The sequence below is a fragment of the Quercus suber genome, unplaced genomic scaffold, assembly GCF_002906115.3.
Source record: "Quercus suber isolate HL8 unplaced genomic scaffold, Cork oak 2.0 scaffold_133, whole genome shotgun sequence".
Classification (NCBI taxonomy): Eukaryota; Viridiplantae; Streptophyta; class Magnoliopsida; order Fagales; family Fagaceae; genus Quercus; species Quercus suber.
In genome coordinates, this window is record NW_027069596.1 from 989,515 (window position 1) to 1,133,693 (window position 144,179).

The following is a 144,179-nucleotide window of genomic DNA, read 5'->3' on the forward strand; positions in this document are numbered from 1 at the left end:
AGAATAATCAAATTCATGCATATTGGAGTAGAACTCATGTATAATCACGGAAGTGCACATGATCGGGGTGCCACATAGTGACTCCCAACCCCTACTGTAGATGACAGTGGGAAGGTCAGTGTCAGAAAAATTTAACAGAACGACTTGGCATTCTGAATGAATGCCTTGTCGTGAAAAGTTCTCCAAGAAGTCTGATTTGGCTTTCTCATCACAAAACTGTATGTGGGATGGAGTGGGGTCAGAAGGAGAAGAAAAAGAAGATGCCCCGGAACTAAGAGGGTTCTGGGATGGAGTGGATTTACGTTTAGGTGCCATGATGCAACTAACGTAATAGAGAGAGAGAGAGAGAGAGAGAGAGAGAGAGAGGGAGAGAGAGACAATTAGAAAAGCACCAACAAGATACAATATAACAAATATAGAAACTTGAAGGTACATATGCATGAAAATGTATGAACATGTGACATGCAAATTTAAATGCATCATGGGCTCAGCCCAATCCAATCCTAACAGCACATAACGTAGCAACAAAGTAAACATACATCTGAAATGCATGAAACATTATTATAATGCACATGTGATGCAATGCATGAAGTTTTAAACATCATTTTGACAAAACCCATCCCAAAAATTGAGCAAAAACTTCATTGATTTTGAAAAATCTCAAAACTTTCCAAAAATCCCAAAAGTTAGGTCAAAAATATGAAATGCATGATGAAATGAGTGAAAAAGATCATACCAGATGAAAGAAGATGATCTTTAGGCCGAAAAACTCTTGAGAATGAAGTTTAGAGAGAGAAAAGTGTGTTTGGGAGGTGAAAAGGCTGAAATCAGTCGAGAGAGATTGACGAGAGGTGATCTGAAATCGCGAAGAGCCTTTATATAGAAACTTCATAAAACTCGATCAATCGAGAGCTATCGAGCTTTAAAAAGGCATGTTTTAGCTATCGAACTAGCTATCAAGGATCTAAAGAGAGGTTTCCTCAACAATGAAGCTCAATGGATTGAGGTAGCTATTGAGCAGCTATCGAGGAGACAGAAAGTTTCTCGATGGATCGAACTATCTATTAAGAGCTATCGAGAATGCGATAAAAATCAGCTAAAGGGTCTCGATAGATAGCTTACCTATCGAGAGCTATCGAGATTGCTTAAAAATAGTTTTTCAAAGAAGAGAAAAACACAAATATGAATGCAATCAAACATGTCACTCAACCAAAGATCTAACCAACATTTTAAGCTCTCAAAATCATCTCTCAATCCAAAAAAAGGCCAAGCACATAGATCCAAAACACACATACACACACACAAAACAAGTCTAACCAATTTTATATTTCAAAAAAAAGTTAAGACAGTTTAGTGAGCATACATTTACACAAATATTCCTTGTGATAGTCAAATCACATTGTACCTGCACATGTATCAAAAGTAGCAAAGACTATTGTGTATTGTGTGTGAAGAACATCGCAAGATTGCATATGTTTCTACATGTTATGATGATTTTAGATATGAGAAAATCACTTTAACTCGCACACAATCATAACTATTTGATGGGGACTATTACCTTCGAGGTACATCTTATAATTCCCACATCTCCTAGAATGCACGCTTGCAATCATATATAAAGCATATTAATCTTTTTGCTTTTATTTTTCTTTGCATATTTTCTTTTGTTAAGCATATCATGCATAGGCATATAAGATATAGAAAAGAAATACTCAATGATGTTAAGCATTTGACATTCCACTTTTACTATGCTAAAGCATACAAATGTCATTTCATGATTGGCGGGCAACAATGGTGAGATGGTTATTTATGCATTTCTCTTAGGATTTTCTAGTCATTCCTGTCAAAAAGAGTGATACGAGTATTAAGTACAAGAGATTGCTTAATCTTACTCATCACAAACACGAGCCACAAAGCTCTCTTGCTTAGTTGTGTATAGAGATACTTATCTAAATTACAAAAGATACAAAATTTAGAAAACTTTGTTTCAATGGTCATCCAAACCACACAAGTACCAATGTATACAAACATACACTGTTTTTGTATTTTTCTGATTTTTCAAAAAAAAAATTATATCAAAAACAAAATAAAGCAAAACTAAAAAAATAACTAAACAAAAACATGTTAAACAAAGCAATGCATAAAACTAGACTGACTCAAAACACGAAAGCAAAACACATAAGTAATGCAAAATCAAAAACAAGAAGGGGAGAGAGAGAAAAAGTGACAAAATCACTTGGAGCCTTTTTCCTTTCACACCTTGGAAGAACTATTCCATATAGCAAACCTTTGATCCGGTGGTGAGGGGGAAGAATTTAAATTGTTCAAGTTCGAAAGGAACTTAAGGGCTTTAAGAAGATCCCCAAGAGGAGCAAAGAATGATGGAAACTGATTCTATTTTCTCAACGCGATCATGTTGTTGCTCTGTTGAGTGGCTAACCACTTATAGCAGTTAGGTCAAGTATATCCAACTGCACCACAATGATGACAAAAATACTGTTTTTTCTGCTTAGGCATTTTAGAGTTTCCCTTCTTAGCCCTAGGGTTCTTAATCTCTTTCTTATCAAGCTAATTCATTCTTAACATCATTGTTCTCAATTTCAACATTATTAGCAGGAGGAACGAAAATAGTAGTACTAGTAGAAACAATACTAGGAGAAAAGAAATCATACCTTAAACCGGTTCGATCGGAAGCAGATTTCTGAAGATTGAGCATCTCATCGAGCTTAGCGCTTGAAGTCCTTTCCAACTGAGCTCTAACTTGGAACAATTTTGCCTCAAGCTTCTTGGTCTTCTCAGCCAAGAAATTATTCTCAAATCTCAGTGCTCCAATAGTCTGATTGGCTTCATCAAACTTTGTAGAGATTTCTTTTTGCTCAAGTTTCACATCACTAAGTTTCTTGGTGGCTAACCTATACAACTTCTCATGCTTTTTGGAGACCTTGTATAACTTTGCGTAGGCTGTGTGGATGTCATCTTGTTCATCCATCTTCTTCAACAATCCCTTTAGTAGGATTTACTGTGGCAGTGAAGATATTTAGGATTCCATCATCCTCATTATCAGAGTCATCCTCAAGCTCAGTGTCGCTCAAGGTAGCAACAAGTGCCTTACTTTTTCTGATGGTCTTGAGATAATTAAGGCACTCTTGTTTCATATGACCGAAACCTTGACACCCAAAGCACTTTGGTCTTGAGGGAACAGTGTACTGAACGCATCCCTAGCATCATTTTTCGCTTTATCTTGGCTCTTGAACTATAAGGAACTGGATTGCCTACTGTCCTACTGTTCTTATTGAATCCTTTCATGTTAGCATTCTTCATAAACTTCTTGAACTGCTTCATGATATAGGATTCCATTTTAAAATCTTCATCATTTGAAGACTCAACCATGTCACTGCTCTTGGCTTTAAAAGCTATGCTCTTACTCTTGCTTGATTTCCCGATCCTTGTCAAACTCAACTCATAGGTCTATAGATTACCAACCAACTCTATCAAAGGAATTTTATCAATATCCTTTGATTCCTCAATTGCGGTGATCTTAGCATGAAATCTCTCGGGTAGAGATCTAAGCACCTTTCTCACAATCTTGGATTCAGGAATGGTTTCCCCAAGATTAAATGCTGAGTTTACTATGTCCTTGAGCTTGGCATAGAACTCATCAAACGACTCATCCTCCTCCATCTTGATCTCTTCAAAGCTTATAGTGAGCCTCTGAAACTTTGAATCCTTGACAGTCTTGGTTCCTTCATAGGTTGTCTGAAGAATAGTCCATGCTTCCTTAGCAATTTCAGTAGAGGATATCTTCTTGAGCTCCTCATTCGTGACTACACTGAATAGAGTATTCAATGCCCTGCTGTTGAAGTTTGCCGCCTTGATCTTAGCATCATCCCAGTCAGCCGGCGCTTCCATAGGCTTGGTTCAGCCTATCTCCACAGCTTGTCACACCTTTTCATCAAATGACTACAAGAATGCTCTTATGCGTACTTTCTAGTATGCATAGTTAGTGCCATCAAATAAAGGAGGTATAATAAGAGATTGTCTTCTATCCATGACAAACAGGGGTCAATAGATCACACAGCAAAGATTAAAACCTAATCAGAGTGTGCCTACTCTGATACCACTTGATAGGCCAAGAATATATTGACCCTTGTGATAAATTAACCAATTAATTAGCCGAGTTGATTTATTAATCAGATTACGATACAATATGCGTGGCAGCACAAAAATCACCAATTAAACTAAATGCAATGGAAATAAATTGNATGTTACTAACCAATAAATGCGTAGATCCCAATACGCGACTTAATCACCAACTTAAGAAAGATGTTGGCTGCAAAGTTCTTTAGTTCATCCAGACGATAAAAATCAAGAAGTTCCTTGGTCACAAAACCCTACGGTATACAAATACAGCAGCTTCTTCAAGAAAAAGATGAACTAGGGCAAATTCTGTCTCCGGTCACAATTTGCATAAACACAACTTTGCTTCACACTCGCACAACTGTGCAACCTTTGACGGCCCTTAAAATAATCTTTATATATGTTTAGGGTTGTGAAAAAAGAAAGCCTAAACACATACTCACAGATTGGATGAAAAACAGCTCTGAAAAACTGAGTTTCATAAACCTTAATAGATAGCCATCTATTGAGCTCGCTGTCGAGCCACGAGCTTCAACAGTTTTTAAACCTCGATAGATGCTAGCTGTCGAGCTTTAAAATCCAGCACTTCATTACTTGATTCTTAGACAGACTTGCATGGCTTTAACACTTAGACTTAGAACTTTGTTCCTTGAAGTATTAAACGCATCTCAGATCTACCCAATTACAAGCAAAGTGCGTTTTGTTAAAGAATTAGCCAATTACATAAAATATTGACATATGTTCCTAACATTGAATCACAATGTCCTAACAAATTGATGGGTTTTCTAAAAACTTTTCTAACCACATTATTTATCTAGGTTATTATATGTTCTTGAATTGTCTTAGTTCAACCAAATCATAAGTATTTAATTGTATAAGAACAATCAATTATGAAATATATAATTTCTTAGATCAAAAAAAATTTCATATCGATATGGGAAACACCCCGATGCCCTGGCATTTACATTATTGATTTAATCAGTTTTTGTTATTATTCTTGTTAACAATCACCAAGTAAAAGTAGCTTTCTTCTTCACCCAAATTGTTGTTTAATTATATTGTCTTTGAATTTATCCTACTCCTTGTGGTTCGACCTCGATACTCCGAGAATTATAGTACTACGATCTCCTACACTTGGGAGTAAGCAAGCACATCTATGCTTTATTTTCCATGAATGTGATGTTGTTTGTTTGTGTTTAGATAACCATGTTTCTCATATGTTATTAAATGTTCTCTTTTACTTTCAAAAATTTTCACATGATTAATTGATGAACATGACTAGATCTAGGGTTGACTCTTTCCTTAAGATTTTAGATCTACAATTTTTCTCTAGGTTTTTCAAAAATAAAATTAGATCTACAATTTTTCTCATGTTTTTCTTAAACTTAAATCAAATCTGCAATTTTTCTCCATGTTTTTCAAAACAAAAGTCAGATCTGCATTCTTCTCTTTGATTTTTTTTTCAAACCAAAACCAGATCTATATTTTATTTATAAAATCTTATCTGTACTTTATTTATAAAATATGACCTATATTTTATTTATGAAATCAGATCTGTATTTTATTTATAAAATCAGATCTGTTTTTTATTTTTAAAAAATCTGATCTGTATTTTCTTTATAAAAATCTGGTCTGTTTTTAATAATAAAAAAAAAAAAATCTGATCTGTATTTTTTCCAAAATAAAAATCTGACTGTTTTTTAAGTAAAAAAACTAGATCTGCATTTTTCATTAAAAAAAATTGGTGTTTTAAAAAAAAAAAAATCTGTTTTTCTCTCACATTTAAAGAATTCAAATCAGATCTGAATTTTTATTAAAAATTCATTCTTTTTTTTTCCCAAAAAACTCAGATCTAAATTTTTCACCAAGCATTCTCATCAAATCTTTTTTACATAAAATAAAATGGCGGACCTAAGGTTCTTAAATAGAAGTTTAACCCTAAATCTAGGATTTGATATGGCATTTGTTACATATTATTTCATACTTTGAATATGGGTATTTAATGGTCATTTAAGTCTAGAAGACCAGACTCTGTCTAGGCAAGATGGGTGCCTAATACCTTTCCATCCTATAAAAACCAATTACATAAATATTTTAGTAAACTTACTTAATTCTCTTACTAAAATGAAGCAATTTCGGTCGATTAATTTGCATATTCTAACAAATGATTAACAACGAAATTAAATGATTTCAAGTACCTACATGGTTTGTTACATTAACTATTGTCTTTTATCAATAATTTTGTAGCTCAATGACATAACATGCTCTCATTTATTAAGAGAATCACGGTTCAAATCCTCCTAATATTAACTATCAAAATGACAAATATTTGATTAAACCCTAGAACTTTTTTTTATCTTTTTTTTCTTCTTCTTTTAGAGGTTTAGCATTGTTTTTATTGATTTCTTTTGCATAACTATATGTGGCTAAATCTCTAGCTAGGGTTAGAGGTGAAACCTAATATTTTTATCATGTGTTCTTGGGTTTATCTATGTGCTTTCTAGGGATTGATAATTGAATTTTGAGATTAATTTACTTTTTGGAATCATTGCATGTTGACAAGTTCTTAAGATTTAAATGATTCTCAAGATTTAATATGATTTATATATATGATCTATTAGCCAAATTTTGTGTCAATTGGATATTATATACTATATGATCTATAAGCTTATATTTTATGTATAATTTTAAACTACAAAAATTTGCAATTTAAACAATTTATTGATGACATAGATATTGATCTTTAGTTTTCTAGAAAGTTTGCAAACCTATAGGATATAAGAAGAATATGTAATCCAGCGGTGGATTTGTCAAATTTCACATCCAATGAAAAGATATTGACTAAGGTTTTAGCCTTAGGCTACAACCAATTTTATAGCTAAACTTTGTCCATATCTTTATACATATATTACTTCCTATCAAAACTAGGGCTATAGTCAAGCTACAACTTATCACTTAGCTAAATTACATGTTGAACTTTAGTTCATCTTCTTATTGAACAAACCTAAATGGCTAAACCTGTTGTTGAGCTTCTTGATTATAAAGTAAACATCATGATTAAAATTTGTTATCCCTTCACAAACCTATGCTACTGATCATTAACAGAATTATAGTTGAGACATATTTATTTGAGTTAATTAGAGAGATTAATTTTCACTTATGAGCTTATAAAAATTTGCTCCAATGATTTACCAACCTTCTATTGTTGGAAGTCATATAATTTTTGCTATGAAATAAACTATTGATTTATCAATTATGCTATGCTTGTTTCGGCAATAATTTTTTCTAGATAATGATTCATTTTTCAAAAAGTATTTTTTATAAAACTATCTCATTTTTTTTCCAATGTTTATTATTAACCTTAAATGAGTTGAAAAGAAATCTCCTAACTTCCCTTATTTAGATTGCTATGAGATAGAGTTATTTTCCCCAAAAAAAAAAAAAATAGTGGAAAAAACTTCTAGAAATAAGGCATACATTTTCTATTGATCAAAGATAATTTTCCTTTTACTCATTTTTTGTGATGTTACTAAATACTGGAAAACATGAAAAACTATTTTTACACAAAATTCTATTGAAATAAACAAAGCATGAATTGAAAATACCAATTTTACATCTTTTCTTTATATATAAGTAAGGAAAAGTTTATTGGAAAAAGTCTACTTAATGCGCGCGTGCGCACACACACACACAAAAACATGAAGCAACCAAAAAGTACAAATATAACAAGAATATAAAAAAACTATGTACAAGAAAGAAAGTCTATAAACATTGGAAAGGAATCAGTAGATATAAGCCCCCAAGCTTGAGACTAGTTAAACAAAGTGCCTGATTCCCCGAAGTCTTCACATCCTCAAAAGTGCAGTTATTACACTCCCTCCAAATATACCACATCAAACACAATGGTTTCAAATTCTAAATGTTAGACACGTACTTCCCTAACCAATTCCTCCATCCAAAGAAAAGATATAACACTCTTCTAGGTATAATCCAAGAAACCCCATAAGATCTAAAGACAAAACAACGAATACATCTTCTCACAATGACTCAGAAGAAGATTAATTAATATACTTTCTCACAATATTATGTCTTATGAACTTATTTATAAACTTAGACAATCAATCACAAGTCTATATGAATATAAGTTATGCATATATACATGCATACATAATACACACAGACACCCTTTAATTAAGCTTCGTACTTATGAGTTTGTCCACAAATGCATTGTTATGTTATCTCTAAAAAAAATAAAATAAAAAGAACAACCTCATTATTATGTTAGAGTTCAGCTTATTTAATAATCAAACTTAAACTTAGACTTGAGTTTGGCTTGTTTGCTATAAATGCGAACATTTGCAAACTCCTTTTTCAAAGTTGAGCAGCTCAACTCATTTACAGCTCCTAATCAAGAGTCCAAGACCATAATAATCACTGCTTAAGAGCTACACTATCCAGTGATCAAAACTCAAAGGATTTATAGCTCTTAGAGCATTCACACCAGCTCGGTTATAATCTTCTAAAATAGATATACAGTACAAAATTTACACATTTTGAGCAAAAACACACCCACATCAGTGGGTGTAAAAATATCCAAATCTGTTTATATATTTCCACGAGCTACAGTACCCGTGTAAATATACACGGGTACTGTAGCTCGTGTATACATTAAAATAATAGCCAAATTAACTTCCCAGCGCGCCAGAATAACCACCAACCACCAAACCCAGCGCCACCACCAACCACCGCACAGAGAATTAGACCAAAATCAACAGAAAATTAAACCAAAAATAACAGAAAATTAAACCAAAACTCACCGGTAAACCCAACCCAAAAAGAGTACAACCCCACCGGAGCCGGATTTGCTACCAGTGTTGTCGCTCGATCTGCCAGATCTTCCATTTCTGTCGTCGGTTGGGGGTGGGAGGCGAAGGTTGGGGGTGGGAGGCGAAGGATCGGTGGTGGAGGAAGAGAGGGAGGGGCGAAGGAAAGAGGGACGGAGAGCTGGATCGCCAGAGGGAGGCCGAATCGGTGGAGGACTCGGCGGCGAGCTGGATCGACGGAGAGTTGGATCGCCAAAGGGAGGCCGAATCGGTGGAGGACTCGGCGGCGAGCTGGATCGCCAGAGGGAGGCCGAATCGGTGGAGGTCTCGGCGGCGAGCTGGATCGGCGGAGAGCTGGATCGCCAGAGGGAGGCCGAATCGGTGGAGAACGTCGGCGGCGAGCTGGATCGACGGAGAGCAGAGAGATGGGTAGAGCTGGATCGATCGGTTTCAGTGAATGGGCTTTGTGATTTGGAAGAGGAAGGGAGAGAGATGGGTAGAGAGAGAGAGCATGAAATCAGAAAATGAGAGGAAACAGAGTGTGCGCGTATTTAAGTGGGGGTGGTTAGAAAGAAATAATAAAAAAATATAGTATAATTAATATTTTATTAAAATATTTTGTAAAATAAATGAATTGATATGGGTGTTTTGTAAAAGTGAATGTGTAAAATAGAAAAAGTAGGTTTTTAGTGTAAAAATGGACGTGTAAAATAGACATGCTGATGTGAATGCTCTTATATACTTTAAACTCTGAGCTGGCAATGTAAGAATTTGTTAATAAAATTAAATGGTGTTGCTTCGGAATTAAGATTGCCTCTAATGCTCCAATACCATTCTTGTAAAAGAGTATTAAATTATCACTTAGACCAGTCCTGGTTAGCTGGAAATTTACAACTACTTTTTGTTTTCTCCCCAGAGCAACAATATTTGAGAACATTATTTATTTAATTATTTCCTTACACCAACGACCATTCCAAGATACACAAAGTTCACCTTAATATTACAGTAACCGACTCAACTATCAAACACACACACACAATTACTTTAGACGCATTATATCAAACACCTTCATACTATACAAAAACTCAAGAGTTTCCGATGACCCATTACCACTCCACCGCTAATCACACACACACACAACGAGAGACAAAAGAAAGACCTCCAATTTAGCCAGAGATATCGATTACCCTGATATTGGGGCTACTAGTACTGGCCTCCACTTTGGGAACAACGACAGTGAGAACCCCATTATGCATGGACGCCTTCAGTTGCTCAATGAAGCCATTGTCTGGGACCTTGAACCTGCTCATGAAGTTGCCGCTCTCGACACTGACCTGGAGGACTCGATCATCTTGGAGCTCAACCAACACGTCCTCGTTCGGAACACAGAGCTTCAACACGTGGGCTCTCGGGGTTTCCCTCCAATCGAGCCTGGTGTTCACAGAAGCACCAAAAGGAGAGTAGTGAGGGGAGAAGAAAGTGGAGAGCGAGTGTAATGGAGAAGGGAAAGGAAAATCGCTGAATGGGTCCCAGTTCGAGAGGTCTAAGGCCAAAGGGTCCCAAAGGTCTTGGGTGGAATTGTTGGAATTGGAGACACTTCTTTCTTGGTCACTGACTGGGACAATCGACATGTTTGCTGAATTGGTCAAAATGAAGATGAGAATTGCAGAAGGTAAAAGCAAATATGAGTGGAAGTGGAACTTTGCAGAAGCGTAGGATTGCTTCAATTATGGAGCAACTTTCGCGAAGAAATTCTCTTTCTAGTTCTAGAGCTTTCGCCAAGTGTACGTACATGGGCTTTTTGAAGCAGTATAGCTCTTACATGGTAGGATAATAAGGTCAAATCAAATGAAACATGTCAAATTGACCAAATTAAACCAGTTAACAAAGAATCAAAGAAACAAACTATCCTCAAACGATGCAAATTAATAAAACTATCCTCAAATGAACCTTTTGTATATTTTCTGTCAAAAAAAGGGTCCGTCCCTGAGTAGAAGGTAGAAAGTCTCCAAGTAGAAACCATAACCGAAGTAGAAAGAAAATATACATATACTTCATTAATTATTGTCCTTATTTGCAATGTTCTTCCTAATAATAAAAAATGGGGCCAAAAAAAAATTCAGGTTTGGGCCAACAGTAAATTAATAATATAAGATACTAAGAGCATTCAAATCAATCAGCTCATGCAAAAAATTTCAACCATTTTACATACTTTTCAATACACTTTTGCATCATATTATCTATTTTACACTACATTATATTAAAATATCAATTTTTATTTTTTTAATTGTTTTTCTTTCTTCACACATAATAACTATCATCCATTCTCTTCCTTCAACCTCGAGATGTACAAAGAAATAATAAATAAATAAAACTATATGCAAAGTAAATAGTGTCAGTGTAAATTTATACAATTATTATAGTAATTTTGCAAATTTACACATATTTTATTTTGACTTAGCTAGAGCAATTGCATCAATAGATACAAAATAGAAAAAGTGGCAAGTTTTACACAATTTTGTTAAAAAAATAATCACAGTCTTTGTATATCACTGTTCATATTCATTTTTGTTATAATTGTAGAATTATTAAGCTTGTGAGTGTGTACAACAATGGCGGAAATAAGAGCAAGCAGTGAAAGAGAAAAAGGAAGCGAGAGAAAAAGAGAGAGAGTAACTCAGAGTAATATCTTTCACTGATGATTGAATGAATGAATTAAACTACAATCCCCAAAAGCTATTTATAAATACATCAAGAACAATCTAGAGACTATAACAGTTATAACTGAATGTAACCAACTCCGCAATATACGCCGAGATTCTTGGAATGACAACTGGAAGGTTTAGAGGTAGTTGGAGCTCTCTGAAGTTAACTCTGAATCTCAGCATAGGAACAGAATACTGGAAGAAGGTGGTTGGACAAGACGAAGTGAGGCCAACACACCAAAACGATCCGTTTCATTAAACAATAGAGGGTTTGGTGAAAGATCTAATTTTTGAGCCATGGAGGTGGAAAGAAGTGAGATTTTCAGATTTGAGGGAGAGAGCATGTTCAAAATAGAGAGAGAGAGAGTGTGTTTTGACTTGTGCGGTGTGTAGAAATAATAAAAATTATTCTTTAAAGGGAATAGAGTGAATAATAGATAGTCTAGTATGGATGTTTTTGCAAAATAATCGTGTAAAATAGAAAAAAATAGGTTTTTATGTTAAAATAAAAAATAAAAATAAAAAAACGTTACACTGAATGTTGCTAATGCTCTTATGTTGGTGATTTTGGGTTTGAAATGTGTAAATTGATTTTTTTTTCTATTTTGCATTGATTGAATGCAAATGCTCAGACTTTTCTTGCTTNTGGAGGTGGAAAGAAGTGAGATTTTCAGATTTGAGGGAGAGAGCATGTTCAAAAATAAGAGAGAGAGAGAGTGTGTTTTGACTTGTGCGGTGTGGGTAGAAAAATAATAAAAATTATTCTTTAAAGGGAATAGAGTGAATAATAGATAGTCTAGTATGGATGTTTTTGCAAAATAATCGTGTAAAATAGAAAAAAATAGGTTTTTATGTTAAAATAAAAAATAAAAATAAAAAAACGTTACACTGAATGTTGCTAATGCTCTTATGTTGGTGATTTTGGGGTTTGAATGTGTAAAATTGATTTTTTTTTTCTATTTTGCATTGATTGATGCAAATGCTCAGACTTTTCTTGCTTACCTTGGCACTCAAAATATATAAATATATGTATAAAAATAATAAGAAAAAAACTAACAAGACTTTAATTTTAAAAATATTCAATTTGTTCCCTAAATATAAACAAAACTTACACAATTTAAAATTTTATTCCAAATTTTTGTCTTAAATCCTAACTCTATAGGTCTCACAATGACCACATTATAGAAATTAAATGCGTGCACTAATTGGCCAATAATAGATAAATAGCAATTAAAGAAGAAAAAAGAAGCAAGAGACAGGAGAAATTTTAAATGAAATTAAGTGACATTTGAACTTAACGAGCAAATATGATATTTTGAAAAAGTTTTGATATTATTGCTTGGCTTTGGCATAGTTACCAAAAACTTTGCTATGTTCTACATTATAATACCTTTTTTCTTATTTTATTTTGGTATTTCTAGTGTAATAAAATACCATATAAGAGACAATTATTTTTTTTAAATAATGATCAGAGGTTGGAGTTAACGAGGGACTAACTAACGAGGGATGTGATGTGGTCCCTCCTCGCCGGTGATACTCTTGGGCATTGTTGTAGTTCTTTAGATTCTATTCCATTTTGTTTCAACCATAAAATACTATACTGATAAGCAGATAAGAGGCAAGGGGTTTGTAGTTGAATTGGCACCTCCCTATGCACAAAGTGCTTGGAGGTCTAGAGGAGAAAGGGTTCGAACTGCGAGAATAGCAATATATTGTAATTATTTCTCAAAAAAAAGAAAAGATAAGCAGATAAGAGCATTAGCATCTGGAATGTTAAAAAAGTTTTACTTTACAACCTCATAACCTACTTTATCTATTTTATCAATTCATTTTACAACTTACCCAACATCTCAGTTTCTATTTTTATATACAACTCATTAAAATAATATAAACTACACTATCAAATAATATAAAAAAAATTATGTTTCTATCTCTTCTCTTTCAAAACTCAACCACCCCCAACCACCATCAAAACCTAGTCACAAACACCAATTTGTCACCACCAAAGTTACCTCCGAAACAATTGTTACTGTAAGGTTGAATTTATTCAATCATTTGTTAGATTTATTCCGTGCCAAATTTTCTTATAATTTAGCAATTAGATATCCTGTATTTAGGTGGGATTCATTTAAGAGTAGTGTGTGAAAGAGTGAGAAGAAATCTCAAAAGTGTACAATTCAAGGGAGTCTCGCAACTAGATCTCGCGACTAGCTCACGACTGGCAAGTCGCCAGAATGTCACACGTGTGAAGCACACAGGGAGAGCTGAAGGGCCACGCTAGCTGTTGCACTATAGGACAAAACTTCCAATCTAGCCACACAATTAGCTTGCGACTCGTTCCAGTCGCGAGCTTGAGTCGCCAGAATGCCCTGTTTGGTTGTAACTGACTTTTCGCATTCCTCATACACCCTACTATAAATACCCATATTCCACGAAATATAGAGAGCTTCTAGAGAGAATTTTAAGAGAAGAAACTCTAGAGAAAAACAAGATTGACTCATCCACAATTTTCATCCTTTGATTCTCCAAATTCCTCTACTCTCACCCTCTCCATTGATATAGCCTTGAGATGTACATTAGCCAAATCTTTATCTCACCATACCCATATCTGTGAGAAGGTTTTTTTGGTGCTTGGGAAGCAGTTTGGAAGGACCAATTCATTTTGGTTGATGCAATGGGCTATTGAGGGATCCGGTAAACTAGAAAAAGACAAGGTTCAGCATAACCCTGTTGGAGCAAAAAGCTTGGAGGCTTAGGTGCATTGGGTAAATTAGGCTTGGAGGGTCTTCTGCTATTCATGTATCCCAACTTTATTCTCTAGTGGATTATTGATTGCTTGGAGAACGGCGGAGAGGTTTTTCGCCAAGTACTTCGGTTTCCTCTTCGATAAAACATTGTCGTGTTATCTTTGTATTTGCATCTTTCATAGGTTTGCAAATTCCCAATCAGTTCTGTCAAAGGAATAGAGTCAAGATCCTTTGATTCTTATATGGCAGTGATCTTAACATGAAATCTTTCTGGAAGATATCTGAGAATCTTTCTGACAATCTTAGGCTCTGGAATCTATTCTTCAAGATTAAAACCTAAATTCACTATGTCCTTTAACTTGGCATAAAAATCATCAAATGACTCATCATCATCCATCCTTATTTCCTCAAAACTAGTAGTGAACCTTTGGAGTTTTTAACAGCTTTTNCTTAGCACCCAAAAAAAAAAAAAAAAAAAAACCCACAGTACACACCAGTCCCACGACAAACAAAACCCAAACCTGCGGCAAGCAAATCCCAGGCCCACAGTAAGCACACCCATCGGTGGCAAACCCACAAAAGTCCACTAAAAAAATGTTGAGTCAATGTCACCGTCATTCCTATTTCGCCCAAGCCCAAAGCAAAAGTCCATAAACCCACCACCCACCCACATCAACAAAAAAATCTCAACCATCCAGCCACCACTCCCAAACAACCCACCACCAAAACTCAGTTTGTCGCCGATGAAAACCCACATCAAAACCCACCCACCACTGTGGGGTTTATGAAAGATCAAGCATTATTTGAGATGACAAGGCAAGCGTGAGGTTGAAAAAATTTATGGAAAGGAGATCTGGTGTGCCATGGAGAGGAAATCTGAATCTAGTATGCCATGGAAAGGATTTTTGAAAATTGAAGCCCATGGAGAGGAAATCGGAGCCAGAGAGGATTGAGAGAAACTAGACATTGGACACAACCTCTTCCCAATTTGGATGAAGTTCTTTCCATTACTTTATTTACTTACTTCGTAGATACCCTTATCAAAATTTTATTCGTTAAACAACCAAATTTTTATCTTAAAATTCAGTTCCTTAGGTTCCCCTTTTAAGATGCAAATACTTTTCACTGAACAGGTTGTGTCCAATGTCCAGTTTCTTCTTTTTTTTTTCTTTTTTTTTTTGGGCACTGTTGTCTTTTTCTTCTTCGGCCTATAACGAGATATGGATCCAATTCACATCCATAAATTGACAAATGACATGGTAATTGCTCAATTGGGAAACATGCAATGCAAATTGCTGAAAGATAAGAACCTCGCATGCAATTATTTCATTTTAAATTATTTAGTAGTAATTTACAAATCATCTATCTTTTGACTATTACGCACCAATAGATGTGAACTATGTTATTCATGATGTCCCGTGACATAACTTTCCACCACCCATTCAATAATTATTAAACAAGTTACAAATATCTATCAAAAATTAAATAAGTTACAAAAAACATAAAAGAATAGACAATTTCATCCCTCATTCCACACAGTCATACAAATACATTTTGTACTAAAATCATGACTTAACAAACACACATACTTTTCAAACTAAAATCGTGACTTCAATCACCATTTCAATTCAAAAAGTATATACCATAAAAAAAGAAACCGGCTAAAATTTAGTGCTTTTTATAATATTGGATTTATTGAAATTTAGACATATTTCAAATAATCATAACGTATTTACCTAAAAAATGGTCCACTTACCCAAACTCTTGCCCAAAAAACATAAGTACAAAAACCTATTTGTTTTGATTTTTAATTTCTTTTTTTTTATAACAATTATTAATTTTTATTTGATAGGAGCAAAAACCTTTTGGTTGATTGGAGCCTTTGGAGATATTGAAGAAGGTCAAGCGGAGTAGGGACCATAGTCATAGACAGAGAAGTAGAATCGTGCCATTAGACATTAGACAACACTATGGGAAACCCGCCACGTCCCTACGAAGCAAAATATCTTCTTCTTCACAAATCTATGACGTGGCAGCTATGTGGTAGCAAGTTAGGTCAAGATATTTTCTCACAAAATATCATCAGTTGAAAAACAGAAAATATCATTAGTTGGAAAAAAAAAAAAAAAAATCAGTATTGTTTGAAAAAAATTTCAAACTATGAGTCTAGTGCCATTTGGCAATTTTATACTTAATTTGGATGGACACATCCTAGGTCGAATTTCACTAAACACATTGAGATGAAAACACATGTTTAAAATTGAACAAATATTTGCATCTTAACATGTCCAGTGAAACTGGACATTGAATACAAGCTCTTCCCGGTTTGGATGAAATTCTTTCCATTAGTTTATTTACTTACTTCATAGAATACCCTTTTCAAAATTTTATTAGTTAAACAACCAAATTTTTACCTAATAGGTAACAGATACAGACATACAGTTTGTTTTCTAAGCAAATGTAGAAGCAAGTTCCTCCAACTTATGATTGGTTATTTTTGAAATACTATCAACATATATTTTTAGTTACATTACTTATTTGATAGTCATAAAATGTGTTTAAATGATTTAATGAATTTTGAAAAATAAATTATAAAAATTGTGTTACACATCATTAAATTTAATGAAAGCAAGTTTAAATTTTTATAAATAAAAATTTAATGATTTTCATAAAAAAATATTTAATGAATTATGTGATTTAATACACATCAAAGGTTTTATTAAATTGTTGCATACTAATCTGGAAGATAATTTTATTGATTAGTAAAATTTGCTAACGAAAATAAGTATACCCAAATGGACATTTAATATGGTACTTTGTCCACCAAAAATTACTCCTAGAATGAAATTTCTAGAATAATAAATTCTGTTTATGAGTTCTTTATAAATCAACCTTCAATCAGATTGACTCATGGTTTGCAACTTATAGCTTACCACTTTTCTTTTCAGCTGATTTTTTTTTTCCATTGTTCAAAAAACTTAGATTCACCTGTAATGGTGAATTAAATAATTTAAATTGCGCATTGACTCTATCATAGTATCATGGTTTATGGATTGCATAAGAAAATGAAGTCAATTAGAAAGGTGTTTGAAAAGTATAAAATTGTTTGGACCAACAGAAGTCAGCCTAACTACTCTACCACCATACCTGAAAAGCTTTGACATTCAATTCGTTCATCAGGTAGGTTAAATGTTATTTAGCTATCAACGTGGAAAATAGACTACAAAATTAGGATCAATCAATAAGTCATAATATCAGTTTAGAAATAGGGATGGGCTGAAGGAGTTGCATGTGAGACCTATAAACAAAATTAAAGTTCGAGTAATTTGCAACTTTGAAGTAAAAAAAGAACTAAAAGTTAAAACAGAGTTTGAAGTAAAATAGTCAAAGTACTTCATCTTCAAATTTTAATTTTGTTCAATTAAGTAGGATGTTGAAATTTTTTTTTTTTAAATTATGGTAGATGAATGAAATTATTTAAAAATATATAAGAATTTAATTTATATTAAATTTAAGTTTTAATAATATTATTTTATACACATAATTTTAGATGAGAATGATATCCACTTATCACAACCATAATTTTTAAAACCCAATTTTTATTAGAAATTATGTAATATGATGTTTTCAGTATATGAGAGGTTTGATTTTATCACAGCATACTTTATAGTGAAGTAATACTTTTCCATATTCTATAAATAAAAAATTACATGCTTGGAGATCTTCTATTACGTGTTAAGGGGAAAAAATGTAAAATGATCTCTAAAACTTTTTTGGTTGCTACCAGAGATAAAACCATGACTTAGAGTTAAGTGGCGGCTCAAACCTCTAGCTGTGCTGCTTCTTAGGGTTTTTTTTTTTTTTTTTTTTTTGAGTTTTTAATGCATGCATCTGTTGCTGGGTAAAGACAAAATTATTTTGTTTAAAACTTTTTAAAATGTCGATTGTTTGTTTTGAGTAAAATTGGTTAATTAGACTTAATTTTGTTTTAGCTTTGCTATTGGTAATTTTTGTTATTGCACTAATTTTTTGGGGCTTGTATATGTTGTTTTAGATTTTAGATCTATAAATTTTTTAAGGGCCTTTAAAAGGAGGAAAATGCTAGAGTTACAAATTTTTTTTATAAATAGTTGATACAATGAGTGATTATTGTAGGTAAAAAAATGATCTAAGTGGTAGGCACAAATACAAACCATAAGAATTTGTACCTTAATGGTTTGTAAAAATGTTGTAGATAAATTTGTAACTATAACATTACTCTAAAAAAAATCAATGATACTGTTAAGGATGGCAAAATATAATTTTATAAAACAAAATTACTAAAATTAATATATATATATATATATCTAATATCTTTTTTAAAATATATGCCTCCGTCCCTAGTTGCTATATTTTAACTTTTACAAAACAGTAATGTTACTTCATAATAAGTTTTACAATTATTAAAGTAGTTGACTGTGAGTAGTTGACACATAGTCACTTTGATTTACCACTTTTTTCTACTACCAACATTCGACCATTTCAACAATTATGAAATTTGTCGAGGAAAAAGTTGTGTATGGTATTGTATTGTCTACCAAATATCAAATATTTTTCAGACTCATCTAATCCGTGGGTATGCAATTTCTATCTCACCTGGGCTAACTGTAAGTTTCCTCTTTTCTCCTTTTTTTGAAAAGAAACTTTGACATATTTCACCAAAGAAACTGAGATTGAATTACAAACAGAGAGTAAGTCAAAGAAAACAAGAAAAACCAAAAGGGACTTTAACACTTAGACCGGTCAAACAGAAAAGCTAGCTGCAGATCTTTTCTCCATTTTTTTAATGATCACTGATTCACTATTGTTAATTTGATATTACTATTTTTTTTCTTCTAATAATTTAAGATTTTTGCCTCATAGCAACCCATTGAGTAGTCATCTTCAAAAATTTATGAGATGGCTAGGAAAAGATCTAATTGCTAGGTTTCGAACTTCAATGATATTCTTGGCTGCCCTAACGGCTAACTGCAACCACCACCCCCCCCCCCCCTCTTTTGTTTTTTAATCCCTCAACTTTGTTATTAAAAAAAATTATTATTATTTTTATAAAGGCAAAAAACAAGCTTTTCAATGCAATTCCTCTAACTTCCAAGACACCTTAGTAACTAAACAAGTTAGCAATTTTTAATCATTTAGTTACTTTAACTCTTTCAATTGCTACAGTTGAAATTGACAAATTGAAATTTTGTTGTTGTTGCAATTTGCTAAATGATAATAATGCAAACCTCTTTTTTCTTTTTCTTTTTTCTTTCTTGTTTTGCTAAATTTAAAAGGAAGAAAAATATTAAGGCTATTATTAAAAGAAAAAAGAAAAATATTAAAAAATATCCATTGAGATTTTATAATTTGTCAAATACTTATCACGTGTTCACATTTTAACAGATGTAGTGCATAGAAGCACAGGACTCAACCCTTGCCCTTATTCATTTTAGTACAAAAGTAAACTAACATAACAATAACTATGATTGGTATTACTAAAAAACAAAACAAAAAAAAAATCTAAAATTTTATTAAAATTATATGTTTAAAGGGAGACGATCATCTTTGAGGTTTTTCATTTGAGTAATAATTGAAACTCATATATCCTATGTCAATTATTAGTTTATAAAAAATGCTAACGAATACCTTTAAAACATTGATTAATAATTTATTTAAATAAAATTTTTATGAAGAAAAAAAAGTTAATATTTTAATATTTTTTATTTTTCATAAAAATAATATTAAAATTTTTTTAAAATAAATTATTATCTAATAATCTGAAAACAATAGTTAGCACGACTTTTTATTAGTCATCATTCTCACATGACTCACATCCACTTGACAAATTGATTTGCTCCAAAAAAAAAATTAAAATTAAAATTAAAATTCTTTGATAAAGATTCGCTCCAAAATTGAATTGACATTTGACATTAGGCAATAGCATTTTCGTAAATAAAGCAGTGAATTTGGGCATATCCATTCAACAACAATCAAATATATATAAATATCTCCATGGCACCGCCCACGTTCCCAACCACTGCCATTCAGAAAAAGAAAAGACACTCAAAAAAATATCTTCTCTTCTTTCTCAGTGAATATGGCAAAGCAAAATCATCATCATCAACGACACCAACAAGAAGCTCAGAGCTCAGGGAAGAGACTGAAAAAATGGGACAAGGATTTTGAACTTGAAGAAGAAGACCCACATGACCAATACTACGAAGAAGAAGATGATAACTATGAAAGCAACTGCGAGCTTCCTTTGAAACCAGCTCTGTTCTACCCAATGACACCCACATCATTTGTGGTGTCCGATGCTCTTGAACCTGACTGTCCTGTCATTTACGTCAACAAAGTCTTCGAGTTTTACACGGGTTACCTTGCTCACGAGGTCCTTGGTCGGAACTGGTAACTTTCCTTAATTTCCTCAAAAAAAAAAAAAAAAAAAAAAAAAAAAAAAAAAAACCTCTGTTTGGTTTTATGTGAATTATTTGTAATATATGTAGTATCTGGAATGTATTTGATGAAATTTTATTCTAGGAGTTTCGAATTGAACTTGTGTTTAATATGATTTGGTTGTGTCGTGTTGGTTTTTTTTTTTTTTTTTTTTTTTTTGTATGATGAACCCTTGGGATGTCTACTAGTGAAATAAGTTGCTTTCTTTTTTTTGGTTTTTAATGCATATGAATGATATAAGGTGTAAAAATCAATTTGGGTATGAGAGATTGTTTCATAAAATTATTTCATTTTTGTGGTTCAAGCATTTTTTTTCAGTGCCTAAATGCTGAAATCTGCTTGAATTTTTTCTTTTTATACTGTATCAGTGCTGTTCAGCGATATCTCATGTTGAACTCTAACTAGATACATAAATCTGTAAATTTGAAATTAGTTAGTGTTGTTCATTTTTTAATGAGAAATTCTAACTACAAAATTGGTTGACTAGAGAAAAAGTAGTGGACCATGTTGTCCAATACTCACAGTCCACCACTCCATCAAATTGTGGCAAAAGTTGGTTTCTTTAGAGGAAAAGGGTTTAAGAATTTTTTTTTTTTTTTTAAATAAAATAAAATATCTTCAGCCTCTCAGAGTAATAGGAATTATGTTCAGAAAGAAAGGGAGTCGATGAAATCTACAAAAATGTCAAAATTTCTAGCGACACTGCAGTTATACGTTATGGGAGCATTGCTGTCTATGCGACATTTTCTATTAGAATTTTTTTTTTTTTGCTTGAAGCTATTAAGGTTTGTGGATACTTTAATCGGTTCTTGAAAGCTCTGTATCTTCTGTAGAAACTCATATCCAAGATATTGTATCTTTTTACATATTTATTAACCAAAGAATTTACTGATGTTCTCTGTTGTATATATAGGTATATACATAAATAGGTTGTAATAATGATGTTTGAGTTTGGAGAATATTGTTTCATAAAGTTGTTAAAGCGAAAATTCAAGTTTTGGAATTTTCTAAAGTGAAAATTCAAAATTCAGCATTTTCAATCGGTCGAAACTTTGGCTCGATCAATCGAAATAGTAAGAAAATAATCGTGGAGTTTCTGGATAGTTCAATTGCTATTTGATTCTTGTTCAATCTATTGAAAAGAGCATTCGATCGATCGAAAGGATCTCTCAACCGATCGAAACTTCAAAACTGAATTTTCTGCAAAATTTTTTAGTGACTGTTCAGAAAGGTTAAAGAGGTTTCATGCTTTGTAAATGGTTTTATGAAACATTTTAACTGTCCATACGTACCTTTTGAAGGAATATAACCCTATGGGTATAAATAAAGGTTAATGTTCACTTGAAATCTTATGGGTATTTTTCAAAATTGTTATTTGTAGAATCCAATAAACTTGGTTGTATGTGGGGAAAAGTTTGTAAAAACCCTTTAGCAACTTGCATATGAGGACAAATATTGTCTAAGGATAACGTTCAATTGTGCCTCCAAGTCGATCACGAATTTCCATATACTTGATGTGTTCATTTGTTCTCTCATTGTTACTCCTTAATTTGGTAAAATCCCCAACATTCTCTAGATCTTTTTAGTGATTTTTTTGGAGTTCATTCACATCTCTGTATGATTATAACATATTCAAGTTTGCATTTGTGTTTTTATCAATATTCTTGTCATTTCATCATCTTTTCTGATAAATTTAAGTTGCAAAGAGTCTCTATTGACCCATTAGAGAATTTTCCCCCATTTTCAGTCGGTTTCTACAATATAGGGATCCTCGTGCTCAAAGGCGTCACCCTTTGGTTGATCCAGTTGTTGTTTCTGAGATTAGAAGATGTCTAGAGGAAGGTTCTGAATTTCAAGGTGAGCTCCTTAATTTCAGGAAGGATGGCACTCCCTTGGTAAACAGGCTGAGACTTTCACCTATACATGACGATGATGGAACTATCACACACATAATAGGCATTCAAGTCTTTTCTGAAGCAAAAATAGACCTGAACCGGGTATCATATCCAATCTTCAAAGAGACTTGCAATCAGCAATTTGATCAGTCAGGTAAGTATTCTGCAATGAGTAGACAATTACCATTCAGCCAGCATCAAGAAATATGTGGAATTCTTCAGCTCTCTGATGAAGTCTTGGCTCACAACATTTTATCGCGCTTGACACCAAGGGATGTAGCATCCATTGGGTCTGTCTGCACAAGGATCCGTCAATTGACAAAAAATGAGCATTTGAGGAAGATGGTATGTCAGAATGCATGGGGAAGAGATGTGACAGGTGCATTGGAACTGATGACGAAGAAGTTAGGGTGGGGGCGTCTCGCCAGGGAACTGACTACTCTTGAGGCTGTTTGTTGGAGGAAAATGACAGTTGGAGGTGCAGTGGAGCCTTCACGTTGCAATTTCAGTGCTTGTGCAGTAGGTAATCGACTTGTGTTGTTTGGAGGCGAAGGAGCTAATATGCAGCCAATGGATGACACATTTGTTCTTAATCTTGATGCTGCAAATCCAGAGTGGTGTCGGGTGAGTGTGGAATCATCCCCACCAGGGCGGTGGGGCCACACACTATCATGTTTAAATGGTTCTTGGTTGGTGGTTTTTGGAGGATGTGGGCAGCAAGGGTTGCTCAATGATGTTTTTGTTCTTGACTTGGATGCCAAACAGCCAACCTGGAGAGAGGTCATTGGTGGAACTCCTCCTCTACCAAGATCTTGGCATAGCTCTTGCACAATAGAAGGTTCTAAATTGGTTGTATCAGGTGGATGCACAGATGCTGGGGTACTTCTTAGTGACACATACTTGCTTGATCTCACTACAGACAATCCAACATGGAGAGAGATTCCAACTTCATGGAGTCCTCCCTCTAGGTTGGGACATTCACTTTCGGTTTATGGTAAGACCAAAATTCTTATGTTCGGTGGACTTGCTAAGAGTGGCCATTTGCAGTTGCGATCAGGTGAGGCTTACACTATTGATTTAGAAGATGAAAAGCCTCAGTGGAGGCAACTGGAATGTAGTGCATTGACTGGCATAGGCAGCCAGAGTGCCGTGGTTCCTCCTCCTAGACTTGATCATGTTGCTGTCAGCATGCCTTGTGGGAGAATTATCATTTTTGGTGGTTCCATTGCCGGACTACACTCTCCTTCACAGCTCTTCCTTTTGGATCCATCTGAGGAGAAACCATCATGGAGGATACTCAATGTTCCCGGGCAGCCACCTAAATTTGCTTGGGGTCATAGCACCATTGTGGTTGGAGGGACTAGGGTCTTGGTATTGGGTGGGCACACGGGGGAGGAATGGATACTTAATGAATTGCATGAGCTATGCTTAGCAAGCAGGCAGGACTCAGACCTATAATATAAACATCAGTTGCCCAAACACTTTTTGGACCTATGTTTTGCACCAATCTCTCTGGAAGAAGATTTTGCTTCATATTTCGTGCTAAATGAGGTTCTTCTTTCTACAGTTTATACTTGTATGCCACATGCTATAATCTGAAGTTGTCTTTGAGTGATTTGTTGTGGTTTAGTTTTGTATCATACCTCTAATTTATCTTTTGCTTCCTTAATATATTTTTTTTCCTGTGATACAGTGCAAACATATATTAATGCATATGTTTTTTTTATATTACTAAACAGTATGTTATTCACTCCCCGTTGACTTCTCTTCAAGATCACTCATGTTAAGCAGGAAACAGTACACACATATTTTAAAGGTTCTGAGCTAGTTACGCTGTCCAAGTTGTTCTTTTTTGTTTAAAGACTTCAGTATTAATTGAACTAAACTAGTTTGACGTGAATTTTTTTTTTTTTTTTTAAAAAACTCTTACAGCTGTGAGCCTAGTTTATGCCATCAAAGTCTGACTCTATACCATGGGTAGGCAAACGAGTACGTCACTTAGGGTCCCAAGTAAAAAAAGACTCCCAGATTTTAACTAGGAGAGTTATTTCTTTCTTTGTAATAGTATTATTAAGTCCAAATATTAGCCCATAAATAAAATAATGATTTTTTATCCAATGAAAAATAAGAAAAAGAAGAAGGGATAAATATTACATTCATAACAATAAATTTTAAGTAATAAATCGTTTAAGTAATATTTTAAAAAAATTAAAATCATTTAAATATATTAAAGGACCTTAATTTAGTTTGTCTTATGCTACCAAAATACATCAAACCGCTTGTATGCAATAATATTTACAAACGAAACGACCTAATTTCATCACTATGGAATAGCACAAAGCAAAGCCGTGAGTTTGAATCCACAATTTTCGATCAAGGTTAATAACCATTCTTGACATCTTTAACATTTCATAAAGGGATTGAATCAATATGGTTTCAACTGATTCTAAGTAATATCCTGAATTGAAGGCTAAGCACTCCTCCGTCAGGTATCTTTCTATGAAGAGCTCTATTGCGCATGCATGATTTCAGTACCTATGGTAATGAACTAGTCCAACTTTTTTCACTTTTGTAGCCATGTAGGTGACCAAATGAACCATAACAGTTAAGAGTATGCATGGTTTGGGTTGATGAGTTTTTTCGAACCAACCTATCATGGTGGGTTAATGAAATCCAACCCAATCCAACTCATTATAGGAGTCCAACCAAACACACGTGGATTGGGTTGGACAATTTTTTTTTTTAATTAACATTACTATTAGGACAAAATTTTACTACAAAATTGCTACTCAAAAAAAAAAAAAAAAAAGTTTAGCTACAAAATTAATTATAACTTAAAGGTACAACCTTACCCAATATCTTTTTAGTAGAGATGAATTTTGACAAATCTACCATTGGATTACATTTTCTTCTTATATCCTTTATGCTTGTAAAATTTTTAGAAAATTAAAGATCAATAACTATGTCATAAATAAATTGTTTAAATTGCAAGTTTTTGTAGTTTAAAATTATGCATAAAATATAATCATATAGATTATATAGTAAATAATATCCGATTGACATAAAATTTGACATATGTATTAAAATCATAAACAATATATAATCCAACAGTTAGATTTTCGAAATATATAGTAATGTTAATTATATTGAGAAGATTGTAACCTTAGGCTACAACCAATTTTGTAGTTAAATTTATTCCTTATTAATATTAAAATGAACATTAGAACAACACCACTACAAATAAGAACAAATTTATAACCAAATATTATCAACATAACACCAAATAAACATAAATTATATGAGGAGAACTTAGGGTTTAGGTTTTATTTAGGAAGAGGGGTAAAAAAGTAAATAAAAAATTGTATAATATACTTTTTAAATTTTANACCATCTTCAAGGTAGAATGAGGGGACAAGAAAGCGTTAATGACTGGATCATTTTTTGTAAAGATAATTTCAAATGCAAGCAAATTTGTTGTGAACTATAATTGATTTTCCAACATATGATGATTTGTTTAGTTGGAGCACGAAAGATGCTCTTGTGTCATTCATGTAACTATGAACTCATTCTTGGTGATTGGTAGGAAATATCATTATATGGGTCATATAGACTTCTTGGACTAAGAATTCATTCTTGGTGATTGGTAGGAAATATTATTATATGGGTCATAGAGACTTCTTGGAGGATCATAGACTTTTTAAAGATAGAAGGTCAAAGCCAACTCCTAGAATGCTTCCAAACATTGAAATCATGGTGCAAATGGATGGCGTTTTGTTTTGGAAAGACCAATAACTTAGTAAAAAAAACAAAGAGGTGGTTGAAAGATCAAGAAGGGTCCTAACCATGGTTTTGTTTTAGAAAGACCAATAGCTTTGTAAAAAAAAAAACAAAGAGGTTGTTGAAAGATCATGAAGGGTCCTTACCATGGAAGAAGAGAAAGTATAGGGTCCAGATTGGGTCCAGTGTCACTAGACACTGGAGCCATTGAAATTGTGACATGTGTTTATTTTTGGACACGTGTCATCATCCGACTAGGTCCAGTGCACTCGAAGCACTGGACACAAACCTCCCCCGAAAGTATATTATTCACATTGTCTTACTAGGAGAATATTATTTGCATTACAACGTTTGATATGATGTATATGGAGAAAAAACAAAATGAATTTGACAGTGTGATTGGCACTATGTTCAACATGGATGTCACATGTAAGGATAACTTTATGGACATGAAAATGATGTTCAAAAAATGGGATTTGAACTACATCCACAAAACCCCAACTAGAACAAGACATTTGCCACCAGCTTACTTCACAGTGACACTTAAAGAGATGGATGATATCTTTGTCTATACTACTATTTAAGGGCCTTCCTCTTTTTGGAATCCTTAATTTAATGCTCAAAATACCCTCAAATTCATCCATTTCTAAGACTTAAATCATAGAGTTAGACATGTAAAATTAGCATCTTAAAAACTCCTAATTTTTAGCTAAATTAAAAAAAAAAAAATTTCTCCCACCTCCACATTTCTCTTTCACATTAGTAGTCAACTACTGATACTTCTTCTTAAAAAAAAAATGCCATGAGTAAAACATGCAAACCAAAAAAAAAAAAAAAAAGTCTCATCGCACGCGCTTCGTGTGTGTAATGAGGATAGTAATATTAAAGGGGATTAGATAGTCATGTAATGATGTAACAATTTTATCCATTAGTGTTACAAGGATCTTTGCCAAGGAATGTCACTTCAACCTTGGTAGATTTTTATCTTGCATTTTTAGGGAACTTTATTCCATAATTTGCAATTAGAGTGACTTGATTCTAGAATTAGAGTGTGACATTATGCAATTTAGAAATAATCTTTTCCCCTTCATTATTTACTATTAGTGTGTAGCCTCGTGCATATGGACGGGTACAATTAAAACTTTTATAATAGGTTCAAATTATATATATTATTATTTTACACTTTTTTATAACTATATATTTCTAAAATATGTAATGGTTTCTCATTATATGTATGTGTGTGTGTGTGATTTAAAATTTAATTGGTTTTAAACTCTTTGGTTTTTGCACCAAATAATTCATTTGCCACAAAAATATAAACACTTAGATGGTTATATTTGGACTCTTTGATTTTTACACTCAATAATTCACTTGGTACAAAATTAAAAATCAAATATGACATGTGGCCCAAATTGAGAATCTAGTTAAAATCTAATTGAATTTTTTCTCAGCTTTGTCTATTAATATATATATATATATATATATATATAATTATTAGAGGTGTGTAGTGAACCCACAAAAGCCGACCTGATGCAACCTAACCTGCTAGGTTGGGTTGGGTTATAAATTTTTTTTTGATAGTGGGTTGGGTTAGGTTTGGGTCATAAGATTCACAAATCAACCTAGCCCGACTTGACCCACTTATATTTAATATATATTTAAAATTTAAAAAGTATATTATACAATTTTTTATTTACTTTTTTACCCCTCTTCCTAAATAAAACCTAAACCCTAAGTTCTCCTCATATAATTTATGTTTATTTGGTGTTATGTTGATAATATTTGGTTATAAATTTGTTCTTATTTGTAGTGGTGTTGTTCTAATGTTCATTTTAATATTAATAAGGAATAAATTTAACTACAAAATTGGTTGTAGCCTAAGGTTACAATCTTCTCAATATAATTAACATTACTATATATTTCGAAAATCTAACTGTTGGATTATATATTGTTTATGATTTTAATACATATGTCAAATTTTATGTCAATCGGATATTATTTACTATATAATCTATATGATTATATTTTATGCATAATTTTAAACTACAAAAACTTGCAATTTAAACAATTTATTTATGACATAGTTATTGATCTTTAATTTTCTAAAAATTTTACAAGCATAAAGGATATAAGAAGAAAATGTAATCCAATGGTAGATTTGTCAAAATTCATCTCTACTAAAAAGATATTGGGTAAGGTTGTACCTTTAAAAAAAAAAAAAAAAAAAAAAAAAAAAAAAAAAAAAAAAGAAGAAGAAGAAGAAGAAGAAGAAGAAGAAGAAGGAGAAGGAAGAGAGGCGGAGATAGAGATAAGGATGGTGTAAAGAAGAAAGGGGTGTTTCAGAGGAAAAAGAAGGGTTGGGTGGGGGTAGGTGGGAAATAATTAAAAAAAAAGTGAAGGAAAATATTATTTTAATAAAAAATGTGTATAATAGATAAATTGATGTAAGTGTTTTGTAAAAGTGATAGTGTAAAATAGACTTAATATTTTGCACAGACTAATGTAATTACTCTAAGTACATCTTCCAACCATTCCCAATAATATAGAATTTAAGAAATTCCTACATTCACGTTGAAAGAGGATCCCTAATTCGTTTGTTTGGCAACTATGTCTCATTCCAATAAAGGATATGGATGTGACCTATCAATGTTTGTACTCTGCGAATTAATAAAGATGGTTGTTGACGAAGTTGTGTTGATAGTTCTAGAGGACATGTGTATTCCCACTTCTTTGAAAAACTCCCAATTACCTAAAAATAAGTGATCAAAGTTGTAGTTTTTGCATTCTTATCATCTTTCGTCTTGCGAATGAATAAGGTTGGCTTGCATTTGACAAATGAGTCCTCAAAGAAAGACATGAATATTGCACACCAAAAAAAAAAAATAATTAAAAAAAAAAACTCTCATTACATAAATATTGCACACACAAAAATATATAAATTAGATTATAAAAAATTCAAAGAAAGCAAAATCTTGTCCACCTGGGCATGAGAAGATCCCGAACCCTACTACCTAAGTGAACAATCAAAAAAAAAAAGAATTGCAACTTGTCTTGCTTTGCACTTAGGTAGCAGGGTTCAAGATCTTCCCATGTCCTAGTGGACGAGATTTTTTTTCTCTTTGAATTTTCCATAATCTTGTATTTGTTTTTTGCAATATTTATGTAATAGGTTTTTGTTTCCCACAACTGTTCCTAATATCGTTCTTTGAGGAATCATTTGTCAAAGGCAAGCCAGCCTTATTCATTCGTAAGACGAAAGATGATAAGAACACGAAATTTATGACTTTAATCACTTAATTCTTCAGTAATTGGGAGTTTTTCAAAGAAGTGGGAATACTGCACACGTCCTCCAGAACTACAAAAGTGGTCACAAACAACTTTGACAACACAACAATTTCAACAACAGCCATTCTTTTTAATTTGCATCATACAATCATTGATAGGTCACATCCATATCTTTTATTGGGACGAGACATAATTGCCAAGCAAATTGAAGATCCTTTTTCAACATGAGTTGAGAAATTTCTTACAATCCATATTATAGGAAATGGTTGCAAGCCTCTCCTTATAGCCTCTCAACTTTACAATGTTGTATTCGCCTCATTGTTCACGTGATGACAATCAATCTCATAAAGGCATTTTGTGAGTGTTGGAGTCCAAAAGCAAATACCCTTTATACCCATGTGGTGGAGATTTCAATCACACCATAGGTCTTGCGTGCATATTCTCAGTGGACTTCCTTGTATAGGAACCTTCTATGACAAGGTAGTCCCTAGTGCCAAGAAACTGCAAAAGGTTGATGGATACGGACAACCATATTTACCCCGCAACTATCATTACCTTTTGACGGCCTATCATCGTCTTCAAGGTCGAATGAAGGGTCAATGACTGGGTCATTTTTTGTTTTAGGGGGGATCCTACATATCCTACTCCAAGAAAGCAAGTAAAGAAAACAAACCTTCCAAAGCGTAGCCAAAACCCATCTGGTGTCATAAGGGAACTGCAAGAGGTTTATGGCTACGGACAACCATACTTACCCCACAACTGTCGTTACCTTTACATCGCCTATCACCATCTTCAAGGTCAAATGAAGGGACAATGAAGAGTCAATGATTAGGTCATCTTTTGGTTTAGGGGGGATCCTAGATATCATACTCCAAGAAAGCAAGCGAAGAAGACAAACGTTCCAAAGCGTAGTCAAAACCCATCTAGTGTCATAAGAGAACCTGAATGTGTGGGGCAATGGTCCAACATAGAGCAACGCAATTTTTGAAGATCTTGGAATTCCAAAGGATCAAAGGAGGAAACATACCTGGTGGCATTGCTTGCTTGTTGATTGTGTGTGTTTGTGTTCCCTATCAAGGACTTGAACAGCATCCATTCTGGTAATTTCAAAGCTTCTAGCCTCATGGCCAATGGTCTTTTGTTTGGCCATACAATTTTTGTTTTAGCAAGCATCTATTGACTTTGAGGTCTAAACTTAGTTGCTAGCTCTCTTATCCAAAGTAAGTCTGTCAATGGTTTCCCTATTCACTATGTTTATGTGTGGATAGGCCTTTTCTTTAGAAGCCATTGAGTTATCAATGACAAAACATTAATGGTCCTTTTATGACAAGATATTTCGGGGTAGGTTTGGTGAATTTGTTTGATGAGTCTTCTGCACATGCTCTCATACAATTTGCCAATGATTTCCCTTGGCATAGTATTGAGGACTTTGATCAAGACTTTATTGACAATGGTCGCTTGTCTATTCTGAAATTGGGCTACTTTACGTATATTCACTCAGGGTATCTATCTCTTTGTTGTAAGGATCAGTATATTGTAGAGTCGTACAGCTCCCATAGGTTTAGCAGGCATTTCGGATTTCACCAGGATATCTTAGGTGATTTGAAGAAAGAAATTCATATAAACTCCTTAAAGGATTTATATCAATTTTATCATTTTTTTCATCCACCCTAACACCTACTCCAAAGTACTAATGCCAGCTTTTTCAACAAATTTTGGAAATCGACTTAAGCATAGCTACAGAGAATGGTCAGGCATAATCTATGGGGATGATTTTACCAAAGGCACATAGCTTCTAGTTATAAGGAGCACCATTATTGGGAATCTTCAAAAGCATGGCATGACATGACCAAAGTTTCTTTTTCTTTTCAACAACATTTTTCATGAGTTTTTGAAATGGAAAATATTTGTTCAACAGTTCTCACTTTGTAAATGGGATGAAAAGTAGTTTCAACCCAACTAGTTTTGTAAATAGTTTTAGTATCAACTTTAGGAATGTTTCATTTCCGGAAATTCAACAATTTCAGCATTCATTTGAATAGGTCGAGCCTTAGTAGGGATGTTTTTCTCATCAAAATCCTTAATATAAGGCAAGTCAAAATATGTTTCTTCCTGTGCCAAAAGGCATTAGGAACATCAGAGCAAACATTTTCAACCAACATTTTTTGAAAATTATCTAAGGCCACAAAACATATTTCCTGCAGTGTTTGATGGAAGCTTCGATGTCAGGAGATATCCTCTTATCCAAGCTTTCATATATTCCCCAAACAAGCTTCCTCCCAATGCTGAAATAGATGATATGTATAATGAGATTGAAAACTTTGGAGTTAATACTTAGCATTTGCGAAGTGTGTCAATAAATATTGTAAAGATGTCAAAAAGTACTTAAAAATGGAAGAGTTACTAAACAAGCAATTAAGCTCGGATGGCCAAGCTTGTTGTGTGGCAAACACTGAACTTCTTCTCTCTGAGGCATTTGGTAAGAAAGCATCCTAAAGGCCAAACTTCATACTGAATTAGCCCGATTAGTGCAATCAATGTCTCAAATTGAATCCAAACAAGTTAAGCAAGATGACATTGTGTGACCCTTACAAGAGCAACTTGAAGGTATCAAATCAGCCCCCGTGCAAGAAGATGAGGACATGGCAGCTTTGAATAGGATACAAGCCATTTTAGAGAATACTCGTTCTAGATTGAAGGACTTGAAGTGGATGTCTTGATTGTTTTATTCATTCTCTTTATGTGGGCTGTTATCTTTTGTAGTCACTTCTTTTGTTCACATTTTCATTCCTTTAAGTAATAAAGAGACTCGTACTTATTTCTTTCTTCCTTGCCTTTTTTTTTTTTTTTTTTTTTTTTGAATAATGCAAGAAAAGTTTGATTTTTTTTTTTTTGACATGTGAATTTACTTAGTAAAGAATACCAAGTTGCCTTTGTGCTTGAGTAATTTATATTATTACAATAACACTAAGACAGTATACTGAAATAGACCAAAAGTAAATTTCCATTCCAATAGACAAATATAGATAATTACCAAAATGGCACTAACAACTTTAGGTATTAGAGTTAGGCTTGTAGTCTTGTTATTTTAAATTAGCTTGAGGATATTCTTGTAATCTTAGCATATCACTCTATGTCTCTAGTATTGGGGACTAACTAATTTCTCTCTCTCTCTCTCTCTCTCTCTCTCTCTCTCTCTCTCTCTCTCTCTCTCTCTCTATCTNACCAAAGGCACATAGCTTCTAGTTAAGGCTGTATCCCTCCTTTTTAAGCCTCCAACATCAAGCAAATCCCAAAAAGGAAAAAAGGAACAATCAACTAGAACTACTCCACGACCTTCACTGCCAAGAGATTTGCCTCAAGATATCATAGTTGATCAAAATCGACGTGTCCACCACTTGGCTAGCGCACAAGTGGAGAATACCATTAAGATTCTCAACATAGTTATGCATAGCAACACTGACCACAATTGGAGGCATTTGAAATCCCCCACGAATAGTGTTCATGTCGAGACTGTGACTGTTCATGCTCCTACTCGCACCAAAGTGAGTCTTCCATTTCTAAGCCTTTTTCTGAGAACTCGGAGGCCAAAAGGCGTATGATTGCAAAAATTAAGACGTCATCCAAATCTCTAAATGACAAAGTAGAAAGGATCTTCACAACCTACACAACTGGTTAAGGTTCCGTAAGTTTCTAAGTTTAAAAGGAACACTTTGAACATATAGTGGAATAGTGTAGGAGTTTTATGACTTGAATTTTTGGGGAATCATGAGAAGAATGCATAGAGTTCAGAAGCCTTCAGTTCAAGGGCCTAGACCTCATAATTGTTGTCCTTTTGTGCCAAGGAAGCCAAGTGAGCACCATTATTGGGAATCTTCAGAAGCATGGCATGACATGACCAAAGTTTCTTTTTCTTTTCAACAACATTTTTCATGAGTTTTTGAAATGGAAAATATTTGTTCAACAGTTCTCACTTTGTAAATGGGATGAAAAGTAGTTTCAACCCAACTAGTTTTGTAAATAGTTTTAGTATCAACTTTAGGAATGTTCCATTTCCGGAAATTCAACAATTTCAGCATTCATTTGAATAGGTCGAGCCTTAGTAGGGATGTTTTTCTCATCAAAATCCTTAATATAAGGCAAGTCAATAATATGTTTCTTCCTGTGCCAAAAGGCATTAGGAACATCAGAGCAAACATTTTCAACCAACATTTTTTGAAAATTATCTAAGGCCACAAAACATATTTCCTGCACGTGTTTGATGGAAGCTTCGATGTCAGGAGATATCCTCTTATCCAAGCTTTCATATATTCCCCAAACAAGCTTCCTCCCAATGCTGAAATAGATGATATGTATAATGAGATTGAAAACTTTGGAGTTAATACTTAGCATTTGCGAAGTGTGTCAATAAATATTGTAAAGATGTCAAAAAGTACTTAAAAATGGAAGAGTTACTAAACAAGCAATTAAGCTCGGATGGCCAAGCTGTTTGTGGGCAAATATATATATATATATATATATACACATATATGGATCCAGTTAATGTGTGTCCTATTTATTTTGAGAAAGTTTTTACGAGGAATTGAAAAAGCTATCAAAACAGTTAATTACTTTTTTGTTTTTTCATAAAAGATTTCCTAAGGGCACACGTTAGTAAATCCCTATATATACCTATATATATATATATATTCCTTATTTTACAGCTCACCTAAGGGTAGGGTCAGAAGCTAAAGCTTGCCTAAAATGTTCGAGATATTGAACAATTTTAGGGGAGCCATGGCATTCTTTCTCGAGATAGCCTATGCCAAAGCCAATTTATCATGTACATTTTGCACATCCCGCTTGAGGTTAAAACTTGTCACTATTGTGTTGCAATGGTGAGGATCTGAGTTGATTTTGTTGGATTATAGTTATTAAAATTCACAGATCTAAACCTAAAGGAAAAAAAACAAAAACAAAAAGAAGAAGAAGAAGAAGGAAGGAGGGTGGGGGAAGGGGGAGAGAGAGAGAGAGAGAGATAAGGCTTGAAGTTCTTTGTTTGTCTCTCAATGAAGAACAGGAAAATTTTGACAATCTATTATGAATCATCACAAATGCCACATTTCATGTACGCCCATAGTTAAATGATGTTGAAAAGGGAAACAATACCAAAGAGGTGGAAAATGATATGGGAGGGCAAATCAAAGCTCTGGTGACCAATGTAGACAATCATTATTTTTAGATTACAAAAAGAATATGCAATTAATTTGTTAACTAAGTGGTTTATCTTCTGATGGTTTAAGCACAAAAAATGACTGCAGACCTCATTACTTCCATGCCACTGAGTCAATCTCATCTCTAGCTGACTTGTATAGTTCAAGCCTCTTAGCGATGGCTGTTCTTCTTTCCATAAGCGCCGGGTCCTCATCCAACATTGCACCAAGCTGCTGCTTCTGCAAAGATACCAAGGGTAAGATTTTTAATTACTTTTGATATATATTGCTATTTAACAACTTTTGATAAGCTAAAGATGGCTATTTTTATTTATTTTATACGCTACAAATAGAAACCTGACCATTCTAACCCTTTAAATGCCTTAACCAACCCACTAAATAGCTTTGGCAAGTGAAAGTATGATTTCTTGATAGGGATACATTATGATAAAACATTACCCTATTAAAACTAATGATGCAGCATCCATTATCACTACATTGGTAGAATACTATGAAAAAATATGACATAGGCTATCTAAAGGTTAACAAGTAAAAAAAAATGAAATTATTACTATTTTTCTTTAGAAAATGGATGCCTTATTTTCACCATTCATGCATTGTTAGCCACCATTCAAATTCAAGTGAAAAGAAATGGTTTGGCTCCATTAATGCAAATCAAATTTGGGAGATGTCTACATTTACTATTTGTAGAGTTATTTTAACAGTTTTGATTTGCACATAACGCATGAAAAATTGGTTGATGCCTGATCAATGTGAGAACAATCTATTATAGTTTATTCTTTAGTTAATATCATTTTTTTAGATGTAAAAACTACAATACTAATTCCTTTTTTTTTTCATAAAAACTAGAATCCTATATGGATAAAAGATAAATTAAAAATAAAAAATAAAAAAAAGCCCATATACAATATACCTGCTGGTTTCTACACTTCCTGTAATAGAAAGATCTAAATCATTCATTATAGAGTGTCCATGTGCTTATTTAAATCCCTTAATTCCTGAAACATCTAAGCCAGTTGCAAGTCCAATTGCTGTTCACGGTCTTCATTATTTCATGTTTGGGAATAAATGTTTTACAGTCCTATTTTCTTGATGAATTTGTTTTTTAAGAAATAAAATAATACATGCCAACCCACACAAGCTAGAGGATGGTATCAGAAATTATTCACAAGAAATTGGAAAATGTATCAACAAGTTTTTCAAAAGAGGGGTGAGCAGGAAGAAGATAACAAACTTACCAGATGTTATTCGTTAATGTAAAAGAGTTTGTTTTTGATAGCCATGTAAAAGAGTTTGTTGAACATTTATTGATAATTATTTCTTCAGATACTTGGACAAAGTATTAATAAATAAAATTAGATTCAAATTGTTCCAAGTATAACTTTCTCATTTAATGTTCCTAATAGTTATAATCAATCTTAATATCCTATCCTAAGTACATACCCTCATGAAAAATCATTCAATGAACCTTTACTTTCAGAGGGGAGAGAGAATAAGTATAAGGCACACAAGCATTTAGAGTACAATATGAAAACTTTACCTCCCTCCTGCCAACGTGAGCGTAGAAGTTGTTGAGCAGTGATCTCTTGGCCTCTCGAACTTGACAATAGACCACAGCTTTGGGAATTGAATTTTTCAGTGAATCACAAACCATATTAATGTATGCGTTGACATTTGAACCTGAAGAAATCAGAGTATTCTTTCCTTTATAGTAGAATTTAATCATGATAAATGATCAATATTTTACCGTACAACTTGGATCTTGACAATATACTTAAACATGTATCAAAATTTAAATCCCAAATGAAACTGAAATATAAGTCTGGAACCATATTAACATGCAATAAACATTAACACACCCAACTCTGAACATTTGAAAACTGAGCCATAATAAACCAATCACTTAAATGAGGACCTTAGCCAAAACTAGCAGAAGATAGCATACCAATCTTCCGGAAATGATTATCTGAGTAACGGTCTGTATTTGGGCCGCTTGGTGGGTTTGAAGGTTTCTCTGGTTCAAGATGAAGCTTCCGGAAAAATTCTACAGTCAGGTAGCTAGATTCCATATCCACCAGCCGCAGAACTGTTTTCCGACTTTCATCACGAAATCTTTCCAATGATTCTGTTGCAGCAGCTGCTATGTCAGATTGAAGTGTTGGGAATCGTTTCAATTCCTGCAATCCCATAACATAGAATTGCGTCATGTATAACAAATTCTGTCCGAATGCTGGGCATCCCAAACTCATCTTATGAGGCTAGCTAAAGATGAAGACATGGATTTACCATTAAAAAGTGTCAAAACAACAAAAACCACTGCAGTTCTTTTTCAAAGTATGAATTACACTTTTTAAAAAGAAGGGGAAATCAGGAAGACAGCCCTGAATACCCATTATGCATTTTTTTTGTCTTCACAAACATATGCCTGTCTTTATTCTTTACTTTGACTCAGAAGGAACTCATGATACAAGAGAAACACACCACAGTATCAGTAGATAGACCTAAGCCCCTGATAGTCATCACGTATCCAGGATGTATTCAATAACATCATGTCTTGTTAAGTACGTGGCTCTCAATATCAGAAAAGTTGCACCTAGCAGAAGTGACTAATTAAAACAATTTCAAAAATATCATATCACATGATCCAGTCATGTCTATTTTTGTGATACATTGCACCATGTCTTCCAACAGTTATCATCACACTGACATATTATGGTGGCTCCACACAATCCAACTTTACTGCCATATACAATCCAACATTTCTGCCATATTCTGAACTTCAATAGATATTTGAAATTAATAATTTGAGTAACAGCTGCAGACAGTACATAGTTCCGGACAATATTACTACTCCACACTACAAAAATCACTTTTTATAACATAGAAGGGGAATATGGTCATAGCATTACAGTATTACTAGAACTATGAAGTAATTTTTTGCTTTGTTCCTCTGTTACATTAATTCTATGCATGTCAAATACCCATGTTTGCTAGAAACTTCCCTTGGATATTATCTTTGACTATCCCTGTGATTTCTAAAAATGAGTATATTAACCATCTTAGACGTTCTATGATATCCAGTACTTAGTTTACACCAGGTGACATAACACTAAATTAGCTCCTCTTTTTTATTACAATGCTGTGCCCCTCTATCCCAAACTTAGGTAGTTAGACTGACCTGACACCAAGGGATGACTTGCATGCTAAAGCTCCATTAACAAAGTGTGAGCTAACACATATCCCATTTACCTCTCTTATAAATGTGCTGACTTCAAAATGATAGAAAAAGCAGCAGTAATATTTATAATGAAATTAAGGACCGCCTTAAGCAGAAATATGACAACTATTTGCAATATAACTGTCAACTTTTGAAATATTATGGAAAATAAAGAGAAAATAAGAAAGGAATAATGGAAGAGATTAACATGTTTCAGTCATTGAGAACTATGTCCAACTCCACAACACCAAAAGCCAAACGGCTACAATCAGAGATATCAAGCCCAAGGCCGAAGCTCATTGTAACTAGTCTAGATTCAATGTACTAGGACCTATTTGTAAAAGTGCAAGTAAAGAGATCCTAATCCTTGTGGTGCAAGTAAATTAACCCTAGAATTAGTCTCCTTACATATACTCCCAATGGGCTCATCATAACACATAGTTCAAGACAATAAAGATATAGCTGCTCAAGACTTTTTTGCTGTTTACGTAGGTTGTCAAGGCAAATCATGTTAATTTCTATTTGATTCCGCTTTCTCTTTCTCTCTTCTGTCTCTCACTCTAAATCCCAATATAAATTCTAACATGGTAAAATAGTCAGCCTCCTGTTTGGTTCCCCAAAGGTTGCCAGCTCATTCAAGCATCTCACCATAAAACTGTCTTCAGCCAATGTCTTCTAGCAAACGTTGTTGTTATTCTCTGGTCGTTGGTGCTGTTGCTATCAGATCAACTTTTGTCACTGGCCACTACTACCACCAGTAAATGTAATAAGAATTCCATCTTCAAGCCACTATTACCCTGCCAATGTCCCCCAAGCCACCAGTCAATCATTCTTCAGCCATAGTAACTGACTTCCAGTCACATGTGCAGCAGCCCTCTAGCCACAATAGTCATTTTTTGGCCTCAATATCTAGTTGTTTGCTGCAGCAGCAGTTTTCTCACACGTTTCACTCTAAATTATGTCTAGTCTATTCTACATTCAATCTGATCTTCCATGGCACACTCCAGCTAGAATTTAAGGGGGGATATTATTGATATCAAGCCCAAATCCATTGTAACTAGTCTAGATTCAATGTACTAAGACCCACTTGTAGTGCAACCAGAGTAATCCTAATCATAATTGTAGTGCAAGTAAAGTAACTTTGAGTTAATCTATGGTTAGCCTAGGGTTAGTCTCTCTATATATGCCCTCACTATGCTTATTGTAAGACCCTCTGTAGCTACTTAAGGGGTTTCTGCTATGGACATAGGCTGACAGGCTAAACTACATTAATTTCTATGCGCTTCTGCTTTCTCTTTTTCTCTCTTCTCTCTCTCACTTGAAATCCAACATAAATTCTACTATTTTATCATAGTTATAACCCAAAATATCATTCATTTACTTGATTGATAACACATTACAAGGGAACTCATATTTATAATTGGGTTTATTGAATTTGAAAGTAGTCAACTTTCAATTCATTACATGTATATTTTCAATTTGAATTTCATATCAATATAATTGATTGCTCCAAGCCTTTGATATACTTCAAGCAATCAAACCCTTGATTTAGTCTTCATGGTTTGTAAAATGAATCATAATTTCCAACACCACCCCTCAAGTTGTGTATTAAATCTTTTATGAGATGCGCATATACAGAAATTGAAACTAAAGCTTGAAACTATGTTCCAAAGTAGTTTGTACTTTTTTTATCCTCTCTCTTTTTGGAGTCGAAGAAAATTAGCAGACAAAAGTGAAACTTGGTACAAACCAATTTAGATGCTTCAAAGGCACAGAAAAGCAACAACTCCATTAAAATGGCAGCTCCTAAGAAGATGTCACTATAATATTGATGTGACAAAATCTGTTGCTATGAAGCAAGGTATTGGTAGTGACAATTGCAGAGATAAATAACCAATATGTATAAAGAAGTGATGATATTTTCTAATGAAAATAGGAAGAAAAAAAAAAGAAAGGGAGGTAGACAATAAAAGTTCATTGGCAAGGTGATTATATTACAAATCACCAACAAGAGGGAAATGATGTGAGTGAAGAGATTCGATGAAGGTCAATCAATCCACTTTAATACCGTGTCACTAGGGCCTACATCCACAACATTAAAACTTAAAGAGCTACATCTTTTATTCACCAGACTGATAACATATTATCTAAGAATCCAGATTTATAATGGGTTTAGAATTTGAAATTAAGTTAACTATCAATTTACTACATGTGCATTTTGAATTTGAAATCCATATCAATATAATTGATTGCTCCAAGCACTTGATTTACTCCAAGCACTTGATTTACTCCAAGCAAATCGATTCTTTGATTTTGTCTTCATGGTTTGGAAAGTGAATCGTACTTTCCAAAATGTTAGAAAATGGTTAAATGATTAAATTCATCATTTCGTAATAGATTAAACTTTTGGGATGCGTGTTAAGTTATCATGGCATTAAGATAGATAGTCTTGAGTTCGAATCTTGTCTTCCACTCTATCTCCTATTTAAAATTAAAAATTTAACATGTTATGCCATGCTTATTGAGAGGGAATTAAAACTCAAACGTAAGAAGGAGAGTTAGAATAATGGTTAAATGATTAAATCCACACTTTTCTAAGAATTTAAGTTTATGGGACAAGTGGTAAGTTATCAATAATGAAACTGAAATAGATGTTGTTGGAAACCAAAGGAGTTAGGCCCACACGTGAGGAGTGTTAGAATGATGGTTAAATGATTAAATTTACTGTTTCCTACTAGTTAAGCTTTTGAGACTAGTGGTAAGTTATCAATAATGAAGCAAAAAAAAATATGTAGTTGGAAATCAAACCGCTGAAATTTTAAAAAAATTTCTGTATACATTATACAACAAATACTGAACTCTTGCAAAAATTAATAACTAAAAATTGCTTACCTCCGTTGCAGCTATTGACTTCCTTACTAGTTCTTTCAAAACGAAGTGCACCTGAGGAAGAGAACAGAGAACAAAAAATATTTTTAAAAAAATGTCAATGATGGGATTTTGGGTAAACTAAGAATTTTGCCTCTATGAAGAGCATTACTTTGAACCAAATATAAGGAATTGGTGGAAAATACAAATCTAGATTACAAAAATTTAATGTATCAATGCCATTTCCACTCAACTCCACCTTCCTAATAACTTCCTACCTTCCTAATAATAGATTATAGTCTCTCAATAGGCCACTAAATGCCAAATAATGTGGTGGATTGCTGCCAATTAATCTCTATCATATGAAAAATTACTACTTCTCCCAAAAGCCTAAACTAATGAGAAAGGGTGAACTTAATCACTTAATCATTATTTTGATACCCTCATTAATATGTGAGCCCAAAATACTCATTAATGAGTGGGACCCAACACATAAAATTTTAAACTTCAAATTGAAGTTATAAAGTGGACATATGGTTCAAACTTAACACCACCTATTCTAATACAATAAGAAATTATTTAGTTCAAAAGCCTAAGCTGAAGAGAAATGGTAAATATAATCACTTAACTATTATTCTGACACCTTAATAGAACTGTACTCTTTTACTTTTCTAAGTTCTATGATTTCAAGAATAGAATCTAAGACCCAATCCAGTTCACTTCTATTTTCTCTTCACTATTTCAGATCTCTAACTGTCATCATTCATTGAATGTAATATCCCCAACAAGTACCAGAATCCTTTAACATAAGTCATAAGTTAATCATGCTGAAAAAGATCCTTCTAATATAATTTTTTTCTCAGCCACCCATGCTCTAAGATAGTGAAGTGCCTCCTTGAATATATCTTGAAACATGATGTAATCCCCAATTGGAGAAGTAAAATTTAACATTCAGTTTGAAAATGCATTTTGAAGAACTATGTTTATCATACAAACTCAAAGTAGATTCCTTTATGCATGAAAGACCAAAGAAATCCAAAATTCTTATTCTCCACGTGAGCCTTTCAACCACCTTTTTTTCATTGGAACCATTCAATCACTTGGTCTTTTGAAATTCTTGCACAAGAGACCAGCACCAATGACAAAGCTAAACGAGGATATAAGCCTGTCAGCCAAGCCAAGCATAAAGTATGTGTAGAATGTTTCCCTCTCCTCCTTTTCTTCTCTCTCTATCTCTCTCTCACTCTCTCATTATAACCATTCTTTTTCTTCAGCACACCCATCACGTGCTATTTTGCTATGCATATATTAAAAGAACATTCAGACAATCTAAGTTATCATATTGTTCACAATTCTAAAGAGTAAACATGAAAGGGAAAAAGAAAACTCAAGTACATTAGTGCATATTATGATAGGGTCAGTACTATCCATTATAATGCATATAATAATACCATCAGTACTGTCTGTTATATCCATGAAAACTATGTCTTTAAAAGAACTATATGGCAAATTAAAGAACATTACTGCATCAACGGAGGCTTCAGCTGGGCCTTTAAAATAGCTGATAGATCCATCAATGAGTCTTCTGTATCCTTGTTCTGGAGCAATCAAATGTGGCTGATAACCATCAGCCTCAGATACAACTTTCTGGACATTTTTTGTAGAGAGATGACGGTCAAAGGGGAGCTTTTTCAGAGCAGCTGGTAGTTGATGGTCAAAAACTCCATATATCCGATCTCCGCCAGGCCGCCTGAGTTAGAGAGTACTTACTTAAATATAAATATTACCCAAAAAGGAGACCAAAATAAATATAAATATATATATATATAAATAAAATAAAATAAAATAAAGCTTAAATACAAATATTTATCCCAAAAGAAATAGACAATATTTTCTTGGGGAGAAATCAAAATTACACTGTCAAATCATGTATATAATCAAACTTGAAAGACATCCCATCTTTGGCAATGTTAAAACCATGTGACACTACAAAATGATACTATTTTTATGAACTATATTATTTATGAAAAAAATTCATTTTCTTAAAAAAATATAGTTTTTGTTGCTTTAACAAACTCTTTTCATCAAAGGACTACTAGAATTGGTAAAACAGTTCTCTGCCAGTTGCATTTTTGACACAACATTTCATTGGACAGGTTCAAAACATATCCTTTATTAAAATCATATAAAATAAATAAATAAATAAAGGAAAGAGTTCTCAGTTCTCTTGAAATTATGAGCATTGCCAATGTACTCTTGAGGGGCTCTTAACTTTTTTCTCTCAAAGGACCAAGGTATAGATGACGAACTCTAGCTCAAATAGCACCTCCTTCCCTTAAAAGCAAGTTGGAGGGCAAGACCCTGGTTCAAGATCCACCGGGTGCTTGTGTAACTTACCAATAAAAATATGAAAGGCCAAGGAATAACAAAAACTGATGATTTATGAATTACACAATTGTAGTACTGAAGGTTAACCACAAAGGATTTAAACCATCAGAACCAGCATGTAGCCAAGAGCTTAAAATGCCAAAGTTACCCTTTTAAATTAATTTCCTCACTAAATAGTGATAAATTTGGTCTTCGTGCACTAAAATGTGAAACACATTTAATCTTAATGCCACATGTTTATCCTCCAATAGGATTTTTATTTTTGGATATCATCATCCTCTAGTAGTCTAGTTCTGAAACTCGAACAATGAATCAAATAAAAGTTTTTAGTAATAATCAATTTCGTACTTGGATCAAGCAAATCAAACAACAATTTCAGCCAGAACCTAATTAGAATTCTTTAATTGAAATTGATAATAAATTTGAAGAAAATTTCAAGGGAGTTACCCTCCATCCAGGTGTTCCTTAAACACACGGTCAAATGCACGACACATTTCTAAAATAGTGTACAGCTGAGCCTGTATATACAGGTAACAAACTTCAAGTCAGGAGAATAAAAGATAAAGGTTTGGCCCCAAAGGGTAGTTTAATCAGATGGAGGCCACACATTGAGAAGCAGAGGTCACTAGTTCAAATATTGCCTTCCCCCTCCCCTTGGAGCCAAAACTTACTTATCAATAAATAAATAAATAAAAGATTATCATTCCCATCAAAGAAAACTGATTTCCACAAAGGTCCAGTTCGTACCCCTGAGTCTACTGCAATAGGCCTTCCAATACGGTCCAACTCAGCATTAAGTTCATCAATTGTTTTATTTATTAAAGCAATGATACTTGGTATCCGCTGTCTTATAACAGTCTCCAAATGCTGACAAGAAACAAGATGAAAAAAGAAAAGGAAAACCACTCAATGTTAGAGAGGTTAGATATTTCAGCAAATTTGTCATGCGAGCGAATATTTAAGAAAATAACTTGATGTCAAAATGGATGAATAAGACCTTAGATAAAAGTTTGGCAAGATACTCTGAGCCCATTTTATGTGCCATGTGTCCATACTCAGGGCTCGTTTCAAAATATTCACGCTCCTTTCTACGAGCAGCAATCATGTCAACATTTTTGTTTATATCAGCTTGTGAACGGTTCACAATTCCAACCCAGGGATGTTGCAGCCTGTATGACCTTCCTTCAAGAACCTTAAACATCCATATAGATCATCTTTAATATTGTGCAGACAACCAGACTTAATGCGATTTTGAAAAGAATAAATATTCAGTAGTGCAACAAAAGGAAAAGAAAGAATCTAACAGAACACTGAACACAGAAAATAACCATGTGATGTGGATTAAGGTATTGCACTCATAAAATTTAAAGTGTAGTGCGATTGATTCATGCAGTAAGGATGATTGAATCCATACATCCAATGCATTCGTTCCTTTATCCATTAGATCGAGTTTTGTTAGCACACCAAATGTTCTTTCACCTGAATATACAAAAAGTAATAGAAAAATCAATCATATGCTCACAAAAAGAAAATTCTGATTGCTAAATGCAAAGAAATATAGCCTTAAACAAATGTAACCTACTTCATAGTACCTGAAGGATCAACTTCTCTTGCAAGTTTTATGGCATCCGAAGTGGCAATATCTTGATTAGCAGGAGAAATAGCCAATATAATGCAGTTAGGCTACAAAATAAGAAAAGTCTGTTAGATGAACTAGGCATATAATAAAAACTTAAATGTAAAGAAATGATTAATTTTGCAAAAAACAATTGTACTTTAAATCCTTAACAATTCCAGAAATATGCCAGATAGTAAATTCACTGTTAATGCAACGTCTTAAATAAGTTAATCTCCAAAGACATGATATACATCACTAAGAAAAGAATCTCGAAGCGTAAATTCTGCCTTTATGGTCTGTATTTAGAATTGAACCCCTACCCTCTTCTTTCAGATGCCAAGTCAACTCCAGCATAATGCAATTTTTTTGGTAAAGAAGGAAACTTAAAATATTTAAGGAGATAACTTTAGGTCATCACAGCAAATTCAGAAGTACCCATCACTGTCCTGGAACTGCATAGTTGTGCACATGAATGGACCCAATTCATTTAAATCCCATCTCACTGTATATGGTCGTGAATTCAAAGATGCAATTGAAAGGCTCCAACCAAGGACTTATAAATCAAGGAGAGATAAAGTCAGACTACTTTCTAAGTAGGATGGAAAGCATTTCTACTTTGAGAAAGGTGGGAGGCACGTTAATGGAATGGGTGGATATGAGACCATAAGTTCCACAAGGATCTAGTTGGAGATTGATTTTGAAACTAGCTGACTGTTGGGAAGACCTTCATGGTGGTGCTTTGGGTACTATCCTGAAATAAGTATTTTGAAGAATGGGCCTTTCTATAAAGATTTTTTTTTTTTTTAATTTTAAATAGGTAAAACTATCCTGCAATCCTTTCCTAACCCTACACTCAACAGATTTCCACTTGCTGCCTTAAGTCTACCAAGCTTCCCTATTTTCAGAATTGTAAGAGTGTGAAGAATGGAATCCTCTTGAGGCCCCCAGAAATTCGTAAAGAGCCAGGACTTGTTTCACATTATTGCTTTGTTCTCCAAGAACTTAGTTACTATTGATGAATGTGGCAAATAACACCTGTCTTAAGAATAAGACTACACTGAGAGCTTGTCCCATTCCATTGGAATTTGGAGCAGATGGTGACTAGCCTTATCCAACTAGGGAGTGGAGTCTTCTGCTTCTGACCTACCAAGAATTTTTGCTTAAATGTACATCACTACATCCTTGGAAAATAAATTTCACACACTGATCCATTTGATTAATTAAGATTAATCTCTAAACAAATGATAATTGTGTACGGTACAAGTTGATCGGTTAACCATTTATTACTTCAATTGTTTATATAATCATATTCATTGAATACTCTTTCTGTTGAGTTGTAGAGGTCACTTAATGTTACTTAACTATATTTAAAGGAGCTGGTTAAAAGCAGTGATCTGAAGCAACAAGTTTATTAAAAGAGGGGCTCCTTGATGTATTTTTGGTGCATTTTGAAGGACGAAAGTAAATATATTTTGTTATGTTAAGAAATATACAATGTAAAGAGAACATTTGATGTCTTGAAATCTTTAATTCCTTGAAGAAGATACTGGGGCAAGGAGCTGGATCTTCTCTTCTTGATTTATTAACTTTTTTTTTTTTTTAATGTGTTTGTTTTGTAGATATCCATCCCTGAGTATTGCCTTCTTTTTATTGAATTTATATTTTTCAGCAAAATAATTTAAAACATCTTCACTGTTCGAGATATATTAGACATATTAGCCCATGGTATAGACCCAAGCCCACACCTACTTTGTGTGCAAGTCAAGTCTCCTACTTATAGTAGAAGTCTAGGGTTTAGCCATCTATATATATACTCATGTTCTAATTCATTGTAACACAAGCTATGTACTCTTATAAATTAAAGATATAGCCTTTAAGGATTTCCTCCGTGGACGTAGGCCGACAAGGCTGAACCACGTAACCCTAATGTTCTCGTGTTTCTATTCTATGCCTTGTCTTCCACATCTACTCTAGCATATTCAATATGGTATATATCAATGTTAATATTTAACACTCACCTTCTCAACATAAGAACGAACCATGTTTTCAATATCTTCAACAATAGTTTCTGGCTGTCCCTCTGCAAAAGCCAAAATTTGTCATTGTATATCCAAATGCGTAGAATGACTACTCTAACAACAGAAAGTAATTGAATCATTGCTCTAGGGAGAATAAAAAAATTTCAAAGAAATTACCTACAGCAACCTTTGTCAACCCAGGAAGATCAATGACAGTTAAATTTACAACTGCCAAACAAAAATATACTCTTAATATAGAATTTAATAAAGAGAACTAGAGTTACTAAAGAATAAAAAACAATACAAGAAAAGCTGACAAATGCTTGCATAAAAAGGAAAGAAGGAAAAATATATCAAGATTAAGCGTATCATGTCTATGATATTCATATTTTAAGCTTCTGATAGAAAGGGCTTCAGTATTCATGATTCTGTATGAATGACTACGAATTTCAATAAGAATCTACATAAGGTGCCCATTAAAAATTTTCCTGTGGTATATCACACTTCCAGTTGCAGACAGAGGAGAGACAAATTTTATGCTCAATTTGCATTGCAGAACTAACAAAAATCTTCACCTTATATCTTCCATCCCCTCTGCAACTCCAACAAGGTGAAGAATTTTGCTGTAGATAATTTTTTGCAAATCGTGTGAATCTTAAAGGGATGATTCAGATAGGCAACTCTATCAATATTGATAAAATATCACTAGACCCAAAAGCTTAAACAGTTAGACAATGGTGAAACTAATATTTTAATCAGTATTCTCACACTCCTCCTTACATTTAGATCCGGACTCCCTCTCAAAAAGTGGGGCACAACACATGATATCATGATAAACTACAGCTAATCCCAAATATTATGTTATTAAGAAATAGTGAATTTAATCATTTAAGCATTATTCCAGAAAATATCAATCTAGGATGGTAGGCACTTTAACTCCATCTTTACTGGTGAACTATATCTGTTAGCTAATTTAATATACAAATAACTCTCTCCTTATCCCATTGTTATTGACATATATAGTAAACAACCCTTTTTTATATATAAGTATATGGTAATGTGGACTATTTGGACTAAACGGAATCGACAGTCTTTTGAGGATGAGAAGAAAACTGTGGTTCAGTTATTAGAGTATTGCCAGCAGACCCTCTTCGATTGGTCTCGTTGTTGGGGCTATTTGGATTGTTCTATCCTGTTGGATTTTCTTTCATCTATTAGTATAGATTAGGGGTTGCTTATGTCTTTTTGTTTCTTTTTTCCTTTGTTCACTACTGTGAACTTTGTGTGCTTTTCTTGTTATTCTTTTATTAATAATATTCTCTTCTTACTTATCAAAAAAAAAAAAAAAAAAAAAAACAACCAATGATGAAGGGAATCTTTAAAAGAAAATGTAGTGAAGTGTGGGAACCTGTTATAGTCAATTTTATTGTTATTTGGGCTACGTAACCGGGTGATAGCCCATTCCCTTCCCTTGAACTCCTCACCCCCTTAAACCAAATATCTGTTTGAATATCTCTTTCTTTTTACTTTAATTGAATAATCACTGAAAGATAACTACCATGATGGAGAATAATGATGAAGATGATTAAAGATAATCTAATTCTTCATACTACAACATCCAATTTTAATATGTGGCTATTAAGAGTTTTTTTTTTTTTTTTTTAAACGCTCAACAAATATGGGCCTTTGATCGAAACCATACTTGTAGTTTCTCTAGTTTTTTCATCTATTTTCTACCACTATTCAGTACTTAGTAAAGAAAGATACTCTTCAAGTTTGTGCCAAGAACAAGTTACTACAGTCATTGGTGAGTGAATAAAAAAGAGGCATATATAAAGGGAAACGCTTTATTAAATATTTTGAGATAATTCATTTGAATAATTTATCAACATTTTGATAAGATAAAAACGTTAAGTACAAACCATTTGGAGAATATATGCTCAGATGAATTGGAATGTTAGAGATTTGTTTTGACCTCCCTGTAATACGATCTGTTTCATCTTGGATCTCCTTACGAACAGCAGCTGTATAAGCAAAATGACACAGTAATTGTCATGGAAAGTTGTAACACCCCCATAGTTTATATTCTAAAACATGATTGCATGACAAAGTGAATGATTGATTGCCAATGAGCTCTACAGCTCAAATGGCAACTCGGGTGAGGGTGTGGGCTCAAGGCCCACCAGGTGCGTGTGTAACTTACCAATAAAAAACACTAACTAATTGATGAATAAACCTCATATATGTCAAACTTCTTATTTTTGGAAATAAGTTTGTTGCAAAATACATCATGACAACCAAACAATCTGGATGATGTAATACTTGACAGGAATAGGTATAAAAATTCTAAATAAGCTAGTCTTTAACCAATTCAATGCAAATACAGTAATAGATGAGACAAATCATACATTAACTGAAATGTCAACCAATTCAAAGTCATCCCAAATGTCTACATATTAAACTTCTATATTCCAAATTCAAGGCCTGTACAGAAACTGAAATTTGAAACCCACAATGTAATTAATTTAACAATCTACTTTACAAAGATTTTACCTATAGCTCCAGGCCTGCAGATAGTATAATTTGTATTTGAGTCCATTGGATGACAAACAATAGCACGCATTAATATTCAAAAAAGAGCAAAAAGGAGCCAAAGAGCTCGATCTCAACTGGTGCCTTATTCCCTTATAAGTCCTAAGTGGAGGGTGAGATCGTGGGTGCAAAACTATCGGTTGTGTGTGTAACTTACCAATAATAATTAAAAAAAAGGAGGGAGGGTGGGGGGGACTTGATTGTGTGCATCATCATATTCATCCACTTGAACTGAATGGTACAAATTTTAGTTCTCTGCATGAGAGTAATGCTATGTTTTCCCATTAACACCTGGAGCTATCAATCTCCTGCCACTAGTTACAACCAAATGACTATTGTGTTGATGCCTATTATACTAGTTACAAATACTAAATGACCTAAGGACTTAAGGGTCATATCATAAGCCAAAGAGCTCGATCTCAACTGGTGCCTTATTCCCTTATAAGTCCTAAGTGGAGGGTGAGATCGTGGGTGCAAAACTATCGGTTGTGTGTGTAACTTACCAATAATAATTAAAAAAAAGGAGGGAGGGTGGGGGGGACTTGATTGTGTGCATCATCATATTCATCCACTTGAACTGAATGGTACAAATTTTAGTTCTCTGCATGAGAGTAATGCTATGTTTTCCCATTAACACCTGGAGCTATCAATCTCCTGCCACTAGTTACAACCAAATGACTATTGTGTTGATGCCTATTATACTAGTTACAAATACTAAATGACCTAAGGACTTAAGGGTCATATCATACGAACATACCCCAGTTTACTACCTTCCAATCAAATTTCCATATCAATATTAGCCTTAAATGCAATTATCATTAGCACGTCTGAAATTTAATGGAACAGAAATTTTTTTTTTTTCTAATATACAAACATATATATATATATATGTATGTATGTATGTATATATGGAAAACTGGGTTGTGGGTTCAAATGGCAGTTCCATAACTTACCAATAAAAAATAAAAAATAACTGTAAAATGGTTAAATTACTTAAGGAATTGAACCTCAAAGACAACTTTGACTACATAATAACCCAAAGAATCCATGTGTCTCCGATGCCCATAACCAATACTTGTAGTATCTTCGCTTGGTCCTCAGAGCTAAATATGAAAATCAGATACTTGCAACCGAACCCAAGCCATCGGGTCTAAACATATATCAGTTTGAATATAAGAAAAGAAAAGAAAAGAAAAAATGCAATCTTAAGTAATGAAGACACTATTTTAGGCAATTTAATTTTTCTGTTAGCATCTATAATAACAGCATTATATATCTACCATATAAGCTTACATCTCATATCTGTGTACCAAACGAAATATCAGAGCACCCAAACCTTATTTCAAACCATATCTTCCTTACCTCAGGACAGAACTTTACCTAAGAATTTGGTATCACAAGCAAGTTATCAAAAAAATTCTTATTGTTAAAAATGGGAATCTATTGTTTAAACAAGGGGAAAAAAAAAAATCAAAATATGCAAAAAGATTCATCACCTAAGCAAAAATAAATTGAATCCTTGAGACAGGCAATGTGTAAGTAAAAATTTCTAAAAGCACACAGATAGAAAAAAAAAAAAATACACAAATAAAGAATTTAGCCACTAATGGCATGAGTTATAATCAAAGAGGGAAATAAATTGCAGCCTTGATCAGAAGTTGACATACCAAAATCGGTTAACTTTCTCTTTGGTGCATGGAGAAACTCTGCATAGTCTTGCCCCCCTTCTGTCTTATGAAGTTGCAACACTAACGGCCTCCGTGTTACAATACCTTACAATCAAAGAACAATAAATAAGATCAAAACATTCTTCCTTGTCAACTCAAAATAGAAAGAAAGAGATCATGGCCAACTGAACATGACTGATGGAAGGTCGCAAGTTCAAGTTCGGGAATCAGCTTCTCCAACAAAAACAAAAAATAAAAAACAAAATCGTGATAAGGCTGTCTATCAATCATCTCTCTGAGACTTCGCAATGTGTGTTATTGTATGGCATATCTTTGCAAGTAAATATATCATAAATAATAACTAGATCCAACATTGAATTTTTCTATACTTCTTCGAGAAACTTATAAGTGGAGAAAAAGTGAAAGACGAATTACCGGATCCACGAGGCAGAAAGTCTCTTCCAACAACGCTTTCCAACACCGAAGATTTCCCCGAACTCTGAGATTTTCCACAAAAGAGCATATGCTTATTATGAGAGAAAAATACGATAATATAAAAGAGGAGGTGAAAGAGATGAATAATGAGAACCTGGCCTCCGACGACAGCGACGGAAGGAAGAGCTTCCCAAAGCGACATCCCCTCGCCGCCGTGATCGCCTAAGACGGTGCAGGCTCGCTGGATCCGGTTCACATATAAAAGAGGAGGTGAAAGAGATGAATAATGAGAACCTGGCCTCCGACGACAGCGACGGAAGGAAGAGCTTCCCAAAGCGACATCCCCTCGCCGCCGTGATCGCCTAAGACGGTGCAGGCTCGCTGGATCCGGTTCACCAGCCCGATCAAGCTCTCCATTGTTGCCATATTTTTTGAGGGAGGGGATGGATTCAAAGCGACCGAAGATCTAAGAAATGTACTATTGTTTGTGTGATGGGATTTGAAAGATTGAGGGAAGAGAAAAAAAGAAGGGTATGGATCCGAGAATAGAATGCGGATCAACAATGAGGGTTTCAATCACTGAATAATAAAAAAAAATGGGTTAGATGCAGAACGTGGATCTAGAGAGAGAGAGAGAATACACGGAAAAAAACGGTTGAGGAATGAGGAGTAATAGTTGCTCTTTCTTTTTTTTTTTATTCTTTTATTGTTCTTTTTTTTTTTCTTCTACTTTACGTAACCTTGCATTCCTGGAGAGAGCTACTAAGCATGTTTTTGCATAACGAGTCACATCTCCAATCTCCATGGTGCATATTTTCTTAACAATCTTTTTCTTTTCCTTTTCCTTTTCCTCTTTTCCTTTTTTTTTTTTTTTTTTTTTTTTCCGTTTCCATTCTATCGTATGGGCTCCAAACTTGGTAATAAAACAAACCAACAAAATTGAAATGGCAGAAAGTCAAGATTATCAAAAATATTACACAATATTTTTCACAACACTTAAATTATAGCTTGTTATTAATGGACAAAAATATAATTTTAATTATAAATTTAAATTAAAGTTAATAACAACTTATTACTTATTTTATTTTGAGTGAACACAATATTGTTCCCACTCCAGCCCTTTAAGCATGCAAGCACGTACAGCTGTCACCATCTTTCTAGTAACCATTGCCATTGCAGTATTTGGGAGTGGGCTTTTTAGGAAATGTAACAAACCTTTTCCCTTTTTTAAAAGGAAAAAAAAACTATATTTAATAATTCCGAAACACCCACATTAATAATTTGACAGATACACCACAATAACATGAACCCAATACTTCCACAGTTCCACCTTCGACAGGTAAAACATCACTACACTACCAAGATGGTTGGGATTAACGTTGGTGGCTAGTTCACGCATTGTTTAACTGTTCCCTATATCCCGACTCCTAAGCTTAATGCCGAATACTTCTTTGCTTTTTCTTTCTTTTTTTTCCCCCTTCTCAGCTTTTGCTTTTCAGGGTTGGACGAAATAGAGTTATTACACGCAATCCTTGCATACTCCCCATTCCAGAAAGGCTAAAAGCCTAAAAGGGAAGCTTTGGTCCGAAGTTGGAACAAAACCAGTAAGATATAGAACCCAGTACAATAGCACAGACCACCGACTCAGCCAATAACTGGCTAATGGGTCTGAAGCAGACCAATCATACTTATTATTTTGGAGTAATCTCCAATTTCAGTGTTCTATTTTCCAACACAGCTCAAATGATAGTCACGAGATTTTTGAACCAGTAAATCAATCATATCTCGCTTTTTAGCTTGCCTTCCATCTCATTAGCAAGATCACAGAAAAATTGAAAATACTACTTTTACAGTAATCATTCTACCATAGATTTATAACCAACAAGAAACTATAGAAGAATTAACACAACCATAGAAGATCTGATCTTGATCTGATTACAAAAATATTAACAAACCTTAACCAACAACAATCACACTAACCGCAGAATACAAAAATAAACTGCAAAATGATAACGGAAGGAACAAAGTAAAAAGCCAATAAGCTACCTATACAACCACACAACGACTGGCCACTCAAAGAAAACCTGACAAAATGTTAGCCCAAAGTCAATTATCTTCCTTTGCTTTTTCCTGATCCCTAAGCAGAGGAATAACAGTCTACGTCAGAAGCATACCGATTTCTTCCTCAGATTCCACTCTCTTTTTGGTTTTTCTTGTCTTTGCCAATTTCAGTGAATGTAGATGCCTCGGCATGCCGGTTACATATAATCAATCACAAAATAAGGTGAAATTTAAAAATTAAAATTAAAATTTAAAGGAGAGCAAGGCCTATGCAGATTTACTGCAGCTGCAGCAGGATTTCTCGTTATTGGGTACTGCGTGTTAACCCACCTCGCCCCACATTTCTGCACAAATACAAGGACTCAACAACTTTAATAATTTATGTACAAACAATAATCAGCATAGAAACTATTTATTCACATTTCTGCATAAATACAAGGACTCAACGACTCTAATTAAAAATAATAATCAGCATAGCAACTATTATTTATGGTCAATGTCTTCCATTTTTTTTGGGAGGGGAGGGGGGGATTCTTGAGCCATCAAGCCTTCATCTTGAAAAAAACAGATGGCCCAATGCTGGCATACCAAACTGGTAAAATGGTCAGATTTTTAAATTTTTGGATTAAGTGATGCCACCTCCACCAAGTCCTAACCTGAAACTTATGCACTGCCTTTAGATAACAAATGGATGAAAGGTGGCAGCCAATTTGAAAGCTTTTGCACCACCCAATAATTCATCACAGTGTACAAATTTATTTAGTATCAGAAAATGTTATATACTATGCAACAGAAAGATTTTGTTTAAGAATAATAATCTCTTTCTACCCTCTCATTTAGTCACGACATGTCTCCAGCTAAAATCATTAGCTAGCTTGTGTGTCCATATTAACAAGTGACAATAGTGGTATTTTATTTAAATGAACTTAAAATATCTTCTTTCAGAATTGAGGCTTTTAGCTTTTTACAGGTAAAGTGTAATTTACAATCTTTTTTTTTTATATATAAGTAATTGTTTAAAATTTAGCTGCTTTAAATTTGAAGGAAACCATGGTAGTAGTGGCTGCCTCCCATCATGAGCAGTAGCTCTTTATAGGCACTATGCAAAAGGTGGATTGTTATGGAATTTACAAACACCCGTGTCTGACTGGAGTGCCATCACTGACGCGATAACCACTACACCACAGCATCAAGTGTAATTTACAATCTTACAATCTGATGAATTCCTATATAATATAAACTGAATTACTAGTATGCTGATATCCCATATCATTTATGATAAGGATGTGCGTGTGAGACCCAAAATATGAAGTCAATTTGGTTCCTCAAAAGAAGGTTGTTAATTTATGGAACGCTCAATTTAGGGAATTGTGTCTGTCTGTCTCCCTGTGTGCATATCTGTCCACATTTATGTGTGCCTATCGGCTATCATGTCCATGTGTATGCAAGGAATCCATAACTACAAACATTAGCACGTACAGAGAAGACATTGAGGACACAAGAACATGTCAACCATTGATTACATCATGTAGATAGCTGTACTAATAAGACTACCTATCATGACTAAGGTTTTTTTTCCCCTATAAAATTGGACCAATTGGTGTCTTAACGGAATCAAAGAGAGAATATACCAAAAGATATAAACCTAATCCTACCCCAACTATCACCACACCCTTCCCTGAGTTTAAAGAAAAGAAAACATATGCATAAATTATGTAGGCAATCAAGTAGCCACAACTCGGGGAAAAAAAAAAAAAAGGAGCCATTATCCAAAGGTAAAGTTTAGCAGTAGATGATTCATAAAAATTTAAAAAAAAAAAAAAAAATCAGGCTCAATTAAAAAACTGTAATACAACTTATTTTCTACACTAAATGTGACTCTGAGGTTAGTCAAGCTTATCCAATCTTTATATTATTAATGTACTTTCATTTACATACTAAGTTAGTGTCTAGGTTTAATGGAAACAATACCAATGTTTTAAAAACCAAACCGTTTAAGGACCTAGAAAAATCAGAAATTTAAGGTTTTGCATTCAGACCAAAGTTCAACTGGAGGTCAAACTGTGATAACTTCATATATTTGTATTAAATTAATTTTTAAATAAAAATAGATGGATTAAATTTCTGTAAAAAATTAAAATTGAATACAAATAATGTCTAAAGACATTTAAACAATTTTCAAATGTATTTTGACAGCTTTTATAATATAAATAAAAAAATTAAAATTAAAATCATAAATAAATATCATGTTTATTAATCCTTCAAATACATAGCAGTTCAATCTTAAACAAGATCATTTTCAAAGTAAATTCATAAGCACAATTCCTAAATGACAAATAAATTTAGCAAAGAACACAAAATCTTTGGTACAAATATATTGGGAGTGATTACAATGATTTAGTAATATATTTGTCATAATCAAAGTAAAATGAAAGTTCATTTGTTTTATTAGTAAATGCTAGATTAGTATCTGAAATGGAAATAATGAGCGTAGGTAGGGATCCATTTGGCAGGGCATGAGCGAGGAATTGAATGCAAAAATATAATAGTTATTACTTATCTAACACAACAAAGTTACATGACCTGATGGTTGCCAGTAAGGTATTCAGTGATAGATAACAGGTTCAAAACTACATGATGTTCATTTGCTATATTTCCAAACATTTCAGACCCAATCCAACCACAACAGTTTCAAGGTTGGCCAGGGATGGTTCAAACGTTTTGCAGCCATCATTTCAATTGTTCAGTTTTCTTAGCCCAGAGAACTGGCAATCAAGCCGGTTCATGGTTAACCCAGTCGGACTGGGCAGTTCGGTGTGGATTTTAAAACACTGAACAATACGTGATTACAGACTAAAAATTGGATTTAAAATACCAAATTTAAGGGGGCAGAAAAAATAATAGTGCCTCGGCACCTTCATTTGAATTAGAAAAAAGCATGTATATTTGCCAAGGAGTGAATTGTTAGTACCAACTACAAACCTAGGCTGAGATTTAACTGAATATATTGAGGCACTATTTGGTATGACACGCCAACAAGTTGAAAGGGATAATGAGAAACAGTAGTAGCGAACTTCATCACTATATGCTTAAATATCGCCCAGATATCACTATTAAGGCAAAATTTACTTTAAAGAACAAAACATATGTCAGATATTACTTGGAATAAGTTTGACCTGAGAATAAAAACAAGAAAGACTCAAAGATTTAGAATAAAAGAAGAAACAAGATATCAACACAAATGATTGAGGGGGAGAGATCATGCAAGTCATATACTGGCTGCTATTCTAACAATCCACAAATAACAAATGCAAGCCATGGCAATGCATTCAGTAAATGATACAACCAATTTAACCCAAGAACATGATCTAAGGTGAAAAAATATTACAAAGTACCTTCCAGGAAGCAGCTGCGCACTGCTGACAGGGCCCTTTACATTGCTGTATCTCTTAGCCCTATTCTCATGATCTTTCTCTACACGCATGGCTGCTACCTCCTTTTCCATGGCAGCTACTTCTCTTCTCATCTTCTTCGCTTCAACTTCCATTGCCTTGGTCAACGTCTCTACTTTCTTTGCTAACATCTGAAAAGCACCAAACAAAACAAAATATTAACTAGAAGTGTTATAAAAATAGAATTATAAAACAATTAGGAAGAAAATCAACCTCAATAGCATCATCCTTGTCCTTAAGGCTTTGATCTTTCTCATGGCCAGCCTTCCTCAAAGCTACGACCTCTTTTTGCAGTAAATCATACAAAACCCCTGGGACATTATCCTCCGTATCCACAGCCTGGAACTCATTTGGCTTTTCATCTGAACTTCCTTTCCAGGTATTATTTGTCTCAACATCCTTTGTTACCTCACAAGATTGGGTGTATGAATAACTAGGACTTGTCCCATTTAAGAGAATCTTACCCCTGTCCAATGACCTTGTTCCACCATCAAATGATTTTGAAGTGCCTTTAGCATGCCTCAACACTGCACTGGTGCTAGAGGACAAAGAAGATGATCTCAATTGAGAGGTTGGTGTTCTCTTGGATATAAAGCCATTGGAGGTTAGTCTTGAGATGTTATCAGCTCCACCCAATGACTGACGGCGAGAAGGCCCATTGCTTATACTTCGTGACTCTGGTGTACTGCGAGTGTTACTACTAGGCGATCCTCTCAAACTCTCCTCTAGGACTTTGAGTCGTATATGAAATTTTTCCTGTAGGAACAAAAAAAAAAAAAGTTTTACTTTCAATAACAGAAGAAACATACAATATAGTTTACAACATAGACTATAAAACCAGATCATTACTTTCAACTGTGCTTCAGACTTTGCAGTTCGCTCAGCTATAGTGAGCTTGTCCCGGAGTTGCTGCATTTCTCCCTGTATCAACACAGTTTGGAAATAATTAGATGGAAACCACAAAAGCCAAATTAGAAATTTTTTTTTATCAAAGAAAGTAACACAATAAAACTACAGCATCAAACCAGAAAGAACTAAAAGTCAACATTTACCTGCAAGAATCTCCGCTCTTCAAGCCATTGCTTTACAGGCATCACTTTGTCATTCGCATCCTTCCACTCATTTGCAACAACTACAGCCACTCTGTTTGCAGTTACCTTCGCACGGGCCAGCTCCCGGTCAAGAGTTTTCCTTTCCTCCTGAGGAACAAACGAATTCAAACCTTGCCACTTTAAGGAATGCCTTCCACTAGAGGAAAATTATCAGTATATATAAATAAATTCCAATATTGAGAATTCAATTATGTTAGGGACATTTACATTCATCTCCTGAACTTTCCGCTGATAATCCCTCACAGCATTTGCAGCTGCGCCACCAGCAAGAACGGCCTCTTCCAACTCTCGTACAGTTTGGGTAAGCTTTTCAACCTCTGCAACCTTTTGTCTATGCATTTTGTCCAAAATTTTATTTTCCTCCTAACACATATGATCAGTAGATATATAAATCCATTCTTATTGTATGTAATAAGCAGAAAGAACACATATCTAAATCTAATACATGTGGAAAAAGAACATCATGCAAGTTTGCATTTACCTGGCATATTTCAATTTGCTTCATTAACTCTTGGTTCTTATTCTGGAGGTCATCCACCATAGAGGCCTTTGCCAAAGCAACCTGAACTGTCCTCTCAGCTTCAAGTAAAGCTGCTTCTTTTGATTTTGTAAGACGGTCTAATGCTTTGTTATCATCTTGAAGCTTTGCAATCTGCATGGAATCAAGGTAACTAATCAATGAGAGAATTAATAATCATCCACACTAAAGAATTTCTTTCCTTCATGGTAACAAAAAGGAAGAATTTTTTTTTTAATTATTGTTCAAATCTCTGGACATACCTCCTGCTTAGCAAGCTTGAGCTCAGCCTCCAGAGGTGCGAGAATGGCTTCAATCGGAGGCATATCATCATCCTTCTGAGCAGCATGAACCCTTCGAAGAGTGGCCTCAGCAGCAAACTGAGCTGCCATGGAAGCCTTTTTCTCATCGTTGATTTTCTTAATTTCAAGATTCTGCAAAATATTTTTTTTGTAGAATAAATACAAGATTGTGACAAGGATCAAAATTAAAACAGAAATGGAAAGAGGCTTGAGCGATACTTTGCTTTCTAAAAGAGATTCTGTTAACTTCAGCTTGTCCTCAACCTTTGACAGTTCATCAGTGAGCTACAGTATGATCAAAAGACATGGAAAAACAAAGTCAGTATTCATTTCAACAAAAGAATATATCTTCAACACATTAGGTAAAAAGCATTAAAATAAAATAATCCCTTATCAAATGTCATATCTGTCAAAATAAAAGGGTCCAAAAAATCCAGAAGACAATAAGCTTGAATACTTCAATTGCCATGAAAAAAAAATCCAATGCAATTGAGGCTCACTATATTTTATATCTAGAATATGAACAAGCAATTAAGATGTATAAACAAAAACGAAGGACCCATAAGCTATAATGCAAACACAACAAAAGGCACCAAAGCAAAGCTGGCGACATTATCTAACATGCTGAAATTGCCAATGAAAACAGTTTACAACAGTAAACAACCATACATGGCAGAAAAAAAAAATTTGGTTGAATTTTGGGCCTCTCTATTAGAGAAAGATATCCAACAACAACAAACAAAGCCTTAGACCCAAAATTTTGGGCTATAGATCCTCAACGGATTAGTTAGGGTTGGTCATATGTATTATTTTTCTCCATTCTACCCTATCTATAGACATACTCTCTGTTACTCCCTTAATTGCTATGTCCTATTTTATTACTTCTACTAATGTAATTTTTTGGACTTCTCTACCTTTTTTTCGCTCCCTCAACTTGGACCAACTCACTCTTTCTTACTGGAGCATTAGTCGCTATCCTCTGAACATGACTGAAGCATCTTACGTGACTCTCCCTCATCCTTTCATCATGAAAAGATGAGGGAGAGTCAACAACCAAAAATAAAATAAATCAGCGGTATGTTACATAGACAACAAAGCTACGACTCCCAAATTGAAAACAACTCACAGTAGGATACATGACAGAAAAGAAAATTTTATTGCAATTATTGATTGCTCTAAAATTAATAAATTTCCATTTTCAACAAAGAGTTAAATGTTATAGGCAACAAAGCAACAATGCAAGAACTCTGCCGATAAACTATGAACTTCTAGATGTAATTATGGATTCCTCTAAAATTAACAAATTCCCGTTTTCATCAATGTTTTTAAATGCTATAGACATCAAAGCAAGAATGCCAGAACTACAAAGACATCCTAATCTTGTGACAAGACTGCATTAATAGTTAGGAAGCAACTTATACCGCTAACAACATAAATGGACTCAGATCAGCAACAGGACCAACAAGTTCTTCTCATTCGCATCAAATAAAAATTTTGCACACTAATTCATAATCAAGTTTGTAACAAATTACACCGTTAACATTAGCATAGCAAGTAAAAAAAGTAATGAGCTATACAAAGCCAGTACCGATAGAGCTAAAGAACCAACCCAAAAATAATAATACAATTTCCATGATCTACATTTGCTAACAAATGATAACGAATAACCCGAAAATACAAATACAGAACCAACAAAAAAAAAAAATCGCCATCATCCATGGACTTCCAAAACCTATTGGTGTTTCTTATCATTCAAAATTTATATATATAATTTATTGAAGGATACAAAAATTTATTTTTCAAAAAAAAAAAATTTTGAATTATCCAATTTTATGAATGAAAAATAAATGTAGCAATGGAATTAAAGAAGAAGAAAATGGAAATGACCTCTTCAACGGCCTTTTCTCGAAGTCGTTCGGAGAACCTCAAGGCCTTGATCTCAGCTTGCGCTTCTCCTAACTCTCGGTCCTTATCTGCACAACCAAACACCACCAATGGAAAGGAAAAAGGAATCAATATTCAAACCGAGATAAGAGCAAGCAAAATCAGGCTCGAAACGCAGCGGATCGAGCCGCATTTCGCACCTCGGACTTCATTCTCGAGCCGATTGAGCTCCACCTTGACCGGATCCGAGCCGTGAAGCAGGTTTATGAACTCGTCCGCGTCCATACTCGGCCTCACCGACGTCCTCCTCCTCGACGAGCTCTTCCCTTCCTTAAACGATCCCGACACCGTCAACGGCGCCGGCTGCATCGCCGTCGGAGTCCAGTCCGGAAAAGTAGTACGGCCATTGCTGGCCTCCCCCGCCGGAGAAAGAGCTCCTCCATCTTCCGACACCTCCGCCATAGCTGATCTCGCCGATTCTACTATCTCACATCCAAATGCACCACTTCGGATCCAAAAGATAGGGTTTCAAATCAAAATATATATATATATATAAAAATCTATTATCTTCTTCTTCTTCTTCTATATTATTGTACAGATATACAGGTATATGGATATAGAGAGAGAGAGTGGGTTTGAAAATGGTAGTTTAAGAGAGAGAGAGAGGAAGTAGTTGCTTTTTGTGTGTTCTCTTTTTCTGTTTCTCTCTCTATTACAGAGATTGTGATTTAAATCTAGTTGTTTGTGTCTCTTCTCTCTCTCTATAGCTTAGCTAAAGGAGTGTGATAGTAATAGTAGTGAGAGAAAGAAGAGAGAGAGAGAGAGAGATTGAATATAATTTGAATAAATTAAAGAAAAATATATAGGATTGGCAGGGGCCGCTTTGCTGTTAAGCACAGTGAGAGAGTAGTAGTAGCGAGAGAGAGAAAGAGAGAGAGAGAGAATGCTTCTATCATCAGTCACTGTATTATTAGCAAACAGTAAAGTTTGCTAATAAACTCAAACTCTACTTTGTGTTTACTGTTTTGTGTCATAAATTTTGGAGTCACGCTGAAGTCCGCGACACTTTTACCAAATTTTCAAAATAAATTATAGGTAGGAGACTATTACCTATTATAATTGGGCACACGTCTAATATTATTTTTTTATTTATCATTTATATAAGAGTAGTTTTAATATCACATAAATTGTCATAATTTTTACAACAACTATTCTATATGTTAGAATTTAATTAATTGTTTGTCACTTTCATATAGACTTATAATTTTTTCTTCATCACTCACAATCTTTTATTTGGACAATTGTGACATAAGCCGTGTTATTTTATGCGGTCTTAAAATTTTTCTTTATATAGTCTACCATCTAAAATTAGTTGTAAAAATAGTGTAAAAGTATTGTCATTATTGTGGACCATTTCTTTAAATTTTGTTCACAATCGAGTCCTAAGCCAAGAGAAAAGGAGGAGAATTATGATAAAAGAAAAGGTTGACGGCCAATGTGAAATTTAATTTACTCTAAAATTTTGGAACTAAAATTTTGCTATTATTGTAATAAAGTTAAACTAAGCTCTAAATAGTAATACTACTACTTAACCTGAACTTTTAATTCTACTATTAGTATTGTTATGATGTTATGGTTACATTTATTAATTTATTTATTTATATTTTAGTGGTAGTATTAGAGGTAGGTTTGGCTACAATTTTTTGTTTTTTGTTTTTTTTTTCTCTCCATTTTTTTTTCAAATAATCTAATTTTTATTTTTTTTTTAAATAAGGTAATTTTTAACTTTCTCTTCTTATTATACAATTAAGCTATTATATACAATTAAAAATTACTTCAACCACTTATTATTTTAATGTTATATTTATTTATTTATATTTTAGTAGTAGTGGTAGTAGAAGAAGAACCAGTAGTATTTGTTTGTTTAGTTTTGTTTACTAGGTTTTGTCTTAGAATAGGCCGGTACGTATTGCGCACTCCAGATTAAATAAATGCCATTTGTGCTGTGCGTACTGCGTGTAATGGCGTACGTTAGCTTGATAGAGGTTTTGTTCGCTTTTTTAATACGAAGCTAATTTCCAGTTCCTGGGCCCAGGCCCAAATAAAGTAATGCATAATCCGAAACTGATTTCCATTTCTTCTTGTGAAATAAAATTTACAAAAATACAAGTTACCCACTTTAAATTTGAGCAATTCTTCTCCAAAAAAAAAAATTGAGCAATTGATTTGGTCCTGTAAATTTTATTTTTGTTGATTTGGTCATGTAAGTATGTATTTGTTATTTTTTTTTTTTTTTCTCTCCATTTTTTTTCAAATAATCTAATTTTTATTTTTTTTAAAATAAGGTAATTTTTAACTTTCTCTTCTTATTATACAATTAAGCTATTATATACAATTAAAAATTACTTCAACTACTTATTATTTTAATGTTATATTTATTTATTTATATTTTAGTAGTAGTGGTAGTAGAAGAAGAACCGGTAGTATTTGTTTGTTTAGTTTTGTTTAATAGGTTTTGTCTTAGAATAGGCCGGGTACGTATTGCGCACTCCAGATTAAATAAATGCCATTTGTGCTGTGCGTACTGCGTGTACTAGCGTACGTTAGCTTGATAGAGGTTTTGTTCGCTTTTTTAATACGAAGCTAATTTCCAGTTCCTGGGCCCAGGCCCAAATAAAGTAATGCATAATCCGAAACTGATTTCCATTTCTTCTTGTGAAATAAAATTTACAAAAATACAAGTTACCCACTTTAAATTTGAGCAATTCTTCTCCAAAAAAAAAATTGAGCAATTGATTTGGTCCTGTAAATTTTATTTTTGTTGATTTGGTCATGTAAGTATGTATTTGTGGTCACATTTAATCCTTTCTTTTCTGTTCATAACTCTCCTTAGTTATTAAAAATATATTTTTTTTAAATATGTAGAAATTGTTGGAATTAGTGCTCTAAAATCCTATTGTATAATGTTATGTACGATATTATATATGACATTATGTATAACATGATGTATGACTTAATATTGTAATTAATAATTTTGTTTTATTATTATTATCTGAAATAATGATAACATAAGTATTCGGACATTATCATATAATCCATGAGATTCATAATATGTGATTTATGTGAAAAGTCACAAAAAATATAAGTCACAAGTATTTTATAAACTCAGAATTTTAGTTCGTAATCGGTGATAAAATTGAGCATTTCATCTGCGAAGACTATAACATGTCAACTAAGATAATTTGTCTTGATCATGGAAGTGATAACTTCTAATTAATATGATGATATGTTTTAAGAGTTAAGACATATTGAACAAGACCGCTGTGAGATTTATTATTATCCTAATGACTGTTAATTGAATAATAAATCTCACGACTTATATTTAGATGAACTCTTAATTCTAAGAGAATAATGGACCTGATCATGAAGTGTAAGTTGCTTTAATATATCAAGAGTGAGATCTAAAGTAACGGTCAAAACCTTAGTATATTAGGCAGTCACATTTAGTGTTGATAAAACATATATTCTCAAGATGGAATTCATAATCTCATAATAGAGATACATAATATTCACTTGAGATAGTTTTACTAGGTTTGTTATTTAGAATGTTAAGCCTAACTACTTTAGTAAATAGTTACTAAAGTATATATTTATGAAATTAAATTTCATAAATATATGATGAATAACTTAAATGATTAAACCGGGTACTCAAGAATTAACATGTAGTAATTTACAAAGTGACAGTTTACTTTCATAACTTTGTATTACTACGAATATTTTATGAAAGGGTTGCATGTACAATAAAATTTTGGGATATAATTTTTTAATAAATCATAGAGTGCAATTATATTTATATAATGGTATTAAATATAATTAATGGTAACTTTAGACTTGTCAAGAGTTGATAGAAAAGCTCAAGCCCCATTGGAACTAGTGTCTTATTTATTCCTTTTTAGTCTCACTCCAAGTCATATAGAATTTTGGAATAGACAACAAGTTCATGAAGTGGTATATATGTGAACGTTAGACACTCTCTCATTCTCTTTAGAACATATACATATAACTGATTGAGAGACCACAAATCTTGCGCGTTAGTAGAATTGGAGTGAAAATTGAAAATGTTCCCAAGAACTTTTGATCTTTGGTTTTGAAATTCACTGCACCAAGATACACACTCTTGTTCTATATTTTGAAACTTACGTAGTGCATGTTATCAATTGCGAATAAAGTAGATCCATTAATTTTTCGCTGCGTATATATTGTATGCGATACAAACATGTGATTTTCCAACAGAAATACAAGAATTATCATTTAAGTTTAGGCAATTGTCATTTTCATATGCTTAAATATTATGTTTGTCATTTTTTTTTTCTTGTAAGTTCATATTTATTATCACTGTTAATTCTTTTTAACAGCAACTTTTTTAATAGAATAGGGGAAGGATAATTAACTGTAATATACTATAACAAATATGAACTTACAATATCAAAAATATAAAAATTTACACAATAAAAATAATTATTAACCAAATTTAAAAAGGTATAATTTGTATATTTGCTAGTAAAATTGGTGCCATTTTACGTTATCCACCAAAAAAAATTATTTTCTGAAATTTAAAACCCATATTTTCGTTCTTCTGCATCTTTCTCTATCTATCTGTTTTTATCCTTTCTTTTCTTTTCTTTTCTATGATATTGACAATTGCGAGGGATTTTATTTTTAGGTACTCCAACTAAGCTATGGGGTGGCAGTGGCATAACCTCTATATTTAGAGTTTGATTATTAGTCAAACTCTGTTTTGATTCTTTAGATTCTTCAATGTCACACTTTAGACGGTGAGTGTTTTTTTCTTATTTGAGAAACATTTTCTTTCTTTTTGAATTAACATTACACGGTAAGTTCGGTAACTTATAAATAACTAAGATCCACCTTCCAAAAATATCAAATGACGAATATTAACTTGTTATTTATTTTAGACAACATTTACCCTCTCTTTTCTTTTTGAGAAGCAACATGTACCCGATCTTTATCATGAATTTTCCCTCAAATTAGGCTCATTTATTGATTAATTAATATATATATATATATATGTGTTATCATCTAACATGCTACCAATCCAATGAATTAATAAATATTGTAAATACTCAATAGCCATATGATTTTGGTCTAATGGCACTTTCATAGTTTTGCCCCTATCAATGTTCTAATGGCCACTTTCATAGTTTTGACACAACCCAACCTATGAGACGAAGTCTAGGTCGAATCCATCAACTTTCATTTTATAACATTGGTGCACGAGTATAAAAGCACACAATTTTTGCAAAATATTTAACAATTAGCGAGGTTAGAAAATGTTAATGATGAATATTAAAATGATGTTAACCGTAGAATTTAAGAAAAAATAAATATTATTCAATCTATAAACTTTTTTTTTTTTTTTTTGGTTTGGATTGGAAGTCTTGATTGTACCTTCTAAATCTTTGATGAGATGAAACATGTACCCGATCTTTATCATGAATTTTCCCTCAAATTAGGCTCATTTATTGATTAATATATATATATATATATATATATATATATATGTTATCATCTAACATGCTACCAATCCAATGAATTAATAAATATGGTAAATACTCAATAGCCATATGATTTTGGTCTAATGGCACTTTCATAGTTTTGCCCCTATCAATGTTCTAATGGCCACTTTCATAGTTTTGACACAACCCAACCTATGAGACGAAGTCTAGGTCGAATCCCATCAACTTTCATTTTATAACATTGGTGCACAAGTATAGAAGCACACAATTTTTGCAAAATATTTAACAATTAGCGAGGTTAGAAAATGTTAATGATGAATATTAAAATGATGTTAACGGTAGAATTAAAGAAAAAATAAATATTATTCAATCTATAAACTTTTTTTTTTTTTTGGTTTGGATTGGAAGTCTTGATCGTACCTTCTAAATCTTTGATAAGATGGATGTGTGAACGGTGTTGGCATGGAAGACTAGGATAGCATGAATGGCATTGAATTGTTGTGAGCGGTAATTGCATACTGAATGTTCAAAATGTATATAAAACACCCTTGAATGTTCAGACTCCCAAATTACAAATTACCAATTCAAACTTATTATCAAACAATGTACGTGCAGAATATGAATATAAGCTAAAACAGAATTGATAAACCAATCTAAACCAAATAAAATCACAACCACAGCAGAAATTAAATAACAAAAATTAAGGGAAGAGATATGCAAATACAAAGACAACATAGCGATGTGTTATCGAAGAGGAAACCGAAATTTTTGGCGTAAAACCTCTCCGCCCCCCTCTAAGTGGTCAATAATCCACTAAAGAATAAAGTCGGGATACATGAAGAGCAAAAGACCCTCCAAGCCTAATCTACCCAATGTACCTAAGTCTTCCAAACTTCTTGCTTTAACGAGGTTACGTTGAACTTTTGTCTTTTTTAACTTACCGGATTTCGTTATATCCCATAGTATCAACTAATATCAATTGGCCCCTCCCTAACTGCTTTCCAAGCACCAAATAGCCTTCTCACAGATATGAATATGGTGAGAAAACGATTTGGCTAAATGTACCTCTCAAGGAAGTAATAATAGAGAGGGTAAGAATAGAGGAATTTAGATAAATAAAGGATGAAGATTGTGGATGAGTCAATCTTGTTTTTCTCTAGAGTTTCTCTCTCAAAATTCTCTCTGGAAGTTCTCTATATTTTATGGGTATAAGAGGTATTTACACTGATGTGTGTTTGGAATTAGAAAAGTTAATTTTTCCCAAACAGAGTAGTTTAGCGACTTGGCCTCGCAACTGGATTGAGTCGTGAGTTCAAGTCACGAGCTAACGGCCTGACCAACCTGGAACTTTTTTCCTATAGTGCAATAGCTGGCGTGACTTTTCAGCTCCCTGCATGCTTCACGCATGTGCCAGATTTGGCAACTTGCAAGTCGCAAGCCAACCACAAGATCCAGTCGCGAGGCCCTATTTCAATGTACACTTTTGAGTTTTTCTTCATACTCTCTCACATACTACCCTTACATGATTTCCACCTAAATACAGAGTTTCTAAATGCTGAATTACAAGCAAATTTAGCACAGAATAATGCCAACAAGATGGTTGATTAAATTCAACCTTACAATCTCCTCCTTTGATTATTCCGTGACAAAACCCTAAAACAAACTTTAGATTTAACATATGAGTTAGGAACAATTGAACAAAACTCACTTACACCTAACTCTAGAATCTGCGTAGCTCTTAAACCATAAGAACAAGTATCTCCTGAAAAACAACAACACAATATGATCATTGTATGCAAAAAATTTGAAATGCATATGGAGCAAGCACAATGCGTCAAGCAAAATGGAATAAAGCAATAGACCAAGGCTTGACCAAAAATGACAATCACTATAAATAATGACCACAATGCTTATTCACACATGGAATAAATATCTGGACATGCAAGTTAATAAGCTTAAGCAAAATATTGGCTGCATGTCCAACGCTCAACCAATGCAACAACGCAAGGAAATTGCATTAAGGATATACAATCTAACAAAGGGCACAAGAGTGATGTACTTAAAGAAAATGCGTAACATTTAATAACAAGTACTAGGCTACAAAGTATGGGTACAAATACAACATAAAGTAAGATACACAAAATAAGTCTTGCTTTTCAACATCTCAACATCAATGCTCCCCTTTTGATCAAGCTCTTTCTCCCCCTATCAGCATCATTTCCCCCTTTTTGTTATGAATAGCTAAAGGTTATCTTCTAGTTTTTGTTGAATAGCATTCAACTGTGTCTCAATGTCTGTTAGGCGCATTTGAACTTGGTTATTGGTGAAGTAGAGAGCCCGTTCAAATCTGGAAATACGCTAGTACAGATCTTTAAACAAAGTGCTCAACCTGTCATTATCTCTTTTCATTTTGAGATTTACATTTGTTGAGCTCTTTAACAAAAGAAAATAAAAGAGTGGAAAGATATATAGGCACAAGTCTATGCATGTCTCAAGACTAACAAAATCATTGACTAATAATTCATGACAAATTTGAAAATCTATTTACAATAATCACATAGATGTCAAGATTTCTCCCACAATGATATGAGTGCATAAAGAACAAGTTACGCTTGAAAATGCACAAAGACATTAGCACAAAGGTACAAGTCAAAACATGTTTGTGACAAAACACAATAATGTCGATCAAACTTTTTGGATTTTCTACTTTTTATATGTTTTTGGATTTTTTGACACGAAAACAAGAAAAGATTGACCAAGAACAATGTAAAAACATTTAAAACAATTGCAAACAAACAAACACAAAATTTTTCAGCACAAGCTAGAACAAAAAAAAAAAAAAAAAAAAAACACATAACCAATCAAAGTCACAAAGCATAAGAGTAGTGACATACACCTTGCCCTTCTATTTCAGATAATTGGGACACTCTTTCTTGAAATGTCCGTGTTCGTTGTATTCAAAGCAAGTGATTCCTTGAGAATATTGAAAGTCCTTCCCATATTTCCTCTTGAAATCCTTTTTCTCCTTTCCAAAACTTGGGATTTTCCTTTCTCAACAAATTTTCTATTCTTCTTGAACTTCAAAAACTTTCGGAAATTCTTCACAAGATATGCCCCATCTTTATCGACAACATCCTCATTCAATGAGTCGTAAGCTTCTACACTCTCATTAATTTTCTTAAGAGCAAGGGATTTGCTCTTCCTTTGTGATGGCAGTGACATCTCATATGTTTGAAGTGAGCCAACTAATTCTTGAACTTTGATATCATCAAGGTCCTTACTCTTTTCAATTGCTATAACCTTTGCACGGAAGCTCTCCGGTAATGATTGAAGAATTTTTCTTACTATCTTTGAGTCTTCTGTCTTCTCACCCAAATTGAACTTGCCAACAACCACCTCATTCAGCTTGCTATAGAATGAGTCAAATGACTCGTCTTCACCCATTTTCAGTTTTTCAAATCAAGTGGTTAGCATTTGCAACTTAGTATCCTTCACCTTCTTTGTGCCTTCATGGGTGGTATCCAATATCTCCCACACCTCCTTGGCAACTGTTATGTGAAAATCATATGAAACTCATCTAGAAAAACACCACAGAAAATTGCATTCAAAACTTTACTATTAGCATTAGCTACCGCAAGGGCTGCCTTATCCCAAGTGGATTTAGCGGCCTTCGACCTAGTCCATCCTACTTCTACAACATCCCAAACATTATCATCAATTGAACATAAGAATGCCTTCATCCAGACTTTCCAAAAGGCATAGTTGCTACCATCAAAATATGGTGGAGCATTTAAAGATTGAGACTGGTCCATCTCAAACGAGGTTAAGGATCGCACTAAGGTAATTAAATTACAGTAAGTGCACCCGCTCTGATACCAATTGAATGTTCAAAATGTGTGTAAAATACCCTTAAATGTTTAGACCCCCAAATTATAATTACCAATTCAAGCTTATTATCAAACAATGTATGTGCGGAATATGAACAAAAGCTAAAACAGAATTGATAAACCAATCTAAACCAAATAAAATCACAACCGTAGCTGAAATTAAATGGCAAAGATTAGGGAAAAGAGATGCAAACACAAAGATAACACAGCGATGTGTTATCAAAAAAGAAACCGAAATCTTCAACGTAAAACTTTTTCGCTGCCCTCCAAGTGGTTAATAATCCACTAAAGAATGAAGTTGGGATACATGAATAGCAAAAGACCCTCAAAGCCTAATCTACCTAGTGTACCTAAGCCCTCCAAGTTTCTTGCTCAACGAGGTTATGCCGAACCTTTGTCTTCTTTAGTTACCAGATTCCGCTATAGCCTATAGCATCAACCAATATCAATTAGTCTCTTCCTAACTACTTTCCAAGCACCCAATAACTTTCTCACAGATGTGGGTATGGTGAGAAAATGATTTGGCTAAGTGTACCTCTCAAGGATCTAATAATGGAGAGAGTGAGAGTAAAGAAATTTGGAAAAACAAAAGATGAAGATTGTGAATGAGTCAATCTTGTCTTTCTCTAGGGTTTTTCTCTCAAAATTCTCTCTGGAAGCTCTCTACATTTAGTGGGTATAAGAGTTATTTATACTGTTGTGTGTTTAGAATGCGAAAAGTCAGTTTTTCCCAAACAGAGTGATCTAGCGACTTGGCCTCATAACTGGACTGAGTCGCAAGTTTAAGCCGCGAGCTAACGACTTGGCCAGCCAGGGACTTTTGTCCTGTAGTACAACAGTTGGCATGACTTTTCAGCTCCCCTGCATGCTTCACACATATGCTAGATTTAGCGACTTGCAAGCCATGAGCCAGTAGCAAGGCCCTCTTTTAGTGCACACTTTTGAACTTTTCTTCACACTCTCTCACACACTACGCTTACATGTACATACATGGTTTCTAAATGCTGAATTACAAGAAAATTTAGCACGGAATAAAGCCAACAAGATGGTTGATTAAATTCAACCTTACACATACACTTTAATGGAAATTGGGGTCTCGTACCAAACAAGTTTGACTACCACTCTCTCTTTGTGTAGTCACTTTTTCTAGTTAAGTATATGTATCTACCTTTTTGATCGAATGGCTTGCATGTGTGGAAAAGATGAGACCTTAATTAGTTAGAGCATTATGGTATCATGTTGATTTGCTTGGTTGAGCTACTCTACCTAACACCACTTTCTACCTCCTTAACTCCTCCTAACACCGCTTTCTACCTCCTTGACTCCATTTTCAAGAGAATTTAGAATTTATCATTCCCCGATTCTTTGTTAAGTGTATTAGGACAATCTAGTCTTTTTTTATGACTTTTTCATAATAAATCATTGGCCGGTGGAGAGTCGTGAACTTCTAACCACTAATTTATCATATTTTCCTACAATAAAACTACTCTGTGTGTATGTCATGCACCTTTGATCTACACAAATGCATGGTGGTCATGGAAGACCAAGTCTTTACGGTGTGAAAGAGCAAGATTTGTCATCTTTTTCTTTTTTTTTTTTTTTCAGAATAGGAGGAACTTGAAGGAATCAGCACCAAAACGAATTATGTGTGGTCTGGTGAAAATTAAGGTCATAAGTGCTTGCCGCAACTACATCTACTCCACCATGAGCCGTGCTTAAGGCTCAACACTCTTGGTCTAAAACCCAAGCTTATATTTGTTGGTTTCTAAGCAAGGGTGAGCCATGTGTAATTTAGGGAAGTCACAGGACACCCTGACTAGGAAAAAAAATTACATACCTTAAAAAATGAATTTTAAATTAATATAGGTTGTTGACCACCCTAGAACAAAAATTTCAAAAAATTTCAAAAAAAAAAAAAATGAACATCCTAAATTAAATATAAGCATATTAAAAATAAAAATTTGACCTTTCCAAAATTTTGGTCTGTTGAAGATTGAACCAGAAAATTGCGAGAACTGTTATGTTCACAATATTTTCACAACACTTTCACAATAAATCCTAAATGGTAGGTTGTTACTAGCTATTACTAGTGGACAAAAAAGTAATTTTTGTAGTATGTAAATTAGAACCAATAACAAATTGCCACCTAAGATTTGTTGTGAAAATTTTGTGAACATGACATTTCTCAAAAATTGCCCAAACAATCAAATTATCCTAAAAGTCCAAAATTAACTGAAAATGCATATTTTCAAATAGCTAGTCAGTTAGTGCTTGCTTTAGTCTATTACATAAATTTATTGGTTTTATGTAATACATCTTATACATACGCATATGCACTAAATGATGTATCAATACTTTATCAAACAAGATTAATGTACGGTTTAATGCCTAAGTTGAATATGTTGAATGAAATTATAGTTCACTATATATTCTTTTGCTAGCACTATGGACACATTTCTTATTATAAAGAAATCACTTGCATTGCAAAATTCACCTTCTAAGAAAAATCGCATTGACTTGAATAATCTTCTTTAAGATCTTTGGCTATGAGAAAATGTCTCATCTTGTCATCCTAATGATCAAGATGAAATATTATTTACAAAGAGGTTCTTGTAAACCTTATGGCCATAATTTTCCTAAAAAAGAAATTAGTGGAGCATTGCATAAATTTAATCTTGATTAGTTTAAAGAATACAAAAGATAGGTTAGAACAGATCATAAAAAATGATGATGCACCTTGTTCATATTATTACTTATTTTGGCAAAATGCCATNAAAATTAAGGTCATAAGTGCTTGCCACAACTAGATCTACTCCACCATGAGCTGTGCTTAAGGCTTAACACTCTTGGTCTAAAACCCAAGCTTATATTTGTTGGTTTCTAAGCAAGGGTGATGCCATGTGTAATTCAGGGAAGTCACAGGACCACCCTGACTAGGAAAAAAAAATTACATACCTTAAAAAATGAATTTTAAATTAATATAGGTTGTTGACCACCCTAGAACAAAAATTTCAAAAAATTTCAAAAAAAAAAAAAATGAACATCCTAAATTAAATATAAGCATATTAAAAATAAAAATTTGACCTTTCCAAAATTTTGGTCTGTTGAAGATTGAACCAGAAAATTGCGAGAACTGTTATGTTCACAATATTTTCACAACACTTTCACAATAAATCCTAAATGGTAGGTTGTTACTAGCTATTACTAGTGGACAAAAAAGTAATTTTTGTAGTATGTAAATTAGAACCAATAACAAATTGCCACCTAAGATTTGTTGTGAAAATTTTGTGAACATGACATTTCTCAAAAATTGCCCAAACAATCAAATTATCCTAAAAGTCCAAAATTAACTGAAAATGCATATTTTCAAATAGCTAGTCAGTTAGTGCTTGCTTTAGTCTATTACATAAATTTGTTGGTTTTATGTAATACAACTTATACAAACGCATATGCACTAAATGTTGTATCAATACTTTATCAAACAAGATTAATGTACGGTTTAATGCCTAAGTTGAATATGTTGAATAAAATTATAGTTTACTATATATTCTTTTGCTAGCACTATGGACACATTTCTTATTATAAAGAAATCACTTGCATTGCAAAATTCACCTTCTAAGAAAAATCGCATTGACTTGAATAATCTTCTTTAAGATCTTTGGCTATGAGAAAATGTCTCATCTTGTCATCCTAATGATCAAGATGAAATATTATTTACAAAGAGGTTCTTGTAAACCTTATGGCCATAATTTTCCTAAAAAAGAAATTAGTGGAGCATTGCATAAATTTAATCTTGATTAGTTTAAAGAATACAAAAGATAGGTTAGAACAGATCATAAAAAATGATGATGCACCTTGTTCATATTATTACTTATTTTGGCAAAATGCCATAGTTGATAGCATTAATAATAAAACTATCATACAACGATTTTAAAATATGAAAAACTTGGAAAATAAAATTTTAAAACTTTATATATTTGGGCGTTTTTCTTTTTTGTGATGTCAATGTATTCAAGTTTTATTTTTATTAAATTTTTTTTAATTTAAGTTTTTTAATGACCGTTGTGGGGGCTTGAGGGCTGAGGAAAGGGTTGTAAAACTATAGAGTTGATAGTGGGGCATTAAGTGTCCAAAGAGGGAGGTTACCCGAGGATAAGAGGAAAAGAGGCAAAAGGTTTTTAGGAGCTTCAAGTGGGAAGGATTGGCTGAGGAAAGAGAATCATGAGGAATAGGTGAAGTTTCCAGCAAGAAGTAGCTTGTTGCCTCCGCATTAAATGGTGGGCAATAACTTTATCAGCTGCATTGATGAGGAAATGACCTAAACAGTGTAATTCACAGCTAAGCAACTCCTACCACCTTCCTCCGATGTTTAAAATGACAGTTGTCGCTAAGAGAAATTTGGTAGGCAAAGATAAGGGGTCAGGATGTGAAGTGGGAGGAGAGACATAAATATTAGAAAGAAAGAAAAAAAGTAATAATAAGAACATTGAGAGAAAAGAGTGAACAATGTATTTTTCTGTGTATCATTGGCCTCTTATGGCAGTCTTGTACTTAGACATTTGCTTACATACTCTATAATATTAAGCCTTTCTTCCTTATTTCCATCCTCGGGCATGGCCCTCTCTTGTTGTTTGATTCCCTTTCTTACAAATTTATTGATTTAGACCATAGTTAAATTGTACAAACCCACTGTTCTAAATGGGCCCTGGGCCGTCAGATTTTTTGGTCCTTACAATTGGCACCGTCTGTGGGAACACCAAGATGCTATGGAGTTGTCCTGAGGAGTTATGGCTAACGTGGGCTAAGATAGGGAAGAATCAGTTTGCTCACAAAGGGAGAACCAATTTGTTAACTTGGAGTGAAGAAGAGATAGGAAACGCACCCCAAGCATTATGGTAGAGTCTTACCGCACAAACTGTATTGAGCGAAGTCATTCAAGGACAAGTAGTCATGTCTCACATGATTAAGAGACACGAAAGTTGCAACAGGAGATAGATTACCTGCACAGGAAATTGAGACGTAGGGAGCGTGATAGAAGGACTCCACCATCATCACTAAGTGATGGGTCGAGGGGAAGTAAGGATCACTCATATCGCCATAGGTCCAGAGCTCCGTCTAATGAGTCTTACTCTGCGTCTTCACTCCAGGATAAGTTGGAAAAGAATAGAAATAGGCGTGAGAAGGGGTCTCCCCACCATGGCATGGGGAATGATGCAATGAGTAAAGCCCTATAGCTAATTTCTAAACCACCTTTTGTTAGGAGAATCAATAAGGCCAGGCTCCCTCATCAATTTTCCTAACCAACTTTCACCATTTACAATGGGAGGACTGAACCCATGGAGCATGTCAGCCACTTTAACTAGAAGATGATAGTTCATTATGGTAACGAGGCTCTTATGTGCAAAGTTTTCCTTTACAACCTCAAGCTGGTAGCTATGCATTGGTTTGATGCCTTGGAGGAGGAGTCAATAGGGTCCTTTAAGGGGTTGATGAGGGCATTTGGCACTAGATTCATAACGTGCAATAAGGTCCCCAAGCTAGTAGATTCTTTGTTGACTATGACGATAAGGAAATGAGAAACTCTCAAGACTTACTCGGATAGGTATTAGGAAACTTATAATGAGATAGATGGGGACTTTGAGGATGTGGCAGTGAGAACCTTTAAGGTTGACCTCCTTACAAAGCATGAGTTGAGGAAGTCATTAACGATGAAGTCTGCTTTGAATATGCGTTAGCTTATGGATCGCATAGATGAGTCTAAGTGGGTAAAGGAGGATCAAGTACAGGGAAAAGGTAAAGTTAAGATGTTCCTAGAGAAGAAGAATCCTTGGGGAGAAAAATATCATAATAATTAGCCCAAAAGAGATTTCTCTAATCAAACGTCATCCACGGGGGCTCAATTGGTCAATTCGTTGTTTAAAGAGCCCGTGTATCAAATATTGGAGAAGATAAAAAATGAGCCATGTTTCAAATGGCCCATAAGATGGGTGGGGATTCATCCAAGAGGAACCAAAACCTTTATTGCCAATACCATCAGGACAGATGACACACATCGAAGGACTGCATGACCCTGCGTGATCACTTGAATCAATTGGTGAAGGCAAGGAAGCTTAATCAATTCTTACATCAGATTACGGGGCAGATCGAGCACTTGAGAGTTAGGTTTCATAGGGATGGTGTTCCTCGCCCAGCGTTGTCACTATTAATGTGATCTTTGCCAAGCTAGGGAGTGATGTTGGGGCAAGTTCCAGGGTCATGTCCGTGGTTGGGAGCCCCAATGTAGAGACTAGAGACCAAGCCCCTAAAAGAGCCAAAATGATGGCCCCCTTACCTTGGGTTTCTCTGAGGAGGATAAGGGGGGAACATTCTAGCCACATGATGATGCTTTGGTGGTTACCAAAAGGATCAGTGGATATGACGTAAAGATGGTACTAGTTGATTAGGGAAGCAGAGCAGAGATCATGTACCCTGACTTGTATAAAGGGTTAAATTTAAAACCCAAAGACCTGGAAAGGTATGATTCACCCGTGATGGGTTTTGACAGGAGGATGGTAATCCTTCGTGGAATGATAAGGTTACCCATGCAAGCTAGGGACAAGGAGTTGCAGGTCAATTTTATTGTGGTAGAAGCCTACTCCCCTTACACAACTATCTTGGCCAGACCCTTGTTTCATGCTATGGGTGTAGTGTCTTCGACCTTGCATCTAAAAGTCAAGTATTCCACTCGAGGGAGAGAATGGGAGCTAGTTGGTAGCTAAGCAATGGCTAGAAAATGTTTGGTTTCATTAATTGCAAAGCATCCTACAAATCCTATTATGGTAGCAAAGGATAAAGTCTTATAGCAACTAAAGGGCCTTGTAAGGGATAGTAGTCTAAGGAGTGTGGAGAGTCATCCGAGGAGCTGGAGAAGGTAGTAATAGGGCAGGATTAGGGGCATTTTTAAGTGGGATCCTAGTTGCCACAATTGGAAAAGGCAAAGTTGGTGAAATTTTTAGAAGTCAATATTGATGTGTTTGCATGGAGCACTTTTGATGTACCAGGGATTGATCCTAAGTTTATATGTCATCAATTGAATGTGAATCTTGAGGCCACACTACATAAGCAACCACCTTAGCGCTCATCCAAAGAGCATGCCAAAGCAGTAAAGTAGAAGTAAATAAGTTGAAACAACCTAAAGTAAGGAGATCTTCTAGACTGAGTGGTTGGCTAATACTATGATAGTAAAGAAGAAGAGTGGGAAGCGATGTGCGTGTGTGGACTTCACTGATCTGAATAAGGTTTGCCCAAAGGACCCCTTTCCCCTCCCTAGGATTGATCAATTGGTGGATGTAATAGTGGGACATCCTCGGATGAGTATTTTGGATGCCTTCCAAGGGTACCATCAAATACCCTTATCACTGTCTGATCAGGAGAAGACAGTTTTTCATACTCCTAATGGGAACTACCACTATCGGGTGATGCCCTTTGGCCTTAAGAATGCAGGATCCACATATCAAAGAATGGTAACACAAATGTTTGAGTCACAGATTGGGAGGAATATGGAGTTCTACATTGATGACATGATGATAAAGAGTAAGCAGGTAGAAGAGCGTTTGGCGGATTTGGGAGAAGTATTCTCGGTATTAAGATAACATAAGCCATGCCTGAACGCATCCAAGTGTTCTTTTGGGGTTAGCTCAAGAAAGTTTCTAAGCAACATGATAACACACTAAGGGATTGAGGTCAACCCTGATCATATTAGGGCTATTAAAGGCTTACACCCTCATCGAAATCCCAAAGAGGTACAAAAATTGACTGAGATAGCAATGACTTTGAATAGGTTCATTTCTCAGTCTGTAAAGAGGTGTCGTCCATTTTTCCAGCTTCTTCACAAGTGGAAGGACTTTCATTAGACCAAGGAGTGTGTAGCAGCTTTTGAGGGGCTTAAGCAATATTCTTCAAGTCTTCCAATCCTCTCTAGGCCCGAGAAGGAACAAGTGTTGTATGCGTACCTAGTAGTTACGGATTATGCTGTCAGTTTGGTCTTAATCAGAAATGAGGATGAGGTCCAAAGGCTTGTCTACTATGTCAGTAAATCTTTGCAAGAGGCCGATTCATGTTATTTACCCCTCGAGAAGGTAGTATTGGCCATTATGCATGCCACTAGGAAGCTTCCTCATTATTTTCAAGCTTACACTATGGTGGTGCTTACCTAACTCCCTTTGCAAGCTCTTTTACAAAAATCAAACTATATGGGTAGAATTGCGAAGTGGGGAACCATGCTGGGTGCCTATAATGTCAAGTACATGCCTCAGACTACTATAAAAAGGCAGGTCCTAGCAAACTTTGTGGCAGAATTTACTAAGAGTACGATGAGTGAGGAAGAGAAAGCATTAGGGGTTATGACCACCTCGGCCCTGGTAATTCTCCCGTGGAAAATATACACTGATGGAGCAACTAATCAACAAGGAGTAGGGATAAGGATTGTGTTTATCACTCCTGAGAAGCTGGTAATGGAGAAATCATTGCGGTTGAGTTTCCTAACTACCAACAACGAGGCTGAGTATGAAGCTCTGCTAACTAGAGTGGCTATGGTTAGTCAACTAGGAGGAGAAGTGGTAGAGTTGTATTCTGATTCTTGGTTGGTGGTAGGCCAAGTCAATGGAGAGTTTGAGGCCAGAGATGAGGGGATTCAAGTATATCTTGCTAAAGTAAACCAAGCTCGAGTCCAGTTTAGGAGCTTTGTTTTGAAGCAAATTCCGAAAGGTCAGATTCCCATGCAAATTCTTTGGCTATGTTGGCAACTACTCTGGGGTCAAGCCTTCCTCAGGTTGTTATTGTTGAAGACATGACTAGCTCTAGTCTTGCAGAGAAGCCCTCAGTCAGGGTGCATAGCATCCAAGTTGGATCGAGATGGATGGACTCCTTAGTAGCTTTTTTAAAGCAAGGGTTATTGCTTGAAGATAAGGGAAAGGCCAAAAAAATGCACAAGAAGGCTTCCCGTTATTGGCTATTCGAAGAATAGAAGTTGTATAAGCATTCTTATTCAGGGCCATGCCTATTGTGTGTGCACCCTGAAGCAGTAGAGCCCTTATTGGAAGAATTACATGAGAGGATATGTGGGAGCCACACAGGAGGGAGATCCTTAGCCCATGAGCCCTCACCTAGGGATATTAGTGGCCAAGCATGCAGAAAGCCTCATAGGATAATGTGAGGAAATGTGACCAATGTCAGAGATATGCCCTAAATATTCATCAACTAAGGGGAGTCCTAAATCCACTTTCAATCCCTTGACCATTTGTTCAGTAGGGCTTGGATATAATGGGACTATTTCCCCGAGCTATAGGGAATCGAAGGTGGCTCCTTGTGGGGACAAACTGTTTTACCAAGTGGGTGGAAGCTAAGCCACTTGCTAATATCAAGGACGTGGACGCTAAAAGGTTCATTTGGAGGAATATTGCCACAAGGTTTGGAGTTCCACACACATTGATCTCAGATAATGGTCTTCAGTTTGATAGTAAAGTTTTCCAAAGATATTGTGGGGAGTTGGGGATTAGGAACATGTATTCTACACCTGCTTATCCTCAAGGGAATGGTCAGGCCGAGGCCATTAATAAGGTTATAGTGTCTGAGCTAAAAAAAAGATTAGATAACACTAAAGGGAAATGGGTGGAGGAATTGCCCCATATACTGTGGACTTATCATACTACGCCCCGAAGATCAACAGGAAAGACTCCTTTTTCAATGACTTTCGGGGCAAAAGCGGTAATTCCTCTAGAGTCAGGGTTCTTAATCGTAAGAACTGATCAGTTTATTGCTGACAGAAATAATCATTTACTCTTGGACAATTTAGATGTGGCTGAGGAAAGGAGAGAGGTGGTTGTAGTAAAAATGGCACATTACCAACAAGGGTATGATAAGGGGGTGAAGTTAAGGCCATTAGCTCCACGAGATTTTGTTTTGAGAAAAGTTGTGGGGACAGCAAAGAACCTTGCTTGGGGAAAACTGGGCCCTAACTAGGAAAGGCCATATAGGATAAGGGGTTGTAATAAAAATGGCACATTACCTGCAAGGGTATGATAAGGGGGTGAAGTTAAGGCCATTAGCTTCGCGAGATTTTGTTTTGAGAAAAGTTGTGGGGACAGCAAAGAACCCTGCTTGGGGAAAACTGGGCCCCAACTAGGAAATGCCATATAGGATAACCTCTGTTGTTGGCATTTGGGCTTATTATTTAGAAGACTTGGATGAAAATGTAATTCCTCGTCCTTAGAATGTAAATAATTTGCAGCGTTATTATTATTAATCTTATGAACTTCTTTGCTATTCATGTTTGGTTTATTTGCGCTTCAATATGGATGCATTTGTTAAGGTAACCTTATATGGAAAAATTCTAAGTGTTAAACAGAACTTCGGCCTTATTCGACTCCTCAGGTCACAAGCCTTGGTTAAATTAAACTTATATGGAAAAAATTCTAAGTGTTAAATAGAATCTTGGCCTTGTTCGACTCCTCAGGTCACAAGTCTTGGGTAAATTAACCTTATATGGAAAATTCTAAGTGTTAAACAAAACTTCAACCTTGTTCGACTCATCGGGTCACAAGCCTTGAGTAAATTAACAGTTCTAGAAAAAGCTTATAAGTGTTGGCCAAAATTTAGGTCTGATGTGGCTCCTCAGGTCACAGATCGGGAACAAATTGATCTTGTCAAGAAGTTGTCTAAGTGAGGAGTGAAGTTAAGAACCTTGAATACTTCCACAGATTTCAAGACCAGTGTAAATGAGTCTACTTTAGGATTCCAAGTCTAATTAAAAGTAAGTGTTGTTTGACATTTCTATTAAGTACCAGGAGTTAGTTTAATAGCTATCTTCTAAGTTGTTTTAAATTGAATAGAAGAATAAGAAGTGTTGAGATAGATAATCATAAGTTAGTGTATCGTAATTGTTGCAAGGAAAATAAAATAGCATAAATGCAAGCTGGCAAGTAAAAAGTTAACAGATGGAAGAGTATAAATTAAAATTTGACTTTTTTCATTAAGTTTTGAAGAGTGGAGTACAATAGAAAGAAAGAGAGGGCGTCAACTTAATCTAAACCCAATTACAAAAATTGGCTATCTGTTTCTTAGTTGAGGGCTAAGTTATGTAGTGGCTTACTTTTCTTTCCCTCCTTTCTTCTCTTGTTCCTTCTCCTTCTTCTTTCTCTTCAACTGGGCCACCTCAGTTATTTCTTCTGTCTCCACCTCACCATGTTTAATATAGTTAGCTATTCTTTTTTTTGCCTTTGGCTGGAGTGGCAGACAGAGTGGAGGCATGCTGGGCTAAAGAGGAAGTAAGGGCTAAGCTGGGGTCTGTTGAAGGCTGTGGGAGGGCTGGGGGCCAAGCCCAAGGCAGGAGGGTAGTAAACTTGGTCAGGAGCTCTGAGCTTTGATTTAGTACTGACCCTAGCTGCATTCAGGGCTTGACCCCACACCTCCAAGCAGAAGGCTCGAGCAATGTTCCTGAGTTGGGCAGTGAGGCTTTCTACAGTTTTAGTCATGCCAACATCATAGGCCACCTGCTCAACCTCAGCCTTCTCTTCATCCTTAGCCTCCAATTACTTATGCAACTATTTCAACTCCACCATGTTCAGTGCCAATTTATTCTCGGCCTTTTTCTGGGCCCTAGGCACAGTGTAGCTTGTCTTTCATAGCTGGTCATGGCAGTTTCAGCGTTTTTTTGAGCCTTCTCAGCCTCAGTCAATTAGGTAAGAATCTCATTAAGCTTCTTGTCCACCTCTGCAATGGCTTTCTTGGCTGTTGTCAGCTTGCCCTCACCTTGCCTAACTTGGTCCAATGCATGGTCTACCCACTCCTCGGCCATAAAGGCAGCTTGGACCAACTACAAAATTAATATTAGTTAGGATTGGTACACGTATTATTTTACTTTATAAAGTGAGAAGGATAATTATATACCTTTGCTAGGTCATGTTTCAAAGATAGGAAAACTTTGCATTTCCTGAAGGACCTAAGCTCTTGCATGTCCTCGGGTAGGCATAAAGCTTTCTCTAAGCATTCTGTTACTAGACCTGAGCTGCCATTTTAATGGTCCCTCAAGTTGGCGTCACTCAACACGGGACTAATTGAGCTTAAGGTGAATAAGGGCCTCCAAATAGAAGGCTTACGTGGTTGGTCTCCCTCTTACTCTTTAGAGGTTCTAGTGAATGCGCATTTCTTCTATTAGCCCTTAGCTGTTCAGGCCTCCTTAGCTGGGGGCTAGTGCGAAGAATGGGTGACTTCTCCTTCCTCAGCACCTTTAGTGCCTTTGCCTCACTGGGCCCTTTTTCTCTTCTTATCGGCGGCATTAGTAGAAGATGCGCGCGTTGGAGTAGGAGTGGGTGGTCAAGGCACTACCGCGACAGCTAGAGTAGAGCTCTCAGCGTAGGCCGTCAGCAAGGTGAGGAGGTCCGGGGTCTTCTGTTCATTCCTTCGGGAATATTAGTCCCCTCTTATTTAGGACTAACTTAGGCGAGGCATAGAGGGCGGTGTAACATGCTAGGAGCGTCTTCGGGGTCTTCTTGCAGGTAGAAGACCTCGAAGTCTTTGTCCGTTACTTCCTGCTGGACAAGTTTTGGTGTAGGCTCCTTAGTTTCTTTGTCTGAAGGAATGGGAGGTTCTTATGAGTAGAGGAGCTTGGCCGTGAGTGGGGCTGGAAGTTGAGCGTCCTGAGTTCAGCTGGGGGAGATTCAGCTAGTAGAAAGCCTGGGATAGCTACGTCTATTAAGGTCAACAGAAGGTCTCTGGCTCTAATGACGTTCTTCGAGCTTTGAAAGCGTTTGGTAAGAGGCTTGTATCCATGGATGACATGCACGGCTTGGAGTTGACTGTCCTTGTGCAAAAAAATATCTAACTTAAGGATTCGGTTTAGGTCTGCAAAGTTCACCAAATGCTTGGACGGGGTAGTATGGTATTCGTCTACCAATGAAAACAATAGGAGTTATAAATCATATATATATATATATATAAAGACTTAGACTTGTAAAATGTAGGCAAGATCCTATATGTGCCTATGGTCCATGGGAACCCTACCTGGTTCCCTTTCCCGAGTAGGACAGTGCAATCCATTATACTAGTCTCCCAAGATGTTGAAGAAGTCCTTGTCCATACTTTTGCTTGAGTCAGGTGGGCAGGAGATTAACCTAACAGAAGGAACTCTACATTTAATGTAGTATTTAGTCTTTTCCCCCTTTTGATAGTTGTATACCCAGTTTACGTCTGTTAGGTTCTAAAGACTTAGGATTCAATGTATTTAGAACTCTAATATGTATTATTTGCAAACCATGATCAAAACAAGTTGTTTAGTCTTGTTTAGACTTGCTCAAAGTTGTATTATTTATGTAAAGTTGGAACAAGATGATGCAGGATTTAATAGTGCTTCTTGGCCTAGTTCGATCAATCAAAGCTTAGGCTCAATCAGTCAAAAATCAGGTCAGATGCGTTTTTTCTGCAGAATTTCAACTCAACCCTAACTCCTAAAATGTTTAGGATTTTATGTTTTTGCCCTGGGTATATAAGGCAAACCCTAGCCACGTTTTGGAGGTAGCTCATATTGCTGTTTTGTGTAAATCTCTTATGAGATCTAGAGGAGCTTTCCTTTACATAAAGCTTAGGGTTTTCAAAGAGGAGATGCTATTTACACCTTGATGATCAATTCAGTTGCTGCCATTGAAGCTTAAAGAAAAACAAGCGTGGGTGCTTGTACTTGCTGGAGAATCTAAGAAAGAAGGAGTCTGTGGTCTCGGAGCTCGCATGTGGTTGTGTCAGTAAGTTCTACTGGTGGCTAGCAGTAAGAAGTCAAGCGTGGGGGCTTGTAAGTCTTATTGTATGAACTTCGATTCTTTCAAGATAGTGGATTCAAGTCTACCTTGAGGATAGCTAGGTCAAATCCTCCCCAGGTTTTTACCGTGTAGTTTCCTGAGTCATCATATCATTATGTTATTTACTTTTTTGCTGCTTTATACTTGATATGATTGTTTGATTGTGATAACCTAGATTTGCATAATTTGACTAAGTTAATCACTTGGCTAATTAACTAGGTTAATCCGATTGTGTTAAGGGGTCTAAAACTGTCCAACGCCATGTCATGTTAGGTTGGTCCCCATTTTTATGTTTAGCATGTCTACACATTCAAGGACCCTAAAGACATTTGGGGAGCATTAGGTGGGGGTGAGCCTATAGTTTATTAGGTAGTCTTGGGTGACCCTTCCCATAGGAATTTCCATCCCACCTTCTATGAAGGCAATCATTGGAATGACTACGGAGCTGGGAGGTCTATTCATGACCAGTTATTCACCTGTTTCACAATGTTAGAGTTCAACACTGTTAGGGATCCTATACTGTGCCCTAAAGGCAGCCATACTTTCGGGAGTATCTAGTAGCCTAGCCAATCTAACCATGGAGTTTTATGGTAAGATAAATGCAAATCCGTGCAAAAGAAAAATGGGAGTATGAACACACCTACAAGCAATGAAAAGATTTCTCCTCGGGAAGCTGCTTCAATATAAATCGCCAAAATGCATAAATGAGGTAAAGCCAACCCCAAGCCCTCCTTATATAGGGGTGAGAAATGAGCGGTAATTTTCCCGCTCATGAATGAGAAGAAACAAGGACTGTAGGATCCTGATCACACCATAGAACGTGGGGGGACAAGGAGCCGCCTGACACCATAAATACGAGATCGTGGATTTTGAAGCGTCAGGAGCATGTTGGAGATAGGTGAAGGGATGTTACCACGTGGGAACGTATGTCGTACATGTGAGAGGAAGTCTTGTAACTAAAACCTTGCTTTTATCTCAGAATTAATAGCAAAATTTTAGGGGGCTATTATAGGGGCCCAAGAACCGAGGAAAGGGTTGTGGAACTGTAGAGTTAATATTGGGGCATTACATGTCCAAAAAGGGAGGTTACCAAGGATAAGAGGAAAAGAGGCAAAAGGTTTTTAGGAGCTTCAGATGGGAAGGATTGGCCGAGGAAAGAGAATTATAAGGAATAGGAGAAGTTTCCAACAAGAAGTAGCATGTTGCCTCCACATTAAATGGTGGGCAACAATTTTATCAGCTGCATTGATGAGAAAGTGACCTGAACAGTGTAATTTACAGCTAAGCAACTCCTTCTACCACCTTCCTTAGATGTTTAAAAGGACAAGTGTCGCTAGGAGAAATTTGGTAGGCAAAAATGGGGGTTAGGATGTGAAGTGGAGGGAGTATATAAGAAAAAGATGGTTCTCAGAGAAGGGGGAGATACACAAATATCAAAAAGAAAAAAAAAGTAATAATAAAAACATTGAGAGAAGAGAGTGAACAGTGTATTTTTTTGTGTATCATTAGCCTCCTCGGGCAGTCTTGTACTTAGACATTTGCTCACATACTCTATAATATTAAGCCTTTCTTCCTTATTTCCATCCTCAGGCAAGGCGCTCTCTTGTTGTTTGATTTCCTCTCTTACAAATTTATTGATTTGGGCCATAGTTAAACTATACAAACCACTATTCTAAATGGGCTTGGTTGCCAGATTTTTTGGTCCTTACAACCATCCTGAAAAAAATTCCTAGAGCCGCCACTAGTTCTAAGGGGGATCGACGACACTGCAATTTGGTGGCTGGGTTTCATGTTGGATCTTGTTGGGTTTGTTTTAACTTTTTATGTGGCTATGTTTGGGTGTTTATGGATATCTTATGGTGGTGATTCAAGAGAAAATGTAAATTTGAGAAAGGATGGGAAAACATTTTGGTATTCAGGGAGCGAGACTATCTGTGATATCTATGTGTCTTTATTCTAGTTCTTATGCATGGACAAGCCTTCAGAGTCCGTGAAGGTTGTGACACTATGGTTTTGAAACCTGGACCGGACTGTACGGTCCAACCCGAGTAACCGTGAACCGTTTACTAAAGAGGTTTTTTAATCTCAAAAACTGGCCTAAGTAAAAAAATCAAGCAACCGTATGAACTGAGGTCAAACCGCCCGGGTTCGAGAATCGTGGATAGTTTTAATGGTTCAAATCAGAGCTTTAAAAAAAAAAAAAACAAAAAAAAAAACAAAAAACAAAACTATACTTGGCTTAGAGTTATAGCACCTTATGGCCATTGTTGAAACTTCAACCACTTCTTCTTCTTTGTCGTTATTTCTGCTGTTTCTTCTTCTTCTTCTTTCTTCTTTCTGCTTTCTGTTGTTTCTTCTTTCTTGTATTTTTCTTCTCTCTCTGGTTTGCTGATCAATGTCTACTGTCAAATAGTTAACATTTCCTTGAGTTTTGATTTTGTTCTATTAGATTCAAATGAGCGGTCACAATGCTCCCAATGCCTCCACTCTTCTAGTTTTTGCTATTATTTATTTTTTTAAAATCGTGGGAAATGTGGAATTGTCAGGATCTCTCTTGAAGTTTTATTGGGGCTCACAAAATAGTTGGGTGGGGGACAAACCAATGCTGCCATGTTGAAGGCTTGGATTTTTTTTTTTTTTTTTTCATTCAAAAATACTTGACCATTTATTGTCTCTATTAACCTTTTTATTGGGTCTCATAAAAATAGATTATGAGTTTATCAAATGAGCTTAGGTATGGCTTAACATAATTTAGACAAGCTTGCTAATATATAAAAAAAATTTGAGCTCTAATTAAACAAAACATATATATATATATATATATATTTTTGAAGCAGTATTTCGATATTGATTTATATCGAAATATTTTATATCTCTCACAAAAAAACTCAAAAGCAATTTATGTTTGCTTAGGAATTATCATTTCTTATTTGGCTTATGAAAGTTATGATATGAAAAATATATTTGAAAGATAGATTTTTATATTTATTTGGACTATTTTAATCAATTTTTATATTTTTACTAATTTAATATGTATATTTATATTTATATTTATATTTTATATATATAATATTAAATTCATTATGACATCATCACAGGTTCGACCTCAAAACCTTGAACTCTCTCTTTTTACAGTTCTTTGAATGGATCCGGTCTGAAAATTTTGCATGACACTAGTGGGTAAGTACGTGAACTGAGGCCACGGTCCATCGCTCTTTCACTGCATGCATAGTAAACACACTATGAAAAAACTCTAGATATGAGCTAAGAACTTAGAAGTTTTCATACTCCCAAAAAAAAAAAAAAAAAACTGTAGAATTTTTTAGTTAATTTGTATCCTGATGATTACCTTATCATCATATCTATTTTCCTAGACCTGGTTCGAGCTATTCAAATATAAAAAGGACAGTAATTTTCCAATAATGCAATTCATTATGATCGAACCTTAAAATAAAATTATATCATTTTCTTCTTCTTTTGTGATCCAAATTTGTGGACAATCGTTCATCAAAAAAAAAAAAAAAAAAACTGTGGACAATTGCTTTTTGTTAGATTAGAATACAATGTGATTGGAGTTCTCTTCGGCAATATTTTATTGCTGATCATATTGATCACGCATTTTCTTTAAAAAATAAAAATAAAAAAAATAAAAAAAGAAAGAAGATAAACTGAAGAAAGAAAAAATACACAATATTATTTGGACTAAGGCATGGCAGCCCAAAGCTCCACCAGAAATAATACCATTTTTTGCCCAGAACCTACACCTCCTCCCTTCACCTCCCTTTTGCACACATATCTAACATAATATTTGAATCAATACATATTAACACATTAATTACCACAATTAAAAGAATAAAATAATCTCTCTTATTTTCAACGTGGGGTTAAACATTTTCACTAATATCTTGCATATTAACTCTCACATATTTTCATTTATGTTATAATATAAATTAATTTTAATTATATAATATTAAAATGCTCCAGCACTATTATATCTATAATATATATATATATATATTTTTAAATTAAGTTGAAGCGATCATTCTCGCGGTTAAGGCTAGCTGCATAAACATGTAAGAACAAAATTACAATCACTGAAAATACTGTGAAACTAGTTCCCAAAAAATAAAAATAAAAACTCTGAAACTAACCATACTTTCTTGAATGTCTACATTTCTTCCCAAAAGTCGCTTCATAAATACACTGAAATCATTTTCACACGAGATTTTGTCATTTTGCCATCAATGCATGGTTCACCTTCCACTATTTGTGTAGTAATGTAAATCCAAGGATTGAATTTAGTCTTTGTTTTCTTTCTCACAAATGATGAGACTAATAGAGCATAAATGATGGCACCCATCGTAATTTTTTAATCCATGCATGGTAGGTTTCAGATTTTTTTTCTTGCATATGGCCAAATGTGACACAGTAAACCATTCTCTGGAATATCATGGGGCCGGTTACATCATGAAACAGAGTATTGTACTAGACTGAGTTGAAGATAACATATAATTTCACGGGTTCTGTTATCATCTGATAGTTCTTTTTCATCAAAAAGACCCACAATACAACAAATTCATGTTTCATGTGTCAAGATCATGAGCAGTACTAGTACTCTCGAATTGGAAAGATATGAAGTTAATAATAGCAATGTGAGTAGAAATTCTGTATAGTCCATAATTGGAGAAAAAAGAAACAAAAGAATTTTGGAAAGATACACAAAGATACCGTGTCATTTCGTGTAGTAGTTAAAAGTTAATAATTAATGGCAGATGAATATGAAATCCTCTAGTTCATGGACATTTGTGCTCATGTCTTAGTGGCCAAACAATGATTGTTACAATTATTGTACAGAAGAGTTAGAAATTTGGATAAATGACTATATTTAAGTCCTTGTCCAAATGGGTGTAAAGGATTTAGTGACCAAAAAAAAAAAAACAAACAAACAAACCTAGATAGATACTAATTAAAGTATTAAAAAAAAGCATAATAAAATGTTTTCAAAAAAAAAGAGAACAAAAAAAAAATCAAAATTGAGAAAATAAACATATGAGCACAAAAAGAGAAAGCTACACATCCAGAAAAAGTCAAAAGAAAATAAAAAGAAGAAAAAGAAAAGAAGCTATGCTCAGACAAAAGAAAAGAAGTAAAAAAAATAAATAATGGAAACCATCACGTCAATAACAAAGAAAAAAAATCAAGGAAAAAAAGAAAGTCAACACGTCAGAAACAAAGGAAAAAAAATGAAAGGAAAAAAATAAGAAGCCGAAGACTTAAAAGGTGAATTTTAAGGGTGTTTTTGGAAGCTCATTTTATGAGTTTTTTATCTTAGTTTTTTCTCTATTTTGGAGAGAAAACTTTTTCTTAGGTCAGGAGAGAAAACATCTAAACCGCACTATTTATTTTCCTTCCTCTCCACTTAACCAAACAAATTCTAAAAAGATTTTTCTTTCTATTTTCTTTTCAAAGTTTTCCATCATCTCTATTTCACCTTCAAACAAACACATCTTAAAACTAAACACATCTTAAAACTAAAAAGGTACGTGAATTGTGTAGGGTGGCACAATTTACTGTGCGTGGATTGGGTAAAATGTACTTTTTGGTAGTTTTTAACTCTATATCACACTTAAGGGATTTTATGAGTCCCGAACAAGTAACTGTAATTAATTTCTTCTTTTAGTAAATGATAGGAAAATCTTAACCTCTAAATTCTATTTGTATCCATAACTTGGACCCTAAAACTGTTCACCATTTATGTCTGTTTAGATCAAACTTCAGTTTTATGTGATCTGTTTAGATCAAACTTTAATTAAAAATTAATTTAAAAAGCTTGTCAATGGATAATCAAATTTAATTATAGGGACCTTCAAGCTTGGTAGCTGTTGACTTTTACCAAAGAAAGTGAAAGGTAGCTTGTGGTAATTTCGTAGAAGATCCACTAAACTCGGAAAAAAGTGAGGCTTGACAATGGATGATTTCTATTTTAGTTCAAGTTCTCTATCCCTCCCTTCCCCAACAAAAAATCCCAACCCCACCATTTTGCCTTAAAAAAATCCCACGTATTTAAAAATTGGTTACACTGTCCAATCTTAATGTTGAACCCCTAAAACACAAACCGAATGGAACATGACATAATGCCTATAATGTAAATCCTGACATCCACGTGCTTGCAAATAGTATGTCACACAAACTGATCCATACTTGTAAAGGGGGAATAAAACAAAATGGAAAACCCTGTAAAGGGTATGAGCTACGCAAAACAATATACATGTTCATCCAAAACAAAATGAAAATACAATATATAATATTTTTCTCATATTGCTTATTGATTTGATAACTGCTTAATTGTGGTGAAAATATAGTTATTTGAGTGGATCACTTAATCTGGGTAATTTGATAATAAAATTGCTCAGTTAGCTACAAAACAGATTTTTCAAAATTATTTTTAAAAATTCAAATGATTTTCCAAAAAAAAAAAAGGAATTAAAAGTTAACATGTGCTCTACTGATATTGATTTAGAAAACATTTTTAGAAATCTTTTATGAAAAAAGAAATATATAATGATTTTTTATTATAAATTTATATATATATTTTATGAAAGTGTTATAAATTTTTTTTTAAATGGTCCATTAACAAATGTTTTAAAGGCACCTATTAACCAAATCCAAAAAAATAAAATAAATTAAAGTTAATTATATTACCTCATAAATGATTAGATTCTGTTACAGTAGCAAACATGCTTTGGCCAAATGGTCTTTAAAGAATAATGTATATGACTCTTTTGATTTGGCATGTAATCCTCTTTATTTTGTATATCCGTAACCAGGGAGGAATTTGTCAGCCCCTCCCCTCTTTGAAATTAATTTCTTTGCTTGTTAATAAAATCTATCCATTTCATCAAAAAATTCCTCTTATGATTTCTAATAAAATTTCAATTGATCCCAAGGTTCAAGAGCATATTCAAGCCATTCTAGCTCCAATGTGGAACACTAGTACTGCAAGTTACCTATATGGGGCAAGCCGGCAAGGCGTGAGAACGCAGGGTGTTGGGTCCCTCGTTAATCTACACGTATGTACAGATGTCAGATAGTTGGTATAGTGTCAGCATCACTGTACCGTTAAGCCCCGAGCAACAAGTGACCTTTTGGGTTTTATGTGTATCGTGATTCATGAAAGAGAGTTCTATAAATTTAGAAGCAGAACAAAGCCTATAGTTGTGGTGGTTGTTGGGGGACAAATTAAACCTATAGCACAAACCTTCAAAAATCAAAACCCATTACAAGGCATACCAAAAAAAAGAAAAAAAGAATCCTATTAATCTCTCTTTTTTAAAACAAGATAAAAAGAAAGAAAAAGCTTGAAAAGTTTAAAGCTCTTTCTCTCTCTCCATGTTGAGTCTTCAAGGGATAGCAACATTATCGAAAGGCCAAGACAGCAGCTTTTCTTCTTAATTTTTAGCTAGAACTCTCTCTCTCTCTTCATATTTGTTTAACTTATATATCCTCTGTAATTTTCTCCAGGGTTGTGTAAGTGTAAGGTCCATGCATTTGTTTGGCTGCATTCAAAGCCATATCCCTGTCCCAGGTACTCAATACGTAGCTTCCTTTAATTTCTTAGGCTTGACACTTTAAAATTTTTTTTCGTTTTAATAATATGACCTTGATAGGAAGATAAGCATAACAAGAGCTATACACTATAAAAATAAAAAATAAAAATTGCTATTTACGACGAAACTATTTCAACGGCTACAAAAAGTTGTCGGGAAAACTAGCTTTCTTGACGGCATTTTATATTTTGTCAGAAATTACTCGTTAAATATTAAAACATTTATTACAACAAAAAATGTCTGTTGAAAATGCCTACATTTTTGTCGAAAATATAATTCGTTTTGGAGGGAAGATGACCTATAGCAATCTCATGTCAGGAATCAGGACCTTGAAATCTTTTTTGGCTAGTCATAAAGTGTTTTGTAGTAAATTGGGTTGGGATGAAAATGATAGGGACGTTCTTACCCAAAAAGGGAACAATGATAGAAACAAATCGATCAAGAGCTAGCAATCTCTAATATGATTTTGAAAACAAGCCCTTTCAAGCTCTCTCTTAGAAGTCGTGTCATATAGCTGTTTCACTCAAAAGGTAATCCATTTTAGTCGAAAATTTGCTCTTCATGAAGTATAGGACTAGAAGTCATTGCTTGGAATTTCGACAACCCAGTCTCTTACTAGGAGTTAGGACCACTTGCTTAATAATCCTCAACCAAAAAAAAAAAAAAAAGAAGAAAGGAGAGACAAGAAATTGGAAGTGCAGAACATGTATATTTAAACCATCCTTGAGAGGTCTTCTTATTCTTATTCTTTTTTCTTTTCTTTTTTTGGGTGTGAAAATCTTTGTTTTGGGCTATGAATTTTAAATAAATTTTATTTAAAACACTTTTAAGAAATAACCATTGACAATAGTTTCGTTTATACCTTTCATATATTGCAACGACAATAACAAACTTAACAGTCTCAAATTTTTTGTATTAGTTATAGACCCTCAACAGATTATTAGTTAGGGTAGAATACATGTATTATTTGCTGCTACTCTATTCTATTTGCAGTCATATATTATATAATAAAAGAATTATTATATGTTATAGTTGCATCAAGTGGAGATCTTTTCATTTTTCCTTTTTACCCATTTATTTTGTATACTTAAGATGTGTTTGGATGCTGCTTATTTTGTTGAAAACTGAAAACTTATTACTGAAAATAATAAAAAAATAATTTCTGAATTACTGTTCACATAAGAAAACTGTTCAACATTATTTATTTGCCTTAATGCACTGTTCATGTCCCATGAACATTGCAAGAGGCGCTGATTTAAAAAAAAAAAATAAATAAAAATAAATAAAAAAACGCCAAACGTGGACATGTTGGACGTGATCCAAATGGGTACTCAGTGTCTTTTATTCCAACTAATAAAAAAAAAATCCTAACTATGCTACTTTATTTATTTATTTATTTGATAGTTGGAGAATAAAATTGAACATTTTACGTATTTGTTGAATACACNACTTTATCTTTATATCAAAGTTGGTTCTACCAACCTCCCAAATAGTATTTACTCATTTGGCTTGTTACAAGAGGCTCTTGGTATGCCTGTCATGACATATATATATATATATATATTATGTATTTGCATAGCTTACCTCAATAATGTGAGCAGTATGAAGCATTTGCACAAACAAACTAATCAATAGGAACATGCATTGAGAACTTTATATATGTTGATTCTTGATCAATGCATGTTCCTATTGACACCGCAACATATACAAAGATGGTTAAAAATCAGGATACATAATTTAAAAAAAAAAAAAATATATATATATATATATATATAATGTGTTACCTTTTATTTTATTTAATAGGGATAAGATAGTCAATTTATACAAACTTTTTTGTTCTGTACTTTATTTTCAACAGAACAAAAAAGTTTTCCATTCATCCACTTTTCCACCCTCCTAACCAAACACAAATGAGGGAAACTAAAATCTTTTCTATTCTCCCACTTTTTTATCCTTTGTACATTTTCTATCCTCCCACTTTTCCATCTTTCCAACCAAACAGACTCTTAGTGTTAGAATTTGTTGAAAATCTCTAATACAACATGTGCCACTTGGCATAACCCACACATACATTAAGGATCGCCAAAAACTCTTAAGTGCAAGTGTTAGAGGTTGTGAAAAGCCTCCAATAACGACCTATACTACTAACACCATTCATGTAGACACTAGGGAACATTGTAGGCCTTGGCTTGAGCCTCATGTTCATATGCATTGGACCGTCAATATAGTGACACATGGCCAAAAGTTGACACGTCATAATCTTAACTGTTTTAGTGCACAAGAGCAATGAACTCAATTTTTGCTCAGTATTAAAACCCCTAAGAGTAGTTTAGTGTTAGAAATTGTTGAAAGTGTATAATGGGACCATGCCACCTGAAACAACACATACACATGTAAAGTATAGCCAAGAACCCTACATGTAGTTTAGCGTTAAAGACCACCAACCATCGAGAACCTCTTATGCAAACCATGCTACTTTGTACAACTAATATACATTTATAATAAACATAATTTTGTATATTTATATCATCATTTAAGAGAATTATCATACTTTCTTGTGTTAATTCATACATTTTATATTTCATCTTGGAATAACATTTAATAATTAATTTGTGCTTAAAATGAATTTTAATGCAACGATTCGCCTTTTAAAAGAGTTTGGAATTAATTCTAGGAAGTTTTATCAGAGTTGCACGAGTTAGTATGCACATTGCATAAAAAAAGGCACAAGTGAATTTGTTTAATGGACTCAATTTTGACATGTGCCTTAATCAACTTAAAAAAAGTATATCCAATTCAATTTGAACCAAAGGAAGTAAGCAATTAAAGAATGAAAGCTCACTAGAATAAATACTAGAATGAGTTTAGAGCCCCAATTTTAAAATTACGACTAGTTTTCTTTTTAATCTACTCTAAACAATGTGGAACAAGAGAAATAAATGCACAATCAACTAGGTCTATTAACTAGTGCATGGATAAACATAATTGACAATTAAGTAAAAAGCACAAGTAGAAAGGGATGAAAAAAGCAAACACAAGATAACACTGGATGTGTTATCAAATAAAAAAACCGGAGAACTTGGTAGAAAAATCTTTCTGCGAACCTATAAGCTGAAATGATCCACTAGCAAATCAGTTGGATTACATGAATACAAATAGACTCTCCAAGCCTAGTTTACCCACTGTACTTGAGCCTTCTAAGCCCTAGCTAGCAATAGACTTTATCGAGTCTTGTCTTTACTAGCTTTTGGATCACACAATTATCACCAATTGCTCCTACCAAAGATGAACATGAACCCAATGATTCCCAAATTCTCCAAATTAACTCTCTACACTCTGAATGGGTGTGGATTATGTTTGGGCTAAGTTCGTCTCATAGGATATGAAATTTGAAAGGGAAGAGGGTGAAGAAAACTAAGAGAAATGTGTAGATGATTGTCGATTTGCAATCTCTAACTCACTAATGGATTTCTAGGATTTTCTCTCTGAAACTCTTCTTACAATTTCATGAGTAATGTGGGCTTTTATAGTGTGGGTACATAGATGTGGGAAACACACATAAAATAGTTGTCAGTAGCATTTCGCAAGTTAGTTGCGAGCCAGCCAAGTCACAAGCAAGTCATAAGTTGCCTCTAACACTTGAGACATTTGAACTTCCAACATGTGCTCCTAACGTGACCTTTTGCAAATTGTAGCAATCATGCCAGTCACGAAATGCCCTGTTCTTCACAGTTCCTCACCAAATTGAACACTATACCCATTACATTTAATCCCACAAAAATACAAATAAATGATTGATTGAATTACAATCAAATTTGACATGGAATTAATGCCAACAAACAAGAATTGAAAATTACAACTTTATAAAGGAAAATCACATCAAATCCAAATCAGATTCAAATTAGGATTCAAGCTTGTGCTGACCTAACTCTTGAAAAAACCCTTTTACATATATCATTGTTAGGGGCGAAAAAGTTTTCCTTCCAACAAATGAGATTTATGTTGGGTTAAGGGCCTAAATCGAAACTTAACAATGGGCTTGAAGCATGGGCCAAAGGCTATCAGTGAAGTTTTTTGAAGAGTTCGCCTTCTTTTTATACATTGGGCCTAGGATAGGACTGACAAGGGTTATGAGATGGCCCAAAAACACTTCCTACAACAGACACGTCAGCACAATAAAAAGCATACTATGATAAAGAAAGAACTTAGCAGTAAAATATTCCAGCGGTAAAATGAGACAGAACAATATAAACCTTTAGCCGTTAACTATTTCACAGATTAAGGAAAACATATACATCTTCAAACTCATCATCCATTGGCTCTGGAGAGGAGTCTTCTAATATGACAATATGAGGAAAAAACTCTACAGTAACAGTTACTTCATAACCTTCAATAGTAAATGAATAAACAAATGTCATAGGTTCCATTATAGTAAGTAATGAGGAAACTTAGTGTGAGATGAAGGGAGAGAGAAAGATTCTAGCTAGCGTAGCAAGATCATTATGATGCCAGGGCATGCTCATGGATATAGTATATGTGGTGAGTTATGAGTAGAGAGGGTCATTTTGAGTGGTATGAGTAGTGAGTGGTAGGGTTTAATAAAGCTGCTGGGGCTTTTCTACTAGGGATAGGTAAAAGCTTACGAGTAGAGGTGTGAGAGGTATTTGTAAGCTATGAGTTGAAGAGCTTAGTTTCTAAGCTTGAAACTAAGGACTCAGAGACTCAAAACCTCACTAAGAGCTTTCAGAAAATTAGAGTGAGGAGAATAGAGAAGTTTTTTTAAGAGAGTTCTTCTCTGCTGGTCTATCTCTTAGTGCGTGTTGAAGTATTAGTGAAGAGTTCCATTTATACTTGATTTTGAGGGAGTAATTAGCAAATAATCTCTGCTAAATCATCCTCAATCTTTAGAAAATTCTTAGAGAATCGTTCCTAGGATTTGGCCAAGAGTGGTAGCTTAGCTTTGGAATGCTCTTTGCTGTTTTGGGTAATGGCAACTAGAGTTCTAACCTAGCATTAAATGCTGATTGGCCTTAGCTGATAGGATTAAAGCATGTATTAGGCTAATGATCTTGGTTTTGCTGCTACTAGAATCAGAGCTTCTTAGGGCAGACTGTATTACCCCAGGCCAGGTGTCAATCTTGGAGCCCTTTGCTGGGAACTCTGCTGGAGATTCCTTTGGTGCCCTTAAAACCACGTTCCCCTAAATTTCCCCATTTAGAGTTCATGTGCTTGGTCCATGAACCAGAGAGTACACATATTTGGCATGAAAATGAACTGATTTCTAATTGTTCCAGAAGCTCTCACGGCTTGGTTATGGCTACCCTTTGTCCTTGGCCGAATAGGTTGGAGAAGAAAGGAAAGACAGCTGGCTGAAGCTTCCCAGCCTTATGTCATGTCATCCCAGCTTTGTCTCACATGAGAAATGATGAAATTCAACTTGGCAAGGAAGGGTTTAACCCCTGCTGGACACGTGTCCTCTTATGATCTGATTAGACAAGCTGTAACTAATGGTAATGGGCCCCAACTATCAAGTTGTGTTGAAGCTTGACTGGACAGTTCATGTGAGCTTCAGCTGCTGGGATTTGTATGTAAGCTGGGCTAGCTTAGCTAGGCTTTGTAGTTGAGCTTTTTTGGGCTTGGTCATCCCTACAAAAATGAATAGTTATGCCATGAGTGATATACATGAGCTTTTATAAATTTTGTAAGAGAAGTATTTTTTGATGGATGAGTAATTATATTTTCCATGAGTTAGGAACTTTAGTTTATGTAAAATAGGTGCCCCAAATAGCATTTGGGCTTTGTAAGATAGGTGCCAAAATAATATTTGGACTTTGTAGGATTTTGTAAAAATATTGCCGTGTAGCAACGGGCTTTTAGAGGTGTCGTGTAGCAATGGGCTTTTAGAGGTGCAGTGTAACAACGAGCTTTATAAGAGAGTTTTGTTGGGCTTTTTGGGTTTTGCTCACAAGTTAAATGGTTTTGGGCTTTTTTGTGGAGATAGTGTAATATTGTGGCCCAATTTGGTAGTAATATGATAAGTATTTTTGTGGAAAACCCAAGTTGGATAATATCTAGGATATAATGGGCAGTATTTGTGAGAGGGCCCAAGGTAATTTATGGGGCTTATATAGGGAATATTTGTGGGAGTCATTAACATGGAGAATATTTGGGTAATATGTGAGAAATGTTTATGTGGGCTCAAAATAGTTTATGGGCTTGTGTAGGTATATTTTAGCGAGTGGGATAATAATTAGGGCCCTCAACAATCATTTGGTAGAATATGCTAATTGTCCATTATTGATTGCTCCATTTTAGTAAGAAAAAAGAAGATAATTGGTTGGATTTTTACTCTTAACATAATTTTCATTATTTTGATACAATGAATTTTGTTTATGTTCATTATATTTTTTTAAAATAAGTAATGAAAATTTATTACAAAGGTAAATATTAGTTTTAAGAACATATTAAAAATTCAGTGAAGTTTATACTAGAATTAATAATAAGTTTTGGTGTGTGTTTATGTTTTTATTTGGCACATAATGGCCAAATCACTTATAATGATGGACATAAACTTAAGGATAGAAATGAAAACAACCCTAAACTTAGTTAGGTAAAAGCTTAATTTAATATATTTATTTTTAGGAGAATAATAAGGTTTATGACCTTTAGGTTTAATGTTGGGTAAAATACAAAAACTACCTTTTGGTTAGAGCCATTACCAAATTATTAACAAGACTCTTCTAAAATAATCAATTTGTTTCTTAAGCACAAACAATAGTTAACATCATTTGAAAGTTCCTTACTCCTTCAAGCCCAATAACTTATCTTGACTGCACAATTCTTACAATGACTGCATGATGATGATTATGTGGGAGAGGGAATGTTTGGGCAACTAATGTTGTGGATAAAATAAATAGTAGCTAGAGATAGAGAGGAGCATAAGTAATGGTGTATACTAAAGGAGGAAAGGGAAATAATTTGGATAATTTTGAAAAGTTTTGATGGTAGCCAATATATATATTTTTTTTGGAGAAACAATGGTAGCCAATATTATACCAACTTCAAGGTAGTTTTCTGTATTTTTTTCCTTTTGAAATTGGGCAATATTTATTTTATATTGGTTGTTGCACATAATTGTACCAACTTTTTTTTTCATTGAAATCGTAACTTTAAAACACTATTTTAGTTCAAAATGTGTGTGCACCCAATAAGTGTACACTAGTATTTGGTATTTACCCTTTAAACCTTTGACTAAAAATAAAAAAATAATTTAAAAAAAAACCTTAGGAGGTGTTTGGTAGAGTAGTTTGAGATGAGATTTTTGTAGTTTTTTAAAATAAGTGTGGCTGAAAAAGTATGTGAAAAAGTGTGTAATATTATTTAAAATATAAAAATGTGAGTTTGAAATTAGGGACCAAACAGGCCCCTTAAACTAAAAAAAAAAAAAAAAAAAAAAAAAAATTCTAGTACTGTAAATTTTAAACCTGAAAGCCCTCCCATTTCCCTTGACATAGCATAAAGAATAGAGTTGGGCCTCTCAACCGCCCAAGCTGTGAATAGTGAGGACCATCCACTTCCACGCGTGGAGAAAATGCATGAACAGAGAAATTTCCTACCTCTCACTCTCTCTCTCTCTCTCTCAAATTCCTTCCGGCTCCACTTAGCTCTCTAAAGGGTACACTCCCCACCCATCCTCTTTCAATTCCATCATTTTTTTTTCTCTGTATGTAAACTAGGACACATTTCTTACGCTCAAAACGATACGTCTAGGCGAGTACTTTAACTGTAAACCCGATTCGGTTATTGTTTAAAGGGTTTTGTAAGCTCAAATTGAAGAGAAAGGCTTTTGTGTATATGGGTTTGATCATATGTGGAAATGCTGTTTGCTCTATGTGATTACTTTTGATTGATATGTTTGGTAAAGTTAAGGGTTTGGGTTTGGGGTATAGGCTTTTTAGGAAAATATGGTGAGTGATGGGGTGTCCCTAAATTTGGTTGCTTTTACTTCGTTGATTGATGATTATTGTTTAAGGCTGGAAATTTGGAGGTTGCGCTCAAGTTGCTTGAGAAAATGAGGGAATGTTCACTTCTGCCGAAAGTGGTTACTTATACTGCTTTAATTGATGGCCTTTGCAAACGAGACGAGTGCTTGTTGTATAAAATGTTGGGGGTTGGAGTTCATCCTAATTATCTCGATGGTAGTCGTAGATGGTTACTTTTTAAGAAAGGCAATGTGGATAATGCAGTGAAGTATATAGGTAAAATGTGTGATCAAGGGTTTAGGTTTGTTAAGCAGCATATAGGGTGGTAATTTCGGGTTTTGTACTAATGGTAGGTTGGATAAAGTGATGGAGATTGTGGAAGATATGGTAAGGAGTGGACATTTTCCAGATAAGATGATGCTCGCAACTATTATGGATGCACATTTTAAAGCTGGGAAATCAAAAGCAGCTTCGAATGTGTACAAAGAATTATTGGCTAGAGGTTTTGAACCTGATATTGTATCTCTTTCAACCCTGATGGATGGCCTATCCAAGCATGGGCATTTGCAGGAGGCTTGAGGTTTTTTCTGCCAGGAAAAGGCCAATGAAATTTTTTACACTGTTCTAATCGATGGAATGTGCAAGGAAGGTAAGTTGAAAGGGTCTTTGCAGAGGTGTTAGAGGCAGGATTTGTTCCTGACAAGTATGTGTACACATCTTGGATCACTGGACTGTGCAAGCAAGGAAACTTGGTGGAGGCTTTTAGACTTGAGAATAAAATGGTTCGGGAGGGTGTTGAACCTGATTTGTTAACTCATAGGCTTATTACTCTCTCATATTTGGTTTAGCTAATAAGGGGCTCATGATTGAAGCAGAACAAGTTTTTGATGATATGTTGAAAAGGGGAATTAATCCTGACTCTGCAGTTTATGATATTCTGATTAGGGGCTATCTTATTCTTAAAGGAGGGTAATGAAGTTGCCATTTCGGGTTTGCATGACAAAATGGGAAAGAGAGGACTTGTAAATACAGGAAGTAAACTAGAGGGACATAATAAATTCTAAATTAGTATACAACTTACTTGGTATTTACCAGTTCTCTCATGGAGGTCTGCATATACTTTGTGACCTTGTACAATCTTTGTTGCTAATGTACATATAATAAGGTAAAAATTAGAGGTCATGCTTCTCATTCTTGTATATCTCACTGTCAGAGACAAACTTCATAGTCATCTAATGTACTTTTTGTGTGTCCTCCCAGGGGGGAGCTACGCAGTGGTTTCATTAGAATACAGAAATGCCTTCCACTATGTTGTCTTGCTGTGCAAGATTGGAATATACTGGAAAAGTAAGGAAAAATGGTACCATTTGGCATCAATATGTGTGTGTGTGTGTATAGTTGTTAGGTGCTAACGTGAGCGATGATTCATTTTGAAAAGCCATTTATTCAGGATCAAAGGAAAAGTTGGTGCTCCTGATTCCTTTATCTCTAAGTATATGCTTGTGGAAAATATTTGAAAAGCCATTTGAGAGTGTTTCTTTGTTTTCGGCATAAGTTTTATTTGTTTATTCGTTTTTTGGTAGGTAAATGGTGGCATAGGTTTTATGAACTCAAATGTGCTTAAAGATCCCAGTAAAATATTAAGAGTGTTGCCATGGCAATTTGCACGTCTCTTTTCTGCTGAGCATTTGGCCTTTGAGATGGCCTTCCTGAATCTTTCTATGGTACTCACAAATTTAAGTTATTATGAAGTGTACCTTTTGGTCTTGTACCTTGACTTTTTTTATGAACTGATGTATTTGTCGATCTTTTCTTGCTACTTTTTTGGGCTAAGATTTTTCTAGGTTTGGTAGTGTTGCAGTATATGCCTCTTCTGTAAGTTGAATTTGTACAGATAAACATTATTGAAGCCCTGTGGAAATTTGAGAATATATAGTTATTTTCATATGCTCGTTAGGAAGCACAGGCCATGCATGTGAGCTTTGTCCATAATAATTTTACATTTATGTTAGTATATCTCCTTCTGTTACTTATCAAAAAAAGTATATATCCTTCTGTTTTGAAATTAAAAAATAAAAATAAAAATAAAATAGAAGAAAAAAGCTTCACCTTTCTGTGCCAGTGACAAGATTACACGACGGAAGTATTTCCTTGCTAAAATGTCTTGAATGTCCAGACATTTCTGATTTTGCCTAGCAAATATAGTTAATTTGGCCTTTAGATTACTTGCTTTCCAAATGACTTGTGGTATAAAGCTAGGGTGTTAAGCTCTTCTAAGTACGATATTTTTTTTATATTTTTTGGGTGATACTTCAACTAGCATTTTGGTTGCATATATATAGCCCAATATTATTTTTCATCAGCCACTAATTTTCTTTAGTAACGGAATATTTACTTGTCCTTGAGCAATAAATATAATGAAATTCAAATTATTAATTTTTCTCAGATATATTCTTTAGTAACAGAATTGTTTTTCCATCAGCTACCAATTTTCTTTATTAATTATTACTTAGACCCATAATTACTTTTTAAATTTTTTTTTGTTGCTATAGTTGTTCCTTTCCTTTTAAGTTACAATAATATCCTTAACTAAAAGTTTTGTCTCGTTGAAATCATTAAGGCTATATTGGTTGATCAATTCTTGCCTCAAGGAGTATGTGTTTTTATACACAGTACAGATACATTCTTACTCTATTGGGACAATTCATTTTGACTTGTGATTTTCATATGCAAATAAATTGTTTAAGAGTGGAATATTTTTTTTTTTTTCGAGAAGAAGAGTGGAATATTTAAGTCTCTTTAAAAGCTCCGTTTTCTTGTAATCATTCTTTTTTGCATGGTTTAGTTCAATTTGTTTTCTAGCTTTTGACCTTCTCTGTGATTTCATTGGTAGTATACCAGTCAGCTGCCTTCATCTCTCAATAAAATCCTTCTCTTATACATTTGAAACTGCTAACCAGCTATTCAAAATATCAGGGAATATTACTGTGGGAAGAAGGGTCCAAATATAGGAATTGAGCCATGGGCCGTGTCCGAGGATGTCAGATAGCTTGAGGACAGGTAAATACTAACGAGGGCGTACCGATTAATGAACCATGAAAGAAGTCTAGTTATAAGGAATTGGAAACATTGTCTGAGGACAAGTGTCTCATCGGCTAAACAGAGTAAAGGTTAAAGGTCCGACCCTTCATCTAGGACAAGGCAACAAGCAATCGTGCTGGTAAGAATAAACATCAGATAGGGATAAAACAAAAGAGAGTTGGGAAATATTTGAGAAGAACGCTGTTACCACCGCATTAAATACTCTGCATCTAATCCCCTGATCACATTAATGTGGAGGTGATACCTGAACAGTAATATTTAGCCTTACAGTTACATCTAAGGACTTTAGGAAGGTGCTAATGGGACAAGTGTCAAAGTCAGCAATCTGATCTATACATGGAGGGCTAAGATGAAAGAAGGAAGGAGAATATAAAAGAGAAAAATCCTATTACTGAGGGATCATCAGAAAATCTAAGGAAAAATCATTGTACACTCAAGAACAGTAAATTTGTATAAGTCTGAGAGAAATACATAAGAACAAATCATTCTCGGACTTGACCGAGGAGAGCTATGTTGTATTATTCCCAACTATAACTAACTTATTGTGACTACTATCTACTTATCTCATTGAAAGTTCATCTTCAAGCCTACTTTCCAACAAATTTATTGTTTTGGGCTTTTTGGGTCATTGACCCTTTATTTGGGCTTTAGGAGTAAATCGTGCCCTTACGATTACTATTCTCATTTTTTATTTCTTTGATGTCTTTTTACCTATGGTGATGCTTGTATTCCTTCATTACATCATTTGAAGTTACAAACCTTAATGTAATGCTCATTTAAGAAGGCCCATTAGGCGTCTATAATCTAACAGTGATTGTATTCAAGTTTCTAGTGAAGATTAAAGAATAGGATAGTTGACTTTGAGATATGCTTAGGAGATAGAATGATTAATTGAGTTTTTAATGAGAATGTTTAAAAGAGTTTTTCCTTTGTTATTACAATGTGAGCCAAATATAGATCTCATGTCCATAAGACTCACTGAAGTGAGAATGTTGAGATGATTGCATAGAAATGATAAATATGTCTGATCGCTTGCTCAACTTTAGAATAACATATACAGATTCTAAAGTTGAGCAAGCGATCAGACATGGCTAATAATTTTTGTAATAATTTTTTTCTTTTGGAAAGGAAACAAAACTTCACCTTTAAATGATCCAGTGAAGTGCATGAACAAAACATGGCTAACAAAGGGAGGGAAAAAGAAAGAGAAAACATGAAATGCTTCGGCCGAAAAGCAGATGGCATGAACAGGAGAAAATAATCTTATACATCGGTTGCATGCAATCGTGTCTCGCAGTTGGTGGGCATTACATAATCATGGACCCCATATATTTATGAGACATTGGTTGCAGACAATTGTTACAAAAGATACTTCCATGAACAGGGGAGAAACACTGTTAAGTAGGGTTTGTGACATCAAAAGCCTTGGTCATATGGTTAAGTTGAATAAATAGTAGTGTAGTGGATTGGCTAGAAGTTGCGGGTCAAAGAAAGCTGGACAAGCACCAAAGAACTGCATGACATGCCCAAGTCAGTTCCTGAGCTACCTTGCATATTGATATTGGCCCCATGTCATGTTTCATGTTTGTTTAGTGGTCTGCAAGTTTATAGGGTAGTGAGTGTCTTTTTAGTTGTGTAAATTAGGACACTTCAGTGATAGGTTGTTTGTATCGAGGATTTCAGCTTCCTTAAGGAGTGTATAAATAGTAAAGTTGAGAATTGCTTGTAGGTATGGTAGTGTGAGGCTTCCATCATTGATCTTTGGTAACAAGCATAACAATGTGGCTTTTACTTTATGTTCAAGCAGTACTCTCTCTTGTCATTTTTTGCACTCTCATCTGTCCTTTTTTGACGAATTACCTTTGAATCCTGAAGCAAAGATCATGTGGACATGTTCTGTAAGTACTTGTGCTCACTCTCAAAATGTACACATTGCCATTAACTATTTGCCAATCTACAATATGAGGCCTCTCCTGTCTGTTGTTTGAATACAATAAAGGCATAAATGAGACAAAGCAGATTAGACACATCCATCGCTATAGTTTAAAGGATTAGATAGATAGCCTACAAAACATAGTCTAATAGGTGGCAGAAGCTTTTGATTTTTTTTTTTTTTTTTTTTTTTTGATGAGAGAAGCTTTTGATTTTTTTTGGTTGAGCCCACCAGTAGTTAATCATGCAAAGCATGTGGACAATGGGACTATGATCTTCAAGATAAAAAAGTTGACGCTATAAATCCAAGAAGGAAGCTACGACCATTTAGCTATCGAGTGTTGCTGTGATTGTTAACCAAAAGAAAATTAATGTGAATTGTGGGGGCATGCAGTACTATAATATGTCTAATTATCTATCATACAAGTGCAACTATGAAATCACAGCAGATTATGAAAGGTAACTCTCTTCTACCCATGACCAGTCGTAATTCAAAATTTTGACTGATGGTCAAATGCACCAGACCATGTTACATAAGTTTTTTAGGATAAAATGAATGATTTATGATTTATGGGTGAAATGATTACTCAATTTCTATACATTCAACTAATTAGTTAACAAGTTATCAATTTGCCAAAAGAAAAAAAAAAGAGTAGCAATGAATCGGATTCTCACTTTGTTTAGCTTTTAATTTATTTTGTTTATATTCAATTTTTTAAAACCTCTTTTTTTTAAGCATAAATATATTTTATTCCGCTCTCGTGAAAAAAAAAAAATAGCAGAAACATCAAATAAGTTGATACCAATGAGCACTACGAAGCTCTAGCAGTCAAAGTTTGAAATTGTAACTTAATAAAGTTACGATTTCAGTTGTTTTATCAGTTATATGTAAAAGTTTGTGCAACAATATTTACCTTATATATGGTAATTCAAAAAGGAAAGTACACTTCCCTAGGCTTTTTTTGGGCCTGGTTTTTATGGGATTTGAGCCTTCAACGTGAAAAGGGGGAAGTCAATGGGTCAAGAAGCCTAATAATATTGTGGTTTGGGCTTGGGCTCGTGGGCCTAAGGCTATCAGGCTTGGGGCTCCTAAAATAGTCCTCAACAAATTCTAACCAAGCTGCTCCTGCTTTAGCAAAGTGGTCTCTTGGAAATAACTTTTGTGGATGTTTTGTCATGGATTCTGCACCCTTTGTTTTTGTAAATATAATTTTGAAGTCTTAACAATCAAAAAGATGTGTCATGGGATATAATTGGCCATAGAATTATAAATAAAAATCATGAAATCAAATTTTCACGGTTATGATGCATTCACATGACTAAGTTTAATCAGATGTAGGGTTGTCCAAACTTGACCAGAAACCACCAATCAGCTAGAACCTTTTGGCCCTAAACCGAGACTCACCAATTTGCTTGGTGTTGCGGTTGAATCGTTTGAAATCTGACAAGTAGTGGGATGAGTGGCAGTTTAGGAGTTCGAACCCCGAAGAAAACCGATTCGACTGACCCAATAGAATAAAGCTTGTTAGAAACCTCCATTCTCCGTCAACCATTGCTCTCCCTTCTTTCTCATCCTTAAATCTAGTGAGATCTGACGAGATCTCACCAAATCTGTTTAGATCCGACAACTAAAATCAACCACTGCTACTCCTTTGTCAGATTCAATCGAAATTGACCACTATCCACCAAAAACCAAAACCAACTCGACCTTTGCTTAATAGCAACATGTCTCTTCTTTTGCCACCTAATATAAGTGGGTAGAATCTGAATTGAGAACAAATCCAGACCAGACCAACCCATGGACAACCCTAATCATGTGATTATAAACAATTGATTCTAATTGGTCTAGTGACAATTCAATTTGGAATCAGTGATGCACCGTGATCATATTGGTTTGGACCAAAATTAATAATAAGGTTGCTCACACTTGCTTATTCAAATGGTCAAACATTAATGATTTTATAAGTAATTGGTACAATCGTATTTTAAATTGGGATAATTAGGTCATGATTTAGGGCCAATGAATTTTGAAATGGAGTTAATTGGAGCATATAAATGCTAAAAGAGAGTTAAATTGGGGCTTATTAATGTGTTAATTGTACTTGAAAAATCATTTTCAAGAAATGACATTTATCTATTATTTTGTGAATATCTCTCAAACCATTGTTAATTTGTGAATGAAATTTTTTTCTTTGGAAATTAGACATTTGAGGCTTCTATTTGGTTAGAATCAAGTGAGATATGATTTTTTTAAGTTAGCCCTACTAACTGTCATGGCCCTTATGGGAGGCTTTAGGAAAATTCAAGATTTTCAACCCTTTCCATGCTCTCCACTCCTACCAGCCACAAAATTAATGCACCAACCCTAAATTAATGGGGGTAAGCCTTTCATCCCAAGACTAGGGGTGGCAAAATTGGACATGACACGAAATTAGTAAGTTATGGGTTGAGGTTTAATGAGTTCATGTCATATTTAAGTTGGCAACACTGACCCGTTTAATAAATGGGTTATGTTAATATTTATCACATGAAACCTGTTTGACCTGTCTGACATATTTAATTAAATGACATTTTACCCATATAACTTTCAAACCGTAGGTATATAAACTTATTAGTTGTTGTTGTTTATTTTCTTTAATATATTATGATTGATTATTTGTGATATTGAGATATGCTTTAATTTTGAATTATTATTTGTGATGTAGTTACTCGTTAGTTTTGAATTTTATATTAAAAATATTTATTTGTTTGGCTTTTCATAATTTATATCAATTTGGTTAATACTAAAATTAGTTTTTATTTTTTATTTATTTTATATATATATATATATATATGTGATAAACAGGTCAATATGACTGACTCGTTTAATAAATGAGTTATGTTAGAGTTGAGGAATCCTGACCTGTTTAATAAACATGTTAGGTTAGGGTTGACCCATATAGTCAAATACTCAAGAGTCGACACGACACGAACCTGACACGCAAACACAAATGGCCACCCCTACCCAAGACACACCATAACCTCTTCCTCTACTTCTAGAGTTTTGTTGAAGTAGGAAAGGGCTTGTCATCTCCTAGTCTTCCTAAGATTTAGGATTTGAGTGAGTACCCCTTTACCATTCTAAGAATTCCTTCTATTTCTCTTCCTAAAGTCCCAAAAAGTAGGGAAAAGACTTGTCTTACCCTAGTCTTCCTGAGATTCGGGGTATTAAGTGAGTACTCCTCTACCCTCCTTTGAGAATCTTCAAAAAGGCCTCTTCCACCGTGTTGGATTTGCATGCATGTATTCTTTCTTTCCTTAAGCTTGTTTTTCATATCATCGTGATGTTAATTTAGATCAAAATATACTAATCGGTTGTTATGCTCTTTTTATATGTTTGAATGTTTTTCACAAGTTATTGAATGTTTTTTATTTATTTATTTATGTTTTGGGATGTTCCTCACATGTTCATGCATTCACTAGGTTTTGATCTTAAATTTATATCAAACATATGAAATAGCATGTTAACTTTTAATTCAGTTCATACATTCACTAGGTTTTGATCTTAAATTTATATCAAACATATGAAATAGCATGGTAACTTTTAATTCCTCTCAAGATCTAGGATAACATAAATCACACACAATCATGATATTTTATCTTTTATTCCAAACAAGATCATGATTATAATAAAATTAGGGTTTATCACCATGCACACACATTTTATTTCAAGCAATAATATGCAATTGATTGATAGCATGTTTAGTTGTATGGATGATGTGACATGATCATTAGCCATCGTAGCCTAGAAAACCTTTTTCACCAGGCAAGGTGGGTACTAAACCCCTTTCCACCTTGTAACTTAGGCTCAAGAGTTCTATATTAGTTTATTATCCATGTAATTTTTCAATTTATAGAATGTAACTAGGAATCAAAGGCATGTAAATTTTTTCTTAAATTTTTTCTAGGACCAAAGCCATGTAATATCTTAGTCACATTGATATACAATCTTTTATTTGGTTTTCTTATTTTTCCCTTTAATAAAACTAGCATGCAACCCATTCAAACGCATGAATACATTTAAAATTAGACACAATTTTTATTATAAAAATATAAATATTAGTCAAATTATAAATTTTTAAAAAAGCATGTAGCACACACACACACACACACACACATATATATATATATATATGTATATGTATAAAAACATTTAAAATCAAACACAATTTTTATCATAAAAATATAAATAATTAGTCAAATTATTATTTTTTAAAGTAAACATAATTAGTCACATATTAAAATTTTTGCCTAAATTTAATGCTACTCATGATCATTTTTTTTTCTAATTTTTAATAAGATAGAACTTGTGGTGTTTTTTTTGTTGTGTGGTTATTTTTATTGAAAATATGTGACTGGTTATTTTTATGTAATAATTTTATAGTTCATTAACATTAGATTCTTAGTATTTTGCACTTATTAACTCACTTAGCACAAAGATTAAAAAACTTTTTTTTTTGAGAAATAATTACAACATGCTGCTAATTTCGTAACTCAAACCTTTCCCCCCCTAAACCCCCGAGCACTTTGTGCATGGGGAGGTGTCAATTTAGTTACAAGGCTTTTGGTGATTAAAAAACTTAAGTGGGCACATGGTATAAACTTAAGTGGATAATTATGGTGTAGTGTCAACATAAATTTAGACACATGATGCAAAATTAGATTTTAATTTCAAATTCTAACTGAATTTTCTTTAATCTTTGCATATATAAATAAAAGTAACAGCTCTATTGTAAAACCATCAATGCATGAGGGAAAATACAATAAGTTAAATCACCATTTTGAATTTTTTAGAGGCATAAACTGGACTCGACCAGTTCACATCAATTCGGCCTAACTTGATCCAAATGGACCCAAGGACACGATCTCTCACAGATGGCCATAATTGATCTTCATTATAGTATTCCCCTTTTTAGGACATTATTCACACTGCATTTTTTTATTGAATATTTGTTCAAGAGCAGTGTCAATATTGTCAATAAAAAAGGGAATATTATAATGGAGGCCGGTTATGGCCACCTTTATACAAAAGAAGACTGATGCAGGGTGCTTTGTGCCCCTTATGCGATTCAAATGCAATACCTTGACATTGTATGGGAAGTCTTAGCTTCAACTTGGCCGGGGCTTCAACTTTCTCACTTCATCCAAGGTGGCTTTGATTTGTAAAGGGAAAATTTTGGATGGGGCAAACTCTATTTCAGAAAATAGAAAGGTTGGAGTTGTTTTAAGAGTTTTTGGCTTTAGGGTAAGAGGATGGGATTTGAGTAAAAGTGTCCATTTTATATTGTTTATAATCATATCATTTACATGATTTCGTGCAAATGTTATGACCAAATCATAACAATCCTATTGGATGTACGTGTGTATGTAGTTAGTTACTTAGTTTGATATAATTCTCTTCATATTATACAAGTCTAATGCATTATTTGATCAAATAGTGTTTTTTTTTTTTTTTGATAATGCACGAAAATCAGTAGGCTGAATGTTTCGGGCTACAGTGACGGTTTGATGATCTAAAGAGAAAAAAAAAATGTAAAAGGATGACTGGGGTGAATCGGCCAAGAATCTTCTGACGATTAAGTCAGTTTTCTCTCTCTAGAACATAAGAATAGTGAGTAGGTGAATAGTAAAACATACCTTAGGCTGATGGAGTTGGATCCCTTTTATAGAGAGTTTTTAGTGGGTCTACTTGTTCGGATCCACTATCATCATGGGAGATGTGTGGGGTTAGTGGAGAGAATGGAGCAGATTTCGGGGAATCCTCCCCACTATCCGGAATGATGAACTTGGTCAGATTATTTGGAGTTCATAGAAAAAACCTCTGAAATCTACTAAGTGTTGTTTGGTTGTCCATGCCTTTGTGTGACATGGACAACTAAGTTACTTTGGACGGTCATAACGTTTGTGGACGGATCCTATTCATTATTCGTGGTACCTTTTATTGGGTTCCCTTTTCTAGTGAACTAGTTTGGACGTGGTTTGATCATGGACGACCATCATGGACAATTGGAACTTGATTTAGCCCACCATTAGTTGCTCCCTTGTCCTTGTGTTGTCTATACCACTATTGAAATTATTATTATTATTGTTTTACATGTGGCAATTTTTTATTTGTGGATGAGCTTTTCACGTGGCGTCTTGGGGTAGCTTCAGATCAGATGTTCTGGATATCGCCACGTGGCTCAATCCTAATGGTTTGCACGTCACGTCATTTCATTCTTTAAGAAAATCGTCACGTGGCACTTCCTAGTTGGTCCGTGTCGCTTTAGTGTCCCACCTAGTCTCCTATAAATAGTTCATTTCCCTTTCTAACCCTCTTACTTTCTCATATTTTCTTCTTTGACATCAGTCGTCCTTCGCGCCTTGTCTAGAAGTTCTCTTTCGTCCTTAGTCTTTTCTGCCTAGAAGTAGGTATCCTCTTCTCTTCATTTGTAGGCTTTCTTCTTTAGAATTCTTCAGAAATGGCTGAGATCGTAGTGTCCTCATCTAGTGATATAGATGAAAGAGAGATAGACAAGTATCATGACAAAAGTAATAGTAGCGGTAGTAGTAGTGAGAGCAGTGGTAGTGAGAGTGGCTCTTCTTGAAATTCCCTTAGAGGTTCTCCAGAAAAAGATGAGGAGAAGGGTGGCTTCTAGGTTGTCTGCTAGCCCGTCCACAAGTCTTCAACTGTCCATTCATTCTCCTAGTGAAAAGGTGGACATTATATATAGTTGTTTTGTGGGTGTTTCGTCCAAGATAGATGAGATGAGACTTTATATGCTTAGGGACAAATATCAAATTCCTTCGAAGACAATCCTTGTTTTGCTATCCTTGGTGAATAGTGTTGTACACCAAATTCTCCTGGGGTTGGTATATACGAGGTTTACCTTTTAGGGGGACTTAGGTTGCCTTTGAACGCCTTTGCTAGAAAACTTCTTCATAGGTTAGGTATAGGGCTAAACCAGCTTAACCCCAATGGGTGAAGGACCATAGTGGCTATGCAAGTACCATAGAGAAAGGCTTTCAACGAGAACCGTCCTCTTATTGTGGATGAGTTCCTGTATTGTTATAAGCCCTTTGAAATAAGCCAATCTTTAGGTTTCTACCAATTCTCGGCTAGGGGTTCCAATTGTAGGCTGATTAGGTCCCTCCTTTCATCTGATAGGTTATGGAAGACAGAATTCTTCTTTGGTCTGGGTTTTGGGTAGGGAATCTTATTGAGGTAGGCAGGGACACATTCCCTCCTTACACTAGTGAGATGTGTCGTCTATGCTCTAAGGGTATGTTGCTTTCTTTAGCTCTTCTGACTTATTTCACCATTTTTATCTAACTCCATTTTCTTTCTTTTCAACGGTGAAAAGTCCTTCGTTGACTAACTTCTATTTGAACCACGTCCAGCAAGCACATTCCTTCGTTGACCAGACTTTCCATTCTCTAGTGTCCCTTCATTGTCTATCAACTTGGGGACTTGGACCTATTCCTACAGATGTAGCATCATCCCATGAGCTTACTACTCGTCAAGGTAAGTTTGTTATTCCTTGCACTTTTTCTTGTTTATTCTCATTTAATTCGTTTAGACTCTGACAATCTTCTTTCTCCTTTTCTTATATAGGAGTGGCAAATATGAAGTAGAACAAGGGAAAATGCCTTACAAGTGGTGATGAGTTGTCTAGATAGAAGGAGACATCCTTACTCAATCTCCTCCACTAGCTTCGGATAAACGGAAGAATATATCCAGGACGCTTGATACTAGAAATTTTCCTAATTGTCGGGGCAATAAAAAGCCTAAACTTGGCTCTTTTAGTCCGTCCAAGGATGTTACTATTTGCTATGACATGTCCGTGAAGGAGTTTGAATGGTCCACTATTCATGATATTTTCAAGGTATTTTCTTCTGTCCATGGTCACATGAAAAGTTGAACTTTATTCTTCCTTTTATCTCACGTCTATATTCCATAATATAGGTCTTGTCTAAGTTCATGGTGGTGTCTAGACAAGCCATTAAGTTAGACAAAGAAAGGATCAGGCTAGAGACAAGGGTTTGTGACATGGAGAAGGAGGCGAGTCGCAAGGCTGGGGAAAGTGTAAAGTTGGAGGACAAGGTTAAGGAGCTAAAGATCCTAATTAAGGAGCTAAAAGCAAATGTCGTCGAAAAGGAGACCCGTCTAGACCATCTTCATAATAAATAAAAAAAATGAGTTTATCACTTCTCTGAACAAAGCTAAGGACGAGGCCATTGGAGAATTCAAGGCATCCAATGAGTTTACTAATCTCTTGGACAAGAACTACACTGCAAGCTTTGAGGACTTTCGTCAGGATGCCATTGAAGCCTTTCCTAGGGTGGACTTTAATTCCAACAAGCTTCCCATCGCAGCTGAAAGTTCTTTGCTTTAGACTAGCTCAGAGGACGTGAACATTAAAGATAATGTCTCCACTCCTCTTCCAACAAAGGACAATTCAAAGTCTAGGGATGTTGCCCCTAGTGGTTTATCCAAGTAGTTTTGATTGTAAGCAAAAATTTATTTTTATTATTACTTGTGTTGTTGGGATCCATTGCTTTGGACCATATGTTAATTTTTGTAAGTACAATTTCCTCGTCCATAATTATGGATGCAAGTTTTATACATTTGCCCTTTTAGGCTTAAATATTCTAAGGGTTTTTGGATGATGGTCGCCCACCCTCTTTGAACAAGTTAATTTATTAATATATTCATGGTTGGCCACTCGTCCTTATCCCTTTTTGCTGAATTTTAAGCTTTAAAATTTTGGTGCTTGCTCGTCCATGATTTTGACTTTACTTATTTATGGATTTTGGAATGTTTAAGTGTTTACTTGTCCATGATTTGGAATTCACTTAGGGATTTTGGCCATTTTCCATCCATAAATATTGTCTGCTAATTGCATGCATGCTTTGCTTCGTCTAGCATTTATCATAGTAGATGAGTATATATGTGGGAGGAGTTTGTTCGTTCCCTTATTTTCTTTACCTTATGGTTTTATTCCACTAAGTGGTGTTTTTCCTTTCCTTCATCTAAAGGACGCTTATGATGATACATCCTTGCGTCCAAGGATTTTACTTGTCTATGGCTTCCAGACTTTCTAGTGGACTTTAATTTTATGAAGGATTAAAAACACTTAAGTAGAAAATCCAAATTGTTTTATTTACAAACTAGGAACTTTGTACATAATATAATGACGTCCACAAACATTGCACATGCTAGTAGCTAGTGCTTTTTAGGGAATTGAAATACTAAAAAACATATAATGCTACTAAAAAACATAAGTGCTGAAAGATAACATAGATAGACTACTAGTGGTAACCAATAATCTATAGGGGTTAAGGTCGTCCATGCTAACCTTCTCGACGAGTCTTCACTGATAGTACTTCCTTAAGTGCTCCATGTTCCATGGATGCTCCGGCCTTCGTCCAGCCAAGACTTCTAAATAGTACAGTCCTTGTCTTTTATAGTTGATGACTTTGTATAGTCCTTCTCAATTAGGTTCCAACTTTCCATGAGCAAGATCCTTAGTAGCCAGGGACACCCTTTTTAGGACGAGGTCTCTAATGTTGAATTGCTTGGGTTTGACCAACGTATCGTGGTGTTTGGTCATCAAATTCTTGTAGCGTGCTACTCTCTGTTCTGCGTCCATCCTTACCTTGTTAATGGGATCGAGGCTTAGACAGAGTTGTTTCTCATTTTCCTTATCCTTATAGTGGGCCACTTTGTAGCTAATCAAGCCAACCTCTGTGGGTATCACTGTATCACTTCCATATGCTAGCTTAAAGGGAGTTTCTCCAATAGGAGTCCTTACTGTCATCATGTATGCCCAAAGGACACTGGGTTGTTCATCTGACCATATTCCTTTTGCCCCCTCATCCCGAGTCTTAATGATCTTCAACAATGATTGGTTTGTAACTTTTGCCTGTCCATTAGCCTATGGGTGGGAGGGTGAGGAGTAGTGATTCCTAATTCCCAGCTGTTCACAAAATTTTTTGAACGGTGTGTTGTCAAACTGTTGTCCATTGCTTAAGACAAGCACCCTAAGAATTCCAAAATGGCAGATGATATTCTTCCAAATGAAGTTTGTAAAGTTTTGCTCATTAATCTTTGCCAAAGGTTCCACTTCTTCCCATTTAGTGAAGTAGTCAATTCCGATGACTAGGAATTTCATCTGTCTAGTTCCTGTTGGAAAAGGACCAAGAATATCTAGTCTCTACTAGGCAAATGGCCAAGGGGCTACCATCGAAGTAAGGTACTCTAACGATCGTTAAGGCACATTATTGAAGTGTTGACACTTGCCATATGCTTTGACATATGCTTCAGTGTTTGCTTGCATGGACGACCAGTAGTATCTCGTACGGACAATCTTGTGAACAAGGGACCTTGCTCCTGAATGATTTCCACACACTCCTTTATGGACGTCCCTTATGATGTAGTTTGACTCGTCTGGGGTCAAACATTTCAGGTAGGACTGAGAAAAACCTCTCTTGTATAATACTTCATCCATAAGGACGAATTTAGCTGCTTTAACCTTTAGCTTTGAGCTTCTTCCTTCTCCTCAGGGACTATGCCATCCTTGAGGTAAGATATAATTGGTGTTGTCCAATTGGATTTTCCATCTATCTGCTGTACTTCGGATATGTCAATGCTTGGAATATATTGGATTCTAACTTGTTCATTCATGACGCTGTTCGTAGAGGCGACTTTGGCTAGGCTATTTGCTTCCATGTTCTACTCTCTCGGGATATGGTGAAACATGGCCGATGTGAAACTTTTGATGCAATACTTGACTTTGCTCAAATATCTTTTCATTCATTCTTCATTAACATCATATGCTCCATTCACCTGGCCAATAATCAGCTATGAGTCTCCCTGAACGACAACTGACTTTGCTTCTAGTGTCATGCCCTGAACCCAAAAGGGTCCAAAGCATGAGAAAAACATCTCAAAGTTACCTGTAGATTTATCCTTTTTGACAATTCAATCCAAATAATTCATAACAAGTACCAATATCAAGAATTATCATAATAATTTCATTAACAATACTCCCAAAGTAAGCCAGAACTCTATACAATAATTACAATGACCATTGGCCACAAAAGAATGAAGGTCTGAATAAATATAATTACATATCATTTACTTGTCTCATTAGTGGAAATGAAGTCATAACCATTATTAGATACAAAAGAATGAATCAAGCTTACTTTAGGATGTACATCTAAATATCTCCATCATAAAAGTCCAGCCTCTATCGATAGTTAGTCTAACTACTGCTAGCCACAAAAAAAAAAAGAAAAAAAAAGGACCTGTCTCAAAATGATTATTGCCTACTCTAAAAAATTTGTAAAAGAATGGGATGAGACAAAGCCCAATAAGTATCATAATTAATGGGGGTAAGGGAAATGCAAGTTTCATAATGATGAATAATTTACAAAGCATGTTATAATTTGGGAATTTCTAAATAATTTCTACAAAACCATTTCCAAAAATAATATGACAAGAATGATTATAATGATATGGCACAAAACTTCTCAAAATACTCACATGAAACTACATACTATGTTTTGTGAGCAACAACAATACAATTCCAAACCCAAGACCACATGACAATGCCGTCACAAAGATGGAACTCATCGCCGACACACAGCCGGAACTAAATATGCCGTCACAAAGGCGGAACTCAATAACCATCACAAAGACGGGTGCTAAGATACCAATGTCACACAGACTATAGTATTTAGCTAGGTAATCACCGAGTAGTCACATGTCATAGCACATGGGTAGAACTTAAAGTGCTCACAAATTACATTTAATTCAAAATACATAATTCGCTTCCAAGTAGTTTCATAAAATATTTGAATGCCCAAGATCTTCACAAGGTTCTCAGAGCCCTCAACTCATTTCTTGTCAAAATGATTTTGTATCAACTTTTCAAATAACATAGGTCAAGATAAAGCATCTTTATATTTAACAAATAATGCAATAGATCCATAAAATCCATTCTTAAGAATTTAATCAAAGAAGCTAGTCTTTTTCATGCTAACAAATCATGCATTTCCCTATATGCAATAAGAAATATAATGCACTTTCATATACAATCATATATAGCAGAGTCATAACACAACACTTTTTAAGAAAACATAGTTCTATAAATAATTTTTCAAAATGTGTTTGACCCAAAAAAAAAAAAAAACATCATTTATGCAACATAGTTAATTTCCAAAAATCCCATTAAAAAACTACTAACCTCACAACCCGCAAAAGCCTAATTTTCCAAGCTCCAAATGAAATTAGCTAGAACCTAAACAATACCAAGCAAACCTATCACCATAAGTATAAAGCTTGACATTGTATCTAGCTATGAATTAGAGATTGCTAACTAAACAATTAATTAGGCAAGCCTAGTATTTAACCTCACTAAAATGTATTCCACTTCCAAAGTTTCTCAAAATATTAATTCACAAGGCATGTGCTTCAATTATAAAATTAACCCATTCAATATCATCTTCCTAATACTAAAATCTTAACAATTTATGAGTAGCTTCCATAAGATTTACACAACATCATCAAGAGACCCATGAAACCAAAATCACAATATCCTCCAAGACAAACCTGTTAGGTTCTATAGACTTAGAATTTTATATATTTAGAACTCTAATATGCATTGTTGGCAAACCATGATCAAAACATGTTGTTTAGTCTTGTTTAGGCTTGCTTAAAGTTGTGTTTTTATGTAAAGTTGGAATCGAGTGGCTGCAGAAGTATTAGTTACTTTCAGTCTGGCTCGATCGATCGAAAGTTGGCCAGAACGTTTTTCTGCAGAATTCCAACTCAGCCCAAACTCTATTTAAATGTCTTGGGGTTCAAGTAAAACTCTCCTATATATAAGGGAAACCCTAGAACGTTTTTGAGGACTTTTGTAGAGAGAGATTAGAGTGCCTCTTGTGTCTCCTTTTATTTTTAGGGTTTTGTACCCAAACCTCTCTAAATCTTTGTTGCTCATATTTGCGGTTTATGTGAATCTCTTGTGAGATCCTTGAGGAGTTTGCCTTCACATAAACTTAGGATTTTCAAGGCAGAGATATTATCTACATCTTGATGATCAACAAGGTTGCTGCCATTGAAGCTTAAAGAATATCAAGCGTGGGTGCTTGTAGCTGATTGGAGAATCCAAGAAAGAAAGAGTCCATGGATTCGGAGGTTGCACGTGGTCATGTCAGTAAGTTCTACTGGTGGGTAGCATTAGGAAGTCAAGCGGGGAGCTTGTAAGTCCTTTTGTATGAACTTTGATTCTTTCGCATAGTGGATTCAGGTTTACCTTGAGGATAGTTAGGTCAAATCCTCCCCAGGTTTTTACCGTGTGGTTTCCTGGGTGATCATATCATTATGTCTTTTATAATTTCGCTGCTTTATAATTGATATGATTGTTTGATTGTTTTAACCTAGAATTTCATAATTTGACTAAGTAATAACTTGGCTAATTAACTAGGTTAATCCAATTGTTGTTTTAAGGGGGTCTAAATTTCCATTAAGTGGTATCAGAGCGGGTAGCTCTTCTGTCTGTAGATCCTTTGATCTAAGAGCTGATCCTTGACCTCTGTTATCATGGATAATTTGAAGTGTCTTTCTGCTCATACTTCTGCTGATTTTATTGATGCCTGTGATGTTTTGAATAAAAAGGACACTATTGTTTCTGTTGATTTTTTTGATGCTTTTGAAACTCTTCGTAAGAAATTATCTAAATCTTTGAAAATTGCTAAGAAATTTAAAGAAGAGTTAAAATTGGCTAATCTTGAAAAAGAGGAATTGATTATGAGATTGGATGAGTCTAATAAAAAGAATGAATTTTTGAGAAATCAAATTTCCTCTCAAGATGAGAAGATGAAAAGCATGGAACAAGAGTTAGTTGAATTTAAAGTTAAAATTGAAAATTGGACTAGTACCAATCCTATTAATGATAACAGAAGTGTTTCTGTTTTTCTTAAACCTAAAACTAAGAAAGTTTATATCCCTCATTTTAAGAGAAATAATAAAGAAAAGGAGTTCTGATGTTAACGCTGAAGTTTCTAAACTTATGTCTAAATCTGCTGCTAGTGTGCAAAAGAAATTTGTTTTTGTGCCTACCTGTCACCTTTGTGGTGTTGTTGGTCATATTAGACCAAATTGTTCTTTGTTAAGGCAAAAACCAAAATCTGAGAATAGATTTGCTGTTAGGAATACTGATGTTCCTAAATTTGTTCCTGTTTGCCACTTTTGTGGTGTCCGTGGTCACATTCGTCCTAATTGTCATAAATTAAAATTTAAGTATTCTGTATTTCAATCTAGGATATGTGATGATATTTCTCCTGCCATAAGTCCATATAAATTGTTTCATATGCTTTTGAAAAATTTAAGCTTGTTGGCTTGTGAAAGGAATTTGCAGGATTTTAGTCTCTCTCAGAAGATTGGTGTAATTTCTCAAATATACTCTGCTTCTCATGGATTTTCACCTACAAAGCCGAAGACTCGTGCTATATGGATGAGAAAAATTTTTCCAAGGGGAGTGTTGCTGACTTGTCCCTGATTTAATTCTTTCAATTGTTTGTGGACATGTCTTGTTTCTGTTTTAGGTTGTTTTATTTTTTAAGTTGTTTTTTTTTTAAAAAAAAATCCAAAAACATTGAAAAATTTCAAAAAGACAAAAATATTTTATTTTGTGTCTAGTTTTTTTTTTTTTTTTTTTTTTTTTTTTTTTTTTTTTTTAAGGATTACATGAGTTATAATATCTCTCTCTTGATTTAGAACATGCTTGACATTGTGGAGAAACTTGAATAGTTTGTGCTAAGCTATTTTTGATTTTATATGAGTATGTACTAGTTTGTACATGTACTCAAGGGTTAATGAAGAAATTGATATTTCTTATTTGTGTACCCTCTATAGCTTAGTTAAGCATTGTCATGCATTGCATTTGCATTGTTCATTTAGCATAATATGTGCTTTTTTGTTTTTGGTCATATAATTTTTAAAACAAAAACGATTTTTGTGTTTTGTATTTCACATCTTGGATTTATAATCAAGGATTGACCATATTATCTTTACATAACAAGTTTATGTACCTTGTTTAGCTTTGATGAGCTTATTTATTGCATTTTACTAGTTGAAGCTTTATAGTGTATGTTGTGTGGGAAAAATGTTTATGGTATTTATCACTTTGTCTTAATCTTGAAGTCACATGTTATTTGACTGTTGGACTTGATCCTTTTGAGAAAAGCATAAATAACTATCTCACCACTGTTCACTAGCCAATCATGAACACCTTAGTGCATATCATAAGATTTTGTGCTCGAGAAAGTGTAACACATGCACAAAAAGAACATAAGGTGTAGCCTCGATTAATTACTTAATGTTTAAAATTGGTGTGTACTATTAGGCTTGGTGCCATTTCACATAATTAAAATTGGTGTGTACTATTAGGCTTGATGCCAATCTACAAAATAATAAGGCAAAATTTAAGAAATTTACATGATTGCAAGCTTATGTTCTAGGAGATATGGGAGTTATATGATGTAACTCTTTAGGTGATAGTCTCTTTTAAATTCTATGTGATGAATTTTGTAGACTTTGTGATTAATTGCTATTCACATATCACCTCACATGTATCTCAAGCTTTTGCTAGTTGCACACACTACACAAGTTACTCTTTGCTAAACTTGGTTCATTATATTGTGTGTGATTTTGTTGTGGTCATCCAAGATTAAAAGTTCCTTGATTTTAATGCAAAATGTGTTTAATGTTTGTGCTTTGAGGACAAATTAATTGAAAATCTTGATTTTGGAAGATCTGGGTTAAATTCAAGTGTTTTTGAAAAACTTTTCGTCTCATACTTATGCATTTTTTATAAAACAATGTGCTCTGAGGAGTTTCTGCATTAAAATGTTCTGTTTTTCAAAAATCTGATTTTTCCAAACTTTCGATTGATCGAACCTATTTTTCGATCAATCGAAATTGCAATTAAAATTTTTGGTTTGAGTCTGCCTGACTCGATTGATGTTCGATCGATTCTCGATCGATCGAAACTGAAAAATTTTTAGTTTCTATGTTTTTGACCAAAAAATTTTTTCGTGCATCATTTGTGTTTAGGATTCACATGCATTGCATTGATTTTGTATCCATCTTGCAGTTTTGCAGTCATCTCTCTCATTGTTTTCACACATGCATACACTTTGCTAAATTGGGTACTCAACTTGATTTAAAAATTAATTGATTAATTTTTGAGTTTTGTACATTCTAGTATATGCTATTTCTTATGTGTGAACTGCAAAATTTTTTTTCTTAAAAGATATAATGGATAATCAATGTGCAAATATTTTCTCTTCTCATGCAACTGTTTATGGGTCACATAGTGCCATGTTTGCATTTTATTGAAAGAGTGAATATTTTTCTTCATATATATCCTCACCTTAGTTTTTAACTTTGGTTTGTGTGTTTTTCTCCCCCTCCCTTATTTTTGCCTAAACTGTTTTTCCCAAAACTTGTTTTGTTTTTCCTATTTTTATAGGGGAAGAAATTTTTTTTAACCTTTGTTGTTCATAGGGGGAGTTGTCTCTATTTTCTATAGAGTTGAAGTAGTTTGTGTCCCCTTAATTCTCTATTTTCTCTTATCCTTTATTACGTATGTTGACTGTTTACTCTTTGTATGAGTTGTCTTTGTCAATACGTGACAAAAAGGGGGAGAAATTATTGATTTATGGAAAATACAAGAATGTTCTGTTTAGGGGGAGTTAACATTGTTTTTGAAGTATCTAACTTAGGGGGAGAGTTGGTTTACATATTTGTTAATTTACTATTTTTCTGTCACACATGCGTTTATACATTTTGTTTAGTGTTTCAGAAATATACAGATTGATTCAATTGAGCTGCTGTCTATACTTGCAACTGATGGATAGTAGTTAGGTTGGATTTGTTGTTATGAGCATTATTTTTGTAATGGCCTTTTACTTTGTAAACTTTGAGTTTTTAGTTTGTGTTTTGTCACGGATTACCAAAGGGGGAGTTTGTTAGGTTTTAAACACTTAGGATTTTATGTATTTAGAACTCTAATGTGTATTGTTGGCAAACTATGATCAAAACATGTTGTTTAGTCTTGTTTAGGCTTGCTTAAAGTTGTGTTTTTATGTAAAGTTGAAATCGAGTGGCTGCAGAAGTATTAGTTACTTTCGGTCTGGCTTGATCGATCAAAAATTAGACTCGATCGATCAAAAGTCGGCCAAAACGTTTTTTTGCAGAATTCCAACTCAGCCCAAACTCTATTTAAATGTCTTGGGGTTCAAGTAAAACTCTCCTATATATAAGGGAAACCCTAGAATGTTTTTGAGGACTTTTGTAGAGAGAGATTAGAGAGTGCCTCTTGTGCCTCCTTTTATTTTTAGGGTTTTGTACACAAACCTCTCTAAATCTTTGTTGCTCATATTTGCGGTTTATGTGAATCTCTTGTGAGATCCTTGAGGAGTTTTACTTCACATAAACTTATGGTTTTCAAGGTAGAGATATTATCTACATCTTGATGATCAACAAGGTTGCTGCCATTGAAGCTTAAAGAATATCAAGTGTGGGTGCTTGTAGCCGATTGAAGAATCCAAGAAAGAAGGAGTCTGTGGATTCGGAGCTTGCACGTGATCGTGTCAGTAAGTTCTACTGGTGGGTAGCATTAGGAAGTCAAGCGGGGAGCTTGTAAGTCATTTTGTATGAACTTCGATTCTTTCGCATAGTGGATTCATGTTTGCCTTGAGGATAACTAGGTCAAATCCTCCTCAGGTTTTTACCGTGTGGTTTCTTGGGTGATCATATCATTGTGTCTTTTATATTTCCACTACTTTATAATTGATACAATTTTTTGATTGTTTTAACCTAAAATTGCATAATTTGACTATGTAACAACTTGGCTAATTAACTAGGTTAATCCAATTGTTGTTTTAAGGGGTTCTAAATTTCCAACAAAACCATTTAAATCTTTTACTAGCTTCAAATAAACTCAATAAAAATTATATTTACCATCTATTTCACAATAAAAGGCTAAAAACCCCAAATCTTCACCACTTAGATAGCCACCATTGTAAAAACTATAAACCCACTCATCAAATAATTTCACCAAGATCAAACCCATATATATAAACACATGGATATCACTTCCAAAACTCATAAATAACATAAATATCATTATCAAAGCTTAGATTAAAAGAACTTCAAGCAAAAGTATAAAGCCCATAAAAAGATTAGGAATTTTTACATCAAATAATAAAGATGAGTGAGCCTTAACTTTTTCCTATGGAGTTTTCAAATAAACCTTGCTGAAAAAATGATGGTGGGGGTGGTGGTGAATTGTGTGTACCGGTGGGAGAGTGAGGGAGTGTGGAAGAGGAGTGTTGTGTGAATAGAAAATAAAAGAGAGCAAAGTGAGAGGTAGAGTGATGGCTGGCCAAAGTGTGTGAGGGAGATATTTTGTAAGGATGTGTGGTGGGGAACAAATCCTTTTTTTTTTCTTTTTTCTTTTTAAATAATGGGCTAAGGCATTACACCTAGTGACTCAGCCAACTCCAAGACCTTGAGGAGGGCTTCAAACTCAGTTTCATTGTTGGTCGTCTAGAACTATAGATGTGTTGCATACTGTAGACGATCTCCTTCGAGTGATTGTAAAATTACACCGAATTCTCCTGCATACTAAGTAGACGAACCATCCATATGGGCGATCCATTGTTTTGCCCCCTCTCTTCTATTTTGCTGGTTGTGTGCTGGAGTGAATTCTGCGATAAAGTCCACAAGTGCTTGGGCTTTTATTACTTCTCTAGCATGATATCTTATGTCAAACTCATTGAGCTCCACTGCCTATTGAATTAGTCGTCCAACTACTTCCAACTTATTCATAGCCTTCTTGAGAGAATGGTTTGTCAAGACGTGAATGAGCTTGGTGTGAGAGACCATGCTTCTTGGAAAGGGTGCTCTCAAAAAGAGATTTTTCGGGTGCTTATAAGGACACCTTTCTTTTGGGGTAGTGGTGTAGAGTCGCCACTTATTTTTTTATACAAAAAAAAAAATAAGAAAAAACTAAATACAAAATACATATTCAGAATACTTTGAGTGTCATTGATTGAATAAAGAAAAGTACAATTTTGGTAAATTAAACCTTACCAGGCTTTGGGTCATAGTTACAATCTATGCAAAAGAATACAAAACTTTGGTCCTAATTACAATCTACCAAAATTAAAAAAACAAAGCACTAATCTACCTATCCAAAAATCCTAAGCTCATGGGCTAGGTTACAGAATGAGAAGGTGTTAGGGACCCTTCCGCCCAGATAGAGTTTGATCTTCTAGATTCTAATGACCAATATACCCTTTTTTGCAGGTTGTTAAATGATATGTTGAACACACATTACAGACACTTGACAAAAATTAATTTAAATAAATCCGCTTCATGAATATGTCCTATTTTTTAAAGAAAATTCGGATCTGTTTTGAGTATACAAAAAACCTAAGACTTGGTTTGTAAAAAAATCAAATCTGTTTTTGTAAAGGAAAAAAAAAAGAGATTAAAAAAATCTGATCTGTTGTTTATGTAAAGTTAGAAAAAAAGAGGGTGATTTTATCAAGAAAAATCACATCTGCTGTTTGTAAAAGAAAAAAAAAAAAAAAAAAAAGAAGAAGAAGAGATTTTAGTAAAAAGAATCATATCTGTTTTGAAAAGTAAGAAAATAATTTTAGGTTTGTAAAAGAAAAATCAGATCTGTTTTTAGACATAAAAAAGAAACTTTTTGCAAGAGGATCCACATTCCTGAGGTAACTTTATTATGCTTGCATCTTACATATTAAAAAAAAAAATCAACCTAACTTTCAATCCTTTCTTTTAAATTTCAAAATTTGCAATTTTGTAACAAAGAAAACTTTTTCCTAAAAAAACAAATCTGTATTAAATGAAAATACAGATCAGTTTTAGAGTTAAAAAAAAAAAATCAGATCTGTATTTAATGAAAATATAGATCGGTTTTGTGTTAAAAAAATCAGATCTGAAAAATATAGATCAGTTTTTGAATCTTGAACAAATCAGATCTGAAAATACAGATTAGTTTTGAAAAAAAAGTAAAAAAGTAACATTTGATGGTCATTAGTAGATTTTGAAACTTAAGAAAAAAAGATTACAATAAACAATCATCTAAGAACATGTTAAATAAAATTCTAGCAAAGCATGGTAACTATATATTAAGAATAAAAGATAATAAAACATGTCAAACATAATCATGCATCAAACAACAAAATTAATGGAGAAAGAAAAGAGAGAAGAAAAATAATAGAATACCTCTTGCATGAGCGTGCTCTTCTAATGAAAGAATATTTTAGAATTCAAAGAAGTTTGTTCACCTTTTTGAAGCCTAAAATACTTTACTTATAAAAAAGAAGTTCCTAAAGCAAAAGCCTCCAGAACATCTTCAACTTAAGGGGAACTAAAAATTCAAAAGAGAAGAGCCAAAAAGAGGGGGGGGGGGGTGTCAGAAAGTGTGCTGAATTTTGAGAGGCATCCCCTATTTATAGAGGTTGGAATACTTTGAAAAATTAGTTGAATGATCAGATACGAATTGGAACGTGTCCTTATCTCTAAAAAATCGAAAAAGATAGGCCTTATCTTAATTAGGGGGTCCCTAGGCTAAGCCTCGAATTTATGCCAATCGACACTCTAAGAGTGCCCAATGGCCCTCTTGGGTGCCGAACCTGCCTTTGAGTTTTGGTCCAATTTTGACTCATTTTTTGAGGATTTTTTTAGCCCAGAATTGTACTTAGACGCATTTTTGATCCATATTCTAAAAATTAATCCATTTTTCAGGATATTCAGGCCTTTAAAGTGATAATTATCTTGTAGATAAATATATCCACAATTTCTTTGTTATCTGATTATCCAATTTATTCCCATGCAAGCAAGTCTATTTTTTACACTAACTAACAATCAATCACAAAATTAGTTAATTAATTTTAATTGTCTAGCCAAGCAAAATTAATTGAAATTAATCATGCGTGGTTGGTTCCATCCAAACAAAATGTATGCAAATCGTGCAAACTTGATCATGCGATATCTTTCAATCCGACGATCCAATTTGGAAATCGGACATACCGTCGCGACCGTTAGAACCTCAAGATTATTTTTATGATATGCAATGACTGAATTAATACATGTAATGCAACTCTAAATTTTGGGTATAAGAATGGTCATTTTAGTTATCTTCCAAGATTAAATTATGGGTGCAAAATCGAGTGTCTACACTTGGAAATAAGGCCTGAGATTCCTTGCTACTATTACCAATGAGAAGGCTAACTTTTGTATTGGCGGGTACCGTCCTTCCCTCCTCTTAATGCCTTGCTGGAGTAGTAGACAAGCTTTTGCACCATTCCTTCTTCCCTAATTAAGGCTAAGCTTACTGCATGAGGGGATATCGCTAGGTACAGATACAATTCTTCAGTTGGCTTGGACGAGCTCAACAAGGGAGTTGTTATGAGATATGCCTTGAGTTCTTCGAATGCTTGCTGACACTTATCCGTCCATTCAAACATTTTCCTTAACACCTTAAAGAATGGCAAACACTTGTCAGTAGCCTTTGAGACAAACCTGTTGAAAGCTGTTACTCATCCAGTGAGACTTTGCACTTCTTTGACATTCTTTGGCTGCTCTATGCTTAGTATCGCTTGGATTTTATCAGGATTTACTTCAATTCCCCTTTGTGAAACCATGAAACCAAGGAACTTTCTTAATAAAACTCCGAAGGCACATTTGCTTAGGTTTAGCTTCATGTTGTATCGCCTAAGCATGTCAAAAGTCTCTTGGAGGTCGTCCAAGTGCTGTGCCTCCTTTGCACTTTTGACTATCATGTTGTCCACATACACTTCAACATTTCGTCCAATTTGTGGACGAAACATATGGTTAACTAGCCTTTGATAAGTGGCCTTTGCATTTTTCAAACCAAAAGACATTACTTTGTAGCAAAACAAACTTTGGCTTGTGATGAAGGATTTTTTCTCTTGGTCTGCCTCGTCCATCTTGATCTGATTGTACCTTGAGAATGCGTCCATGAAGCTCAGCAATTGGTGCCCAGCCGTCGAATCTACCAATTGGTCAATGCATGAAAGGAGGTAACTATCCTTAGGGTATGCCTTGTTCAAGTCTGTGAAGTCCATGCACATCCTTCATTTGCCATTAGCCTTTTTGACCATCACTACGTTTGCTAGCCAATCAGGGTAGTAGACTTTGGGGACGAACTCTGCTGTTACCAACTTTTGGACTTCTTCTTTAATGGCATTGTCTTGTTATAGGGTGAACACTCTTCTTTCTAACAGACAGGCTTATAGGATGGGGACACATTTAGATGATGAGTAATCACACAGGGGTTAATCCTAGGCATGTCTTCATGACTCCAAGCAAAAACATCCATGCTCTTCTTAAGGAATTGGATGAGATCTTACTTCGTCTTCTCCTCCATGCTTGTTTCGATTCTAGTAAACTTCTCCATGTTGGATTCATCCAAGGGAACATCTTCCAATACTTCAATTAGCTCAACAACTATTCATCTTTCTTCAATTTTCATCGTTTGCATTTTCTCGTCCGTGGCTAACATAGCTGAGTAGCATTGTCTAACTGCCAGCTGGTCTCCTTGTACTTCTCTTATGCCATATTTTGTTGGGAATTTAATGGACAAGTGATAAGTAAATGTTGTAGCCCTCCAACTATTCAAAGTTGGTCGTCCTATGATGGCATTGTATGAGGATGAGCAATCCATAACAAGAAAATTCACTTCCTTATTAATTTGTCATGGATAAGAGCCTACCATGATTGGTAGGGAAATGGTGCCCACCGGTAGAACCTTCATTCCTCCAATCCCAATCAAAGGTACCTTCATTGGACAAAGTAATTCCTTGCTAAACCTCATTTGCTGGAAGGCCGAATAGTAGTGGATATCTGCAAAACTCCCATTATCTACTAACACTCTTCTTGTTGTGTAATTCACAATCGTCAAAGTGATAACAGTTGCATTGTCATGAGCATGATGCAATCTCTTCGCATCTTCATCTGTGAAAGTGATAGCTGGCTCATTTGCTTTGGACGTCCTTGGTGGGCGGTCAGTGAGTTGAACATTTTGAACTACTCGTAAGTAAGTCTTCTTGGCTTTGGATGAACTTCTAGTTGATGTTCCTCCCACAATAACCCTTATTTCTCCTAGTGGTTAACGCACTGGTTCTTCCACTTTGCCTTTCAATGGTAGCCTTTTGTCCTTGTGATCTCGTCCTTGTCATGTCCATGATCTCGGGGGAAATCACAGTACTTACTTTTGTTCCGTTTGCTAGGATCTCCTTTCATCTTCTCTGGTCATTTCAAGGATGGGTTATCCTTGATTTGCATAAACACTTGATCAAATAGGGCATTCAAGGGAGTGTAGTTGGAATATCGTCCTGAGGATGATCCTACTTTCTTGCCATCTCGATCTCTTTTTTCTCTCGCCTTGGCCTTCTTTGAACGAGGGCCTTATTTTGGATGGTACACATACCTAACCTCCACTAGTTTAGCTGCATTATTTTTCTTGGCAATGGTTGTGTCCTCAGCATTCATGAAGCTTTAGGCTGAGTGTATCAGCTTAGCCATTGTCTATGGCTCTTGGTCATACAACTTGTGAATGAACAAATCCGAAGTAACTCCGTTGTAGAAGGTTGCCAAAAGGATTTTGTTGTCCATCTTGTCTATCAACAGGGCTTCCCTGTTAAAATGACTGATGAAAGTTTGAAGACTCTCTTTTTCTCCTTGCTCTATGTTTAGTAGACTAAAGGATGAGCGCTTATGTTTTTGGCCTCCAACGAAGTTTTTGACGAACAACTTACTTAACTCCTGGAACGAAGTTATGGTGTTTGGTGGTAGTTTATCAAACCACACCCTAGCTAGGCCTTTCAGCCTAGTAGGGAAGGCTCTGCATATAATTTCATCTGGAATGCCTTAGGGGTGCATGGTTGTCTTGAACATAGCAATGTGATCACAAGGATCTCGCATTCCATCATATTAGTCCAAGGTAGGCATTTTGAACTTAGAGGGTAGAGGATGACTCATAATGGAAGTAGTAAAGAGGGAGTCAGTCTTGTGGATGAGATCATCCACATGATTTGCCCTCTTCATGTAGTCCTTTATCTCTTTCATGAATTTCTTCATCTAGTCCATTTATTTCTCCAAATGTGGCACCCTTCAAGTGACAGTACCTCTGGACTGATCTCCTCTTTTAGCACTGTTCTTCACCCCTCCATTCTCTGAGTTTTTCCCATGTTCCTTGGCATGTCGTTGTCTACGTTGTCTATTGATTTCTCTAGTTAACTCTTGGTTTTGTTGCATCAAACCTGCCATCGTAGCTGCCATGGATTGAAACTGTGGTTGGACAGACGCTGGTGGTGGTGTTGGTGCATGATTTGGATGACTAGAGGCATTTCCACTCTTCTAGTGTTCTAGACTTATGGCCTTGACCTAGTCCGAACCATGCTGCCTTTTGTCTTGGAAAGCAAGGTGGTTAACACTTGGAAACTTTGCTCACCTTTCCCATAGACAGTGCCAACTGATGATGCACAAAATTAGTAGGCTGAATGCTCTGAGTTACAACGACGGTTTGATGACCTGAAGAGAAAAAAAAAACTATTAAAGGGTGATCGGGGTGAACCGCCCAAGGATCCTCCTACAGTTTAGTCAATTTTCTCTATCTAGAACACAAGAATATTGAGTAGGTGAATGGTAAAACGTACCTTGGGTTAATGGAGTTGGATCCTTTTTATAGAGAGTTTTTAGTGGGTTTACTTGTTTGGATCCACTATCATCATGGGAGATGTGTGGGGTCAGTGGAGAGAATGAAGTGGATTTTGGGGAATCCTCCCCATGTTCTGAAATGATAGAACGTGGTCCGATTATTTGGTGTTTGTAGAAAAATCCTTTAAAATCTACTAAGTGTCATTTAGTCATCCATGCCTTTGTGTGACATGGACGACTAAATTACTTTGGACGGTCATAACATTTGTGGACGGATCCTATTCATTATCCATGGTACCTTTTATTGGGCTCCCTTTCTCATGAACTAGTCTGGATGTTGTTTGATCATGGACGACCATCATAGATGATTGGAACTTGATTTAACCCACTGTCAAGTTTGTTAGTTGTTGAAGTACTAAATTCATGAAGGTTGTTCGTCATATCATTTTTATTTTAATTTTTGCAAGGGCTTAATTAAATTCAATTATTCATATCATTCTCATGCTTTCATGGCAAGTATATACTTTTTTTTTTTTTTTTTTTGGTTGAGAAAATGGCAAGCATATACTTGAGCGCATGGCTAAATCATAAATATTTTTTCCCCATAAAAAGTATGTTTTTTTTAGCTAGACTTGTTTATCATGAAAGAACAGCCTATCATATCATTTACTATGATTTCATGTTAAATATTGACTAGTAGTAGCTTTGTACTTATTCTCCTCCCTTTTAAGTCTCAACCTCTTCATTATTGAGCCATCGTTGGGGTTTCTCTTATGCTAGGGTTTGAGCGGCACTCTCTCTAGGACTCGTTGAATAGTGTGTCCCTTTCTTAGTATAGGTTTTGTGTATCCTCTGCTCCTCTCCCCGTCAGGATAGTAGTAGGGTGGTCTGGTTTTCGTATTCATTTCCTCTATTTGTCTCAATTCAACTCTGTTTTTCTACCTTTTCACACAGCAGTCCGGGGTCGTCTCATTATGGAGGAAGTTGAAAATATGTGGAGAAAGCTTTCCCTTTCTGTGGAGGAAGAGGTTGGTCTTGAAGTCCCAAAGCTACTTGGGGTTACAAAATCACTCTTCGCTGGTAAGTTCTTAACCCATTATATGGTGAACAAGGAGGCGGTGTTCAGGACCTTCAAGCCACTATGGCGAACCCGAAAACCCTTCTTAATACATGATATGAGCGAGAATAAAATGGTCTTTGAGTTCAAAAAAGAGGTGGACTTGGATAGGGTCATGGAGTTTGAACCATGGACCTATGATAAACACTTGGTGCTATTCCAAAGGATTGATGATACCACAACTATTTCTTCTCTATCTTTCATTGAATGTTCTTTTTGGGTTTAGATTCATAACCTACCCATCAAAAGCATGACTCCTGAGCTTGGTCGATCCATAGGAGGTTCCATTGGCAAGGTGGCTCGAGTGGCGGATTATGAAGAGAAAGGCACTATTGGTCACTCGCTCCGGGTTCGTGTGTCCATTGATGTGTCAAAGTCATTGAGTAAGGGGAGAAAGCTATGTGATAATGGTGTGGCAGTTGGTTGGGTATCCTTTCGATAAGAAAGACTCCCAAACTTTTGCTACTGGTGTGGTTTCCTATTGCATGAGGACAGGGACTGTGATTTGTGGCTCAAAAATAAAGGCAAGACATCCTTAGAGCAAAGGCAGTTTGGCCCGTGGTTAAGGGCTAAAACGGATTACCCTTTTCATAAACCATGGAGTTCTGGGGTGGGGTCTGAGCGTGAGGAAGCTTCTCAGTCTCGCCAAACCATGTCTCTGTCGGTACAAGTGGCTCCCTCTGGCCGTCTGTCAGGCATGGGAGATGATGTCCCTCGTGCCACGACAACCCAGCCTGATAATGTAACTTGGGTTGGTGAGTCTGAAAGTGGCTTACACGCAAAGCCTTTGTTGGAAGATTCTAAAAGATTTGATGAGACGTTGCAGTGGATTGACAGAGAGTTTGGCTTACCAGCAGACTCTGTGGCCCCACCATTTGTGGCTCCTTTGGAGGTTGTATTAAATGAAAAGTCAAATCCCACTAAAAAGCTCCCCGTAGACAAAATTTCAGGATCAACAAGATTTGGACTAAGATTTGGACTAGTGCGACCTAAGTTCTAAACTTTTCAAAACTGGTCAATTTGATTTTTAAACCCAACTTAGTCCCTAATGGCCTCTTTGGAAGTTTAAAAAAGGAGGGGGAAGTAGAGTAAAGGGAGGGAGAGTGATTCAATTACCTTGTTTGGAAGTTTTTAAAGGAAGGAGGGGGAGGGGTTTCAACTACCTCTAACCCCTCTTTTTTAATTCCCAAAAATTGGAGAGATTTGGAAGGAGAGTAGAGTAGATAAATTATTGACCAAATGAATTTTCCAATTTACTCTTTTTAAATTAACAAAATTACAAACTCTCACACACAACTTCCAAGCATCAAACAACATCAAACATGATCATCCAAAATATAATCCTAATATTTCCCTCCCAATTTTCCCAGCAACCAAATAGATTATAAACCTCAAATTACACTCATTCTTCAAGCATTAATAGTCAAAAAATTCATCACAATAAAATAACGTAACAAAATTCAAGCCAATCATAACAACACAACATTATTAACATAAAATATATGATCTGTGGGGACATTTTTTGCCTCAAGACCAAGAGTTGCACTTTGTAATCTTTTTTGGCTTCAAGTCCCACATGGGAAAGAAATGCTTCCTCTTCATGCCATATAAGGGATGACCAAGTGGATGAAGAGTCATCTACTTGGTCATCCCACCAAACTAGTGGTACTCTTCATCCACTTGGTCATCCCTTATATGGCATGAAGAGGAAGCATTTCTTTCCCATGTGGGACTTGAAGTCAAAAAAGATTACAAAGTGCAACTCTTAGTCTTGAGGCAAAAATGTCCCCACATGATCTTTTTTTGAAACCGTGAATTGAAAGCTTGGTTTTGAAGAGAAAAAACGCAGATTAAGAACCTTAGAGAGCTTCTCAAATGTGTTGGCCCGGCGAGGAGTCTAGTCTTTGATGATGTCGTTGGCGACCTCCACGAGCCATGCCAGCCAGCCCTGCTGGTTCCTAACCATGCAAGGCTTGACTCTCGCCTTGTTGTTAACGTTCCTCCTCTCTTTCTCTGCCACCCCATTCCTAACCCCAATGTCGGTCACAACACGCTCCTTGGCGCTCCAACGTCGTCTCCAACGGCTGTTGTTATCGAAGGAGGATGGCTTCTTGCACGACTCACTTGTCGACGGTGAGCTAAAAACGCAACCTATAGGTCATCGAATTCGGCGACACATCGGAGACTTTCACAAAGAATGAGTAGTGTTTTTTGGTAACCAGGAAAAAAAAACACAAAAACACAAAAACCGCGAGTTGTGATTGTAAAAAAGTTCTCTATGTTGACACCAAAACGACGTCATGCTGTTTGATTTTTTCAGTAAACAAACAAACCAAAATTTTTTTTATTATTTTAATTATTATCAATTAAGGATAGTTTTTTTTAGTATAATAAAAAAAAAGAGAAAAAATATTTAAATCTTTATTCATTTTTCTCAGAATGATTAGATCCAAGCTGGTCAGTTTTGATGTTTATTGTATTTTACCCCCCAAAAAAATGATAAACATTGACTAGTTTGTGAAATTATACATGAGCCTATTCCCTAATCTGTATATTAAAAAAAAAAAAACATAGAAGCAAGTTTAACGGTCGACTTGTTGAGAGTTGAGATCCACAGAATCAAATAAAAAGCGCGCGAAAGAGGTTCCTAGGGTTTTTCTCTTGCAGAAAGAAAAGCAAAAATCTCAGCAATGGCGATCGACTCTCTCGTCCTCGGTAATCCCTTTTTCCTATTCACAATCTCCCAGTCCTCACCAACCTTCTAACACTCATAACCACAAACTTTCCTCATCGATTTTCTGGTTCAGGCGCAGGGCAACAAGTCGGGAAGAGCTGCGTGGTGGTGTCGATGAACGGGAAGCGAATAATGTTCGATTGCGGTATGGACATGGCTTATCACGACCACCGCCGCTACCCCGATTTCTCTCGCATCTCCAACTCCGGCGATTTCGACAGCGCCCTCACTTGCATTGTCATCACCCACTTGTACCTAACTTTCTCAACCCAAGCTTATTGTTTCTTTGTTCATTTTTTTTTTCTTTCAGTTTTGATTGAAATCACTGTATTTTTATTGATTTTGTTAATTGGATAGCCATTTGGATCACATTGGTGCACTTCCTTACTTCACGGAAGTATGCGGGTACAGTGGGCCAATATACATGACGGTGAGTCTTTTACGTGTTCGATGAAATGTTTGGCTGAGATTTTTTTTTTTTTTTTTTGGAAAAGTGCTTGACATATATTTGTGAACAATAACTCCAGAATCACGTTTTTTTTTTTTTTTTTTTGAAAAGCAGGAAGCAACCCCACTTTTCACCTTAGATCAGCCAAAATATGAAGACTTTCTTACTCTTAACTGTGGATCAATAGCTAACAAATACTGCACACCATCATTTAGCTATTACAATTCTTTTCATGATAGCGAGTCACATGAATAGGACCAACTGGGGCATTGGTAATGGTATAAAGATATTTTAAAGGGTCAAAAGTTTCATGACTTGTATATCCCAAAGACTAAAATTGAGAACAAAAGGGACAAGAACTGATGCAACAAAAATCAGTAGAAATATAAGAATATTTGAGATATGATAGTGTTGATATTCCATACAGCTTTAAGAAATTCTCTCTCCCGACCGTATTTTGAGTCACGTATAGTTGTTGCATATGTGGACCTGCAACAGGAATATGAAAATTATAGTTTGTCCAAACAGAACCAATCATTTAGATAATAATATCCAAGTAAGAATGGAGCTTCTTTTTGAACTTGAGTTGGTTAATTTCGCACCTAGAATAGCTAATAGGACTTCTCACAACTTAGTCCTTTGGGCAATCCCCATATCCTCAATCCCTTCATAGGTATTACCTAAAGAGTGAGATGTTGAACCCCTCAGTGGTGGTGTTCTTATTAAAACGCATATGTTCTCAAAAAATCAAGAAAGGAGCTTCAATGGTTTGATGTTTGATTATACCAATAAATGAATAAAACAAAGTGGGAAATTTGTTGTTTATTAAATAAATATATACACAGATGTCAAATTCAAAGATATATTTTACAGTTCAATATCCACCGATTTTGTTATCGTTGTTCTAAATCTTACAGGAAGACTTGTGCCCATCCACCCACTCACAATCACTTAAACACACACAGAATGAAGAGAGAGAAAGGAAAACTAGTGTCTACTATGTGGTGGCCTATAGAGAACCAGTCTCACCTTCAAGTCTGCCTTTGATTTTGCTATCTTAAGGCATTTAAGAGGGACATAATTAAATTTGACTTAACCCCATATGACAGCTACAATTTTGATGACAACACCCAAAAGGCAAGAATATGTCATAAACCATTAGCAAAGTCTGAATGTCAATTCAGAATGTTGTCTATGAAGTCTCCCTAATCCACATTGATAACAATGAAATGTATCTCAAGAAAGAAAATATCAATGTGAAAATTGGATAAGAAACAAATATAGGAAGAGTGAAAACATTGATATTTTTTACAATAGCAGATAGGCAATACAACAACAAATAGAGAAGCATTAATCATCTACACACACATATTCCATACTCTGATATAAGAAGGTCCAGCTGCAGTCGATCAATTTGAGCAGCTCCAAGATGTCTATCTGGCGTCATATTATAGTCTCCTGTATAAACCATAGCAGTATCTCCCACCTTTGCATAAAACATTGCTGCTCCAAGAACCTTAGGGATATAAATAACAAGGCTAAATTAACAACATGAGATGAGCCTATAATAATCACTGAAAAGAAACATAAACAGACTGCTATCTCAAAGTTATTTATGGAAAGCATTGAAAGTAACTTACTTAAGGAAATGATTGTGTTAAAGATCATCTCGTGTAAACCATGTCAAAATTATCAATAATGATGCAACTTTAACTAGATGTTAATGATTATGCTCTATATCAATACTATGTAACAGATTTTCTGAATCAGCCATGAAAGAAGGGTCAAGTTGATGTCGTCACTGTCAGAGTGATTCTTGGTTTCCTGATGCAGCAAGCCACTTACACTGAAAACATAACACTAAACTGTATTTTTCCACTGCTTCTGGAAAATACTGTAACCTGTTGGTCTCTGTTTCAGTCCTTTGAAATTAAATTATATCAAATGCTTCTGGAAAATCCTGCAACTTCTTGATCTCTGTATCTGTCCTTTGCAATTAAATTCTATCCTTTTGGAACCCTAACCAACCTACATATCCAAAATGCTTTCTTCATCACCCCTGGGAGGCCTAAAACCTCAAGTTTCAAACCCTAGAGCCCATTACATAAGCATCCCTAGGCAGATTTCCTAATCTGTCCTGCACTGACCAAAGTCAAGGACTTGGCCACAAATCCGTCTCAACTTGATAATAAGTGTCAATCAATTTTTTTTTATAAGCAATAATAAGTGTCAATCAATGAGGAAGTCTTTAATCTAATCAGAAAGAAAAGCTGTCTATTTGAGCTTGACACTAGACCAAGGTCCCAATCAAACAGAAAATCCCAAATGGAATCAAAAAAGGAAACTAATTAAGGGTCAAATATAGCTAGCAAAAAAAAGGGGTCAAAACATTAGAGTACCACCACCTCTTTAAACATAGCTTGTACAAATTAAAATTCATAGAATTCCAAAATGCAGCTTCACCATATGCATAAGCTGGTACAATAAAAATGAGCTTTAATTCCTAGATTTTTTTTCCTTAAGGTGTCAAACATGGGAGGGGAGCAGCCACAAAAGTGCAGCACCCAAATACCAAGTAAACATAGAGTGGTTCAAGCAGGATAAGGAAGCTTGTGGATAAAGATTAAAGAGGTACACACCAACAATAGTACTTGGAGTTTGACGCAAGACAACCGTAACAATTGAACAGTAAAATTGAAAGATAGGAAAATAAAAGAATATGACCGAGGAGTCAGCATCTAGGCCTAGCTTGGATTTAGCACCAAGCGAGGAAAACCACTAGGAATTAACACATAGGGTTGGCTGGAGTCAGCACCAAACCATATAAACCAAAAGGCCATTTTTTTCATTTATCAAAATCTTAATCATAAATCATCTCTAAAAGGAGTACAACGGCTCGCTTATATAGGAAAACTAAACCCTAATTCTAATTGCGTAGAAAAACCTAATTGCCTTATTACAAAAATAACCTTGCTTCCAAATATTAAAATACTAATAGCCTAATAAACCACTAGGACCTAAAACATAAAAATACAAAAATACACTGACCTGCAAAAATGAATAATACTAAAGAAAAATCTTCTTGAGTCTCCCACATCACAAAATATGTAGGTAAGAATAAAAATGAAATTGTCATGGACAAGATAAAAGATACTAGAAAGATTATAAAAGAGAAGGCTAATAAGTCCATTTGAAAGCAAAACATGGCTGCCAACAGAAAATATAATCTATAGATGAACTTCAGAAGCCTTACGTGTCCTGCATAGTAGGCACGAATCTGAAGATCCTTATCAACATGTACAGTCTGCTTCAGATCCACAGCTATAACTGCAATGAGGAACCAAATCAAGACACAAAGAAAAAGACATATATGAGGAAAGAAGTAGCAGATGTTGAATTTGGAAAGTACATAGAGTAAAATCAGGATGACCACTAGGACATCAAGAGCATAGAGTAGAAGCAGGAATCATAAAATTGCACAAGTCTAGTCTTATCAAAAAAGGAAAAAATATTCTTTAAGTGGCAATGAGAAAGATTAAATATGCTGGTACAGAAAAAGGAAATCCATGTACCTTTTTTCATGCATTCCACAATATGCTCTGAACTAAATTGTTCTTCTTCACCCCTTCGTTCAACCATCACTTTTCGATAATCTTCCAACATCAAAGGAGCCAATGCCTTCGTTGGATACTGTGGTGCAATCAATTTCAACATAAATATCAAATTCCAATTCCAATCATGATTATGGAAGTCCACATGCAAACTTCGGATAAGCCATTTGACAAGTCAATGTGCCTCTCCCATCCCTGCTCAATCATTTACTTGCTAAAAAATTGCTAGCTAACAAGCCAAAGAACATAAAATAAGGAAGAACAAAAAATTGCATGGAATATACAATATTTAAACAAGAGCATCTTCTCAGCACCAAAATAAAAACGCCTTATGTCCCAACCACTTAAGGTTGGCTACCTGATGGCACAACTATTGCATGGCTAGATATGAAACATCCTCTTTGGAAGCCTAAGATATTGCATGGCTATATATGAGACAACCATCTTTTTTTCCTTAAAACCACACTGCTCCAACACATATACCAAAAAACTCCAATTCACACGATTGTAAGCTGTCTCCAAATCCAACTCACATAATACTCCCAAGATGCTAGACCATGACTGGGCCCATAGAATCTAAATTAGGTAGCATAATTCTTCATTCACAAATAAGCAATGCTACATATACAATACCATTCACAACTGTTAAGTTATCAAGTTGTCTGGGCTCACCATGAAATTACTTTATTGTCTACCATCAAGAACCCCGCCAAAAAAAAAAAAAAAAAACGNAAAAAAAACTTAAATAAAATAACCTAGGCATCAGCACCTAGGGTTAGCTGGAATCAGAACAAGACCATTGGAAAATTTCAATAAAATTATTTATTAATCAAGCAAACTATAAACTTGTCTCCATAGGAGTACAATATTATACTTATATAGACTACTATGACTTAGCCTAAATTCTAATTGACGGAGGGAATCCAATTAGTGAATCACAAATATACTCTTGACTCGAAGAAATTAAATAAAATACTAATTAACTAATTAACTAACAAGACCTAAATAAAATCCAATTGATCAATAAAAATACAATTGACTTCTAAAACTAAACAATAGTATATCAAAAGAAAATTGTCTTTGAGCTTCCCGCATCATCAAGCCTACTTTTTTGTTAGCCAATTTAAATATAGGTAAAGATAAAACAAGAGGAATCTTAACACCATTAAGGACAAAAGTCATTAAAAAAAAAATGATAAGATGCAGAAAGTATATGTGAGTTGAGAGATAAACATGAACCTGGCATCGCACATCAAGTTGAGTATTCTTGTCCAGATCAATTTTGGTAGGTTTACCTGACATCAATTTATGTCCTATGGTTCCAGCCGCACAGTACCTACAATAGAAGTAGTGCAATGAAGATTAAAAGCCTTTTCTTTTTCTGAGAAACTAATAGCATTTTAGTTGTAACTTATAATAACTTTGAGGAATGAGAGCATCAGTTGTTGGTAGGTTTGTAACATGTGCATGAGTGGGGCCACATGTTTTGTGTAAAAGTGCACAGGGTGGGCCTGGCAAACTCTCAACAGATGCTCAGTTGTGCGCTAGTTAGAAATTTTATCAGACAAGCATTCCTACATTATCCATTGAAGTAAGATTCAAAGACAAAAGGATCAGAATGTATGTTAAAAACATTAATTGTATATATTTCCTACAGTTGCTTCCCTGTTACTTTGTAAAAGATGGCCATATACTAGAGTTGGATGTGTGCTGATAAGTGTCTAGAAGCAGCCAAGAAGTGTTGCATTTTTGCTACTTATTAGGTTCATATAAGATTAACTTTATAACCCAACATTTTCAGATAATAAAGGACATCATGTACCCTTGAACTGAGAATCATACTTAAACAAATTCTCAATTCTCGGTTAATTTTTCATGAAACTTAAGAAGCTTCAAATTTAATGTTTCATCCAAGAGAACCATATATCAGATAAAGATCTCTGTGATTCAAGCTCATATGCCCCTAGAGAAAAAGTTTAGAATACATGCTACTAGAGGCTGTACAAAAAGAATTCGCTCTGTCAGGAGGTTAGTTCTAATGCACATTTCCAACTCAGCAAATCAAATAAGAATATCAGAGGGAATGCATGATGGGGCATGCTGCAAATTTGGATTCACTTCAGCCTATTTTAACAGAGGTATCAATCACAATGCATAAATTATATACCGAGCTTCATGCAGGTAACAATTTGACATCTCAATTCAGTATGCAAAAATAGCAAATGAAGATACATTACAATAACTTCAGTAGTCAGATATGAATTTAACCTTGAGTATCACCTTATGAGAAGAGTGATGCAAGTGAGTGGGTTTAACTAAATGATAGATGCCGTTTGAGAGATCTTTAATCCAAGATTTTTTAAACCAATACCAGCATGTTTGATTTGTAACATCAGAATGTTAAGAAACAGTATAAATGACCCAATAAACCTATTCATACTAGAACAGACAATTGAACAAGACATTGTGTTTTTCATTTTAACATTTATAACAGCATTATAGATTTTTTTGATAAGTATAACAGTATTATAGATTTACCAGGTGACTCACATCAAATGGTTGCCTGCCACCATTTCAGAGAGTTGGAAGTCAGATTGTAAGAAAAATCATTATTTAGGTTCCAAACTACGTAAAATCATTCTTAACCAGGAAAAAATAATAAGGTTGGTACCCAGGCAATGTAACAAGATTCATTTCAGATGGAGCCCACTGCTTAAAAACCTCAAGTGAAAAACCACCACTGAGCCAACCAGGTGTGGCAAAAAGAACACAGGGTCCAGGAGCAGCTATCATAGAACGATCAAAATTAAGAACTGCAACATCCAAACACAATCGTTAACGCACAGAACCTATCAAATAATTAACCATCATGCAATGCAATATAAATTCCAAAGAATTAAATGATATTGAGAGCACTATTTGAAATGATAATTATCCATACAAACACAGTGAGACCATTTTTTTACCCTTCAAAAATTTCTGACCAGGAAAGCTTGAGGGAAGGAGTACAAAAATAAACACAAGTAAAGACTTGGGAAGTTTAATTTATTTAGATAGTGCAGCAAGCATTCTAAACATGCTATTGTGGGAATGAAAAATTACAGATTACATCATAGAAAGGGAGGAGCAGTTACTGAAATAGTAATGATTTGAAACAGAGAAAATAGTAATGATTTTGCTTTTCTAATACTTTTAATTGCAAAACTTAAAAAGTAAATCCATTGGTCTGATTCATTTATCACAGAAACAGATCTCGTGAGAACATGTACTATGTCATGCTAATTGTGATTTTATCAACCAAAGAAAACCAGTGGCATATCAAGTGTACAAGTCAAAACTATGGAAAGGTGCTAGGGAGAAGAGAGGAGAGAGAGAGAGAGAGCACTAGAGATCCAGTGGGGACATTTTTTTATGAAGATGAAAGTGTGGCTGGATCTCTGTGATAGGAATTTTGGAGGCTAAGTCAAATCAAAACACTAGCATAGCTTGCTCTAATAAGGAGGGGCCGCACTCCAGGAAAAAAAAATTGAGAGATAGAGAGTTCTGAGAAAAAAAAGTGAGAATACTCTGCACGAATTGAAAGAAAATTTGTGGGAAGAGAGGGCAGAAACTCTTCTGAAATCATGTGAGAAAATCTTTCATTACAAGATGAATATCCTAAAAAGAGCATGAAATAGTTTCTATTGAAGGCCTGGAGCGTTTTAAGGTGAAAATCTGAAGAAAAGAGAAGACCATATCATTGGAAATAAGAAAAGGGGTGCCGGACAGAGAAGAGCCTGCAAGTGAGAAAGTTCAAGAAAGCCAGAAAGACCTAGTCATTCCCTATATTCTTGCCTGAAATTTTTAATTTCTCTTTTATGTGAAAATAAATCTTAGTGAAAAGAAATTAAAAAAAAAAAAAAAAAGGTTCTCCTTCTATTTTATGTGTTCTGATTTCTCAATTCCTGTGTTTCTTTCTTGTATTGCTTTCTTTAAGACTAGGAGGTTACCATTAAGTGTAATTAACAATCAAGAATTTTCTTGATTGGAAGTAGGATCCATATTTAAAAAAAAAAAAAAAATGTAGATTTGGTTATACAAGTTTTATTACTATTGAATTAAGTCCATGGCAGAAATTTATATTACCACTCATGGTAAATTAAAATGACTATATGACTACATGACAGGATTCAATTATAGTAAGCAATTCAATATGTGAAAGATCAGGTTGTCCCTTGTTTTTCTGTAAATACTAAATGGGAAAATAAGCTATTCATCTAATGAAATGTAATCTTTTCTCATTGAAAAACTACACTAGTAATTAAAGCAGCAAAATATGGCTAAATGACTTCAATTGTCCTCAGAGTTTTTATCGCCTATTAAATATGCAGCTTAAAATTCTGAGAGGTTGTAACAAGAAGATTAGGAAGCCTTGCTGTAGACTAGCTTAAGAAATTAATCTTGTGAAAAAGGAAACTGATACTAGCTGATTGAGAAGCTTCAGAAAACCATTAATTCAATAGGTTTTACTGTAAAATACACCAGAAGAAACCGTAGCTGCAAATCCTACAGAACAACTTAAATTTAATACCGTCTCTCAATAGCAGATAAAAAAGTAGACGTACCATGTTTAAAATCAAATGCATTATGTGTAGAATATGTATCTTTCACCTTCTGGCTGGTCCAACTGATAAGCATTTTATAATACATATTGGCTTGCATAGTCAGACCTAAATGAAGAAAAAAATAATATCATCAATTCAGGGGGAAACACCACAAGGAAGAGATAAATTGAAAGAGCATGGACTATATAAAAACCATGATAATTCTACTACAAATTTTTTCTTATACATAGAAGTAATATGCCACCATTTACATATCCATAACGCCATTATTCAGGCACCTGTTATTTATCTCAACATATAACTCATGCATTCAAAACGATAAGGTTCAAAAGAAACTCAGCATTTGATAGATCACCACATACATTGTGGCCAAGTATCATGCATGCAATTAAAAAAGGAGTAAATCTAATAGAGCAGACCTGAAGAGAAGTAAATGGGAATCTTTAAATTCATACGCTCCCAGTAATCCTCCAACAAGATACAGAGTTCCTAATTGATAATGGATAAGGTTATCAAAAAAATATTGCACAATGATTTTATAATACTAGAGAATAGTTCATAATGAACTCATATTATGTAAATATTGAGCTAAGGTGAGATATCTAAGATACATTTTTTAATACACACACATATAAAGGACATGGTATTAAATGCACTAAGGCACTAGAAAAGATAAGGACAAGCAAAAGAACACAAAAAGGGGAAAAATGTGTAAGGATTAAAAAAATAACATAAGCATCCTATATGCTTTGGAACTATATTTAAGATTACTAAGTTAATATGAAGATTCAAAATATCCGTGCATAACTTGACTCTATTTAGTTGCATGTTATGTACAATAGCTTACTGAGCTGTGTAGCTTACTCTTTCATTGATAACTTTTAGATTAAGGTTTAGCTAGGATTTGTAGCCTTGGTGTACTCGGTGGTGAGTCAAGATAGAGTTTTGGAGAACTTAAATGACTTTGACCGTAGTTGACATTATTTATAGAACTTTAGCTGTTCCTGTTTTATTTCAGACTAGATGACATTGGAGTTTCTCTCTAGCTAAGGCTATTTATGCATTGTAAGAATATTTACAAGTTTATTTATTTGGAGTTATATTTGATTTTGAGATTTAGTTTTTTTTTTTTTTTGGAAATGTAATAAGATTTATTGATATCAAAAAGGGATGCCCTATTACACAGGAAGTGAACAGGGGTCAACAAATCAATTACAAAAATTCATAAATCAACAAAATCAAGAAAAGAAGAGAATGATTGGTTTCGCAAAGTAGACAACCAATCCACTAAGGTTCAAAAGAAAATATTTATGCATTTTAATTGATGTTTGTTAAATTGATAAGTTAATCTTGTGCTTAAATTCATTTTTTTGTGGATTTGGGTTATGACAATTAAACTCCAAGTTTAAAGAAATCACGATCAAAGAAAGTAAAATTAATAAATATATTGATTAGAACACCTGAGCTCTTCCCAGTGCAAATGTAGGAATGAGCACCTTTCCTCCACCAGCAACACATTTATGAACCTACATCCATTTGTTAAGCAAGAAAAACAAAGAATCATTGTAGGCCAGACATGCAAAACCTTAAACTAGGAGACAAACAAATAAATATGCATAATATTACTCTGAAAAGGTTTTCATGTGAGTTCAAAAAGTATGATAATCAGGTCAATAACACAAGGAACAAATAAAACATATGCAGACCACATGCATATCAAAAGAAGGTTTGAAAATTACTATTAAGAAAGAAAAGGAAATGGGAATGATGCATTTAAATTTGGTTCTCTACATC

General features: G+C 34.6%; 7 protein-coding genes and 1 long non-coding RNA gene across 9 annotated transcripts in view; 3 read left to right on the forward strand and 5 right to left on the reverse strand.

The window, feature by feature from the left end:
• Window positions 1–9,886: 9,886 nt before the first annotated feature.
• LOC112026070 (18.5 kDa class I heat shock protein) lies at window positions 9,887–10,715 on the reverse strand. The gene has a single exon (XM_024058757.2). It carries the CDS (start codon window positions 10,589–10,591, stop codon window positions 10,127–10,129), a length of 465 nt encoding a protein of 154 aa, XP_023914525.2. The 5' UTR covers window positions 10,592–10,715; the 3' UTR covers window positions 9,887–10,126.
• Window positions 10,716–20,462: 9,747 nt separating this feature from the next.
• LOC112039694 (adagio protein 3) lies at window positions 20,463–24,472 on the forward strand. The gene is made up of 2 exons (XM_024072589.2): window positions 20,463–20,841; window positions 22,637–24,472. Exons 1-2 carry the CDS (start codon window positions 20,531–20,533, stop codon window positions 24,240–24,242), a joined length of 1,917 nt encoding a protein of 638 aa, XP_023928357.2. The 5' UTR covers window positions 20,463–20,530; the 3' UTR covers window positions 24,243–24,472.
• A 10,423-nt stretch (window positions 24,473–34,895) lies between these two features.
• LOC112039664 (phragmoplastin DRP1C) lies at window positions 34,896–52,563 on the reverse strand. The gene is made up of 16 exons (XM_065776482.1): window positions 52,157–52,563; window positions 51,863–51,926; window positions 51,428–51,532; window positions 49,091–49,192; window positions 47,346–47,396; window positions 47,169–47,230; window positions 45,125–45,215; window positions 44,947–45,011; window positions 44,530–44,724; window positions 44,280–44,399; window positions 43,980–44,050; window positions 42,669–42,894; window positions 41,169–41,219; window positions 37,005–37,236; window positions 36,600–36,739; window positions 34,896–35,278 (listed from the first exon to the last, which is right to left on the reverse strand). Exons 1-16 carry the CDS (start codon window positions 52,286–52,288, stop codon window positions 35,153–35,155), a joined length of 1,833 nt encoding a protein of 610 aa, XP_065632554.1. The 5' UTR covers window positions 52,289–52,563; the 3' UTR covers window positions 34,896–35,152.
• Window positions 52,564–53,707: 1,144 nt separating this feature from the next.
• Window positions 53,708–62,088, reverse strand: LOC112033968 (microtubule-associated protein 70-1-like). Of its 2 annotated transcripts, XM_065776481.1 has the most exons (11): window positions 61,391–62,086; window positions 61,194–61,279; window positions 59,526–59,591; window positions 59,268–59,438; window positions 58,969–59,139; window positions 58,695–58,850; window positions 58,428–58,574; window positions 58,225–58,296; window positions 57,589–58,131; window positions 57,319–57,506; window positions 53,708–54,267 (listed from the first exon to the last, which is right to left on the reverse strand). In XM_065776481.1, exons 1-11 carry the CDS (start codon window positions 61,650–61,652, stop codon window positions 54,228–54,230), a joined length of 1,902 nt encoding a protein of 633 aa, XP_065632553.1. In that variant the 5' UTR covers window positions 61,653–62,086; the 3' UTR covers window positions 53,708–54,227. The 2 variants fall into 2 exon arrangements, with proteins under 2 accessions (XP_065632553.1, XP_065632552.1); XM_065776480.1 differs by having other exon boundaries at window positions 59,268–59,591; window positions 61,391–62,088.
• Window positions 62,089–97,554: 35,466 nt separating this feature from the next.
• Window positions 97,555–101,962, forward strand: LOC112033953 (pentatricopeptide repeat-containing protein At2g01740). The gene is given in 11 exon segments (XM_065776436.1): window positions 97,555–97,608; window positions 99,818–99,910; window positions 99,913–99,950; window positions 99,952–100,009; window positions 100,012–100,074; window positions 100,077–100,335; window positions 100,338–100,370; window positions 100,373–100,678; window positions 100,681–100,844; window positions 100,847–100,981; window positions 100,983–101,962. Coding segments are annotated over 11 exon segments (1,314 nt in total). The 3' UTR covers window positions 101,094–101,962.
• Window positions 101,963–133,491: 31,529 nt separating this feature from the next.
• Window positions 133,492–134,153, forward strand: LOC136061527 (uncharacterized). Its single transcript, XR_010630115.1, has 3 exons — window positions 133,492–133,703; window positions 133,796–133,973; window positions 134,080–134,153. It is a non-coding gene; the product is annotated as an uncharacterized LOC136061527 (long non-coding RNA).
• Window positions 134,154–134,529: 376 nt separating this feature from the next.
• Window positions 134,530–137,956, reverse strand: LOC136068795 (cleavage and polyadenylation specificity factor subunit 3-II). Its single transcript, XM_065776483.1, has 4 exons — window positions 137,743–137,956; window positions 137,424–137,497; window positions 135,550–135,686; window positions 134,530–134,659 (listed from the first exon to the last, which is right to left on the reverse strand). Exons 1-4 carry the CDS (start codon window positions 137,882–137,884, stop codon window positions 134,545–134,547), a joined length of 468 nt encoding a protein of 155 aa, XP_065632555.1. The 5' UTR covers window positions 137,885–137,956; the 3' UTR covers window positions 134,530–134,544.
• A 587-nt stretch (window positions 137,957–138,543) lies between these two features.
• The window catches only part of LOC112033965 (cleavage and polyadenylation specificity factor subunit 3-II), a 6,540-nt gene continuing 904 nt past the window's right edge, over window positions 138,544–144,179 (reverse strand). Inside the window, exons 2-7 of the mRNA XM_065776484.1 lie at window positions 143,846–143,911; window positions 142,805–142,874; window positions 142,386–142,490; window positions 140,453–140,594; window positions 140,320–140,344; window positions 138,544–139,117 (exon numbers count right to left, since the gene is read on the reverse strand). Coding sequence (XP_065632556.1) covers window positions 139,088–139,117; window positions 140,320–140,344; window positions 140,453–140,594; window positions 142,386–142,490; window positions 142,805–142,838 — 336 coding nt within the window. The 5' untranslated portion in view covers window positions 142,839–142,874; window positions 143,846–143,911 and the 3' untranslated portion in view covers window positions 138,544–139,087. The remainder of the gene's footprint in view (window positions 139,118–140,319; window positions 140,345–140,452; window positions 140,595–142,385; window positions 142,491–142,804; window positions 142,875–143,845; window positions 143,912–144,179) is intronic.

Bases quoted from the DNA above. Each gene is read 5' to 3' on its own strand.
- LOC112026070 (XM_024058757.2), bottom strand. From the start codon at position 10,591: ATGTCGATTGTCCCAGTCAGTGACCAAGAAAGAAGTGTCTCCAATTCC.
- LOC112039664 (XM_065776482.1), bottom strand. From the start codon at position 52,288: ATGGCAACAATGGAGAGCTTGATCGGGCTGGTGAACCGGATCCAGCGA. The intron at 51,927-52,156 runs GTTCTCATTATT...GGAAAATCTCAG, and splicing joins TCGCTGTCGTCGGAGGCCAG to AGTTCGGGGAAATCTTCGGT. The intron at 41,220-42,668 runs GTAATGTTCTTT...TCTCTTCCTCAG, and splicing joins CTGAAGCCTCCGTTGATGCA to GTGCACTTCGTTTTGAAAGA.
- LOC112033968 (XM_065776480.1), bottom strand. From the start codon at position 61,652: ATGGCGGAGGTGTCGGAAGATGGAGGAGCTCTTTCTCCGGCGGGGGAG. The intron at 61,280-61,390 runs GTGCGAAATGCG...TTGGTTGTGCAG, and splicing joins GCTCGAGAATGAAGTCCGAG to ATAAGGACCGAGAGTTAGGA. The intron at 57,507-57,588 runs GTTGATTTTCTT...GGTGCTTTTCAG, and splicing joins ACAAGGATGATGCTATTGAG to ATGTTAGCAAAGAAAGTAGA.
- LOC136068795 (XM_065776483.1), bottom strand. From the start codon at position 137,884: ATGTTGAAATTGATTGCACCACAGTATCCAACGAAGGCATTGGCTCCT. The intron at 137,498-137,742 runs GTACATGGATTT...TCCTCATTGCAG, and splicing joins TGTGGAATGCATGAAAAAAG to TTATAGCTGTGGATCTGAAG. The intron at 134,660-135,549 runs GTATGGAATATG...TTCCTGTTGCAG, and splicing joins CTGGACCTTCTTATATCAGA to GTCCACATATGCAACAACTA.
- LOC112039694 (XM_024072589.2), top strand. From the start codon at position 20,531: ATGGCAAAGCAAAATCATCATCATCAACGACACCAACAAGAAGCTCAG. The intron at 20,842-22,636 runs GTAACTTTCCTT...CCCCATTTTCAG, and splicing joins GAGGTCCTTGGTCGGAACTG to TCGGTTTCTACAATATAGGG.